Source organism: Protobothrops mucrosquamatus, unplaced genomic scaffold (assembly GCF_001527695.2).
Source record: "Protobothrops mucrosquamatus isolate PMUCROS unplaced genomic scaffold, P.Mucros_1.0 scaffold632, whole genome shotgun sequence".
Classification (NCBI taxonomy): domain Eukaryota; kingdom Metazoa; phylum Chordata; class Lepidosauria; order Squamata; family Viperidae; genus Protobothrops; species Protobothrops mucrosquamatus.
In genome coordinates, this window is record NW_015386924.1 from 134,820 (window position 1) to 242,791 (window position 107,972).

The 107,972-nt window shown below is 37.6% G+C and overlaps 2 protein-coding genes across 3 annotated transcripts in view; one reads left to right on the forward strand and one right to left on the reverse strand.

Moving 5' to 3' along the window:
* MMS22L (MMS22 like, DNA repair protein) overlaps positions 1 to 2,882 on the forward strand; it is a 73,526-nt gene extending 70,644 nt beyond the window's left edge. The window contains exons 23-24 of the mRNA XM_015817740.2: positions 780 to 947; positions 2,801 to 2,882. Of these exons, the coding sequence (XP_015673226.1) occupies positions 780 to 947; positions 2,801 to 2,882 (250 nt within the window). The remainder of the gene's footprint in view (positions 1 to 779; positions 948 to 2,800) is intronic.
* A 7,940-nt stretch (positions 2,883 to 10,822) lies between these two features.
* On the reverse strand, positions 10,823 to 81,734 carry KLHL32 (kelch like family member 32). Of its 2 annotated transcripts, XM_015817739.2 has the most exons (8): positions 81,650 to 81,734; positions 79,235 to 79,415; positions 75,030 to 75,137; positions 62,898 to 62,996; positions 43,834 to 44,049; positions 30,921 to 31,647; positions 16,651 to 16,709; positions 10,823 to 10,984 (listed from the first exon to the last, which is right to left on the reverse strand). In XM_015817739.2, the coding sequence occupies exons 1-8, from the start codon at positions 81,670 to 81,672 to the stop codon at positions 10,823 to 10,825; spliced, it is 1,575 nt and encodes a 524-aa protein (XP_015673225.2). In that variant the 5' UTR covers positions 81,673 to 81,734. The 2 variants fall into 2 exon arrangements, with proteins under 2 accessions (XP_015673225.2, XP_029140304.1); XM_029284471.1 differs by lacking the exons at positions 43,834 to 44,049; positions 62,898 to 62,996; positions 75,030 to 75,137; positions 79,235 to 79,415; positions 81,650 to 81,734 and adding exons at positions 12,273 to 12,367; positions 14,466 to 14,658 and having other exon boundaries at positions 30,921 to 31,637.
* Between the last annotated feature and the right edge of the window lie 26,238 nt (positions 81,735 to 107,972).

A 107,972-nucleotide genomic window follows, 5' to 3' on the forward strand; every position in this document is an offset into this window, starting at 1 on the left:
CCATCAATCAATGCCTGGGATCAATCCTGACTCATAGGCAAAAAAAAAAAAAAAAAAAGTGCATACAATCAAGTGAACAGATAAAAAGGCTACTGCTTCTTTTCATGATTCATATAGAATACACTTAAAGAATACAGAGAGCTTTAATTTAGATTTGCTAAATAATTGAAGGCGGGCTGACAAAATGGCTATTAAAATAAGAATGCAGTGTTTTGGATTGGGAATTCCATTTTAAACTTGACACAGAGCTTTAATAACAATTGGTACTGAAGTGCTTAGCGTTACTTTTGGAAACAACGGTCCTAAGGATTAAGAAGGGCATGTTTGCACAACTCTGAACAGGATTTAGTCCGTCATTGGGATGGCTCTTGAGGATACAAGCTGGATTTTTGATAATGGCCTCAGAATTGGATAACGAAGGGATTTTTCCATTCCTGTTCTAAATTGTGATTAGGGCACATTATGATTTCGTGTATTGTTGAATTTCTGGACATGCTTTCAATTATGTGTGTAATATACACATTTTATATATTCTAAATTATATATACATATTTATATTATAATTCTAAATTACATATTTGTATGTATGTATGTGTATGACCATGTGTACATACTCACAGCTGTGTGCATTTGTTACTTTCCTTCTATCTCCAGATAGGATCCATGTAGTTACTCCCTAGACTGTTTTTCAAATAAAAGCAAGCGTTCCTTGGTCTGAGCCTGTTTTCTGAAAGCAAAAAAGGCATCTTTGCGATAAATGCCCTTCTTTCCGCCTACAGGCAGTTTATTCAAGATTACACTACTGTGTATGATAATCAGGTTTATAGCATCTTGGAAACAGTAGCTGTTCTGGACCAGTCTCTGGTGATCCATCTGATTCCGGCTATGACCGAGGCCTTGAGGAATTCAGAGTATAAACAAGGCCTTGGCAGAAACACCTTGCAAAGGTAAGTTTCGTCCTTTACAAAAGCTGTGTTTGAAGAATGGTGCATATTTCTTTCAGGTCCACAGTTCTTTCCATTTATTTCTTTCGTATACAGTAGTGGCCAAAATTGTGGGAACCTTTTGGGAAAAGTGTACAGTAGAAATGCCACCTGTAGTTAAGTTTCCACCAATTTTTCTTCTAATTTCTTTTTTTTTATATATATATATTTAAATTTTTTATTATTTTTCATTTAAAAAACACAAACATAAATCTTTTATCACAATATCAACCAAAGAGAATAAAGCTAAACAAAACATTCACAGACGTGTCCGGTGTACCCCTCCCGCACCACCCTCTTCCACTTACCACTCCTTCCTCCTCTCATTCTACCACCACTCCTCCTTCCTCCCTCTTTCCTAGTTCCCTTCCACACTCAACCATCCCGTCCTATGCAGTTGGGGTATCACCGGACACCTCCTTAAAAATATCCTACATATAAATCTATAATACAAACCTACCCTTTTTCCCCCTCCCCCCCCAAGACTTCCCAAAGCTAATCTAGGAAATAAACACAAAATAATCAAAATCTATTCACAATTACTCCATATTACTACACACTAGTATAAACTTGCTATGACTCTAAAATAACATTAAGATACATACAAAAAATTTTTTTAAAAAAAATCTTTTGTTAATCAAAAGCTACATAGTAATTTTTCAATTCATACTTTCTCTGAATATAATTTCTAATTTCTTTATAACTGTAGCCTTGTTCACGTAATAATACTATTTTACATCGCTTTCTGGGCAACCAGTCAACTCTTTGCACCATTACTTTAATTTTATTACGTTTTACAAGCTCACTAAATGAAAGAACACAAAAAAACCCAACCAACTTGATAGCGATCACATAACACGCTGACAAATGTCCTCCTCTCAGCTTCAATACAGGACATCAATAACTGAATCCTACTGTGATTTGATTGGCTCATTGCCAAAACAAGATGACACCTGATTGGCTCTCTAAACACTCGTGCTCATTGGCTACAATCAGATGAAGGAAAGCTACCTGATATCAACCTAAGCAAATTGTGCTTCCTTTTTCTGGTTATTTGGCTGTAACTTTTCATAGAATACAGTACAGATAATTGAACATACTTTGTTGCATTACATTCTTGATTAAGTTATCTTTCCATTGATATATAATTTTATGGTACTACTCCCCCAAAAAAGTGGTGTTATTAGCCATCAAACCTCAAAAATACACTTTTCTCAAAAGGTTTCCACAATTTTGGTTACTACTGTATATCAGGGGTCTTCAAACTTGGCCCTTTTATGACTTGTGGACTTCAACTCCCAGAATTCCTGAGACAGCCAGATTTATTTTGGGTTGGAGACCGCTCTTCCCAGTGATGATTAGATAATGTAAACCTAGAAAGAGAGACTTGTACTCTCTTTGTTTTAAAAGGGAAATTCTCTCATAGCTGCTCACAGTACTGTGTCTGACTTCTGAAGCAGAGCTTTTGCCAAGCTAATGTTGCACTACAGCTCCTCTAATTCTAGATCAAAATGCTTGAGAATTATAGTGGTGTTTAAAGTAGAACATCTGTTAATGTAGTGACATTAACAGTAAGGGAAGAGGTTGATTGAAATAACGCTTAAAGTTGTCATGCTCTCAAGCTGTTGCTTCAGTAACTAAAAAAAAAAATCTTAAGTAGTAATAATCTTGTGACTTGCACTAAACAGTACAAAATTGTAGAAAAAATTACTGTCAATTTGCTTGCAATAGCAAAAGAATGACATGACTGATTCTTAAGCTCTATATTAGTTTTAATTAAAATGTTATATCTTTTGTTTGTTTGTTTTCCTTAACAGAGAAGCCTACAAAAGACTTTTATCTCACCTCACAGAGGCTGGACACATGGAGATACTGAAACTGGAAAATGAGTCCTATTAGCAGCATATTGATTGGGGTTTGTGTGTGTGTGTGTGTGTGTGTGTGTGTGTGTACATAGAGAGAGAGAGATGTTCCATAGAATGCTGGTTATTTATGCAGACAACACATTTCCTGTGTATAGGTACATAATGTTTCTGCACATTTTTAAAATACATAGGCAGGTTTGATTTAATATTTTAATGCTTCGAGCAAAGTATGAAAAGTATTCTGAATGTTTTTTGTTTGACATGAACATTGCATGCCATTACAACCTGTCAGAACTATTAGAAGGCAATGCCAAGAATATAAATTTGTTATATTGGCTGGGATTCTCTTTCTTTAAAAGAATACTAAAAAGAAGCTGGAAAAATAATCTTCAACAGTACCATTTTTTCCTGGTCCAGTAAGTCAGCATTCTTTTGCTGTCACGTCTTTCAGTTTGACATCCTGAATGTTCTGCATGCCAACACTTCACATGAGCAAGGCCAGGATGAGGTGAAGAAATTTGAGCACCTTATGTTAACAGAAGATCTTGTGTATGCATTGCGCGGAATTGTAAGAGCCGTCCTAGCATTGCCCCTGTTTTAAAATCTGTAAATGTGTATGGCAGAAGTCAACCTCTAACCTGTTCTGCGTTATCCTTACACTACTTTGAGCTGTGTTCCTATTCTTGAATACCAAGAACTGATTCAATAATAAAAAACTGCTCACCAGGTCACCGTATTGCTGTATGGATGCTCACTCAATAAATTATGCAATTGCCATATCTGGCAAGTAGACCCTTCATTTGTTATAGGCTGCTATATTGACTTAGCGGCAAAACTGGTGAAATGAAACTTTTCAGTTAATAACCAGAGACTCTCTTTTGTGTCCATCAATTATTGTCACAAAAACGTCTCCCTAGTCTTGCTGAGATCATTTTTCTATTGTTATGGTTTTATTGTGTAAAGATAGCAGATTGTCTCTTCCCTAACTCAACTATTATTACACCAGGAACCACAGTAACTAAAAGCTTCTTTTAGGCTACTTAATAGTGTGGAGCCAAAATGTTCTTTTCATTTATGAAAGAGATTTACTGAATTTATATTGTAGTCTCTTGTAAGCAGCTACACCTTGGAGGAGTTTAATTCAGTTCAAAAGTCCTTCATTTCTAAAAGGCTTTCTTAAAAACCCTCTTCAGGTGAGAGGCTTTCAAAATCTGAGTCTTTACCATTTACCATTTAGTAGAGACGCAAAACAGAAATATGCCTTTTGCATTAGGTTTTTGAATGTGAAGCCTTTGATTTGTAGGAAAATAGAAGTTACATTATAACAGCTTGTTTAACCAGTCTTTTATTTGAAGTATAATTAATACTTAGCTGAGATATTTAAAGATATTTATGAGTTTCAATTCGTGAAAAATTACTCTTGAATGAGTAGTCAGTTGAAAGATTTATTAACACATCTTTTTAACATAGTATTATACAATCACTGAAGTGATTATTTGCCTGTGGATTCAGGGAACAGATACATCTAACTATTGCAGAGAAGCTTTATAAATCTGTGTGGGCTGATTATCTTGAGAAGTAATGGAGAAAATTTGAACAATTGCGTGGTTCACATGACATGGCAAAATATAAATGGCAATAATATACGGAAATAGATAAAATGTTAAAATTTAATTGGGTACATAAAAAGTCCCAAGTGTTTTATGTTTATTTTATGATTCTGTTTTAAATAACTGCTTTTATGACAAATTCCTTTATAAAGTTTTGAGCCACAATATTAATTCACTTATTTCCAAAGAGATGAATTTAGCTTTCGGTAGAAGTGTCTTAATTCTGATTTAAGTTCTGCTTATTGAGTGAAGGTTTAATTATTGAATTCAGTGTGACCATTCAGAGGCTTATTAGATTGTAAACTATAGTAAATCTTTTTATCATAATGTTTTGTTATTGTTCATGTAAGGTGATATATGCATTGGTGGTAAATCATGGTCAAGAAGTCCTGAGCAGAGGACAATGTGCAGTTAGAAAGGAGTCATCTAAAAGGTTCAAGAAGGACATGAATGTTTCATTTTCTTTATCCTGCTTCCTTTACAACCATGAAGTCTTTGCCCACACTCTTAAGTTATACAGAATGATCACCCTTGCTCTTTCTTTTTATATTTAGGTAGAATGTGAAAATGTAGGTGATTAAGACTGGGTTTTAGAGAAACAGCTTAAGATTAATATATTCTAGCTCAATGATGGTGAATCTTTTAGAGACCGAGTGCCCAAAAACTGGCCCCACCCCTGCCCACCCCCACTCCACCCCTGCCCCCGCCCACCCAGCCACCCACCATCTCCATGGCCCGCCACAGATCGCCCAGGCAGCCCAGCAGCTCCATGGCAGCCACGCCCTCAGTCCGCACCCCACAGCATCGTCTGTATGTGATGGGGCACGAGGGCAGAGTCTTGTCCCCGCTGCCCGGCCGCCATATCCTTGGCTGCGTTGCTCTGTGCAGGCCGTGCTTGGGGGCAAATCTCCGGGAGGGCTGCTGGTGAGGGGGCTGTGGGGGGAGGCAGGGCTGGGGCGACGGTGCGGGTGCCCACAGAGAGGGCTCTGAGTGCCGCCTCTGGCACGCGTGCCATAGGTTTGCCACCACTGTTCTAGCTAGTCCCAAAATGAATTTTGGGCTCAGACAAATTATGCAACAGATGCAAGCCTGACCTTAAGTCCTATTCAATGTATACATATAGACAGGCAGTTTGGTCTAATGGTTAAGGCTAAAAACCGGGAGACTGAATTCTAGTCTCGCCTTAGGCATGAAAGCCAACTGGGTGACTTTGGGCCAGTCATTCTCAGCTCAACCACCTCACAGAGTTGTGGGGAAAATAGAGAGACAAAGGAGTATTGGGTACGCTCACTGTCTTCAATTATTTATACATTATAAAGGCAGGATAAAAATAAATAAGGTGCTTTAAAATGGGCTTATTACTAGCGAAATGTGTACTTCCTAAACTTATTGTATGGCAATCTCAGATTTTTCTGCAAAGGTAAATACTTCTACCTATTTGGTAGAAACCTCCCCCTGGAAATGCCATTTTCACTTTCAGTAGTCAGGAAGCAGGTAGAAAGCAAGTTTTAGAATTGTTGCTGCGAAGGTTTCGAGGATTCAGTCCATTAAAAGTTTTCATTTCTCATTTGGATTTTATGTATTACCATTATGGCGCTTCATTTGTATTTTATGTATTACAGCGTGCATTTAAATGATAGAACGTGTCTTTTTCTGTCCTTAGCATTTTGTATGCTTTTTGTTAAGGCTGTCTATTTCAATGTACTTCTAATTCCCCTGCAAATTGAAAGAATCTGGCCACCAATATGATCCACTTTCATTTTAGCAATGCAGAAGAAAACATCCCATACGCACATAAATAGCTCAGTTTCTTAACCATCAAACGATTTTCTATGATATTGCATAAATTGTTGAAAATTCATACTAATTGCCATCATTTACAATTATATAGGCAAGTCCATTTTGTCAAGTTCTGTATTTTTTTTATTGTTGGAAAGATGAAGATGTGTCTTAAATTACTTGAGAGTTTTATTTCACATAAGTGATGAGGCATTTTTGCCTTATTACAAAAGCTTCTGAGAGCCAGGGGGTGAAAGATGTACCTTCATCACGGAATGAAGCATTTAAAAAAAAATCTAAATGGTGTTTATGAAGTTTTCCTCCCCTAACAGGTTATTCTAGGTACAACATGCTCGCCTAAATGGAACAGTTCAGCAAGAAAACAGATGTGTATGCTGTACTCATATTTTTATTAATAATTTCTTAGCTAAATAAACGGGTGTCTAAAGAAAGATAGATATGCCAAAATTAACTGTGACAGGCATGAAAATGGTTAGGAAGCAAACAGCTTCAGGCATTCCATGTGCTCATCAGATCTCTGTACCAAGGGCATTTGACAGTGTTTGATAATGGAGTTTTACTTTCCTCGTGTGCCTTGCACAGAATTGTAGGTACAATTCCACAGACTGTGAGATTACAGACTTCAATAAAAATGCATTACGTCTTTGTTGTGTTTTGTTAAGCTGCACTGGAAAACTATCAGTTTTCTCCCAGACTATTCTTTTTTCATAGCTAATTGATATGTGTAGTTGGTTTATTGATATTAACTTGGATAAAAGCTATCATTAATTTTAGTTGAATTGCACTACACTTTATTTTGGGGATAGTAGCACTGCAAGCCACTTTCTTTCCTGTTCCATAAAAAAAGCAAGCATATTGAGAATCCAAGGATTCCCATAATAGCCTTGCAAATCTTAGCAGAAGACAGATGTTTTGTTAAAGAGCCAGAAATTCAGAAATACTTTCTCAAGGATTTTCAAGTCATTCTTTGACAGAAAAAGTGTCATATTTAGGCTTTGCTTAGAGCTGAATATTATTACTAATAGTAGATGTAACTTTATAACTCCCATTTTCAATTGGCTTTTCCTTGATATGATATTGAAGTTTTAATCATTACTGTACAGTAGTATATTTGACCAAGTCTTGATACTGTTAAAATTACAAGTGCAAAAGTCTAAGAATTGTCTTACAGGAGTATTACAGTTGTCTTGTACAAGGAAATTGAATATGGCTATATATTTGAGAGATTGTTAGATTCTAATACCTACAAGCTGCATGGAGGCCACTCAAAACTATACTGTATTTATTAACCAACTGATCAAAGTGCTAGATTCTTGATGCCAAGTTTCTTAAGTACAATAAAGCCAAAGTTGGGAACCTGCTGTAATCCAGATGTTTCAGGCTCCAGATCCCATAAGTCTTTGCAAGACCAATGCTCAGGTAGTTTGTAGAACTAATCTAAGCTGTCTGGAAAGAACCATTATCCCAACGTCTGGGCATTTTTATTTTTGCTCTTGGGTGAAGTTGCATGTCAAGAGGGTCCCCTCTTGGACTGCCATCTACATCTCCAAGGTTAAGTGGCAGCTATGGCCAGAAAGATCTTTGTACTGATATGTCTTCCTCAACTATGACCAGAATGCCCGGACAATTGCAACATGCTACATACAGTATGAGGATACCCTTGAAGACAATCTGTATAAATGCAGCAGGATGAACTGTAATAGGTGTTTCACATTATCTCCACCTGACAGAGGAAGTGTGCCTTTTATGTAGAGGCATTCTTGGAACAACACACAACTGAGATACATAGGGTTCCCATCCTTCAAACATTCCATACATTTCTGAAGACCAGGTTTTCATCTGAGTATGGTGTTGGTGGAGCCCCTGGCAATGTCATTAATGTGGGTCTGTCTTTAGGAGTCCGAGTTTGAAATCTAAAACAATAATTGTCAATAAAGATGTCAATTTTGTTAATGTCAATAAAGATACTTGAAAACTGCATATATATGCAAACAGCTGTGATTTCCTAAGTTGGTTTACTGCATAGAGAAATAGCACCTCTATGTGCTCCACTGCTCTGTTACAAACTCAAGTAGTTAACGGGAAATTATAGTTTATGAATATGAATATAAACAAAAGAAATACAGTAAATAGTGAAAAATGTTATTTTTTATTGTAGACTATGCATGTATGCCAGTGGTGTTGAATGGAGGCACATTTGTTTGAAATTCTTCATATATTGATTTGTTTTATACCTCAGCATATTCAAGCATGCAGGTTACAAATTTGCAGTGGGTATACAATTAATTATCAATGTGGTATCTCTTTCAAATAAATTTCAAAGTATATAAGAAATTGGGCATGAAGTTATTAATGATAAAAACATTACTGTAGATACCCTGCATAATATTAAAACAAGTGTAAAATGGCAGTTTCCTATTTTTTTTTTCAAGATTCAGGCATTCATTTTATTCATCGCATTTCTATACCTCCCCTCTCACCTAAGTGACTCTTGAATGAATTAAAAATTCACAATGCAGTAATATGAAATTATAATGCCTAAACAACTGGAAATATCGTGAGGCATGTATTATTTTTCAGAATGAGCTCAGGCTCATACTAACGCTTACTGAGAGGATTATTTTTTAAAAGGGGGGGGGGCAGAGGAAATTACAGCCATGTTTTACTCTCTTCTTTTATAATCATCATTGCTCCTTGAAGAGAATGTGTGTCACAGTTGTTTGAAGATTTAGGTTCACTCCCTAGTATCTTAAAGACCCCAGTAGTGACAGTTATTTTTCCACTTGATACCCTGGGGAGTGTTGCTAGTCAAAAAGCAGATATTTACCGGTAGATAAGACATTTGGATGTAAAGCTGGCTGCTCTGCTTCAAAATGGTGGAAGAAAAATTATCTGCTAAAGACACTTGGGGAAGGGGAGAGTTAATGTCTGGCCACTCACAATGTTCCTGACTATGGAGAAATGTGAGGAAGTAATATGGCATTTCCCAACCCCAATCTCCATAAATTCACCAATTTCAAGCTTAGTTCCTGTGTTTTATTTGTGCTTAAATCATTAATTGCTAATTATGACATTTGGTTTTCTTGAGACATGGACAGCACCTATGGGCATGAGATTTTACATACCCCTTTGTGTTATATCAAATTATTGGTTTTGAAAAAAATCTAACGGTGATGATAATTCTACATTTTCAGGTACAGGTTACCAAAGTTGCATATGATTAGCAATTCGGAAGATTGCCAGCTGCAAATTTGTAAATTAAGTTGAATTTCTTCATAGTCAGAAAGCACTGGGCATTTTGTTTTCATTGCATTTCTTGGTACACTTGTTTGGTCATAGCTTGTTTTTTGGCTGTAATGATACATCAAACAACAGAAACCCAAATAATATGTAACTGAGTAAGGAAAGTATTTTTGGTTATGAAAACCTTAAGAACTGGATCACAAATCTCTAGTAACTACACAAAATAGCATCAAAAGCTGGAAAAGATCAAATCAGATGTATTTTGAATCTTTTTGGAAAAAAGATGGAACATGCTGTAATCAGCTTTACAGTGATATGCGAAACTTCAAATAAAATTGAAATTCCCTGTTTTAAGTTCAATTTTTTCCCTCCAAATTTGAAATGAACTTTTTTTATTAATCACCCTAAAAGCCTCTGTGCTCAAATGGCTTCCAGGATTGGTTGATCTAGCTCCTTTCAAACTTGAAGCAGATCCTCTCAAATTTACATCAATTTAAATTCAACATCTTTGTACATCCCCTAAAGTTTTTTACTCCTTTAAAATTTACTCTGATAAGTTTGGTAGTATTGTTTCTTAAACAAGCCTTTTAATTTTGAAAAATCAGGGTGTTGTTTAGGTATTAGCTATTACAACTAAAAATGGTAAAATTAAACTTTTTTCTCCAACATGTTAAAAAATTATGGTTTCCAGAGACAACAATGCAAGATAACATACAAGGTCAAAGTAGCAGATCGTATTCACACCTGCTTTGTGAGGCTTCTTTATAGTGTCACGTGTCTGCCTTTTCTATAGGTAAACTATATCTATATGACTGTTCAGTTTTTAGCCCCTGTATGATCTGTGAGGCAAGTATGAGAAATAGCCAGTAGGTTACAAGCACCTTTGCAAGTAAGTTGTTGACACAACAGTATATATTTTCAACATTTCTAATTCCCAGGACAAAACCTTCAAGAAAAACCCTTCAAGAATTCAACAGTCCAAGCTCCTTGTAGCTTATTAGCCCACATTTTGAAAGGTAGAATTCTTTAAATTTATTTTGTATGCTTTTTTGCAAGGCAGTGAAAATGACAAAAACGGGAGCAAGGGATTAAAGTGCAAAAAATGTTTTTCAGAATACTTGGAGAAAGATTCTTAATAGGCAAACATGGTCAAAGCCACTTGAAGACCAGAGACCGGTGTAATTCTGCCACCTTTTGTTGCTTTTTGGCTTCTACTGCACTTAATACAAGGTTAGATTCCACAACCATTCGATTTTGTTGATGTAAAGACACAATCAGGATGAATGAAGTAGCTTGTTCTTTTGTGGCCGGCTTCCTTGTCTCACACATTGCCCATCTTATGATGAGGCACTTGCAAAGGCTGCAGGTTTGGGCATGTGGCATAAGGAGCTGGAAGAAAACAGGCTGCAATTCCATTTGAAGCGAAAGGAAGGGAAGGCCCATAGAAAACTTCTTCTTTTCCTTCCTTACTAACATCCAGCACCTGTGTAAGGAAAAATAGCAATAGCACTTAGACCAGTGGTTCTCAACCTTTTTAATGCCGCGACCCCCAACCGGTCGTAAGTCGAGGACTAAACCGGTCGTAAATCGAGGACTAAACCGGTCGTAAGTCGAGGACTACCCAACCGGTCGTAAGTCGAGGACTTTCCCTACCCGGGAGCGCCACGCATGCGTGGTTCCACCCCCTGCGCCGGCTGAGGCGTAGCTGGCAAGCAGCAGAGACGGAGCAGGCCGACCACCAGCTGGCCCAGCTCAAGGGAGGTAAGGCACCCGCCGGAAAAGGGGAAAAAAATGGCAGACAGCCTTGCTTGGCGACCCCTGTGAAATGGTCGATCGACCCCAAATGGGGTTGCGACCCATAGGTTGAGAACCGCGTGACTTAGACTTATATACCGCTCTACAGTGCTTTACAGCACTCTCTAAGTGGTTTACGGAGTCAACATGTTGCCTCCAGCAATCTGGGTCCTCATTTTACCAACCTCGGAAGGCTGGAAGGCTGAGTCAACCTCAAGCCAGTCAGGATCGAACTCCTGGCAGTGGGCAGAGTTAGCCTGCAATACTGCATTCTAACCACTGTGCCACCTGTGGTTAAGATTAAGTCTATGCTATTTTATTCAAAGCAAACTACAAAAATGTCATATAAGAAATACCAAAGGTGAGGTCCCATTCACGTTTCCTTTGGTTGTGGTGCTTCTGAGTCAGTGTTGACTCTTGGCTTCTGCCTGGACAAGTCTCTACAGTTTTCTTGGCCAGGTTTTCAGAAGTGGTTTGCCCATTGCCTCTTTCCTAGGGCTGAGAGAGAGTGACTGGCCTAAGGACAGACAATTGGCTTTGGGCCTAAGCAGGGCAAGTACAAGTTTCTAACCCAGTGCGTTGAACACTATATCAGAATGGCTCTTTTTATCCACTGTGGGCTACATAATTAAAATGAATATTGTACACTATCTAAACAAGAATATTGAATATGAAAAGCACCTAAAGCTAAGTGATATTCTAAAAATTCAAACAAGCAGTGAAGCTGTAATATTCGTGCCAACTTTTTTTTTATCAGAAATTCACCAAAAAGCTCCTGGGTGACGATCTAAAGTTTCTGATTAAATACACTTAATATAAAACTATACGTGGCTATACCATTATGCATCCCAGTTAAACATTTTCATAAAAATAATTAGTGAAAGGATCCAATAGTTTTCTTAAATGCTTTGTTTTCTTATTCCTTGTCAAAGCATCCCTCATCAGAACAATTTGAAAGCTCTCATAAAGACAGTTACCTGGATACATGCTGAGGGTTCATTTGTCCAAATTGAGTAGCCACCAACTAAATATATTCTGCCATTGTGTACAGCCACTCCAGATTCATTCTGGCCTGATAAGAGAAAAATAAACCATAAATTTCGTTAACATTATTAAACTTCAGAATGCCTGTACAGCACAATTCCTGTACAGCATACCTATTGCTGTGACAGTACATTTCCAATAACTCAGTTATTTAACTTAACATGCACAAGAGGACTATAGATTTTTCTGCAAATGCAATACACATTTGGCCTGCCAGCTGATTTTTTAAAAAGTTTCTTCTGGCTGGAATTTTGCATACAACTATGTGTCAACTCTACAATGAACCTGGCTGCAGCCATCTTGCTCGTTCTAGGTTGCCACATGAATGGGAGAGGGTGCGGAGTATCTTATATAATAATTATAATAATAATAATAATAATAATAATAATAATAATGATGATGATGATGATGATGATAAAGTTGGAAGGGACCTTGGAGGTCATCTAGTCCAACCCCCTGCTCAGGCAGGAAACCCTATACCATTTTGGACAAATGGCTGTCCAGTCTCTTCTTAAAAACTTCCAGTGTTGGCGCATTCACCGCTTCTGGAGGCAGGTTGTTCCACTGGTTAATTGTTCTAACTGTCAGGAAGTTTCCCATGGAACCAAAGTCATTCTATCAGTTATGTTAGAGGGTTGGGCATTTTGTTAGAAAGCCTGCCAAGCTATTCTATTGGGGAACGTGGATGATTGCATTGGGGAAGTTTGACTTCGTAATAGTGTAATTCTTTGGAGGGAATTTCAGACTTGGTTTCACTTGGTTCATGCCAATATCCAATAAACATGTTCTTTGAGGAAGCTTCTAGCCTCGGAGTTCTGATTTATTTGGTTCTATCTATCGGAACCTTGACACTATGTTTGTAATGTTAAGTATACTATATAAGGTGCAAGACACAGCAGTGGTCCTGAAGACAGAGCTCTCTTTTTAGAGAAAGAAGAATAAAGTTCCAAATCAAGCTCAACTGATGGTTTAATGCAGGGCTTTTCAACCGGTGGTATGTGTACCACTGGTGGTACTTTGGCACCTGGCAGGTGGTATGCCAAGTAGACAAGTGTAGCAGGGAGGATGCGCTGAAGTGGTGGCAGCGCCGCACAGGCCTGAGGGAGAATCAGCTGGAGCTGCGGTGTTGCTGGGGCACCCACAGCTCCAGCTGATCGGCATTTCTGGTAGCCTCTGCTATCACCCGGAGCAACAGACAGGCCTTGGGTTGAGAGAGTCAGCTGGGGCTGCAGAGGCTCCAGGATTGATGTGTGCAGCTCCAGCTGATCAGTGCTATGTGCAATGGCCAGCCAGGGAGTGGATGACCAATGCTGGAGCTCTCCCTGAACCCCAGAGAGTGGCACACCCAGAAGAGCAAAGGAGGGGGAGGGGGGAGAGAGGAGAGGATATAAAAGGAGGAGGTTTTGATGGGAGAGGGAGCAAAAAAAAAAGACAATGGGGAAAGAGAAGGGGACGGAGAAAGAGGGAGGAGAGGCTTCTGGAGACAAGCAATGAGAAAAAGAGAGAGAGAAGAGAGGCTTCTGTGAGACAAGCAAAGGGATCAATGAAGGAGTAAAGGCTGTGAAAAAGAGAGAGAGGGAAAGAGGAAGAAGGGCCGACTAGCCACCTGACCACCAAGGTAGTGGTGCATATTAATAAATATGGATAAATTCATCATACGTTCGTCAGTGCAAAGGGAAAGTGATTCAGCAAAGGAACCGCCACTGAAGAAATTAAAACCGGTACTTTTTTCCTTTTTTGGGGGGGGGCATCACGTTTTTGACACCTTGCTAAGCAAGGTGGTACTCAAATATTGTCATGTCCTAAAAGTGGTACAATCTGTGAAAAGGTTGAAAAGCCCTGGTTTAATGGACATGGACTGTAATTTTCCTCAAAACAATCTGGAAATGCTTTGTTATTGCCACCTTCTTAGATATCATATATGTTGTTTCAGCGTCACAATCTAGCCAATAGCCCTGATACTTCCTGCTTTCTCTCTAATTATTAACCAGATCTAGCCTTGCTTCGCATTTTGATGTCAGCCAAAGATGGGGCGGGTTGTTATTGTTGTTTTTTTGTAATATACATCTCCAATTAAAAATAGGATTTCTCCTACAGCTTTGACACATTCTGCTAAGAACACTTGCCTGTCAACATGCTGAAATTACACCGGGTCCACTGGTCAGCATCTATGCTGTAGCAGTCTATGTGGCGGACAAGAATTCTGTCATTGTTGTAATCCAGATCATTGCCACCTAAAACATAGAGTTTCCTTTGAACTGCAGCCATGGAATGGTAGACTCTCCTCTGCAACATGGGGCTGCGACTGAGCCATTTATTCTGCAAAAGCAGACAAAAGAAAACTTTAATTCCTACACACAATGAACATTTTAGGTATGTTGATTTTCCATTCACTAGTACGCTGAAGCAACTCGTAACACCTGCTATCCAAATACATCTTGCATAAAACTGCATCATTTCTTTTAAAGAAAAGAAACAAAAAAAAAGCCTTTTTGTTTGCAACATAATCACTGAAAAACGCAAGTTTAATGACATTCCATCCCGGACAAAAAAAGACCAATTTTCTATTATTTCTAAAATACTGCATCATTTTGATGAGAAGCAATATTTAAGGCCAGCATGGAAACTATTTTGAGCTGTTTGTTGAGTGTCAAAGAGCAGAAGTCAGAAAACAATTGTTCTATGTAGCCCTTCCAAATGTATAGCTATCCATTATACTCTGCAGCACCTGACTGGGAGAAATTAATATTTGCATTTACAGTCCATTCCCTTGACACAGGACTATAGACACCATCTGCTTTGCAAAAGCCTGCCTGCATCCCCTGATTATATTTTAGCTTCCTTCACAGCAGTGACTGCCAGGTAAGCCGCCAAGCACTGCAAAGGCAAAGAAACAGGGGAGGGGGCTGGTGGGGTCATTCCTAATAAGTCAGCGTGTGAATACTAATCAGCAGTGAAGAAGCAGAGGTCACCCCAGCCTGCCTGTTGGCAGGTAGCGATGTGCTCGGTGGCAGATGGTAGACATTATCAGCACACCACAAAGGCCTTGAGCAGAAACAGGCACAAGCACCCAACGAGATAGAGTTATTGAGATTCTGTGTGCAAGACGCACGCAGATGCGAGGAGCTTCGAGTGCCCAGCAGACAATCTGCCAGCAGAATCTATTTTTTTAAAAAAAACAAAAAAACGTATGTGTGTGTAGAACCACGAAGCAACCCTCAACTGTAGGAATGCTAGCACAGACACTGCCTTTTCATTGTTAGCGCAGCCTGTGGGGATGGAGTTCGGGAGCAGCCAAAACGTGGCAGCCCATGGGAGAGCGTGGCAGACCAAAAAAAAAAAAAAAGAGAGAGAGAGAGATACACACATGAAAAAAGGGGAGCAGTTGACATTTTAAGGTTTAAACAGAGATAGCCTTTATTCAAAGCAGGGGCGACATTTACCACGTGAGCAGGTCTTTGCATACAAAGTAAGCGTTCTGGCTGCACGTGTCCAATTGAGGCCAAAGGGCAGCAGTTCGGCAGGAGAAATGCTTACTATAATATGACAAAGCAGAGGTTTTGGAATTCTGTCCAACAGTCCCACCAGTGGTCCCTACATGAAGGACCTGTATTTTTTTTTCTCTGGATAACATGGTAAGCTGGTCTATTACTTAAAAAATGGTGAGTGGCATTCTCCTTCCTCTTCTTCCTGACAAACCACTGAAACCATACGAGGATTTCAGGAACTGCTGAAGCCACACATTTTTATATAAAGCCTGTTTCCTGAGTGCATTGCATGGCTTCAGTGGTTTGATGGCTCAACTGAGGACAACAACATTTGCCCTTTTTAGTAATAGGTACTCCGGTTTTGAGTACAAATTCAGACTCACATACAATTTTGTGTTAAAGATAAAGTTAGGAGCAGAACTCATTCTTAACCAGGGGACTTTAGCTAAGCGATAAGATTCAGTCTCAGGAATTCCATGTAAAAACAAAAAAACAAAAGAAACCGAGCAGGGCAGGGCCTATAAAGGATGCTAATCTCAGCAGAAACCTTATATTTACAACCACTAATTTATAAAAAATAAAGCTCAAGAACATGATTCTTTCAGCAAACAAGGACAGACAGCACCTGGCTGCAGAGGGATTCTGCACAATAACATATTTTCCCCTGCCACCACCTTAAAGCACGTGAAACATGAGGTCAGCACGTGAGATGGAAAAGCTGTACGTCTTTTGGCATTTGGGCTCTCACATGCATTCACACAAACTATGGTGCAGAAGTTATTAGAGAAGCAGAGCCTGACTAACATAATGCAGATAAACTTACTTGGGTTGGATCATACACCATTAGCCTGTTCTGATACTGCGCCGTGTTTGTTACTCCTCCTGTAACAAACATTTATAGTGTTACACAAACATTAAACCCAGTTGGGAAGGCTTCATGGCAAATTATTTACTAATAAGAAAACATGCTAATGCAGAAAAGAAAATTGCTGAGTTCAGAAGTCTTTCCAGCCTATTTATTCTTCTATTTGTGAGTTAATAATATACTGATGCGGATTTGATTGGCTCAAATCATTGCCAGGTAAAACAAGACACACATTTTAAAACTTAAGAATATGGTCACCCAGTGCATGGGGATGTGTGTGTGGGAGGGTATTTGTATGTACGTATGCTAGGGAAGGATCTCTTATATAAGCCAACTCATAAAAATATGCAATATTTTTTTTCTAATGTGTAATGGTAAAGAAGCCTTAAAAATATTTTTTAAAGTTTAAGATTTATTACATATACAGTACCATATTTACTTGTGAATAAGCCAAGAGTTTTAGATGCCAAAATTAATGGAAAAAGTGGGTTTGTCTTCTCCATGAATATATACAATAGGTTTTTCCCTTAGTTTTTTAAAATACCCATATAACCTGTAAATACTCATAGAAAAACCTAAATATGGATAAATCTATCCTCAAATTTCCAATCAAAATACCAGGGAAAATGTCCCACCGTTGGATAAGCCTAATGTGAAAATTAAAGTATATCAAAATGTAATGGGTTGGCTTATTCATGGCTGGTGCATTTGTCATGTTTTTGTTATTGTTGTTGTTGTTGTTAAAATGAAAGGATTGGTTTATATATGTGGGTAGGTTTATTCATGAATTTATATGGAAATATTAAACTATATCAACTATAAACTGATCAGTCAGTCCCTATCAGCTATTTCTTTTCTATTACTGACTGTTCTGCGATGCCACAAAATGTTAATGAGTCAATTGCTGAAATAAAGGTTCATTTCCAGAATGTTGACAATATGGGTTATTTTAAGAGAACCATAACTTCTTCGGTAATAACTCCCCTATCAGTCACAAATATGTATTATTATACTTGAAAATTAATTCATCTGGTGTTAGAAACATACTACCTTTCAAATAATGGAATGCAACGGAATATGGTTAAAGTCTATTTTAAAACTCTAAGGCAAGGTCAAACTTTGCCCTTTAATGACTTGTGGACGTCAACTCCCAGAATTCCTCAGCCAGCATGCCTGGCTGAGGAATTCTGGGAGTTGACATCCATAAGTCATAAAAGGGCCAAGTTTGAAGACCCCTGTTCTAAGGTGATGGAAAGGGGGAGGGGGAGGAAACACCTTAAAGAGAAGTCACTCAAAACCAATGGTTGGCTCTGCCTTTTAATAAGGAAACCTGAAGGGACACAAAGAGATGTTTCTTAATAAGCCTTAGGATGTGGAGAAGACATTAAACTAGGTACAATTGTTGGACCATTTTTATTTGTTGTTCCACCAGAAGCCATGAGTTCAAGCAAATTTTTAGATGGCACACCAGTTCCCTCAGAGGTTCCATCCCATCTAGAGCAACAGATGGAACATCTATGGTACTAGAAAGTTTATGTGAGTCCACTTTGCTGGAATTGAGTACAGTCAATCTCACCTCATCTGCTCTCTCATAGGCTTTAAGTGCTGGTCAAGACTTATACTGCATTGTCTAGTGACTTTAACTAAAAGTCAATATCTCTAACTAATTTAAAGCTGTAATAATCACTGTAATAACAATACCTGACCCCAAACTGAATGATGATCTCTCCTAGCACAATAACAGAGTTGGAAGGGATCTTGAAGTTCTTCTAGTCCAACCCTCTGCACAAGTAAGAGACCCTAAACCAGGCATGTCAAACTTGCGACGTCACGCAACGTATCAGGATGGTTTTGCCATTGCCGGCAATGGGGTGGGCGCGGCTTCCGGATGACGCATCCGGCCTGCGGGCTGGCAGTTTGACACCCCTGCCCTAAACCATTCTGGATAAATGGCTGTCCAATCTCTTCTTAAAAACCTCCAGCAATGGATCACCCCCAGCTTCTGAATGCAAGCTGTTCCACTGGTTAATTGTTCTCACTGTCAGGAAATATAGGACTCCAAGATCTCTCTCACAGTTACTGCTATTGAGTCAGATTCCACTTATTCTCTACCTGTACATTTGTTTTTTCTTTCCTAAAGAAACCTTACTTTTCTCCCAATTGAATTTCATTTTGTTTGATAGGGTCCAGTTTTCAGGTCTGTCCAGATCCTTCTGGATCTTGAGCCTATTTTCTGGGATGTTGGCTATTCTTGCCAGCTTGGTGTCGTCTGCAAATTTGCTGAGTTCTTTTCTATTCCCTCATCTAAATCATTTATGAAGATATTGAAGAGTACTGAACCTAAGACAGAACCTTGGGGTACCCCCTGTTATTTCCCTCCATGTAGATGTAGTTCCATTAAGGACTACTTGTTGAGTGTGGTTTGTCAGCCAGCTACAGATCCATCTGATGGTGATGATATCTATCCCTCATTTTTCTAACTTACTAAGGGGTAGGTTGTGGTCTGCTTTGTCAAATGCCTTACTGAAATCCAAGTATACTATATCCACAGCATTTTGCTGGTCCACTAATTCAGTCACTTTGTCAAGAATGAAATACTGTAAGTTTTGTTTTGCAGTTTCATGTAGATGTTAAAATGGGGGAGGAACCAAGCTTTGGAACAGCCCACACCGGTGCAGGTTTATAACATCTCCTTCCAAATCTCACTGCAGGAGTGACCAATGCAGTTTCTATTTCATAGTCTAACCATCATCTGAAAAAAATATATTACCAATTGGTAAATTTACCAATTTACCAAGAAACTGTAAAATTTATAAGATGGGTAGATCAAGGAATGGATATTTTTAAAAAGTGCACATTGTACTACCTACTTAAAACTATTTGGCAGGGATCCCTCCACCAAAAATCCCTCTACTGACTCCTGAACACATAAAATCACGTTCTTTCTGGCTGAACAAAATCATCCATAAAGGAAAGGATCTAATTAGTAAGTGGCTGAGTTCATCCCATAGATTATCCTGTTGATTTTCCTCAGGAAAATTAAGCACTAAGGGCTCAAAAGAACCTCAGAAGACCTCTGTCACCTCATAGAAGACTTGGGCAATGTAATATCCAGGTCAGAATAAAAATGAGTGATTTTTCCCCTCAAAGTACTTAACAAATTCCTTACAAATGCCAGCAAGAGGATCTTCTGATGTCCCCAAATTCTGTCAAACATGTTCTCAGACAAGTTTAATAAACCAATGCCTCTATAATATGTGCATTTCACTCTTGTTACCTTTCCCCTTGTATAAGTCATTTTACTCTCAGTCATGAGTACAGCTTTTAAAGAAATCAAAAATCATTTTAGCATTTCTCCATAAATACCAGTGGTCTTACTATTTTTCAGTAGTCTCAAAGCATACAGTTATTCCCTCCACCCCCAATCTGGACACTAACATTTATAGCATTATTTCTATTCAGCTCTGATGAATCACTCTCATTCTTTTACAAATCTCGAAAATCCTCTTTTGGCATCCCCCCACTTCAATTTCATTTTAAATAATTTCATTATTTTTGTTTCCATTCACTCAGCTAGAGGCTTATTGCTTGCTCCTTTTCATCCAGTTCCAAAACATGTTTTTAAGTTATTCCCTCAAAACTGCTTTGCATATTCTTGGCCTTTTTTTTTTAAATCTTTGCAGCTTTTTTTTTAATTCTACACAATTTACATGTTTCTTTTGTCCTATTTTTTTCCAGCAATCATTATCTTATAGGTATCATCCACAGTTTATTTCGCTTCATCATTGCACTATAAGCATCCTTTCTCATGCTTCTCATTAGCGTAGCTGCAGATACACCTGTGGCATTCTGTAACGTAATTCTTTTCACTCTGTTCAAAGCAGTTTCCAAACATTCTTTTCTTACATCCATTTTTCATACATTCCATTGAGAGATTAATGTATTTTCTAATACTTTCTCAGACAAGCCTTGTACTTTGTGAGTTGTGCTTTCCCTGTAATTCGTTTTCTTTTTCATCACCCCATCCTTCACTGATTCTGCCTTACATCATAAAGAATTAACCAATTATGCTTCTAAGATTCATATCCATTGTTTTTGTCTAAACTATGCATTGAAAATAAATCTCCTAAGCAAATATTCTAAGTAACATTCTGATTCACCTTGAGTGACTGAACAGTCCCATCTTCTTTTTGTACTCTCATCTCATTAATACCCATCAATTTGTCTCACCTAATGGAGCGACTTTTTGCCAAAGATCACATTCATTCAGAATGATATGCTATTTTTCCTAAAATTTATCCTATTTTTCATTATCATCATTCACTGAAGCATAACACGAGGCTAGAGCATTATCTAACAATCTAGAAAAGCCATTTTCCGACTGGCACACATTTATCCCTTTCATCCACAATTAAATCTACAGATCTACTGTTATACTTGTATTTCATCAATCCTGCTACATTTCTCTCATTTCTTTTAGTGTCACAAACATAGAACATGCCTTTTATTTTGATTTCATCCTATAATCTGGGCTGTTTATTATTTATTCCCATATTCGAAGTTGCAAAGTTCAAAATTTGCCATGCGGGTCCCCAAATGTGCTCACAGAAACTCATCTTGACTGTCAACTGAGATTCTCATCTAACATTTTTAGTTAAAAAAGACGGAATAAATAGATTTAGTAGCTTAAATCATACCAGCATCATATTCAATATTCCTTCACTATAATAAAGGCAGTATCAATTAATTTTGGCTCATTTTGGCCACTGTATCACAAATATAATCAAAATATAGTTTTACTCCAAGTATGGTCAAGGTCTACTATGTAAGGGCACAATCTATAATCCTGTAAGCTAATATATGTGGTATAATGGCAATCAGAATATATTGGGACTATAGATTCCTAAATTGTAGTCAGCATAGCCATTAGCCACACATTAGCCATCTTTATATTGAATTTTTATTCTAGGAATTTGTGTCCCAATATAAGCAGGGCATAAAAATTCAATATAAAGATGGTTAAAAGATCAGCAAGCACACGGAAGTTATACACAGGACTGAAATTACTGCTGGTGGTTGAAACAGAGATAGTGGTATGTCTACGTATACATGTGGAGGAGTGGGGTAGGCAGCATAGGGCCAGAAAAGCTGGAAGATAAGTAATTGCAGAGAACATGAGCAAAGGGCATATAGTATTTTAAACTAAGATTAAAAATGGGCTCTACATTTTCTTAAAACAAGCTTTTGGGGAATGAAAAATCCGACAAATCCCCGTTGTGCTTTTGTAAAAAGCATAATTGTCGGACTGGGTGCAGTTAAAATATTTGCTTCAGAGTATATGGTGTACATTTATTTATAATTGGGACACTCTTGTTCTGCAGGTTTAGCTTTTTCACATACACATGCATGCCTGAAACTGATACTTATTTAGCATCCTTTTTAAAAAAAAAAAATCTAGCAAAATGAGATGCTATGGATTTGCATACAGATTTGACTACACAAAATAGGAGTGAAATGAATAGCACACTCTATATGTTTTAATCCCCCACCCATTAGATCAAATACCCTTTGCCTGCAGCAGAATCCCTGGCTTTGAAAGTCATCAAGCTGATTTGTCTGCTCGCAAGCTAGGCTTGCCACATGCTGCTACATTGCCCCCTGCAATCACTGCATTTGCAGAGAGACACCCCATGCCTTCCCTGCCAACAAGTATATTTAATAGATTGGTAGCCTTGCTTTCTGCTGCTGCTTCTGCTCCTTCTGTCTCCCTCCACCCTCTCCCTGGGAGGATAATATGCATCTTAACAGTTTCCCACAGATTTGTCTGACATTCACGTTACCATTTCCTATCAGCATCCATTTTCAACACTTAGGTTTATCCTAAGTACTATAGCAAAAGTTTTTTTTTTTTTAAAGTTCCATTTTTTCTTTCAAAAAGTGGAAAATTCAATTTCTCCCATTCATATTTAGCAAGCTTATAATGACGTTTTGGATGGCCACACTTGCAGAATACTGCAGGCCACACCGAATGAAAATAAAAGGGAGGGAGGGAGGGAGGGAGGGAGGGAGGAAGGAAGGAAGGAAGGAAGGAAGGAAGGAAGGAAGGAAGGAAGGAAGGAAGGAAGATCAGTAGTAAATAGAAAATGTATAAATTGTACCAGAAAAAGAAGTATTTTCCCATTGTAGGCTGGGACAATAAAAAGAACTATTGCTTTAATTTCTTCATGCAACTTTCTGAAAGGAAGAAAGGGAACAATGATGCTATGACAGTGATGGCGAACCTTTTAGAGACCAAGTGCCCAAACTGCAACCCAAAACCCACTTATGCATCGTCGGGTGCCAGGTGGGTGTAGCCCATTGGGTGGGCGTGGCTGCGGTGGTAACAGCAGATTGGGTGGGACTAAAAAGTTCAATCAATCAATTCCAACTTTGCAAGATCTTTATTTTCCTGCGAGAAGTTGAAATTGACTGATTGATTGAACCTTTTTTTTTGTACATGGCGGCGGAGGCCTAAAGCGAAAAGGTTTTATAAAACCCAGCTGAAGGCCTAGGACTGGGGCAGTGGCACGTGTGCCCACAGAGAGGGCTCTGAGTGCCGCCTCTGGCACCCGTGCCATAGGTTCGCCACCACTGTGCTATGATATCAAGGTGCTTTTAGAAATAAACTCTATAACAGTCAGGTGAGCTGCAGAGAAAGCTTTTTCTGCTACTGTCCCCGCCCTAAAGAATAGGGGTCCCCAACCCCTGTGCCACAGCCCACTACTGGGCTGTGGCTATTCAGAATTGGACCACGTGAGTGGCTGGATGGAGCATACGCACACGCATGCACAGCTCAACTTACATGAGCAGCCAGCTGACAGGCACGTGCACGTATGCATGCCAGCCTGCTGCTTGTGTGCCAGTCCACCACTCGTGTAAACGCTGCATGCACGTGTGTGCCGGCCTGCCGCTTGGGGCGCCCAGTTCCCCACTACCTTCCTCCAGCCGGGCTGCCAAGATGCCAAGGTTGGGGATGGCTGCTGTAGAATATGCTCTTCTCTCCTGGCCTTTCAAAAGACTTTGAAGACCTGGCTCTGCCCGCTTGCCTGGGGATTGCAGAGCAACACGCAACCCTGGGGGTGTTCGGTGCCTTAAGGCAGGAGTCTGCAACCTTGACAACTTTAAGACTTGTGGACTTTAGCTCCCAGAATTCCTCAACCAGCAGCTGGCTAAAGAATTCTGGGAGCTGAAGTCCACAAGTCTTAAAGTTGTCAAGGCTGCAGACCCCTGCCTTAAGGTCCTCCTCCTGCCTTTTAAGTTATTTTAATTTTGTTTCTACCACACTGCTCTTAGTGGTGTTCTGCATTTTTATATGGTTTTTACACGTTTAGCTATACACCGCCCTGCACTGCTCTGAGAGAAAGATGGGCAGTACCCAGATTTGATAAATACATACAAATAAATAATTCGTAACTCTCCAAATATGATAGCAGAAAAATGTATCAAAATATAACTGTACTTTGTATCTTCTGCAAATAGCAGCAACTTTCTTGAAACTAAGAGTAGCATTATTCATACGGTTGGTTGCACAGCCAGTCAGATGTTTAGACTGGACGTGGCATTTTCATCCACCTATCGAATCCTTCCCAAGGACCTGGGATAGGCAGATGTTGTTTGTTGATGTTTAAGGTATCATCACAAAATGTAAGCTGGAGAGACATGGATTGTCCTTAGCTTTTGGTTCAATCTCTTCAAGGCCAATCTACTTTGGTGGATATTGGGGGGACAAATGGAGATCTCTATATAGGTTGCTATGAATACTTCAGGAAGAGCCAGATATAAATCTAACAATTAGCATTAATTATGGGAAGGTGAGGTTATGGACTTAAATGGATGCCTGACTTCATGGTTTGCTGCCCATTTCACTCTTTTAAGCTTCATAAGAAATAATCTAATATAGCATATTAGCTATCCAGTCCAAATATGGTACGCATTGGTCCTACCACTTAATCCAAATTATTAAGAACAAAGTTGAAGAGGACCATATAGTACATTCAACACTTTCCTGAAGTTTGATGAGAAAATATTGATGAGCTTTTACTAAGTACAGTTTTTAAGTAAGAAGTAGATTTACCAAATAGGGATGCCATCCAGCCCTTACTGAACTACCTTGTTTTGCTGAAATTAAGTTACAGTATATATATTATATGCTTCAAATGTCTATAATCTCCAAGAAGGAAGTGGCCCAATCAAAAAATGAAAAAAAAAAAAAATTTTCTGACAAATACATGCTGACTTCAATTAAGGACTACATTGAAAAACAATCTCTAAATATTTAGAAAACAATCTATTCTGGACCTTCCTAACTGATGTTAAACTGATTGCTCTATAGCTCTCCAGGGTCTCATTTTTAGTGCTTTGTGAAGGTCAAAGATAGCTAGAGATTCAGTCAAACTATCAGCAAGTTCCTTTCACATTCAAGAATTTAATCTTCTTGGGAGACCCGCTATGTCTTCTTTCAATTTCAGAAAATCATTGAAACCCCCATGGTCCCTTTCACATGATAAAGGTTCCCATTTCTCCTTTTTTGTAAGAATCTTGACAAAGTAGGAGATTCCATGTGAGAATGAAGAGGTCAGCCTCACCCCAGAAATAAGCAATCACCCAAAGCAGAATTGGATAGCTGCAAAGTACTATGTGTTGGTTCTATTTCTCTAGATTTCATTCAAAAAATCTCTATGGCATAAATCAATGCTTGGTAACCTAGAACCTGTTTGGCAAACTATTGCTCCCTAGATATTTCACTCTACCACAAGTATCTGCTTGCAACTATGATAGCCAGGATGGTAAGAAGCGTTTAAAGAATCACAAAGATTCAGTGCTGAAAGGGAGGATTTTACATATCAATGTTTTTTTTATGTCCAGTGATTAGAAAGATTTAACTTGTATAAGTATAATTTTGGTTTACAAATAAGAAAACTTAATTTGAACTAGATTTGTGTACTAATAATGAGCACATTGTTGCTAAGATGTATAAACCTTTATTGATAATTGAAAATAAATATACAAGATGAATATATTAAAGACTGATTAAGTAGAACAAAAAAATGGAAATGTCATAATGGGAAAACATGTGGTGTAAGGACTGAGCCGTGGTGGCATAGTGGTTTGAATGCAGTATTGCAGACTAATTCTGCTGACTGCTGGCTGCCAACAGTTCGGCAGTTTGATCCTGATCAGCTCAAGGTTGACTCAGCCTTCCACTCCTTTCCAAGGTCGGTAAAATGAGGACCCAGATTGTTGGGAGCAATATGCTGGCTCTGTAAACTGCTTAGAGAGGGCTGTAAGCGGTATATAAGTCTAAGTGCTATTGCTATTGAAATTTACTTTGAGCTATAATTTGAAAGAGAATTTCTATATGATATATTGTTGGTATTTAACACCTTAAACTGTCAAATATATATAAAAATGGTGTGTCAAACATATGTTGGAAATATAATCATTCTGAAGGCACCTTTTATCACCTTTGGTGAACATATAAGGAGGCTAAGAGTTATTATGAGGTGGCTGGATGGAGTCATTGAAGCAGTAGGAGTGAGCTTATATGGACTCCAGAAGATGGTAGAGGACAGGAAAACCTGGAGGAACATTGTCCATGGGGTCGCGATGGGTCGGACACGACTTCGCAACTAACAACAAGAGTTATTTGGATCAAATACGTACTTAATTCAGAGAATTTTAAAAACAAAGTTACAGTTGAAACCAGAGATTTAGGTTTGATAGGTTAAGCAATTAGAGGGGAAAAATGGGACTTTGTTTCTACAGATTATAACTGCAGTGAGACTTTTGTAATGCCCAGAGTTGAAAAGACTTACAGACTCCCACAATGGAAGAATGGATGGTGAAGTGAATGAAACTGATTGAGATGGTGAAATTAGCTACTTTGATTAAGGAAAAGATTTTGTCTAACTTTGTTTCTAGTTGGTAAAGGTTTTTGGTGTTTTTTTTTGCTGGAAACCCAAACAAAAAATATTATATTGATTTTAGGATTTGAAATAGGGTCATAAAGAGGGAGTTGGGGGAATTGATACTTAGAAATGTCTGTCATTATAGAAAATATTGGCTATGATTGAATTTTAGATCAAAAGGTTATCGGATGTTATATTTGTAACAGTGATGAAGAAAGTTAGCTTTCCTTTATTTTTGTTTTTCTTTTATTCCTTTGCACCTTCCCTTCCCCCATCTTTTTCCTTCTAAATATGTTTTATTTTTATAGAAATTTAACAAAGTATATTAAAAAAGGAAGGTTCGGTGCTCACACTGTTTTTTTTATTCTTCACTATTCGTAAAGAGAGATATTTGTATTGGATTTATTTATTACAAACAAATTCCACCTGTGATTCAAGAGTCCACAATGGCATCTGCAGTCCCTCCTCCTCGTATGTTCCCTAGGACACAATCCTTGAGGTAGGGATGAAAAAGAGTGATTGTCCCACATTCACTCAGTGTGTTTTCATGGCTAAAGTTGTGTGTCTCCCTTACTCTAGTCCAGGGATAGGCAACCTTGGCTCCTTTATGACTCGTGGACTTCAACTCCCAGAATTCCTGAGCCAGCTATGCTGGCTCAGGAATTCTGGGAGTTGTTGTTGTTATTATTATTATTATTATTATTATTATTATTATTATTATTATTATTATTATTATTAAATTCAATTTATATCCCGCCCTTCTCCTTGCGGACTCAGGGCGGCTGACAATCAATTAAAATACACAAATAACAATTACAAAATTAAAATTAATTAAAAAGAAATATTTAAACGTAGTCCAATTAAAATATAATTAAAACCCNAGGAAGGGAGATCAGGGATGACCCTGATCTCTGGGGGCAGTTCATTCCAGAGGGTGGGAGCTCCCACAGAGAAGGCCCTCCCCCTTGGGGTCGCCAGCCGGCACTGTCTGGCCGACGGCACCCTGAGGAGACCCACTCTGTGTGAGCGTACTGGTCGATGGGAGGTAATCTGCGGCAGGAGGCGGTCTCGAAGGTATCCACGAGTCATAAAAGAGCCAAGGTTGCCTACCCCTGCAGTCTAGTCTAATATCTTATCCATTATATCATAGTAGCTATTTAATTAGATAGTATTCAATTAAAAAAAGAAATCTGAAGAGTTAAAGGTTTCCCTTCTACTTTAAGAGACCTCCACAAAAATAATGGAGAAAATAGTCCTGTAGCACTGCCAAAACCATAGGCAGTGGATTATTGAAAGAGAATCGTAGAAAGGGGAAGTGAGATTGTAGAGCAGACATGTGATAGCTTTCTGGCTTATTCTTGTCAAGGAGTACTAGGAGGTAACAAGGTTTTAAGATCCATTAAAAAAAACCAAACCAACCAACCAACCAACCATCTAGAAAACATAAAACCAGATAATAAACACAAGTATTAATGTCTTGGGAGCATTTAACAAGCAACACGTATAAAACAGAAATACCGAAATCTTGTCTGTTCTGAGGTTTTCTGATGAGCAGTAGATACATTTGATCAACATGTGCCTTAAGACAAAGAAGCATTGGTATGTGCTTCTGCTCATATCCCCCAATGCTCCAAGCCAATAAAAACAACGAGAATAAATACACATTAGCAGGGCGTGGAAAGTCACACAGTTTAAAGCCTACTACTGAATGCTTATTGCAGGGAGGTCATAGCTGGAGGAAATAAAGAACACTTGTGGGCTTTCTCAAGCATCTGGTTACCCAACATGCTTTATGACAGCTAAGTAGATTCCCACAAGCAGAAAGCAGCAGCACTTCCTCCTGCTGCTGCCTCCGACAACTGGGGATGGGGATGGGGGGTAAATATTATGTAAATGCGGGAAAGAAAAGCTAAGGAAAACAAGAAATATTGGATCAAAAAGGCCTGGCTTGTACTACGGTGTAACTATATTGCAGGCCATTTGTATGCCAGGAGGATTGATGGGTCAGTTATGTGCTTAGACCACACAGGCTTACCAGGTCTTCTAAATATACCATCAAGAAATTATAGACCAAAGTGCCCTCTGGGTTATTGCTGTTTGAAAGAGGCCTTTGGTATTGTATACAATGGCATAATGCAGTGGTTCTCAACCTTTTTAATGCCGCGACCCCAACCGGTCGTAAGTCGAGGACTAAACCGGTCATAAGTCGAGGACTAAACCGGTCATAAGTCGAGGACTACCCAACCGGTCTAAGTCGAGGACTTTCCCTGCCCGGGAGCGCCGCGCATGCGTGGTTCCGCCCCCTGCGCCAGCCGAGGCGTAGCTGGCAAGCGGCAGAGACGGAGCAGGCCGACCCCAGCTGGCCCAGCCCAAGGGAGGTAAGGCACCCGCCGGAAAAAGGGGAAAAAAATGGCAGACAAAAAAAATGGCGGACAAAAAAAAATGGCGGACAGCCTTGCTTGGCGACCCCCATGAAATGGTCGATCGACCCCAAATGAGGTCCCGACCCACAGGTTGCGAACCACTGGCATAATGTGACTTATCAATGCTGAAGAAGCCTTGGGATGCTTAGGAAATTTTTCAGTTGAATTATCTTAACACGAACTAACTTGGCAGTATTTGAATTGAGTCAATTCTGCTCAAATTCAATCCCTCTCAACCCCCTCCCCATAAGAAATACGCTTGCTTGCTAGCAATTTTTTAAAAATTTCATTTAATCATACTGCACCTGGTCTTGTCTGCAATTTTACTTTTTCTTTAGGTAAATGGAAGACCTTGTTGCCTTTTTAAAAATGTGACCAACATAGATGCTTTCCTCTCTTTGAGTATTAGCTGTCCCAGACCATACTGCATTAATCAAGACAGATTACTGAATGTTTTTTTATGATTTGGATGGACTTCGTGGCTGTTTTACTTAAATACTTCACATATTAAGCATATAAGTATGGATTTCTTTGGGAGAAACCTAGTCAAAATTTGTACTCACAACGTGCATAACTGCTGAGAGCAATACTGGCATAGTGTTGTCATACTATACTATAAAAAGAGAGGGGCATGTTCTGTGTTTGTGTAGTTTACAACCTCTACTATTCTCTGATGAGGAACAAACTATATATTTAATCATCACCACCATTACACAAGAAGGCTTCAATATTCTTTGAGGGTAAGAGAGGACGGACATTCTTCAAACATTCACAGGAATTCTAATTTAAATCATTCTGAGCAGCTATTTTTTATGGATTACAAGGGTTCTGTCCATTCTGTTTCTATTCAATACTTCAAAAACGTGCAAAATCTTCCTTTTTGAAAATAGGACACTTATTCTTAGGTTCAGTACTCTTCTCTCCTATATTTAGTTCATTTTCATTTCCTTATTCTCATTTCACCATTTTTAAATGGTAGCAAATGCAATTGTTCTTTCGAGCTGTTCACAATCAGGTGGTTTACAAATTTACTACTACTACTACTACTACTACTACTACTACTACTACTACTATTGATCATCGCACAGTCAGCCAGATGTTCAGACTGGATTTGGCATTTTTGTCTAGCTATCGAGTCCTTTCCAAGGATCTGGGATAGGCGGATGTGGATGTTTAATGGTATTACAGATATCGTCGCAGGATGGAAGCAGTTCCTAGTAAGGCCGCCTTTTGCAATTCACTAATGGCGAATTTGTCAATGTCAATGATGTTCAATTGGTGCTCCAGTTGTTTTGGGATTATTATTATTATTATTATTATTATTATTATTATTATTTGCAAATAAGCCATGATGACCAATTCTGTACCTGTGGAAGAACACTGACAGACAACTATATTTGCTTTAGGGTCATGCCTTAAAAATGTTACCTCAACTACTGGTAGGATAGGTGTACTAAATCCAACAATTTTGTGAAAAAGAACCAGAGTGCATTTATTGGCATCAAGAGATAAGGATACATACATCTTCCTCTTAATGGGCCAATACAAAAATGTTTAAAATAAATTGCTAGGGACACTTCTATTTAAATTGTAATTGCTTTGTTCAGCAGCCACTGCACTTTCATTATCCCTGTATACAATTCTCTGGCCGTACAACTCCTCTCCTTTGTGCTGAATACCTATTGCTGAGTATCTGTAGCTCAGAAATATTATACCACCTGTCCCTTGTCTTAAAACTCAATTTCCAGCAAACAAAAGGAAACCTTTCCAAGTCATGTGGCCCCAAACTAATGCCACTGATACAAACATGTTTTGTCATGCTTTTAATCTTCAAAGTTGCGGGTGAAACATTTTCTACCTGATATCCAAAGAAGACCATCCACAACACATCCTGCATGACAGGAAAGGGACCTATCAAAGGACAGAACAAAAGTCCATTTGTTCTTCTTAGGACAGTATCGTTCAACAGTTGGCAAAACTTGACGTAGCTCATTTCTGCCTCCCACAGCATAGAGAAATTCATCCACAGTCCCAAGTACAAAATGCTCCCTGCAATTCTTCATTGGAGCTATTTCTGCCCAGGAATTATTACGGGGATCATATCTACAAGCAGTCCGTACTGCACATGTGCGGCCAGTCGCTTGTTCAACTTCACCACCTGCTACAAAGAGGAAATCTCCCATTACAGCCACGCAGTGGTGGCTTCTTCCTACCGGCATGGGAGCCAGCTCACTCCAGTTTGCAATCCCTGCAATGTGAACATTTTCTTGGTCCACAGGATTAAAGTATCGTAGCTCTTTAACTCTGCATATTTCCCGTTTTTTTCCACCAATGATGTAAAGAGTGTCTGACTGGAAGCGAGGTTTTGTCCTTCTGGTCTGCCATATTGGCTGTGCATAGATACTTTGATGATAGACCAAAGCCTCATTGACCAGTGCTGTTGCAGTTTCACTAGTCTGGACAAGAGGGTGTGAGAGGGCAACCGTATGCAGTGTATCCACATCCATAAGCCCGAATCGAACGTACTGTAGAAGTTCATCCATGTACTGATATCGGCAGTTGTGTTCCAGCCATCTCACAGCTAGCTAGAAGGGAGGAAAAACATTTTTAAAAATGATCTTATCTACATTATTCACAATTCGGTGTGAGAAATACATATTTGAATTATTCAACTTATCAACCAAAAATTATACTCCCAAATTTAATCTTGCTGCATATATAAAAACATCCCTTCATCTCCCCTAAAATAATGATGACTCTGTGTAGAATTAATGTATGATAACAGGGCCGTCTTGTCTTAGAAAACATTCAGATAATGGGTGCCCTGCATAAACAAGAAGAAACAACACATGACAACATGGGAGTTTTTCCATAAGGACTAATGTACATTATATTGGTAATCAATCGTCCAGAGCAGCCTTCTCCAATTTGGCTCTGTGTTTGAACAACTTGTCTCTAAAGTTCCCAAACATTCAATAGTGTCCAGTGTTGACATTCACTGAGCATTATGGGAATCATTATCTCAATGTTTTTGGATGCCACCAGATTGAAGAAAGCTTCTCTGGCAGGTGTACCCATTACTCATGGTCACTGGGTGTTTTGGGGATTATAGTTGCAATTTACTTGAACAGCACAAAAAGCTTGGGAAAGCAAGGTATAAAAAAAATGTCAAGAACCACATCGCTATTGAGATATGTACCTATCTTTTGAGGTATTGGGTCTCCTGCGCGAGCAGGGGGTTGGACTAGAAGACTTCCAAGGTGCCTTCCAACTCTATTATTCTATGTTCTATTGGCCATACTCTATATGAGACCCTTATTCATTCTTGATAATTTTATATTCCCTTATTTGGAGTCATTGTTAATGCATATACGTAACTTTCTAACTCCTAAATGACAGGTACACCACTGAAGTATACTTTACAAAGCATGTTAAAAAGATCAAACTGAACACAACAACGATGAATTAGATGCAATCAATTATTTGAGTGCTAGCAATCATAGGTAGTAGAATGAAGCACACCCAGGATTTGTTTTCTAGCATATACTGTACATGCTTTGCTGGACACGTGATAGTGCCATATAGCTGTGATAAATATGGTTGTACAAGAATAATGCACTGGATAATATCTGAACTTGAAATACCCCACTGAAATCAATGGGAAAAAATCCACTGGGATTTGTTCCACTGATTCCAATGGGAATGAAGTGCTGTATCAAGGGGTTTGGAGGCAAGCCACAGTACTATCAAGAGAGCTGAAACTCTATACAGAATAACCAATCCTTCAAAGACTAAGTGGTGGCATCTGGAACCAGCTGACGCCTCCAAACCATTTTACAGAGGAGCACCGCTAATAGAAACAAGTCTTTCAGTTTCCTATTTTTCTACGCCTGAAGCTCTGGTGGAGACCTACCTGATGAAAACAAAAGAGCATGCTTTAATAGAGGCTTTTTCCTCAAAGAGCAAGATCTTTATTTATTGCTTTTTGCCTGATTCTGCTCCCCCATGGAATGCATATATTCATTTTTAATAACTATTATTTGCCTCTCTCTTCCTCTCGCCCACATCCGAGTTTCACCACTACAGAGAGAAAAAAAATCATGTGGCTTGCAGGAGCAATTGTGTGAAAACTTTTCATTTTTAAAAAAAAACTGCTGTCCCTGTTTTTGTATTACAGATACAAGTCTACCACCTCACAAAGATCCCTGGCAATATTCCGGAAAGCATACTATTATTTAAAGCAAAATACCTTCCACAATAATTTTTGACATTCTTATTCTACAGCATGAAACAAAAAGCAAAATAAGACTGCCAGACACAGATGATAAACAACCATGGAAGGGGGGAAAAAATTAAAAGGAGGGGGAGGGAAGCAGGGTTCCACTAGATCCGCTGTGGCTTTAAATATAATCTACGGAGCCGAAGAAGAGAAGCAAGGAAATAAAAAAATAAAAAAAAATTAAGAGCAGAGGAAGCCACAGTGAAGGTCAGGGAGTGAAAGAACTTCCTCAGGGCACAGAATAAATTAAATCCCAAAGAAAAAAAAAGTGATTTCCAGAGTGCAAGGCACAAACTCAAAATGACAATGATTGGCAGCCAAACTATATCCATGCAATATCGAAGGCTGCACGTTCTCATTTACCTCAGTGTAGCCAGCAAGCGCCCATTAAACATCCGTCTGATGCCCAAATTAACCTTCTTGGCAAACTGAAAGAGGCACAAACTATCATAATCAACCTTTCATTATCACAGCAGCCTCTAGTTAAAGGGTCAGAATAATTGTGCCATCAGAGCCCTGATTGTTTTCAATCAACAGACGGCTGGAGTGACAGCTCCATGATGGAGTAGTCTGATGAAACCGCACCAGGCCTAATCAGAGCAGATGAAAGGAAGGCATGATTGGTGCAAATGAACAGCCGTGCCTCTCTTTTTCATTTACAATCTGAAATTACTCTTAAATTTACAGGTTTTCCCCCACCCTCCCCTCCTCCTCGAGTACCTCAGAAAGAATATTTGACTTATTATGAGTTCTGACAGTGCAGAGTTATAAAAACACAGGTAGGATTCTGCCTCCTCCCCTTGCTCCAAGTGCAGGCTTTAAGTGCGCCTTCAGCATAATTTCAGCAAAACCCAGTCACAAGATAACTGACTTCCAGTGACCTCACCTTGCCGTGATGTTTGATTAACCAGGCAGTTTATTTCAGCCAACAGTTTTCACAATGTCAGGAAAGTTTGGAAAATGGAAAGGGAGCAATAGCAACCAGAATGAATGTGCAAAGAGCTCTGCAAAACATTTTCTTCAACAATACATGTATTGCCATTCTCAGTGTTAAAGTGATACATTTATGATGTTTTTTCTCTTCTTGGGGAAAAAATAAAAATAAAAGCCAAGAACATTTCTGGAATACACACACAGAGACAAACATACCCATATTTTTATTGGGGCTGCTGATTTCAGAACTACATTCTTACTTAATCAAGAATTAAAGCCAACAGATACTCTTAATTATGAGGAAAGGAGAATGGAATATTCTAGGCATTGTAGAGTAGAGTAACTAACCCCATACTCCAGCTCCTAAACTCTCTCAGCTAGCTTTGCATAATTCTACCACTTTGTTTCTCAGATTCTAGTAACTATTAAAATAAAAGTGCCAAAGGCAACCTCATTTTATCACTGAGCAAAGTAGGTGTTTTAAGTGGAAAACTGCAAGACACCTTTATGTTCTTGAACTGCATCACATACATCTAGCCAATCGTATATCCCCACAGTACATCAGCATTCAGGACACTGCAGCAAAACAAGAGGCTTAGCAGAGGAGATTAATTTGTATCTGAAGAAAGGCAAAGCAGAGAAAGAAGAGTGAAGCTAATTCAAAGAGCCTCATATTTCATAAATTTACTTCCAGTTTGTACCTACCCGGCAAACTGAATTTATTTCCATGTCCTTTTACATGCACCTACCCTTAATTGTAGCTACAGCAATATTAGTGTGCCTCCAGGCTTATTAACTACTGGAAGATATGTAAATGTAGCAATGTTAAGTGGGCATGATCCAGTCTAATTTAAATATGCTTGAGTCCCATTAGTTTCCATGGGAAGCCATTAAGAGTGCAATTCACTCTTTCCCACTGAAATCAATGGGATTTAAAGATGCTTAGCTTTGATTTGATTGTGTCTAGAGGAAATTGTTGTGCATGTAAAAAAAATAAATTCCCATGATCAAAGATGCTTAACAGATCACAGCAGAAACAGCAGTAGCAATAAGCAGCTGTATATAGCCGAAGAGCAGAAGATCATCCTTCAGCAGTATTACTGACCTGCTTTGTATTGTATTCCATGTACCAACCGTTTGAAATTCTTGCAGTGATCACTAGCTGTAGTGTTATGGGAAAGACAGCATAATACAATGAAGCTATAATACCACAAAAAAAATTGTTTCAAGTCTGACTTGTGTTCTATATTTAAAAGCTTTCTGTGGTGCTCTTCACCTCTCCAAGCTAAAAGTGAAGGGAAAGCAACCAATGCTGTTTGGAGAACCAGCAACTTTTTATTTTACTTTACTTGTATATCCCCTGGGTCCTTCTTATTCTTTCCAAAGCAACAGAAGTTTGGAAAAAAATAACGTAAAGAGTCTCAGAACTCTTGCCAGTCTGACAGTCTGTCCATTTCCCCCTCAGGAGGCTACTTTTCAAATGAACAAATACAGAACAGAATAGAAGGAGACAAAATTTGTGTGGTTGGAGAAATCAACCAAAGACAAATTACGTTCAGAAATGTAGATCAGTCCATTTAAAAACCACCAAGTACACTTATTTCTCAGACTTATCTCATAAGCTTGTTGTGAAGTTAAAAAAAATGGATTGGGCTCGACTTTTGCAGAAAGGAAAGGAGACAGAACACTACAAACAAGAATTATTTTTCCTTCTCTAATCAGTTTTTTTTTTAAAAAAAAAACCATCATCAAAGAGCTGACAGAAAATCATAGGGCACTTTATGAATTGCCCAGTCAAGGACTAAAGCTCAGCATCATAGGAGATTATGCAGCTACAATTACATTGCTTTAATTTTCTAATCAGACAGTTGTAATAGCCAATTGGGGATCTGCTTTCCTTAACATTTCAGCACACAATATGATTATCACAAGGCTATAGTAAAATGTTCCTTTTGGTAGAAAAATATGTGCCTATGTTCTAAAGTTCTTACAACAGATTGCATTACAGTCCAAAATAAAATGCTTTGAATAAGACTCTACAAAGTTAAAAGCTTAGTATCCCATCCCTGGGCTATTCTTAAAGTTTAGCCAGAATATCTGAAATTCATTTATTCATTCAGATGGCACTCTTTCACAGCAGAAATCTGGATTATGCCCATCTTGTCAGATCTTATCAGATGGGCAGAAGTAATAATAATAATAATAATAATAATAATAATAATAATAATAATAATAATAATAATAATAATAATAATAATAATAAAGTTGGAAGTGACCTTGGAGGTCATCTAGTCCAACCCCCTGCTCAGGCAGGAAACCCTACACCATTACGGACAAATGGCTGTCCAGTTTCTTCTTAAAAACTTCCAGTGTTGGCGCGTTCACCGCTTCTGGAGGCAGGTTGTTCCACTGGTTCTAACTGTCAGGAAGTTTCTCCTTAGTTCTAGGTTGCTTCTCTCTTTGGTTATTTTCCACCCGTTGCTTCTTGTCCTGCCTTCAGGCGCTTTGGAAAATAGCTTCACTCCCTCTTCTTTGTGGCAGCCCCTGAGATATTGGAACACTGCTATCATGTCCCCCCTCGTCCTTCTCTTCGTTAAACTAGACATACCCAATTCCAGCAACCGTTCCTTATATGTTTTAGCCTCTAGTCCCCTAATCATCTTGTCTCATCACTCATCACTTGTCTCATCGGAGACAAGTGGTCTCACAAATAAGCAGCACGTTGTATTGCACCTGGAAGGTCAGGAGTACCAGTACCCTCTGCAAAACAGTGGGGTTCCATGGGAACACTAAGGTATGACCGTAACTGCTCACGTTGCTGCATTCTAATCTAGACCATGTGAGTAGTTGAAGGGCAGCTCCATGTTGAACATTTTCAGGTAATACAGATCAGAGGTGGCTAAGGCATGAGTGACACTGCAATGGATGCAACTGATGTAAAAGATGGATTTGTACAAATGCCACCTGTTCTTCAGGAAGTCAGGGAGACTTCCAAATTATGCATTAGGTCTGCCTGGATCAGTGCAGTCTCATTTAGAGCCAAAGACGGAAGCTTCCTGATTCCAGATGGTCCCCACAACCCACAGCTACTTGGTTGATTTTGCTAGGATTGATCTTGAACCAATCACCCCATCCAGAATGCAGGGGGGGGGGAACTCTCTCAACATGAGATGAGGGGCCAAATCTTGAAAAAGAGACAATCTGATCAAGAGCTAAATTAAGCCACTGTCCTTTTGAAGCACCTAAATCTTAAAAAAAAACAACTCCACCTCAAATTCTAAAAAATATTCCTTTTGAAATCAGACCCTTTGATTTTAATGAATTTTTATTTACATGTATATACATTCAGAACCCCAGACCAAAGTATAAAACCACACAGCATATGTTAGTTACACTCTGATATTCAGCCTTGCAGGATAGAGGAAGCACACCAAAATAGGGACATTTCTGAATCCTGGCAATGAATCTACATTGACCATTCAAATATGGTAGTTATCTAAATGAAGCAAAACAGTGCATTTCAGCAATGCTTGGTTGACCTGTAAAACAGACAATAAAAATCAAAAGGGGGGCAGATTTTCTTTTAACTATCACTTAGTTATAAGGGTGTATGTGTTCAAAAATAAAGATATGAAGAACCTGGAAAGAATATCCTATTATGTCAGTTTAAGTAGGAGAACACTGCTGAAATAATTTTAAAAAATCATTATAAAAGATATAAAACAATTTTATCTGTGAAAAAGGTTAAAGGGGATTGCATAAACTGTATGCATGCTCCCAAATCCATGAGACAAAACATTAAGTTCTACCAATTTTACGAGGTTTCAAGAAGTGGTACCTTGAACGGTTAGATGCAACTAAATCCTAATGAAATCAAAGACTTTTACAAATATCTTGAATATCTTATGTTGAAGCTGAGCTACTGTTTTTTTCCTTCAGTGCTGTAGAAAATGAACAGGGAGACCTCTAGAACAGGGGTCCCCAACGTCCGGTCCGTGGACTGGTACTGGGCCGCGCCATGCCAGCAACCGGTCCGCACAAACAAGCAAAGTCCCATCCGTGGGATGCAGGCAGCACACAAAACCACACATTCTCCTTTCTGCGGAAAAACCTTTCTCCACAGAACCGGTCCCTGGTGCCCAAAAGGTTGGGGACCTCTGCTCTAGAAGACATATTCAAATGTAGTCATTGTGCTAATATTGTTAACTACTTTCTGTATGTTTAAGATTACAGGATTACTATCTAAAATCAGCAGAAGAACATACTGTAATTCATTATGTCAGAATCACCCAGAATCAATCAAAATACAGATTAGGAATGTATGCAGGCCAACAGTTTCTGGTGCAACCAGCCAAAAGACACTGAACAATTTGTCCCATTTTTATGGTTTTTCTGCATCGAAAAATAAAAGTGGAAGCAAAGAATGTAGGCCTACCACAGAATTGCAGAATAAAGACACATTCTGAAAATAAGGATTTCACACAATGACATATCTGGATCTATTCTAAATTCAAAATAGCCAAACATATAGTTAACATATGAATCAAATTCAAATCTTGTCCTTTTAAGTTCCTATTTCCAAACTCATCATTCCCTGGGGTACCGTCCTTCAAATTAGCTGTCTAAACCAAAAGGCAAAATGTTTTATGTCAACACAATAATACATATTCAATAAAGTAAGGAATAAGTGATCTAAGGTCTTTCAAGTATTTTGGACCATAACTCCCACAATTCTGAACACCCACACAGAGTGTCTTCATGATTTGACTTCCTGTCTTCCTACAAACTTCTGTGCTTCAGTCTTTCAGTGTTGCTTGTTTGCTGTGTTGTTACTTCCTTCTATTTCACTCTCTTCCTAATATTTTCTATTCAACAAAATCAAGAACTATTCTAACAAAGTATATTTCCAACAGAGAAAGGGGGAGGCAGAGGAGAGAGAAATGTCTTGTTCCCAAACCAGACTTTCCTCATCTAGGATGGTCTCTGAAGTATGGCTATTAGATTGTGAGAATTTTTTTTTTAAAAAAAAATCACATCACACAAGCCACAAAGCAAGAAACCACAAGAGGAACTATTTTTGCCACCTCAACCTCTGTGTATATAGTATAAATCCATACTTTTCAATTGAAGTGGGTTTCTGTGTCTGTACCACATAATGCCCTAGATTTAACAGCTGTTGATAAGAAAGACAAAAAAATCTGGATAATGGATGCTGTAATATCTGGAGATAGCAGAAGAGAAGACAAAGAAAGGGAGAAAATAACAAAATACAAAGACTGCAAATAGGAAGTAGAACAACTGGGGTAAAAGAAAGCAAAGATACTACCAATAGCAATAGGCACCTTGGGTGCAATCCCAAAACAACTGAAGTACTATTTGAATACCATTGGCATTGACAAAATTATCAGTAAATTGCAAAAGACAGCTCTACTTGGAACAGCTTACATCCTGCTATGATATCTTTAACAACATCTGCCTATCCCAGGTCTTTGAGAAGGATTCAATAGGCAGATAAAAATCCCAAATCCAGTCTAAACATCTGGCTGATTATGCAACCAACCAACAATATTAATAATATTTTTGGCTTGCAGAAATTTATTAGCCAGAATTCCCAAACATCTAGAGCACAGTTGATACCCATCGATTCTTGTCTGTCCTGAGGTTTTTGCAACAGACAATCCTTGTTATAGTCCATCTAAGTGCTGTGAAATTGCAATTAGTCTTAAGATCGTCTTTTTTCTTCCTAAGTTATCTTACTTCCTGAGCAAGACTTTGAAAAATTAACATAAAGGGAAAAAAAATATGTTGTAATTTTCTACATTGTGTTCTCTAACTGTGATGTTAAACACAGCAAGTCCTTTAACTGCTGCCCGTTTGTTGATAGCTCAAAATTGGAAGAGTATAGTTTTACCTACAATGGAGGACTGGAGATTGAAGGTTTCACATCTTGCTGAAATGGCAAAAATTTCGGCTTATCTGAAGGATCACTCAAATGAACAATTTTTATCAATATGGAGAAGATGGATTGTTTATATTCAAAATAAACATAGAATGGTGGAATATAATTTAGGTTTTTAGATAATTTTTTTTTTTATATATATATATTTCACCTACTTATGTAAAATAATATTTTGTGGAGTTAGGGATATTAATACTAGTTTACTTTTAGCTGAATAGTATCCTGGGATTAGGTTTGGGAAGTCCGGGGGGGGTGGGGGGTAGGGTTTTTACATTGTGATGTATTTGTGATGTGCTTTTTTTATGATGAAAATAATAAAAATTTATATTTGAAAAAAAAAAAAACAACACAGCAAGTCCTAAAATATTTTTATAAAAAGATGTGAGCTTTATTGGGTCATCGTCTGCAAGGTGATATGCCACTGATATCTGATTTTGAAAACAAGGCATTTGTGTTTTCATCAGAAACAAAACCATTAGTGTATAAGAATTCAAGTATACTAATGCTGGCATCGTAACATTTTCTTATATTCAAATTCTACCCAGAATTTGTTTTTTAAAAAAATGTTATTTCAACATTTACCAAGTTTTTAAGCATTAGCACTTGTTTATTGGCTCTCACAGATAGGGGACATTCCCTGGCAATGTAAGAACCATGAGACTATCTACACAAGGATCATGTGACCACAACTCCATGTTAGCCACAATCCTATCTGTTTATAGCCTGGCCTTACCAGTATTCAAGATAAATATTTTTCTTCTAAATTGTTCAGCCTGTATACTGAATATGAGTCATCATTTCAGTGACAAGAGTGTAGGAATTATTTATGCCTAGACAATATTGCTATCCACTCCAAGCGCCCTGCCCTTGGGAAAAGGAAAGCGCAGAGACACCATTAAATTTGTGGTTGATGCTTATTGGAAGCACAACTAGTGGATGATGCCTTGGGGGGGAATACTAAATCAGAGTTCCTCTGTTCATGTATGTGCATACACAACATGGCTGCAGCTGGCTTTTACCAACACCTCACCAATTTAACACACAAGTATTCTTCACCAGCTTTTCTACTGCTTTTCCACCAATGCCCCCACCCAAATTTCAGCCAGTAGCCCCCTTCCTCACCAATGCCTCTTACCCTGTTGTTGTCCTTTAAGACACAGGATGGGGATTTGTCAAAGTCAATGAGCACTTTATTAAAGGGAGAGTGCTCAGTAATGAACAATTCAGCAATTTAATGAGATTCTGTAGCTCTGGCTCCAGCCTGTATATCAAGTTTCACTTCTCTAAAGCACCCTGACACTAATCCTCTGGCATACCCAATCTTCACCCTGGGCTGAATATTAGATTCTTCCATGGTATATTGCTTTACCAGTATAACCTTAACAAAAATGATGAACTTAACTACACTCGAGGCAACAGAGCAGCCCTGATTTGATTTTCATGTATTGGCTTGACTGCGAAGGAATTGCTTATTTACTAAGATAAAACAAAAAGAGTTACTTACTGCCTAAATTGGCAAATATTTATGTGTGTCTTAATTCATTCTAGAGGTCCAGAAATGAAATTCCGGTTTCATTCATTTTGCCCACAGCAATAGAACAGCTTAAAGATTCTAGGTAACGGCATTAGTAAGGCAATTATAATAATAACACCTAGAATCGCCAGTGCAGCATTTGCTGTCACTCGGAAAGCAGCACTTTTGTCACTGTTCGCAATGTTCGCAATGCTAAATGTGCTGCAGCAGAGAAGCACAACTGCAAAAAGTAGGTGTGTTGTGAACATGCAGCATGTGGAGGAGAAACAGACCAGGTTCTCATAATGCTTCGTGACTTGGGGAAACGGTCTTGCTACTGCATTTCAGTATAAGACGTATTTTCTGACAATCCCACGCTTGCATTTCCCACATGGTAAACTCAACTTTTTTCCCTTGGAGATATGAATTTTGCCCTCCTGCTCAAAGTAAGGGGAGAAGGAGAAAATGTGAACTGTTGAATGGCTCCAAAACAATGGCACTGAACTAAAACTCTGCTGCACGCAGATCTCCAGCCAGAGTCCACCATTCATAAGCAGTTTCTGCTTCTGTTTAAGATGCTTCCAGGGCAGAGTGGAAAGAGATAAGGATCCTCATCTATTACTTAGTAGTGCTGTGTAACACTTCAGATTCAAAGGTAAAAAGGTGCTTCAGAGTGCATGGGGCGCTCGTGCATAGCACCTGTCTGCAACTTCTGAAAGAAGCTCCCCTTTCCCGTCAGGATTATGCAGCTGGCCTCCACAGCTTCAGCACAATCCCGGAAAAACAATGTGTTTAGTTTGAGTATCTACAGAACAGAATAACAGAGTTGGAAGGGACCTTGGAGTTCTTCTAGTCCAACCTCCTGCTCAAGCAGGAAACCCTATAACATTTCAAACAAGTGGTTGTCATCTATTCTTAAAAACCTCCAGTGTTGGAGCACCCACAGCTTCTGGAGGCAAACCGTTCCACTGATTAATTGTTCTAACTGTCAGGAAATTTCTCCTAGGTTGGTTCTTGCCTTGATTAGCTTCCATCCATTGCTTCTTGACCTGCCTTTAGGTGCTTCATCTACAGAGAGGTACTACCTGCATATTCCCATACGCTCCAAAGCATCTTTTTTTACTTTGAATTTGGAGTCCTGAAAAGCCCAATACTTAAATACAACAAAGATTTCTTACTAAGAAACTGAATTTAGTCAGACAGAACCTATTTATGTTTTAGCCCAGTTCAAAATTTGGACATTCCAGAGAATCTCCACTGATAGGAAGTGTGACAGTTATGGGATTTAAGGGATCATGTTGACATGCCAATTTATCAGCCACTTCCTCCAAGATCAACTTCATCAAATTAATTATCAGAGATATGTATCTAGTTCTTCAAGGAAACTGCTATTGATAGTTGTCATACACAGACTAATATTGCTAAATATAAGAGAAATGAACTGAATCTCTACTTTTGGTTGTGGCAAAGCATACTTCAGCTTATCCTTGCGTATTTTTCTAACTGTAAAGTAGACTGTATTGAATACCAAGAGCCTCTTATGCTAAGAATGTAATGATACAAGCTATGCAGCAAAAGCTGAGAATATAATCCCCCAACCAATTAGCTGTATTTGTTAACCCCTGCTCCATTTTACAGCCCCTTCTTGGCATATGAAGGTCTTGAGTATTATCAACCCCTCCCTCCCCTTCTGGAACAGTAAAGTTCTACTTGCATTCTTGTCAAAGGGGTGAAGCAGACTTCAGAATGCCCCCTAGTGCTTCCTCGGGGCAATAATTAATTAATATTGCACTAATAATTAATTCCTAATGTTTTTCTTTTATTGTTTCTTGTCATTTGCTCTAGCAATCTGATTTTCAGAAATGCTTATGGATGTACAGTATACATTTAGTACATGTACTAATTATATAATAATAATACATATTATTGCATTTTCTTTTTCCTGTTTTATTCTGGAAATAGACATTATATTCTACTTTATTTTATTTTATTTGATATGGTCATGAGATTAGTCAATCAATAATTAGTTCCCTAGCTATGGATACAATACTGGTCTTTCAATAGTTTAATCACTCTTTGTACATTACCTGCCAGATTTGTTCTTCGCTGAGTGACGTGAGTTGATCGCTTTTCAAAACCTCTTGGATGAGGCAATATGGCAGCGCCAGGACTTCGTCGGGGTGATTATTTAGTAGTTCTGAGAGATGTTTCACTAAAAAATCAACCACGGCTTTCTCCAGCAGATTGAGGTTGAAGAGATCAGCAAGTTTATAGAGGTCCAAGTAATTAAAGCTATTCAATTCCTGGGCAGATAAAACAAAACACACACCTTGTTTAGAAGGGATGAGAATTTAGCAAAAAACTTAAAGAATTATAGTAGAAGATAACTTCAGATTGAACTACCCTTCTACTTAAAAAGTTGCCCTTCCACAAATACACATATTTTCAGCATACTAAACCCTAGAATAAATTATTACTGCAATTTTATATCATCAGTATCTACATCTCATAACACAACTACAGATAGAAATGTGAAAGAATTTGTTTCTATGGATTAAATGTTGGCAATATTGGGGATAACAACAGATGGAAATGCATTTCCAAAATATTCAAATCAACATTGCTAAATGCTCTGATTTCTTCTACAAAATAAATCACTTTTGTGTCCTTTATGAGAACATTTTCTGTTCTTTTCTACTCAGCACCAAAAACAAAAAGAATATAAAGAAGAAGAAGAACTAACCTGAGTTAGTTAGTTTGTTTTGGCGCTCCTTATCAAAGGCTAATACCAATGCAATCAGTCCCAAAGAGGATCTTTGGGTTTATATCTTACATAGCACATCACACACTTCCAAAATTCAGAGTTTTCAGAAGCAAAGTGTGATATGGCACATAACATTGTTAATCACATTAATCACATTATTATTATTATTTTTCAAAATACAAACAACTAGAATAGCTTTCCAATCCTGGTCAATGTGAACAGCTACATTATTAACAGGAATTACCATATTTGTCTTTTTTAAAAAAGCACTCTCAATTGTTATCATATATCATTTTTGCCCCATGTGGTCTAGCTATGTGTATACTAAAAAACATAATTAAATTAGTAACAAGTACAGTAATATAAATAAAATGTAGAATTTTCTTCAAATATTGATAGAAGGGAGTCATTAAACCTTGCCCTTTGGGGGAAAATGAACACTTTGGGGAAAAATGAATATTATTCCCAGATTAATTTATATTCTGAGAGGAATTCCAGTTCATGTATCTGGAAAATATTTTCAGAAAATAAATTCTTTGCTTACAAAATTTTAAAGGTATTCTTCAATCCCAAGAATATCTTTACAAAAAATGCAATTACCAATTAATGAGGGAAGATTCATTTTTCCAAGTCTGGAGCTATATCATCCTGCTTACCTATTATCAAGTATTAAATCCTCAAAGCCAATAATTGATATTAATATTCCAACTTGGGCAACTTTGGAATATACATATATATAGCACCTCCGATTAGATGGACAGGATTAGGATCTAAATATATTAGAAGTCTAGTATTTCTGGAAAAAATTATGTCAGTTAGAAAATTCTGGAATGTAATGTTTAAAAAAAGATTTGACTCCCTTTTCCATGCTAAATTAACCTTATGAGAAAACCCAATTTTAAAAATTGGGAAAAAGATGTTAATATGTATGAAGTGGATAGAAGTGGAGATATTGACTTTGGATCAACTGATAGACAATGAAGATTAATTCTAACATATTAAGAGATAAATATCATTTATAAGATGTAAGTCAATGGCAATATTTACAGCTACAACTCTGTTAACAAATTATTTGGACCAGCAGCATCTTCAACTTCTGAGCCACTTGAGATACTAGAATTTGTTAAATACCTTAAAACTAAAAAATCTACTATTAGCTTTTTATAGATATTTGTTATCAATAAGTCAATTTGATAAGAAGATGCTAAGAAATCTGTAGAATAAAGGATTAGAGGTTCCTATAGTGCCTACACCAGGAGTGCCCAAATCAGTCAACTTTAAGACTTGTGGACTTCAACTCCCAGTATTCCTCAGCCAGAACTTCCTTCTACAATGGATCTTAAACTATAATTTATGCCACAAAAATAATATTTAAAATTTGTTAGACTTCATTATGTGAGATAGAAAAGGATTGCCTAACAGCATTTTGTGGGGGATGAAATAAGGACAATACATCTTTAAAACATGCTTTTACAAAGTTGTATACTTATTCGATTTTGGGAGACAAGTAGTGGAATGTATTTATGTATGTATGTATATGTATATATGCATATTATATATCTGTGTGACAAAAGTTAACATTTTCAGAGAATAATATTCTCTTGAATTACATACCTATATACAATGGAATTTGACAACTGGGCAACATAAATGTATTCTGTGGCCTTACTGCAGCTAAAAGTCTGACATTGTAACACTGGAAATAATAGAATAGAATAGAATAGAATAGAATAGAATAGAATAGAATAGAATAGAATAGAATAGAATAGAATAGAACATTTAACAACACCTTGCTTAGCAATGGGTAATTCTGGTCCCAACTGTGGTTGCAAGTCAAGGGCTACATATATTAAAAACCTACTGTGTGTGTGGTGTGTGTGTGTGTGTGCGTGTGTGTGTATTTGAATCATATTTATATTAGACATGTATATATAAAATTATAATTGTTAACTGTAATAATGATATATATTATACTTTAATTTTTCCTTTTTTTTCTTTTTAAGCACTTTATATGCATTTTTTTCTTTAGAACATATGGTTTTGTATTATAATTACCTATGTGTTTGTTTTCTTTTTTGTTATTATTTTAAAAGCAATAAAAAATAAACAAAAACGTTTTTCCCCACATGGTGATGACAATGATTGATTGGGATGATGATTTCATATTAGAATGTATCCTAGTCCTAGTCCTACATTCCACACTAAAAATGATACTTCTGAATTCTAAACCCTGGAAACGATCAGTCTGTTATAAAGGAATTATTGTCACTGTAATACCAATCACTTGTTCGGCTTAAAATTATACACTGTGATGCCCTGCTATCCAGCTGATGAAGCTGCATGCCAAAAATGGCATGCCAAGTTGGTCAGATGCATAAAGCTGATCAGATAACCTACTTTCCAATCAGCGATAAGATTTCTGGAAACATAATGCTAACAGTATAGAAAGTTTTGAAAAGATTAACTTTCTTTAGCATTCTCATACCAATAGTATATTAAATCCATTGCTTGAAACGTGACCTTGCTATCTGCCTCTTCACATCACATTTTAATATATATGAGAGAGATACATTTGTTTTTTTAAGGACCCCAAAAAGTAATTTATTTCAACAATAATACTAAAATGAAGCAAATTTCCAGCCACAAAAATTATCAAGAGATTAGAAACTAACCCTAATAAAGAGGCATTGAGGGAACTGGGTATGTTCTGCCTTGAAAAAAGATGAGTGAAGGGAGACACATAGGCCTCTTTCACTATAATAATAATAATAATAATAATAATAATAATAATAATAATAATAATAATAATAATAATAATAATAATAATAATAATAATAATAATAGTAAAGTTGGAAGGAACCTTGAAGGTCATCTAGTCCAACCCCCTGCTCAGGCAGGAAACCCTATACCATTTCGGACAAATGGCTGTCCAGTCTCTTCTTAAAACTTCCAGTGTTGGAGCATTCACCGCTTCTGGAGGCAGGTTGTTCCATTGGTTAATTGTTCTCACTGTCAGGAAGTTTCTCCTTAGTTCTAGGTTGCTTCTCTCCTTGATCAGTTTCCATCCATTGCTTCTTGTCCTGCCTTCAGGCACTTTGGAAAATAGCTTGACTCCCTCTTCTTTATGGCAGCCCCTGAGATATTGGAACACTGCTATCATGTCTCCCCTCATCCTTCTCTTCATTAAACTAGACATACCCAATTCCAGCAGCCGTTCCTTATATGCTTTACCCTCCAGTCCCCTAATCATCTTTGTTGCTCTTTTCTGTACTCTTTCTAGAGTCTCAACATCTTTTTTACATCGCGGTGACCAAAACTGGATGCAGTATTCCAAGTGTGGCCTTACCAAGACATTGTAAAGTGGTATTAACACTTCACGTGATCTTGATTCTATCCCTCTGTTAATGCAGCCTAATGTTGGCCTTCCCTCCATGTAGATGCGGTTCCATTGAGGACCACTCGCTGATTACGGCCGGTCAGCCAGCTACGGATCCATCTGGTGGTGATGCTGTCTAGCCCACATTTTTCTATCTTGTCAAGTAGTAGGTTGTGATGTACTTTATCAAATGCCTTACTGAAGTCCAAGTAAATTAAGTAAATTCATGTTACACAGAAGACAGTTAAGGCATGTTTTCTTTCATATCAGAGAACAGAATATAGAATAATGGATTTAAGTGGGGTTTTTTTTAATGATTTATATAATCACTGCCACCGAACTAATGAACAGCAACTCTGGGTGCTGACATAGGCTTAAAAGGATAAAACAAAATGACAAATAACAAAAAAACACACTGCAACAAAAATACAGCACAAGTGAAGGCAAGCCACAAGCATACAGGTAATCCTTGCTTAATGACTATTCAAAGTTACGACAGCCTCACAAGGGGGCTTTGGGGCCTGAAAAGCACTTATGACCATCACAAAATGTCACAATCCTCCCTTGCAGACACATGATCACAATCTGAGTGCTTTTGCACTTTCAACCAGTTGCCAAGTGCCCTAAGATCATGATCATGTGATTGTCATTTGCAATTTTCTCTGCAGGCTTCCCCAGAAAGTTAATGGGGAAGCTAGAAGGGAAGATTGCAAGCTGTGCTGCCTGCCGAGAGGACTCCTTCTCATCTCTGGGGGCTAGCTGAAAGAGCTCCCTGCTGATCCGTGCCTGCTTGGATCTCCACTGCCAAAATCCAAGCAGGCACAGAGATCAAAATTCCTCTCTCCCCACCTTGAGCTATCTAGCTTTATAATCCATCTGTACTATCCCCAATCACGATCCTGCACAGGTCATCTACAAGTGCAATCAATACTAGCCCAGTACTGTAATTCCAACTGAAAAGTATCTGCATAATCTCATTCCTTTATAGCCAATGGAGATGCAAACTGTCTACCTTCTTAGGATTAAAATTGTCCAGGACTGTTTGATGGAGGGATTTTTTTTTATTTTGAGAACAGGACAGACTGCTACTTTTTAAGAGCTGGAGAAACCAGTCCATCCCTCAAGGAAATAGTCAACACCATCTGGATGTACTTTAAGGCAATTACAAATATATTCTGGGAAACCTTATTCAACTAGGAGGGATAACGAGTCTAATACACAGGTGGCTGCATTTCAGTTACAAGGACCCTATTCACTTCTTTAGGACCACCAAATTCTAACCCTTTCAAGTAACCATGTTAAGCCATGCTTCAGTTAACCCCAATGATTAATTGTTATCATATCATTGTGTTTCCAAAAGGCTTATTGCTGGTTGAAAAGTAGATTATCCAATCAGCTGTATGCATTGTGCCAACTTGGCATACCATTTTTTGGCATGCAGCTTCATCAGCTGAATATTCCACATTTCCCCCCACTATGTTACTACCTGGCTCCTCCCTACAGTACATTAGCTCACCCAATCCCTGTCCTCTTTCCTCTTGAACAAAGGACCCCCTTAACGCCACAAACATTCAACTGGTTGATTCACCAGGTTTTCGGGATACAACATCATTCTCTACCCTTTCTCTCTTCAAGATAGCTAGAGTACTAAATTATATTCAGAAATGCCTACCTGAAGTACTGAGGGAATCACTATCATTCTCTATGTCTCTCACTAAGGGAAACAAATGTAGCCCAGACATAACCATTCAACACTGTCCACCAATGCCCACTTTCAATGTGGATCACAGGTCCTATTCTTATCTTCAATCAGTTTTTGGGAATAGAAAATGGAAAACCACAGTGCCCCTGTAAAATAGAACAGTCAACAAACCCTTCAATGCCTCTGAGTTCTGTTGTGACTTATTAAGAGATAAGATAGCTACAGCCAATGTGGTGGGCCTCGTGGCAACACAAAACACAAATAAATCCTGTAGTCAGAATACCATACTACTCATGCTCCCAGTGTTACTCAAAACTGTCATTGGGTGCTCATGCCCTCCAAAATTCTAAGGGAGGTAGCCCTGGACTTGCCATCACTACTGTCACAAGTACAAATGGAAAAGCTAACCCAACTAAACTAGCCACCATCACCTGAAGAACACAGTCAATTCCATCACTGTTGCCAGCACACTACTGACAAATGTTCATCAGATGAATGGCATTGCCTCCAGCTTATCACTGCATAGCACCAAACAGCTGATCAGAAGTCTGTAACTGCAGTTACTCCATTGCTGGTTCACAACCAATTTCAGACAGCCAGCAGCCTACACTGAACCACAAAGTCATCCAAAGAGCTTTGCTCATGGTTGACTTTCACATTCACCATGAACTATTGCATGTTAACTTCTCTAAAGACCCTTCTCACTCAGGACCTCCTCACACTCGCAAACCAATTCCAACTTGCTTTTTTATTGCAACTGCTAAGTTGTAATAAATGGATGGATCTGTAGCTGGCTGACCGGCCGTACTCAGCGTGTGGTCCTCAATGGAACTACATCTACATGGAGGGAAGTGTGTAGTGGGATGCCCCAGGGCTCTGTTCTGGGCCCAGTGCTCTTCAACATCTTCATCAACGATTTGGACGAGGGGATAGATGGGGAAATCATCAAATTTGTAGATGACACCAAGCTGGCAGGAATGGCCAACACTCCAGAAGACAGGGTTGAACACTGGGCGCTATCTAACAAAATGAAATTCAATGGTGAAAAAAGTAAGGTTCTACATTTAGGCAAGAAAAACCAAATTTACAGGTATAGTATAGGGGGTACCTTGCTCAATAGTAGTAACTGTGAGAAGGACCTCGGAGTCCTAGTGGAAAATCACTTAAATATGAGCCAGCAGTGTGCTGCAGCTGCCAAAAAGGCCAACACAGTGCTGGGTTGCATTAAGAGAGGGATAGAATCAAAATCACGTGAAGTATTAATACAACTTTACAATGCCTTAGTAAGGCCACACTTGGAATACTGCAGTTTTGGTCACCACGATGTAAAAAAGATGTTGAGATTCTAGAAAGAGTACAGAGAAGAGCAACAAAGATGATTAGGGGACTGGAGGCCAAAGCACACAGTATAAGGAAAGGCTGCTGGAATTGGGTATGTCTAGTTTAATGAAGAGAAGGACGAGGGGGGACATGATAGCAGTATTCCAATATCTCAGGGGCTGCCACAAAGAAGAGGGAGTCAAGCTATTTTCCAAGGCGCCTGAAGGCAGGACAAGAAGCAACGGATGGAAACTAATCAAGGAGAGAAGCAACCTAGAACTAAGGAGAAACTTCCTGACAGTTAGAACAATGAACCAGTGGAACAACCTGCCTCCAGAAGTGGTGAATGCTCCAACACTGGAAGTTTTAAAGAAGAGAGTGGACAGCCATTTGTCTGAAATAGCATAGGGTTTCCTCCCTGAGCAGGGGGTTGGACTAGATGATCTCCAAGGTCCCTTCCAACTTTTATTATTATTATTATTATTATTATTATTATTATTATTATTATTATTATTATTATCATTATCATTATTATTATTATAAAAGAAGTCAGATTCCAGCTGATAGTAAAAATTAAAAAAACAAATCCTAGTAGTCAGAGCAATTTGACAATGGAACCAAATACCAAGAAACATAATGAGCTAATTTATATTGGAATGTGTTCAAGTGGAGGCTAGAAGATCTGTTTGGATCACTTCAATCTGGATCATAGTATTTATAAAGATTACATTCAATGGACTGAACGGCTCCTTCCAATTCTATGAATGTATTTATTTGTGATAGTTCTTTTAGAGAGATGTGTTCCGTAGATTGAAATGAATGCCCAAAATTTGTGATAGTTCTTTTAAAGATATTATTTGTTCTGTATGTTACAATGAATGCCCAAAGTTTTGTAGATGTTACTATTCATAAATGAAAGTTCAGGTTATTAACCAGAATGGTTCTTATCCTTGCCTATGTTCCTGTGGACCAAGGATATTCATACAAGAAGTGGAATCTCCTACATATGTTAAACTATTGTACAATTACATTATTATTTAAGTGACATGGGTTGTAACTAGTGAAAACTAGCAACAATTAGGAGTATCTAAATCAGGCAAGTTCAGTTTGAATTTAAAATCTGAAATCTGACTTGATTCAGACTGATTCACATTTCAAATTTTTATTTGATAAAAGAATGTGAAGTTGTATTGAGGAAGCATCAAAATGCCTCAAGAGTCTTCTTTTTAGGCATAACCTTTCTGAGGAAATTAATCCTTCCACAGTTTCAGCTGGATATGTTCAAAGGTATCATCATCACAATACATTTTTGGAATATTGCCCTTCTACCCCTTATAAGTTAGAAATTGCAAGGATGAGAAAAAGACAGCATACCAGCCTCCAAATTGTCGTGTTAGTGTCAGACATCACACAGCCCACCCCTGCACGTAGTCCACATTCACAATGTCTGAGACTTTGCAAAATCAAAATGCCATCAAGTCCCCATCATTCCTGAATTTTTTTCTGAAAAGATTAAAAGGTACTTGATTCGATGCTAGGAATTGTTTCAAAATGTTGTTTCAAAAGGATTATTTTATAAAACATAATTTGAATCAAATTTCAAGCGTTGCCCAAATCTAATGATCATATATTCCAAAAACTCAGTCTGCAATGCAGTCCCAGCAGTTTCTTGCAACTGTACAATTTTCTGCACCCATTCAGGTAACTTGTTTTAGAGATTCCCAAGCACATTCCGTTGTTCCCTTAATCTTCTACATTGAACCACCTCAACATTCTGCACTGTCCTCTTTCTCCAACTAAACAGCCAGCAAGCCTATTTCCATTACCTTATGTTGATCTTCTGTTGCTTTTAGGTAGGACTGTAATACCACAGAAAACTTCAGGAGACAACAATTTTCCCCATTCAATGTTCAAATCTTACACAGAATCACTACTCTTCAGGCTCACTCTTAAGACTGACAAATAAACAAGCCTACTGCTAATCATCCATCACAGTCACTACTGAAAACAGGCTATTGCATTTTCAACACTCACACTAGCAGGCAGCATACAAAGAGTAGTAATAAATAAACAAGTTTGTGTTATAATTACCTTGCTTACTTTGCTTATAATTAAAACAGAGCATGCAACTAAACTGAAATTGCTGTCCTTATATCCCAACTGTGCCTACTAAATGTAACAAATTCCAAGGAGGGATATTATACTCCCTGCTTAAATCATGTACACATTGCTCATTTATTTATTATACAAATTAACATTTATTCAGTGTGCAAAGATTACATAATAATTAAAACTGACAATGGATGTACTATAATTATAATACTGTATTATTATTGATTAGACTTTGCATAGTGCCAGCCACCAATATGTCTTAGAGGTTTACCATAAACAATAAAACATACACTTATCAATGTTAATATAACAATTTTCTGGAAATACTATTGAATTCATGGAGCCTTAGCTTTGACTAAACATGCATAAGAATAGTTTACTGAGGAATTTAACAATTGATAAATAATTTTATCATATTCGATTGGCAATTTGAATTAACTACCATAATATTTTTCAAAATGTTTCTCCTACTTCATAATGCTGTACGTGTTTTATACATTTATATGACATGCAGGTCCAAATAGGTATGCCCCTTACAGTATAAATGTGTATATACACATACACATAGACATAAACATACACACACACACACAGCAAGAGGGATGTAAAACACCACATAAGATAACAACAAATGAACCTTCTCTTATAGCATTATTTCACATTTGTTTTTCCTTTGTTTTTTTTAATCACTGCATATGCTACAGAAAAGGATGTATACCAATAACAGGCTGATAAATGAAAGTTAATCACAACCACGCACACAACTGAACTGAGTACAATATACCTCTGTTCCTGTGTGCTGTTCTATAAAAAGGAAAGAAAAACACAAGGAGAACTATGGGGAGAGGCTGTACTTCTTTATGACCTTATTTGAAAGATAAACTCCTTGGGGAAATACAATTTATTCAGATTATCAAGATCCTGCTGTGCAAATCTACAATCTGGGAGCACACTACAGAGATCAAAAAATATTTACTTTATTCTGTTGGGTATAAAAGCTTCTAATGAATGCATAATTAAGACAGAAAAAGTGTATACAGCTTTTGAATTCCATTGCTGAGCCAAGCCATTAATATCCAAGGCAGTTGTTACTCCACCTGCTTTATTTTTGGATTAGAGAACAATTGTATGTCAAGGTATTACTGCTCCATTTCCAATATACGTATAAACACATGTAATTCAGTAGACAATTTACTAAAATTATGTGGAAATCATACGTAAAATATATATAATTTTTCCCTCTGTCCCAAATACATATACGCATGCTTGAAGATAAGAGAGGAAGAACAGCTTGCAGGACTGGCCTAGGGGAAATTTTTAGAGGGGGTTTTAATTATATTTTAATTAGATCACAGTTAAATATTTCCTTTTTAATTAATTTTAATTTTGTAATGTTATCTGTGTATTTTTACTTGATTGTTAGCCGCCCTGAGTCCGCAAGGAGAAGGGCGGGATATAAATTTAATAAAATAAATAAATAAATAAATAAACATAGCATTTTTTAGATTTACTAAATGCAAAATGCAGTAAAAAGAAATTTAAGCCTACAACTGAATTCACAAAAGCCATTTAAGATTCTCTATGATTTTTTTTTTTACGATTTCATAGAAATGCTTCAGAGAATCAGTCAGTCTTAGTGAAAATAGGAATTGAAACATTACAGCTATATCAACTCTTCAAAGTCTTAAATGTCATTTTACCTCTATGAATAGAAATGCTTTACAGGGCGCAAACCCATGGACACAAAAAGGAATTAGACCAAATGTTAAGTGTTTTCTGGCATCTTCAATTCATTACCATTGGTATTTGAATAAATGTCCTAAAAGACTTAATCTTAGAGACAATGGCAAATATAATGGTATTATTATCCCATGAGTGCAGTTAAGGATTCAGATGCATCCCTTGCATTCCCGTATCCCCTCTCTTGATTTTTCTTCTCCATTTTGCTTTTGCTTCTCTTTTCAGTATTTGGCCTGTTGTCACTTTGGTACTAACTATACTTTGCTTTAATTTAGGCACTCCTAAGTGCTTTTAACCTTGATCCCCCTTGTCTCCTTCAATGCCTCAAGAATGCTAGAAAAAGGAAGCTTTCTTTTTTTATCATGGTTAGAGAAAAACCTTAGGACTTGGGGGTTCATTTTCCTCCCGCTTATAATATCTTTCTTCATGTTTAGTATACGCCCATCACAAACCATTGATATGCAACTAATGATTGATGCATACAGATCCCACCAAATATATTGTGAATCCTTCTTTAGTGGCAGAACTGAGGAGAAAGAAGGGTGGACAGAGTTTAAACGTTAGCTCCTTATGCCCAAAGTCTTCCTTTCTCCCATCAATTTAACTTTTGCTTAAATATTTCTGAAAGAGTCAATTAAATCCAAATAGGTTTTTTTTTAAATGAAGGCAATACTTTGGATTTTTTGTTTTCTATTCAGGTACACAATATTGTTACAGAATACAACATTGGCCCACCAAATAAGTTACTTTTCCTTACTAAAAGCAAAATAGATTATTGTCTCTATTTTTGATCGCTGAAAGGAGTAATCAGTCAAAACTCAGCAAAGAGCTGGGAGACTTGTGAAGATGAACTTAACATTTTCCCATCTTAACCTCTCTCCATATCTTTTGAATGGGAAACGGGATTTTAAAAATGAAGGCCACTCATTCTTCAGAGATGCCTCTGAACATGGATAAAAACCAATTTAAAAAAGAATTTGTTCATGTGGGTGGATAGGCCTAGAGAAGCTGATATAAATTTTCCTCCATTTCATTTGAAGAGCTTAAAGAGTGACATGTATCTGCTATTCATATTTCTCTTCTCTAGCATTACAGCAGCAAGTCTCCTCTTTCAGGTCACGTCTCCCACATAAAAGTGCTAAACTAATGCCGTTTAATGACAAATTAATGTCCATGAATAAAAAATACACCTCTAATAGCATGGAGTAATTTGCCATTACAATATCATCATTGGACATGCCCCTGGTTTAATACGATGTATTTAATTCATAACTTAATGAGTGATATATAAAAAGAGAGAGATGAACCCTGCAATTACATTTATGTGAGTCTGTCACCTTATTTGTAAAACCTTAGAGTCATTTACATTCAAATTAGAACAAATGAGAGATTTCACAAAGTGCAATGATAAATGACCACTGCTGCACAAGACAGGGCTGTATTTCCTGCGAAACCGTTAACAGTTCCCCATTATTTGTTAAAAATTACAATGCATATTGCCCAGTGTTGTGTGAATAATGACTTTTTTACTGATTAGGTCACAAGACTAATATGGAGCAAAATAAATAATTTCTTTTCATTTTTTCCCCCTTTCTAATGCCTTAATTTATTCAGACTAGTGGACTCATACTGCCATCTACTGTTCATTGGTAATAATAATAGGTATTTCTCTAAAAAAAGAGTTCTTGGGTATTCTGGAACTCTTTATAATCTGATGCTGCTCTCCAAGCAAGCAACTTCTCTTAGTTGAAATGTGATGGCAGTTATGGGACACCTCTTAATATATTGCTCAGTTCTCCTTATCAAGAAATATAAATTAAAGCATGTATTGCATGAAAAATGTACAGTTCAATATCATCTCATCATACCAGAAACAAGGAATATTCAAATGCAAGTTCTTGATGCATATCCATACGGAAGTTGCTTTATCCAATGACTCCTATTTCCTATTTGACTTTTTTTTTAAGGAAAAGAATTGTTCACCCTGTGAAATCTATTAGTTAAAGTAACTGCCTGAACGCAAAGCCTACAGACAGTTGTAAATCAGGACTTTTTTATTTGGTGGAAATTAACATTACACTGTTAGAGTTTTCTTGTTTGGATTAATTAAATTTTAATTACTTTTTAAAATTATTTTTAAAAATTTATTAAATTACTTTTTTTAAAACAAAAATTGAATTCAAACAGAACTTATATCTCATTGTAAAACAACTCTGAAAAGTCCATAACAGGGATTAAATAGAAAGAACCACATGGACCAAATTTTGTGCAAAGGACTGGCCAGTCAGTTTTGACTACACCCTGAGTATCAGGGTGTAGTCAAGACTGGCCAGTCAGTTTTGACTACACCCTGAGTATCAGGACGGTGCATGTGCCACCTAAGCAATGAAATGGAGAAAACAATATTATATTGTTGTTTGCAAAGTAGTTTCAACATTATAGATCTTAGCCTGCATAGAAGAATGAGACCTTGACTCAGGTTAACCATGGCTTTTGGATAAAAGATGCCCAAACTAACCATTATATTCACTTTTAGCATTATCATCATCATTAGCTAGAAAGCAATTAGCTATCCACTGATGACTAAGGCATATGGAACATATTGTAATTTGTATCTAACAAAAGAAAAAGCATAAATTAATGATACCAATAAAGGGAAATATTTGTAGCTCCAGGTTGAAATGAGGAGTTCTTGATGCTCTCTAAGCTTGTTTGTTTTTTTGCAAATGTTTTGTTACCCAAACTAGGTAACTTCATCAACACTGATGATGTTACCTAGTTTGGGTAACAAAATGTCTGCAAGAAAACAGACAAGCTCAGAGAACACCAAGGACTCCCTCATAAATGAATGAATAAAGGAAAACAGACAGGCAACATAGATATGTTGTGGTTTTGTAAAATAAAAAGACAAATAATACCATAGGTATACATGAAGATAGTTTGGTTTTGTGAAATAGAATTGAAGAATGCATGCAGGGAAAGCATAAATTAAATGAAAAAAGATTATATAATATGTAACAGAAAGTATGTATTGTTATCATCCAGTTTGTTATTGATGAAGTATGAAACCTTAGATTAAAGATAACTACTTGTTGCGTTCTAGTGAATGGTGAAAATGGAAGAATAGGGAATGAGTCTGGAGAAAAAACACATAGCATTCTGAATAAATGTGAACTGAATACAAAAAAACCCAAAAAACCTAGGCCATTTGGAGACTAAGAATGAATGAGAATGAGGAGAGATGAGCATCTTCTGAGAAAATGATAATTTCAGATACATAGTTTAAGATTACCTCTATTTTCCACATACATATGAAAAAAGGAATGAACCAAAAAGCACAACTGATTTGTTTATGATGAAAACTGAGAAATTAGTGAATGAAAAAAGATAAATGAGAATTCTGAATGTGGGACAAATCATTTGATACTTCAACAATTAATCTTGGGGGGGAAATAGTCATGAAAGAAAAGACAACTTTTAAATGAAACTGGTTTAAAATGCAGGAACAATTAGTATGAATCCTGCATGGGAAAAAAATTACAATATGTATTAATTTCCCAACAGGATTAATGGAAAGTGGACATTTTAAGTCTTTTTCATATGAAAGGAGGTAACTTATACACCTAGTGAACAGAAAGCGTTGGAAGTCAAAGTTGGAAGTATAGCTATTTTGTGCCTTTCAAACATATGACTACAAAAAGTTTTGTAGAAGTTGTCCGATTACCGTAGGTTTTCGAAAGGATTTATTTCTGATTCCACAATGCATCCCAAACCCAGTCCTTTCAGCAGAGACTGGAGTAGCATTCATTGAAACTCAAGCACATGTAGTTTGAGTTTAAATTAATTTTAATGTAATTTATAAGAAGAGCTTTTACATTGGCCCACTCTTCTGTCTGCTCTTTTACAGAACAGATCTTGCAATGTTCCTAAAGAGTAGCATCTATTCTTGACTTTTGATAGGGGAAAATCAAAATTGTAGATCACGCAGTGTTGCACTGTATACTTTTATAGAGAAATTCAGTGTGTGTCTATATGCATTTCTCCCATCACAACCCAGTATTTAAGCAGGATTGACAATGATCTCTCAGTCTCCTATGAGCTGATCAGGAGGTAGAAATCTAAGGAAATACAGTCAGTTTCTCTATACTGGCTATGATGGAATGTGAACAGTTGCTTCAGATAGCATACATGCAAGTAATTTAAGTTAATGTAATTTTCATATGAGTTCTGATATATTATTTTACTCATGTTTCAATTTTGATGTACCTATTTTATTATTTTAAGTTACTCTGATCTACAACCATAACAAACTAAATTAAACAGGCTCATTTCTGATCACACACCAGTAGTATTATCATTGGTTTTGAAAAGTAGAATCTCATCAGATGATATTTTAATAATTCTTTGCTGGAAGACTCTCAATTTGTTGAACAACTGCAAAAAAAAGATATAGTGGGTTTTTTTACTCTTTTTTTCTCAAATAAATAGAGAGGGCAGATTGGGATAAGCATATATTTATGGTGAGATAATAGCCTACACCTCCTGGAGGAAAAAGATGTGTGCGCTGCAGCATAGAATATGAAAACTGGAATTAAAAGAAGCACTGAAACTGTATTCTACAAATCAAACTCAGAATGCATATTATGTTTTAGATTCTTTAAGTTACAGCCAGATCAATTATATGCATTGGAAATGGAATATTTCATAAAACCAATGAAACAAACATATTGGAACAGAGAGTTATTGCTTTTTCATCGAAAAAACATCTGAAAAAAGGTAACACAATGTCTGCTAAAGAGATTCAATTGGCTAATTCATAGAAATTATAATGAAATTAATTTTCAAGTTTTAGGTTTTATATTTCAGCAAAATGAGTTGTAAAAAAAGGAGTTCCTGTAGATTTCACTCTGCGAATCGTTGCCGACCATAGGGGGCAGTGCTCATCTTGGTGTCAAAGTCATTGAGTCAACAATGTCCATAGACATTTCCGTGGTCACATGGCCAGCATGGCATCATGGAGCGCTGTTATCTTCCTACCAAGGTGGTACCTATTTATCTACTCATATTTGCAGGCTTTCAAACTGCTAGGTTGGCAGGAGCTGGGGTGAGTACGGGAGCTCCCCCCATTATGTGGCACTCAGGTCTTGAACCTGGGCTGCCAGCTTTCCAGGCAACAAGCCCAGCATCTTAACCATTCAGCCACCGCGGCGGCCTAATAGAGTTATAGGCAACAAGGACTTTTTTAAAAAAAAAAAATGCAATAAATTATCCAAAATCCTAATTCAGAGAATTTAGTTGCATCTATAACACTGCAGAAAATCTATGATACTATTGACATAACAATATCCAAAAAGACCCCTGGGCCAGATGGAGAATCTACACAATGTGATAAAAAAGGAAGCTCTATGCTTTTGAAAATATATTAAACATTTTATTGGGGGTGGGAGAGGAGGCCCTGTCATTTTCTTATTATGAAGCTTATATAACTGAAAGTTTGAAAGCTGATAAGGACCCGGATCACTGCACAGTACTGCCTGCTATCTCTATTAAGTGCTGTTGCTAAGATTTTAACAGATGCATTGCAAGAAGATTAGAGAAGTTTATTTACCTATAACAAAACAATATTACATAATCTGATTCTATAAATACATCATGACCCAGATAAAATTAAACTTAGTTCACATACTGACTTTGTTTGTTAGTAAACACATATCATCGCTTTTAGCTTTGCTGAGTGCAGAAAAAGCTTTCAATATACAGTCCTGCAAATTATGGTTTTAGTTCAGGGAAAAGTAGAAGTTTTGATTTCCTACAAAAATTATTTCATAGATACCAGTTTATTATTCTAATCCCTCTGCTCAAGTAATTAATAACGGGATTATCTCACTGGTACTTAAATTGCAAAGTGGCATGTATCAAGGATTCCTTTATCTCCCTTCATTTCATGTTAAACCCTCACTATGCTTAATAAGACAAACTGGGGAAATTCAAGAAATTCATTACCCAAATTTGAATATAACTTGCTGTTATATATGGATAATAGTATCTTTAATGAGTATCCACATTCTTTCTGTAAATTTGCAGAAATTAAACAGTTATTGGGTAGCAATAGACAATGCTGTAGCTCAGGGTTGAACTGTGAAATTCCTGATGTTCCCTGAGCTTGGCTGTTTGCTTGCAGATCTTTCCTTACCAGACTACGTAATATTTCAGTGTTGAAGATATTATGTAGTCTGATAAGGAAAGATCTGCAAGCAAACAAACAACCTCGCACAGCACTAAGGACTCCATAGTTATAGGGTAAATATTTTGTTTATATAATCCATAGGAATAAATCAAATACTGTGTTATATTACCGTAATTGTAAAGAAGGTCCTAATGGATGAAGATAATTATCTCTAGGAAAATCAATGGAAAATACTTAGTTGAAAAAAATATTTATGTATTATCCAGAGGAAATAAGATATTAAGACATAGTTGAAACTATTCCCATGAAAAGGAATAAAGTCATAAAAATTACTTTTTCATTGCTCTTTTAGGTGATTCCAATTAAATATTTTAAACAGATTAAATATTTAGCTGGTGCCAGTTAAATATTTTAAACAGATTAACAAATTAAATTTGAAGGAAGAAACAAATATCCATGATTTCCCTGGATTATATATCAAAGTTATAACTTTGATATTTTGACCATGATTTTAATTTTCCTCATTTTAAGAATATCATTGGCATATTCGTAACCTTAGTTATATAATAAAGTGAAAGTGATATCAATTCTCTATATATTAACTATATATATATATTTGTTAAAAAGATATTAGAAAAGTAATTATTAACTGACCTTAAATCAGCAAGGTATTATGGATGTAAAGTACATCAATCGATTTTAGGCCAAATTTTAACAGTATAGTTACCAAATAGAAGTATTGATCATGTTTTATTTTTCAGTGGTCATACTGCACATTAAGTATTTTGTCCACCTGAGACCACCACTCTTTAAAGAGGATTTAGGCCAGGTAGAACAATGTGTATGATTAGAAGACCTGAAAATAAATCCTATAAAAGAAATTAAAAGATCTCTGAATGTTAGAATAGAATTGATAGTGGTGATGGATGAATTACGATAACTCTTCTATAAGTGCCTAAAAAGATGAAGAAATATGTTCTGCATCAACTATGTCAAGACATGGAACAATCTATTTAAGTTTTATGAAACCTATTATGGTTTAATATTAAAGAAAAAATCAAAACATTACGAGCAATAGTTGTAAAAATTCCCTGAGAGGCTATTTTTTTTTCATTTATTGTGAATCATTTAATTTGGATCTCTGCATGGAGCAGGAAATTGTACTAACATGCTAATAATGAAATTCTTAAAAAATGGATTAGGTAAGGCTGAATGCATCACCACCACTGTAGCGTAACAAAAAAGAATTTAATTGTGAATGCTTTTCATTTCAAGTTGTAGGGCTAATGAAAGTCAGTATTTATTATAGGAAATACCTTTAATTAAGAATAACTAAATTGTTAAATGTCATGTTGTTCTTCAGCCTCTTTCTTTAACCTATCAAGACAGATTTGAATTTTATTGCTGTCTTCTAGGGTATTTGAATTTAATTCTCCCTTCTAGTGTATTAGCTATTTTGCCCAATTTTCTTCCATGTTTCGATTTGATAAGTATTTCCTCCAACCACCTATATAAGTTTAAAAAAAAAAAAAAAAAAGCTAAAGAATACAAGTAAAGGACTAAAACTTGTGGGACCTTATCTGATGTTTCATTTAGTTGGACAAGGAAGTTTGAATGAACAGTTTTTGAGCACCATTTTCAAGGCAGAGTATCTTCATTGTCATACCACCAAGCCAATACTTAATTGTTGCCAATTACAACTTTGTTAAATGGCTTACTGAGGTAAAGATATATCTTACTCATAATCTACTAAATCTATTATTAAAGATATATCTTACTCATTATCTATTAAATCTTAGTCTAGCAAGATTTGTCTTTGACAAATCCATGCTAATTCATGGTAATTATCACATTGAGCTACAAGTACTGTACTTTGAAATTCATCCCTATATATAGCATTTGAACTGAGCTCAGAAAAACAAAGAAAAATATCCATGTTATTATCCTTACCTGGATAAGATAGTGTGAACATAAACTAAGCATTTCCAGCAGCTGGAGATGGCTACCTGCAGCAAGCACATCCTGAATCACTCCTGGCTCCAGCAGAACCTTTAAGCAAAGAAAACAAGATCAAAGCTTTAAAATTTCTCTGTAAAACATGCAAAGTGTCATTTCTTTTTTTAAATGTATTTTTAATAAGAATTTTTATTACAATAGTAAATATGAATACAACTAAACTCGAACGGCAAAAAAAAAAATAAGTAGCAGAGAAAAGAATAGAAAAAGGAATAAAAAGTGCAGTAAAAAGATGAAGAAAAAAAGAAATATAATAAAAGAAAATACATTTAAAATGACTTCTAAGTTTCATCACATATATAAACAAATTTAGTAACTCTTCAGCCTTACAAGATTACACATAAATTATTAAACATCTGTTATTAATTAATTGATAATTTAATAAGCAGATCCATAAAGCATCATTTTTTCAATCCTGGTATCAACAAAAATTCTATGAAACTGTGCAAAACAGTGTGTTATTTTAACCTTGATTAAATAAATCAATTTTATTTCTTTTCTTTAGTTCTAGGAATCTTAATCTTTAATTCAATCAAATATTGTCATGGGATTTAATTTATCGTTAATCTTCTTTATCCCATTGCAGATTTCTTCAAGGATGGAGCAAGCCTCTTTTGTAGATCCAATAAGAGAACACTTAGAGGCTGACTTAGTCTGTATTTCCATTTAGTTTTTAAAATTTCAGCCAGTTTCTTTTATGTATCTAGTAAAGGGTCCTTTTCCAAATCATTCTCTTGAACAGTCATTTGTAGTTCTACACTCTGTACTTTCTCTGTCTTTTCAGACAAAATTTGTTTCACATCTGTCATTTCTTCATTAATATATTTTGGACATAGTCTATCCACAGAAGCAGACATTACTGACTATTGATATTGTAGTTACTAGTTTCTGGTTCCATTCTTTAAAGATTTCCTTTAACGTTTCTCATAATATTTTTTACCATTTTTAAGTCCCAGTATTAACTGACATCAAGAACAGGCTTGCATTTTTTTTCCTCTTCTGCTTAGAATCTTTAGTCCCCTCTAGTGTTCAGTTTCTAAAATCATAAAATAACTTATCTTTGTTATGACTTACAATAGCCAGGATAGCCAAAATAAGCCTGTTTCCCATAAGAAACTATTTTTAGTTAATTCCAAACACTTAGTAAAAGTCAATATTCCAAATTTATCTGCACCATTCATCCAGTTATAGGTTTCTTAGATCAAAAAACATATTTAGCTTTTCACTGTTTATCTCAAATTCTTTACATGCTTAAACTTATAATCATTTTTTTTCATTCTGAGTTGAATGTATAGAGGAAATATACCACAGCAATAATGGGAGACATTAACTATCAAGTGGGAGACAAACTCTGCAACAAGTGGGAGATCAAACAGATTCCTAACCAACCTAGCTGACAACTCTGTCATCCAAAAGATAGAGGAGGGAACTAGAGGAAAATCTATACTAGACCTACTTCTTACTAATAGAGAAGAAGTGATAGTTGAAATTGCTGGAATTTTGGGCGAGAGTGACCACGTCATATTGGAATTCAATATAATGCAAACACAAGCAATAGAACATAATACAGTCAGTGTCTTAAACTTTACAAGAGCTGATTTTAACAAACTCAGAGAGAGCCTAAGAAAAATTTTATGGATGAAAATCCTGAAAAGGAAAACAACTCAAGAAGTGATGGGAAACTCTGAAAAATATGATCATAAAATCCAGCACAATATCATTGAAAAAGAAAACCAAGAAAACCAAGAAAAAACCAGCATGGTTGCACAAAGATCTGTCTGATGAACTGAAAGATAAAAGTGACGAGTACAAAAATGGAAAGAGGAACACAAAACTAAGGCAGAATATCAGCATATAGCCCGAATCTGCTTGCAACAAAAGTCAAAATAATAATAAAAAAGTTTCTTTAAAGATATAAATAACAAGAAAAAAGTCAAGGAAACAATAGGTCCACTTAAGAGAGATGATGGCAAGGAAGTAACAGGCAGTAGAGAGAAAACAGAGCTGCTTAACTCATTCTTTGCATCAGTCTTCACGCAAAAAGAAACTATAGCCCAACCTAACAAAAAACTAACTATAAAAGACTAGAAATAAAAATTAAAATAAGCAAGAAAACGCTTAGAGAATACCTATCTGATCTTGACAAATATAAATCATCGAGACCTGATGGTTTATATCCCAAAGTTCTAAAGGAGTTGGCAGATGTCATCTCAGAACCATTGTACCATATCTTTCAAAAATCCTGGAACATCAGGGAATTACCTGAGGATTGGAAAAGAGCTGATGTGGTTCCCATCTTCAAAAAAGAAAACTACAGACCAATCAGCCTAACATCAATACCTGGGAAGATACTGGAAAAGATAATCAAAAAACAGATCTGCGAATATCTAGAAACAAATAAAATTATAACTAAAAGCCAGCATGGGTTTGTTAAAAATAGATCATGTCAAACCAATCTTATAATCATTCTTTGACAAAATGACTAAATTAGTAGACTAGCAAAATGCTGTAGACATAGTATACTTAGATTTCAGCAAGGCATTTGACAAATAAGACCACAACCTACTTCTTGGTAAGCTAGAAAAATGTGGGAAAGACAGCAGCACCACCAGATGGATTTGTAATTGGCTGACAAGCCATACTCAATGAGTAGTCCTTAATGGTACTATGCCTACATGGAGGGAAGTAAGCAGTGGGATATCACAAGGTTGCGTCTTAGGCCCAGTACTCTTCAATATCTTCATGAATGATTTAGATCAGGGAATAGAAGGGGATCTCATGAAATTTGCAATGACACTAAACTGGCAGGAATAGCCAACAACCCAGAAGACAAGCTCAAGATCCAAAAAGATCTTGACAGACTTCAACAATGGTGTCATGCTCCCATTGGAGACTAAATCTGCTGAGGAAAATGAGCTGGAACCATGGAGGTTGAGGGAGGGGTGTCTGTGGCTTCAGAGGAATGTGGGGAAGAGCAGGCTGAGGCAGGCCAGAGCCTTTCAGGATTGGGACAGGATGAACATGAGAGACAGAGCTCAAGTGAGGAGCAAGGGCCACCCCCTCCTGATCCTAGAGCATGGAGAATAGAGAGAAAGAGGGAACAACGCAGGCAGACTCAACTAGTCGGGAGGAGAGCTCCCTGCCCCTCTCCACAAAGCACACCTGGAGACTGAGACTTAAGGAGATGCTGTGGGGAGGGGCATTTGTCGGGAACAAACGCTGAATGCTTGGAGTTTTGTGTGCCGTTGCTGATCTTGGAAACTGTTCTGTCCCAGCCTACATCCATCTTTGTTGCGTCACAAAAACAAACCCCTCTTTAACAGTAGGCTGGGAAAACCAACCCCTTTTTATTTCAAAAACAGTCCTGATAAGTTTTCTCAAAAACAAAAGAATACTTTTCCAACAGATAATTGGTTAAAAAAACAAACAGCAGGAGTTAAACAAGACATTCATCGGTAAAACAAACAGACCATGATCCCTGGAAGTTCTTACAAACGGTTGCCTTCAGCAACCAGCACCGCCCACACCTCCTCTTTTTATACAGCAGTTCCAAGGCATTGCCTCTCAGTGCCTTCTCCGTTTTCTCTGGAGTTGTCCCATTGACTGCTGCTGATTTACTCTTGCTAATTGCCTGCGTGCGCAAGCATCAATTAGCAAGTCCATCAGGTGTGAGTCGTCCGAGTCTGACTCAGTCCCCTCACACAGCTGAGCTTCATCAGGAACACGACTGGAGGGCCCAGGCTCTTCATCAAGCCGTGAGTCCTGTAATTCATCAGAGCCTCCCTCTGACCCTGATGACCCTTCAAATGCCTCCTCCACCTCCTCCTCAGATTCCTCAGACTCAGCTGTTGGGAACACAGCCTGGCACGGAATCACAACAGAAACAACTCTCTGATCTCTTGTTCTGTGTTGTGATTTCTGCTTGGAAACCCTGAAACTCTGATCATTGGACTGGCTGACAAACTTGATGTAGTGTTCAAAGACCTCGGATTGAATTTTGGCTTCTCTTCTGAAACTGCTCAGGCAAGCTTGTATTTCCACAGACTGGTTAGATTTTGGATGTATGTTTCTTTCCTTGTTATCTACGTAGCCTTGAGTAAATTACTCTTCTAATCTAACTCTGTGTGTCCAAACCTGAAGGAGCACTGGCTTGTTCCATACACACACTTTCCCTGCCTGAAGAGTTAAAAACTTGTGAAACTACTTGCAGCCAGAGGCTGCTGAAGGTGTGTGTGTCTTACTTTGTTCTGTGGCTTGCAGAAACGTGGGAGCTTTTGGGGAAAATTGGAGCAAATAAAGGGCAGTTTGAACTGCCAGTTGACTGTTTTGCCTCTGTGCTGTGCCCTGCATGATCACAAATGGGCCCTATCCAACAATACGAAATTTAATGTGGAGAAAAGCAAGGTTTTACACAGGCAGGAAAAACCAAAGGTACAAGTACAGATTAGGCGAAATATGGCTCAAAAACAGTAACTGTGAGAAGGATCTTGGAATCCTAGTGGACAATCACTTAAATATGAACGAGCAGTGTGCGGCAGCAGCCAAAAAAGCTAATACAATCCTTGGCTGTATAAACAGAGACAGAGAATCAAAATCATGTGAAGTATTAGTACCATTTTATAAAGCCTTAGTAAAACCACACCTGGAATAATGCATCTATTTTTGGTCACCACATTACAAAAAAAAGATATTGAGACTTTGGAAAAAGTGCAAAGAAGAGCAACTAAGATGATTAAAGGCCTGGAGACTAAAACATATGAAGAACGGTTGCAGGATTTGGGTTTGACTAGTATAGAGAAAGGAAGGACTGGGGGGAGGACATGATAGCAGTATTCCAGTATTTGAGAGGCTGCCACAAGGAGGGGGTCAACTTATTTTTCAAAGCACCAGAAGGCAAAATAAGAAACAACAGATAGAAACTAATCAAGAAGAGAAACAACTAAGGAGAAACTTCCTAACAGTGGACAATTAACTAGTGGAATAGCTTGCCTTCAGAAATTGTAGATGCTTTATCACTGGAGGTTTTTAAGAAGAGACTGGACAGTCACTTGTCTGAAATGGTATAGGGCAGAGGTAGGCAACCTTGGCTCTTTTATGATTCATGGACTTCAACTCCCAGAATTCCTGAGTCAGCATAGCTATGCTGACTCAGGAATTCTGGGAGTTGAAGTCCATGAGTCATAAAAGAGCCGAGGTTGCCTACCCCTGGTATAGGGTGTCCAAGGTCCTTTCCAGCTCTATTCTGATTGATTGATTGAAGATAAAACTAATGACTTTTCAAACTTGTTGTACCAAAGGTCTCTAATAGCTTTAAGATGGTTAAATAGGCAATTTACAAAACTAGTTAGAAAGTGAGGTGTCCTTTAAAAGGGTCTGCCAGACCTGCAAGCAAGACGGTTAATTCTTCTGTCTCCCAGTGCTTAAATCTATGGGAAACTGTTGTCCTGCAATCTCCAAACAAGAAGTACCATCCACAGCAGATGTGGGCAATCTCCCATCCTCTCCTTATCTTCTATCCTCTATTCCCCAGTACCTTGGTCTTTGTCAAGGTCATCTTCAGTTCCCCATACCTCCCATGGAAGTTCACAAAGTGACACATTTCTTGATGTCATTTTTTACAAAGCTGCAGATACACAATTTCAAATGCCCCAACTATGTTTGAAAGCTTTTGCAAACAAGATGCTTAGCTAGTGTTACAAAGTACTGGTTACAAGAAAGTTTCTCTTCGTAACTAAGAGGGAAGGGGAAGCACAACATCTATCCATATTTCTAGGGTCACAAAGGTGGTTTTCTAAGCTAAGGCACTAATAGGTACACAGAAATCTGCCCTAAACCAAGTCAAATCATATAGTTCAATGTTACAGTAGTTGGAACTATTTGTCATGTTTCTGACAGATCTTTTCACCAAGGCCAAAGCAATACTGCAACATAAGAAAGAGCAAATTCAAGGCAGCAAAGGCAATAAAAGTATATTTAGAAAAGCCCATTTCCAAACAAAAATACACTAATTGTAAGATGGGAGCAGAAACATACATAGGACAATGTAGCAAAGCATCCTACATTGAAATTATGTAGAATATAAATTTATGAAGTGCATCAAAAATGTGGCAGCAGATATTTGGTGAGAACATTCTATCCCTATGTAACTCTAAGTGGTCCCACATCCAATTTAAAAGTGATCTTCATTTAAAGGCCATATGATTAGACCAAGAGACATTGTTGCCTCAAAGCAGAACAGGAAACATTATAAATACCAGTACCAAATTAAGATGCACAGAGTTTGGGGAAAATATTTTGATCAGCAAGGCAGAAAATTCTAAAGAAAAAAAAAGATGACCTATGCAAAAGAAGATGATCACATCAGTTTGCTGTTTTACGATATCCAAAAACAGTCTCATTTTGCCTAGTGCAGGGGTAGGCAACCTCGGCTCTTTTATGACTCATGGACTTCAACTCCCAGAATTCCTGAGTCAGCTATGCTGACTCAGGAATTCTGGGAGTTGAAGTCCATGATTTATAATAGAGCCGAAGTTGCCTACCCCTGGCCTAGTGAGAAAGCTAATCCCCCCAAAAAATATGCAACATTACTGCAGTATTACCCTCTGGTTTTAATTTGGTATTATTATTTTGAAAAAAAAAGTAAGAAAGACTAATGCTGTGGCAACAAAGGCCCAAAATTTCATAGGTTCTAGTTATTAATGGGGGGTCAATATAATATGGAGATGTAATATTACCATACATGGCTGGATTTCTCAGATCCATGTGCAAAAACATATGAGGCAGTATTAAAAAATAATAAAGAAAAATAAAAAGCTTTTTAAATTAACCACATTTTATCTTTTTAATTTTAAAATCAATACAATTAATCTAATTATGGCATTGGACTGCTTGGTGAGACAATGCTAATCATGGCAGACAGCCTCTGTTTCATGTCAAAAGCTTTTAAAAGCAGAGGAACTTTTTAAAAAATATTCATGAACATCCGATGAATAAATCAAGTCTGGCTTATAGAGGTCTGAGGGAAAGAAAATGGTTTCACGTTACATATTTTAGTGTGAGGTGAATATCATGTGTGACAGAATCCAATCTAGGTCGGTCATCAGAACCAGAGGTTTAGACTTCCAAGCTTGCGTACTTGTGCTGGAGCCCAAACCCGCTGGTCTAAACCTCTGGTCCCAGTGACCGACCCAGATTGGGTTCTGAAACATTATCTTGAGACATGTATATTTGCCATCACGTGTGTGAATCTTTTTGGGAAATCATGTCAATGGGAGATTGGAAATGGTTAAGAAAGTTATTTTTATAAACCTATCGCAATTTAACTGAATAAATTGTCTATTATAATAATTTCAGTACGTAGTTTCAGCATCTTTAGGTAAGGATAGCCATTTGATGCATGGTACATGAAACGGACTTTAAAAAGGATCTATAAGCCCTCTGGATTGTGCTCCAGCAGTGTTAGGCAAAATATGCTACTAAAAAAGATTTCTGAGACTTAACAAGACAATACAGTAATTCAGAACTTATTAGGTATGGCCAATTTATTATCTCAGTTAAGAGCAACTGTAGCCACTGCACCAGCTTTAATTAGTAAAAATTCATATTTGCCATAAATATCCTTGGATTTTCAGGGAAAAGGTTAGGGCAATCAGAATTCCCAAATAATTTTAAGGTGAACATCAGCACAAGAAAATATTTTTGTTGTGTGACTGCCATTTGATAGACAAAGTTGGGTATATACTGGTTTTCTATATTCCCAGCTACCTCCTGAAAACTACATTACTAGCTGCATGCTTCTGAAACAAAGTTGTAAAACCAGGCTGAAAAAAAGATTAAATAAAGGTTAATCAAACAACAAAAATTACACAGTGGTGTTGAAATATTACACGTCTTTGCAATATTAGTACTACATATGAAGACTGCATTTCAATATAATTCTTTCTTAATAGAGTGATTTTCCTATGAAGCTGCCTAAATCATTTATAAATTCTCATGAATCATGAATCCAGTCTTTAATGAACAGGAAGAATTTAATCTTCACCAGATACTGTATCTTCCAACATGTTTAATACTAAATCCCCGCAACACCCAACGTTTTCACTAGAGGTCTCAAGATATCCACCTTCTTCAGAAAAGAAATGTTTAATTTCATACTATCCAAAATATATAAGCAAGTAAGTAAAAGAATGATACAAGGTTTTGTGTGAAATATATCTGAAAGTGAGTAAGCTTAATTAAATACTTAAGCTTAAGTAAAGTAACTTTAATTAAATATTTTATATGCAGCACCAGGCAGTACAGGACACCAGATGCCTATCAGTAAAACACACAGTAGGATCAGCTTGTCATGAACAATCAAGTGTGCATTGCATCTTAAAAATAAAATTTGAATTGAAACCATAAATATGTTTAGTATAATCAGAGAGATTATACTAAAAGAAAAGCATAATAAAAAGTATCACAATCTACTAGGATTTAACTGACAGGAGCACAACATTGGAAAAGTGAAATTTTGGCAACTATATAGGAAAGAAAGACCCAAACAGATTATGCTGTATTACCGAAAAAGTCTGCATATATTCATAATAGAAACTTAACTAAATTCAAACAGGTATGGCTGCTTTACATTTCAAAGACAGGTTTAAACAGCTGGAATACGGTATGCTTTTAAGAAAAAAAATCAAGAGATCAATGAAAAATATCAAACTATTTAAATAAATATAACCATTAATCTCAAATATTTCAAGAAAAGGAGAAATATTTAAGCAATGATTAAAATTTTTTTAAAGGTGGGATTAATGTTTTATTTTTATTTTTATTTTATTTTGTTTCAGTTAACTCTACCTGCACTATTTTTGGCTAACAGCTTGAACAACATAAACTGATTGTCTATAATATAGTTTCATATTTTAATAAAGTGTGCACCACATCACAATTGTGCACAATCTGCATGGCATGTTTTCTACAAGAAGCTCAGATTATATGTATGTTTCACGCGCTAGAATTTTATCCTTCCATAAATTCTGTAAAATAAATGCCACTCTGGGAAAAGTAATCAGCTGAAGTTTGCTGGATGAACTTCACAGCTATGTAAGAATTTGAGCAGGACACCTGTTATATCTCTTTGCTGAACCCTTCCTCCCCTTGCACTGTTTATACAGCAGATATTGTTTATAACACAATACCTCTTTGACATGTTATACGAGTTTCATAACAGGTTTAGATAAATCAGGATTTGGTCACTTACAATCCCTAGGGTTTTAATTTCAAAACTCTTTTAAACAAGATTAGTTCAGAATTAGTTTAGAAGAAATATTTTGTCCCTGAAGCCACCTATTTGTAGGACAGCAACCCATAGGTGCCTATTGAAGGACCAGGCCAGGCATGCTTGGTCAACAATGGGAGAAAGAAGATGGTGAAGGTCAGTAGGGTATCAGGAGCCATGAAGTGCAGGAGACCAAAAGGGGAGGGAAAATGGAAGCCTTGCAATTGTATGTGCAGCCTGCCAAGCATCCAAACTTTGATTACATGACTTGTGGGGGAGCAGCAACGACCATAACTTTAGACACAGATCATAAGTCCCTTTGTTCAGTGCTGCTGTAACTTCAAACAGTTGAATGAATGGTTGTAAACCAATGGCTATCCATGCCTTGTCTTTGCACCCAGGTAAATAAACCAACCTGCTGGAAGTGATGAATGGTAGAGGCAAAGAGACTGACGGGAGGAGAGAAGGGCCTGAAAAAAGTGAGCCCAGGAATCTGCCCCTGCTCTCTTATTTGCAGACAAATAAAGTTAAGACAAATTAAGTTCTACCAGTTTTTTTGCAACCATTCATTTGTTTCATCCAGATTTTAAGGGAGAGGTAAATCTAAGCAGCCACAAACATAAAAACCCAACACTGTAGAAAGATGGCTTCCTTTAAGCCAGGGGTAGTCAACCTTGGCTCTTTTATGACTCGCGGACTTCAACTCCCAGAATTCCTGAGCCAGCTTAGCTGGCTCAGGAATTCTGGGAGTTGAAGTCCGCGAGTCATAAAAGAGCCAAGGTTGACTACCCCTGCTTTAAGCCAAGAAGGAAAAATATCAGTTTGTCTTTCTTGAGTAGCTCTCCACAATTTCCTTCTCCTCTCTACAATTCTTCAGGATGCCTTACTTTCTAGCATGTAAATAATCTGCTCCAAACTGATAACATTTTCTCAATGGGAATAACTTATGGGAGGTGATAAGCATTTTGGCAGCAGGATAAAGAGGGTATATGGCTGTGCCCTCAGAGAAGTATGGAAAAGAGAATGGACAAAACCACACATTTGCTAACAAGTGTTTTGAATTATACTTGTGTGGTACCTTGAGGGCTTCTCTAGTATTTCAATAGCATTGAATTATCACATGGGCACAGAAACATCTCACTGTGTTTAACCTGTGTCTTATATCATTTGAAAATAGGTCTCTTGGGAAAACATTCCAGGAAAACCCAAGCAAACAAAACAGTCTTTTTCATATATGGTTAACATTAGGATAGTCATAAATTGCAAAATCTAGTTAGAATCTAATTTGGAATCAAGCAGCTTGCTTTTAACTGATTCTTAGTTCAGAAATCCAAAGTGTGACGCCTTGGTATTTTAATATTTTGCCCAGAATTATTGAAGTCTTTCTCCAAGATGTATCTTTACCTCATGGTTACAATTAACAGCTCTGTGAATTTTTGCAACTATACCATGAAGATAAATTCAGCTATAACTTCTTCTTCCAGCCATCAAAGTGGTATACCTCTCCATTTCAGGTTGTTGAGGTTTCTCCCAGAAGTTTTAATTCCAATTTCTATTCTTAATCCAGGAATCTTTGTTGCTTTCTGCTTTTAAATTAATAACAGGGAAATATACCACCTTGGAGGACTGCTTTCTTTTCAACCATTCAGTTGCTCCATATACCAATCCAACTGTTACTTCCTGGTCATCATTCAAAATCTTCAATAAGCAGATGGGGTGTCTAGTACACCCCTGTTTTAAGGACTATCCACAGATTGTTGTGATTTTTCAGTCAAAAGCTTTAATATAATGCAACAAAAATAGATGTCTTACAGGAATTACTTTGCCTTTTCTATTTTTTATCCTTGAACCTATGAATCCAGCTTATGCATCTGGCAGTTCACATATTGTTGAGGTCTAGATTGCAGAACTTAGAGCATTATCTTATCAGTGTGTGAAATAAGAGCAATTGTTTGATCATTTGAACATTTTCTAATAGGGTCATTTATGGAATTTGAATATTAATTTATTTTGCAATATTTACAGCCTGCTACAAACAGGCTGTGGGTGAGGTACAATAAAGAAATATAAATGGATCTTTTCATTCCTTTGGCCATTTGTTATTCATATCTGCTTATAATTCACAAATAGCATTTTAACTGCATCATCTTATAAGATTACAAGATAGGCCTAATAGCCACTATCAACATTCTTTGTAGATAGCTGCTTACTAGTTTTACTGGGAAAGGAACTAGAATCCACAATGATTATATACAAAAAAGCTGGTTTCCCACTTTTAGAAAGAAGCAGAAAACCAGAATTTGATTCACCTTCAGTCAAGAGATGATTAATCAGTAGTTTGGCAGGAACAGCATGCAACCATGAGCTATATTTTTGTGGCTAAAAGCCACACATGGTCACAGGCTTTGCCCTCAAGGAAAGTTTTTAAATCACTAAATGATATTTACTGGAATGCTTCTTAAAACCACATTAACACAAGATTGGAGAGGATAGAAGGTTGAGTTGGACTGGGTTGGGAACTATGGAACAAAGAAAGTCCATATTTTTCTCCCCAGGACAGTATATCCCTACGGACAAGGCAGTTGGACAATGAATCAGAATTTTCCAATTCGCCATTCTACAACAAGCATATCCTTTCTACACATGTGGCCTAAAAGAGAGCTATTATTAAGGGGTCTGAAGGAATTCCATAAGCCCTACTCTATATTGTTTCCCTATCTCTTCAATATTATGAGTGAAGTTATTTGGAAAAAGGGGTTCATATAACTTTTATAGGCTGATTAAGGACTGTAATATAATACCTGTCCGGTGTACGCGAAGTCCAGAGCTTGCTTTAAACCTATTCCTGTGATGCCATGTAAATTCACTTCATCTGCACAACTTTCAACCATACAAAGACTGAACATTGCCTAAGGGAAGAAATAAAATATTTATTCATTAAAACTGTTATGCATAACGTCCACGTTAAGAATCAGAAAACAATGATGGTTCTCTTGCTAGTCCTTAAAAAAAGACTTTTGTTAAACATGGACTGGCTCCCAAATAGCACAGAGGTTTCTATTCATGTGGCAAAGACCAGGCAAAGAGGTTATCTCTGTAATTTTTCTTTTCTCCTATACAATAAATCTCTGTGTCTTTTGGAAAGTTGCTTTGGAAGGCTGGAAAAATACACAGGACACTGTATGAAAACAACAACAACGATGAAAAGCTTAGAGCAGAACTTGTGGTGCCTTTTATAAAACAAAGGAACAGTTCCCTTCAATGGGGATCTAATCCAATGAAGTTACTAATCAATATTCTATAGCTTCAAGGGAGTCAAATTTTGGAGTTACATTTTGTTTTATTATTACATTGATATTCTTCCATTTCTGTAGGAGCTTAAAACCGTGGACACGGCCGTCTTACATTTTAATCTGTCATTAAGCCCAAAAAGCAGGCTAGGCAGAAAGATGATGACTTTCAATCTAAGTACTCAATCTGCTGAATCTGAGTGTTCCCAGTCCTAATCTGACATTGGTTTCACTGTACATGGCCAGAAGATTGCATTATTGAAAGTATTAAGGGTTTTTTGTTTTGTTTTTTTGCAATTTTACTTCTTAATCATCAAAAAGGAGGCATGAGAGCACACTACCTCTCCTATATCAGGATAGCGGGATGCCTACCGGTTGAGGCACTCCTGGAAGATGGGTGTTGGCAGCATCTCTTTTGTTTTAAAAATCTTACTGAGCCCTAGCAATCTAAACTTAAATATCTACCTTTGCTCGCAGTGGTATATTCATTCATCTATACAAGTACAAAAGGGCTTTTAACAAATTAAAAAACAATATTGTAGCAACTGCTATGAGGGGCTCCTGAACTACAAGGTCTCTGCTGGCCGGGCATAAATGTACAACTGCACATTTCCTTCCCACCTAAACAGTATTCTTTTTTCCTGGCTAAGCAATGTCTGCACAAAGTCTTAATCTACACCCACAAGGCTTTTTCATGCACATAAGGTGTTCCAGCTTGTGAAAAAGCCATAGCAAACTACTCCCACAACACTGCGCCTAAGTGAAAGCCTCGCACTGAAGGACAAGCTGTGTTTTTGCAAACATTGATAATGCTGTTGGATATCAGGAAAGCAACATATGCTACTTCTGGCACCACAATGACTAGTCATTTGAATGCTCTGGCATACCACAACTTCTTCACAAGATTATGGGTTCACTGCATCCTAATCCAACTTAACATTGTATATTTTTCCAAGAGATGGGATAACTTTCATTTCACTTTTCAACCATGCAGTCAATAAAATAAAGCAAAACACAGCATAGTAGCATCAAACTAAAACTGACTCAATACAGATAGTCTTTGGGTTATTTGTGACCATGTATTTAATAACTGTTCAAAGTTAGAATGGCACTGAAAACTGGACTTATACCTGTCCTTGCACTTGGAACGATCGTAGTAAACTTGTGATCAAAATTTGGGCACATGGCAACTAGCCCAAACTTACAACCATCGCAGCGGTCTGCAGTTCCATTCTCTTGCCCTGCATGAACTGCCTCTGCTTCAAATCCCCTCATCAATCTTCCCGGCCCAATGTTTGTCCTTTTAGCTGCCCTGCACAGCATGGTGATGCTGCTATGTTCCACTGTCCTAGTTTACCTTTGTAATCTTCTTCGCCTTCCCCTCCCCTCCGCTGAATGGTCTCTAGATGGCCTGAAGCCCCACAGTGTAGGGGCTCTGTCACTGCTAGACCCAGAGACGGCAGCAAAACTAAAGTGGTATCTTCATCAGGGTGATCAAAAGAGCAGAAATGAGCTCCCACAGAGCCCCAAACCATGGAGCTTGAGGCCAATTGGCGTCAATGAGCCCAGAAAATGGGAAAGGAGCTGAAGACAATGAAGGTGGGTGATATAATGCCATGGCATCCCCATCTTGGCCATGCTCTACAGGGCAGTCAAAAGGACAGGGAACGGAGATAGGTGGGTGGAGGGAGTTGAAGCAGAGGTAGTTCCCGCAAGGCAGGAGAAATGGGCTGATTCCCTGAAAGCATCCTTTGCCTTGGAAGAACCAAGGCTCAGGGCTCAGGACTGGTGTGGATTGGTGTGGGAGCTTTCAAGTGACAGGAGACGTGATCGCCATCTGCAACTTTATAATAAGCAAAGTCAATGGGAAAACAGGCAGGAGGTTGCACACTGCAATCACCTGATGTCCTCACCTAATAATCACACTTTCTGGAACTGCTGTGGCTAAGCGGTGCAGTCAACTTAAATTTTAAGTTTTCCAAAAAAAAAACCCTTAATGTTTTAAACTGACATTTAACACTTAATAAGTGTTTTGCATAGCAACGGGAATCCCAGTCCCAATTAGGGTGATAACCTGAAGACTACCTGTAAGTTCAAGAGGTAGAAGAATAATACCATCCAAATGAAATTATAATGCATTGAAAATCAAGTAACAATGGTGACAGGTGATTAAGCTTAGGCAGTCATTCCTCTCTCATTAAGGAAGTCCTTTCAAATGTATTCTGGCAGCTGCATTTGGATCAAATTGAAGCTTGCTAACCAGTCTGCAAAATGTAAGGAGAGCGCATAGTATAACTGCAGTGTAGGCTGAGAATTAAAAGGAAATAAATAACTAAGGTCAAGTCAGATCTGCTCACAAAAGGATTTAGCTGATAGAAGACTAATCCTGCTACCAGCCATACAGTAAATTACCCCAATCTGGGGATACCTCCTAGTACATAACTAATATTTCAAAAATATTGCAAATCCTAATAGGCTGCAATCTTATCACGATCTTCTGTCCTTCATTTTATCCAAAATCATTCAAATCACCACAAACAGGGAAAATTCTTTTCTGGCTCATGAATGCCTCAAAGTGATTATTACTTATTTAATTCATATACCCCCCCCACACACACACACACGTGCGCGCACACACACACACACATAGTGTGCTTTTTTATTGCATCTGAAATATGTATATGCATATGCATACAGTACGTATATGCTTATGCATATTAGATGCATCAAAAAAGCAAACTTCAAACTCAATATTAAAATACAAATAGAATAATAGAAAATCTTGAAAAAAAACTATCATTGGACTGATCTAGTGTGACACAATCACGCAGTTAACTTGAAAGCAATATCCAAGAGTTGAACTGCATTTATTTATGAGCACAGAAAAATCTAGTTCAGCTATACCAGGGGTAGACAACCTTGGCTCTTTTTTGACTCGTGGTCTTCAAGTCCCAGAATTCCTGAGCTAACATGGCTCAGCTTGGAAACCTCTCCCTTTCCCCTCAGCATGGCTGGCTCAGGAATTCTGGGAGTTGAAGTCCACGAATCATAAAAGAACCAAGGTTGCCTACCCCTGAACTATACAGAAAGTCCTTAGCTTACCAGTTCAATTGGGACCAGAACTATATTGACACTAAGCAAGATAGTCATTAAGTGAGTTATACTTGTTTTATTATCTTTTTGCCACAATCAGTATGCAAATGACCATGGCCCTTAAATTAATCACGTTTGTCAGAAGCCCCCGGGAAGGTCACAAATGGCAGTCATGTGACATTGGGACACTGCAACTGTTATAAATACATGCCGGTTGCCAAGCATCTGAATTCTGATCATGTGACACAGGGACTCTGTGAACGTCATAAGTACAAGGACTGGTTGTAAGTCTCTTTTTTTCAGTGCCATCATAATTTTGAATGGTTGTTAAATGTATGTTCATAGGTCAAGAACTATCTGTACATATTTTACATGTAGAAAGAGAGTCTTATGCCAGCCTTCCTTTCCAAGGACTAGATGCACCACACAGAATCCATATATGTCCATATACACACTTCCAGAAATGTACGTGCATGACAATACTTGAAAAATAACATTTTCACACTACTGTGTCCAAAATTTAAAAGAAAAGGGAATTTACATTTATTATAACAATCTAGAAGTAACAATTACATAAAAATATTACTATACTGGCTATACTATACAAACATATGTTAACTTACTCTGAAATAGTCACTGCATGCTGCTAGTACAGCCTTGTGAGCAGGGAATTTCTGTTCTTCAGCAATTAGAGTTATATCACAGAGGATCCCATCGTTTCTTTGTTGGTTCAGAGCTGCCAGGACAGCATCATTGTGAGAACTGGATTGGCAAAGTCTCTGACCAGTCAGCATATCTTGAATACTGCAAAAGACGAAACAGTAACTAGGACCATGAGGATCAAAATAAAGTCTATGAAATATACCCATGTGCTTTAAATTATCTGATTTTTTAATTACCACATATGTAATCTATTTATGTATGTATTTGTACAATATTTTTTCAGGGGAAAAAAGTGCCTGAGAATTCCCTGTAAAGTGTAATTGCACAGGAATTCAATATTAGGGTTGGAGGGACAGTCAATCAGATGTTTAGATTGGATCTGATATTTCTGTCCACATATCAAGCCCTTCCCAAGGGCTTGGAATAGGGAAATGTTTTATTATTATTATTATATACACAACATGTGAAGTCACAGCTGCCGCTTCATTAGCTGGTGATGGCCTTCACACACATCAAGTACTTCCCAAGAACCTAGGATGTCATAATTTATTGTTGCAATGAATGTGCGGGTCCAAGTATTGTAACCTTTTGTAATTGACAGATGTAAATTTTGTCAATGCACAGATTTTCTAGGTGCTGTAAAGAACTTTTTTTTTTTAATTTGGCATCCACTGTGTCAATAACTACTGGGACCATCACGGTCTATTTATAACATAATCTTTCCACTTCAGTAGTTACTACTACTACTACTACTACTACTACTACTACCACTACCACTACCACTATTACTACTACTACTACTACTACTATTATTATTATTATTATTATTATTATTATTATTATTATTATTATTATTATTATTTCTGACAATTAAAAATACAGTATTTTTAATTTTTTCCTATTTCTGCACAGAATCAACAGATCTGCAGTATTATGGTCTATCAGAAATATTACCATAGTTCATTAGACAAAAGTAGATCTCATTCTTCTATACCAAATAAAGCTGTTCTAAACATCCACAATGTGCCCATACATAAATTATCATTACCAGGGCTCAGATCAACTGAACTGCAATTCTTATGTTGCATAAGAATTGTACAATGTCAACCAACAGCATGTTTGTGAGCAATTTCCCCCAATTTCCCTGAATATAAGTAATTAAATTGTCATTGCCACTAGAAATGGCAATACATACCATTCTTTCCAACACTCTAGAAATGTTCAACTTTATATAATGCACTTTTTGAGAGGGCAAAGTGGCAGAAAGTACTGAAATGTATTACTAAATATAGCGCTAGTTTCTTGAGATAATTTATGTATCACTACCAGTTCCTGTCAACACTTTTTGCTGTAACAAAAATAAACACACGCTAGAAAAAACATTTTAACAAATCACAAAGAATAATGTGCTACAGAATAAAGGGACAGTAACACTAGAAATGTATTTTGCATTTCTCAGGGTCGGCCATTCCTACATTACTCTGATACTCTTTGGTCATGTTAGGTCTATACCTGTATCTCCCAGAATTCCCAGGCACTGTAGCCCTTAGGAATACTGAAGGAGGAAAACTATGCTGGTCCGTGGAAGCAAAAAATTAATCTGGTGACAGCTTTCCAACTTAAAAAAATCATTAGAAAGCATGCTTTTTCATTAAATGCAACTCTGATAAAGTGAACTAAAGTTTACAAAAGTTTTCATGTTATATGTTTAAGCATAATAATAATTTATTAAAATTGCATGTCTAAAATTTCCCAAAAGTTTAAATCTAAGGCAATTCCTATGGTAAATCATTTGTTCTAGAGTTTTGGACACATATTTAAACCTAAAGAAGTGCAGAATTCAAAGTTCACATCTCATTTTTACCATGCATAATTAGAATCACATATGCAATATGTAAACAACACAAATAGTCCAACTAGCTGGAAAAATGATTTGTATTATTGTAAAAATGTTGTTTAACTGAATCAAATTTGGAGGAGTGAAAAATCTTATTATTCTTTCTACTTTAGCTTATATATGTTTTTAAAAATTAATTTTGAGGACTGATCTATAAGGAACACCACAATGCTATTCTCTTCCTTCTTTCTCTCTCTCCAGGATTTACAAGTTCTTATTTTAGGCTGAAATGCACAACATGTAAATAAGCTGACAAAGTGAAAAGAGCAAACATTTTTTACATCAAGATTTTCTGTGAGAAAAGTTATCATGAAAATTCAAGGGAACCTATCACATTACCAAACAAACCTTTGTTGACAGGGTAATTTTGATGGGATAGGCATGGATCCAGATGGCGGTATTGTCATCCTTTAGTAGGTAACATGAACACATATACTGTAAAATGAAAATTGGCTGAGGCAGATACTGTGAACTATACCTGAGGCACACTTCAGATGGCATCCTTCAGCTTTACTGTTTGAAATCCCTTGCTTCTTAATAATTTACAAAAATGCACTACACATTCCAACTGAAAGGAAAGAAAAAAATAGGATTAGAATTAAAATGACTTTCTGTTCTCTCCCTTGCAGAGAAAACTGCAATTGCTACAAAAAGCAATTAGGCTAAATATTCATGCCAAATAGTTAACGCCAGTATCAATGCCCAATGGGAGAAGGCAGGACAAGAAGCAACGGATGGAAACTAATCAAGGAGAGAAGCAACCTAGAACTAAGGAGAAACTTCCTGACAGAACAATTAACCAGTGGACCAACCTGCCTCCAGAAGCGGTGAATGCTCCAACACTGGAAGTTTTTAAGAAGAAACTAGACAGCTATTTGTCTGAAATGGTATAGGGTTTCCTGCCTGAGCAGGGGGTTGGACTAGATAACCTCCAAGGTCCCTTCCAACTTTATCATCATCATCATCATCATCATCATCATCATCATCATCATTATCTGCCAATATTTAGTATCAAGTTACACATATACTTTTTTGAAACTGCAAATTGAATATAAAAATTGGACGTAGAAATATAAAAATTGGGTCTACTGTATATATTTTCCACTTGCCATATAGGTGTCTAGTAGTAAGCTAAAAGAATATGTTTTTGCAAGACAAAACCCTGATCTCTAAGAACTGTTTTCTTCTCTTTAGTTAAAATCTAAAAAGCAAAACTAGTTTAGTACAGTATACAGTACATATTTTGAGCCATATCTTTAATGCATCTTTTCTGCTGAAGCTCCCACAAACTATACTTTGCTTCCACTTGCTGTAAAAGCTCTGAGGCATAAAAAGTTACGATGCTTACAGTACAACATTCAACTTCATGACTGATTCATTAAGAATATCCTACAAAGCAACAGATACAAAAATAAAAGTTTAGCATTACTGTTTTTCTTCCTATATCAACCCCCCCCCCCCCAGTTCTTTGAATTTCATTAACTTCACCCCCATTCTACTTCCTCTTTAACCTTGTTATTTCAGCATGAAAAGTTCAAACAGCAATGGAAATACAATTAAAGAGGTTTTTCATTGACTGATATTTGTATCCTATCTGCCAGGACAACAAGAATGTGAAATAGAACCAGAGCAGAATGATGCAAGTTTACCACTAATTGTTCCCCCATGACTCTTACTAATCAAAGTACACGTCTGCACATGTTATTTTGAAGGTTCATTTCATGTGAAGGTAATGCAATTTTATTTTTGCACATTCCAGAACACATCACTTTCCGCATCAAAGAAAACATCATCTCTGGAAATTCCATGCGCAGATTCAAGGCATAATTCAGCACTCATTTACTACACGGTAAAAATCTTTCAAAATCTATCCTTTATCATCATCTTTGTCATGATGAACACAGTGAACATATTTTGTTAGCTCTATGAGCAATTATAGGAATGGAAACACACAAGTGGTCATACGAATAGGATCACATTGCCATAAATGCAGGAGATACATTACAAGAACTGACTCCAATTATTCTAGTACAACTCTTTATCAGAGCAAACTTACGCATTTTATTACGGTAGCTTTCATTTTTAAAAGTTAATCTTTCAATTCTTATATAGATGTAGCCCAATATTTCGATGGATTTACAAAGTCTCAAAAGTCTTTTATGTTAATAGCTGAATATGGAACAACATTTTAGATGATTCAAGGAAAATGGTATTTGAAGAAGATAGAAAACTCAAACTGAATAGAAATCAAACAATCTGTGGATAAGAAAACAACAGCTAAGAGCACTTGGCTGAAATTATCAGGGCTCAGAAATTAAACAGGGTCATACCTGGTAACTGGTAGGTTATACCAGACTAGTAGGTATAACTGAGAAGTCTAGAAACATTCCCAAAGCAGAGAATGGTGCAAACAGTCTAAACCAAGAATGCTTAAGTGACGTATTCACCAGCAGGACTGAAAGAAACTTTATCTTAAGGTTAGGTATACCATATGATAAGAGGCTCAGCAACTACTTAGCTGTTTTCAAAAATAATCTGAATTTATGTTAGATGTATCTGAAGGATGATGTACAAATTCAATATAAGATCATACACAATTTCAGAAAGCAAATTATACTTTTCGTTTCATAGGGCAGTATTCAAACAAAGTTGCACCTTACGAGTGCAACTTATGCTGCTATTTGTATTATGCTAAAATATTTACTACAGGTATAGATCCCTCTCTGATTGGAGTTGGTAAAGAGGAGAGCAATGCTGCTACTAAAGACTCCGCAAAGGAGGAGATCAATCTTTAGCTTCTCCAGATAGGATTTTAAAAATTCCTGCTAGAAACTTTGGGAAATCTCTTCAACAAAGGCAGCCTTAAACTAGATCAGGGGTTCCCAACCGTGCGAGACGATATTCCAGGGGGTGCGAAAACTTGGGTTTAGAAGTTTCAAAATTATACTATATGTGCATAATTCATTGCCATTTATTTCAAACTTTTGTAAGGGGTGCGAGAATATATCAGAAGTGTTCTAGGGCTGCGGGGTATAGAAAAGGTTGGGAACCGCTGAACTAGATGGATCAGAAGACTAACTTGATACAGTATCAAGAAGCTTGTATGACCTTGATTTTTTTCCCCCACAGAATTGATTGTCTGGAAACATGGCTACTCTATCCAATTATTCAATAATTTTATGGTTCTCCACCCATTACTCCATCAGCTTTAGATTTTATTGGTTAGAATATTCTACTAAAATATTATACAAGAAAGCAGAGACCATACGTTTCTCTCTGAAAACCAGCTTTTTGCCCTACATGCTGGCTTTTTAAAAACCTGGGACATTCACAAAGAAAATATGTTTTACGTTCTCCTCTTTACCATTGGTAGCATCACTTGAGCCAACAATTATTGCCTTAATAAATGTAGACATTGCTGAGTAGGAAATTTGATTCCAGCTGCTTTGATCTATTGCACAGCAGTGAGCAACAATGACTTGGAAAAGGGATGCTGACTTGAAAAGCACATTCCACTCCAGGAAGAACATTACGACCAGATTAAAGCTACAATTCTATGAAATAAAAGCAGAACCCATGAAGCAATACATAAAAATTTCAGAGTTTCAAAATCATTTAGAGCTACAGTGTATTAAGACCACGAAAATGTTTCTATTATTTGTGAAAGAAAGAAAAAATACATAATGCTAAAACATTGATTTTATTATTTTTTTCCTTGAATTATGTTGTTCATTAAAGTAATACAGGACAAAATAATAGAGAAAACTAATTATCGAGGCTGGAAAGAAACTAATATGATACTAAAATAATTGCATTTTATTGTAAAGTGTATCAATCAGATTGGCTAGATTCATAGGTCACAGCCTATAAAGCTTGTGATTTAATGTTATCTGAATCCCTTGTGTTTATTCTGGTTTTTATATAGAGAGTTTATGGTTTACTGTTACACATATCAGCAAAGAGTTTATCTACATTGATTCCATATGAAGCAGACCATAATGGAAAATGTTTCAGAGGTAATGAGGATATTAACTGTATTTGCAACTGTTAGGAATTCCTATAAAAACATGAGAAATTCCAGTATAATTTTCAGAAATACAGAAATATGTATAACAGATTACAGACACAAACGGTTTTCAAATGTGGAAACAGAATTGGAGAGCAGGATCATTTCTGCATTCTTTTCTATGTAATGCTAAATAAATTCCTACCTTCTTAAATTTTAAATAACAGCTTTGATAGTAAAAAAAAAAATGGCTTTAGGAGAGAGCATTGGGGGGAACATTAGATTTTGCTATTTACCTTTGTTCAATTTGGAAATAAACCTCCATTTGGTTATCAATGACAGACACTCGCAGATACAGAATTTTATTATACACATTAGAAAACTACATTACATTACTTTTTGACATAATCGCCATTCAAATTGAGGCACTTGTCATAACATCTTACAAGGTTTGAAATTCCTTAATAGTAGTCGCTCGGCGCCAAATCTTGGCTATAGGGGAGGTGATCAAAAACATCCCAACAGAACTGCTTCAAAAGTTCTTAGGTGTGTCTAGCAGTGTGTGGGTGAGCATTATCGTGAACCAACACCATACCGGAAGTGGTGCCATAGAAAATCCCGCCAAATATGAAGATGCCAAAGGAGTACTGCTAGTGAAGTTCTTGGAGCATGGTTCGACCATCAATTCAGAAGTCTACTGTGAAAAATTACAAAAACTCAGATGAGCCATCCATAACAAGCATCGGGGCATGCTGACTTCCGGTGTGGTGTTGGTTCACGATAATGCTCGCCTGCACACCTCCAGATGCACCCAAGAACTTTTGAAGCAGTTCCATTGGGATGTTTTTGATCACCCCCTGTAGCCCAGATTTGGCACCAAGCGACTACTACTAAAAAATTTCAAACCTTGTAAGACGTTATGACAAGTGCCTCAATCTGAATGGCGATTATATCAAAAAGTAAAGTAATATTATTAATAAATAAAATTAAAATCAACCAATAACAAAACAAGCATCAAAAATATATTCTGCTAGATCAGGTGGAAACACCAAATCACCACCTATGAACCTCTCCCTGGTATCAGGATCATGACATTAGGATAAATTAGAAATATGGAGTAAATTACTTTGTAATTTATTCTTGTTAAGATATCTTTAATTCCTGTTCTTGCAAATATATCTTCTATAAAGACTAATGAGAGTAAAATTTAGAAAAGATAGTATCCAAACCGATAGTATTGGACTACTAATATGAACAATATGAAAATATTTCCTATCAGGTCTTACTAGCTTTCTGATATGGGAGTGGAAAACAAAGGTATGGCCCCCTCAATCCCTAGAATCCTCCTTCAGGATTCTCATTATCTTGATAGAAACCACCTCAAATCCTTTCCAAATTACTATAGCCCAATTTGAAAAGATCAATTGTTTCACTTTTTAAATAAAAGTGAAATAAATATCAAAACAAAAACAAAAAGTTGAGGTTGTATTTCAGTACACAAAACCACTAAATACAGTAGAGCAGAAATTTGAGCCAGGATTTTGGTCTGGCTTTAGCACTTAAAACTATTGCAGGTGATTCTTTAAGAGGCAAAAGAACCTCCACAAATTTAGATATCAACCATGGTATATTCTTTAGAGACACAATACCACAGTGAGGCTGGAACTCAAATTTTCAGCAACTCTAATCCTTGGAGAACTGCTCCTAGATGATTATTGTGTACTTTTTCCCCAGGAATTTCTCATTACACTGGAAACAGAATAAAAATGTGCTCTGCACTTGCTGGCATACCCGAATAAAGTATATGTAATAATCATCGGAAAGAAGTACTGAAGCTATCTTCCATTTTTGCTCCTTGTTCATTCCCTTCTGCATATTGCCAAGGTGTCATTCACATTAGAGGCTGATAACTCTCAAGGTAGAGAAAAATACAGTTTGGAAAGGTCAGATATTTCATTTACCTTGAAACGAAATGTATGGTTCCCATTAATTCCATATGGGTAAATAAGCAGGCTGACAGAAAATTAGTGGGCTGATTATATCCCTACCCAATCACCTATGTGGTTTCATATTATCTAAGGGAAACTGGAAGTGTATTCTTCCATGACCGGCATGGAAACAAATGGTAGACAGCTAATAATAGGCCAGTTTCTTTTACCAGCCTAGCAACAGGTAAATAATCTGCCTTTCCAACTAGTACTAGTCAGTAAACAATTCTCTGGGTTTATTTACAAGACAGCTTTATCTAGAAATTACAATGATAAAATGGCAAAGAATTGCCATTTTAGGTCTTCTCTCTCATCAATAAGCTTAAACTGCATAAACAATAGACCCAAAGGAATACCATAATATAAAGATTTATTACTTTTGTTGGCTTAAAGACTTGATGAATCCTGTTGAGGATGAACCTGTTATGAAAGTGGAGGGTCTGAGGCCTGAATTTTGGGGAGTGGTATTTGGAATTTCAAGAAGTAATATGAGTGTTTAAATACTCATTTTGCTCCTTAGCCTATATTCCCCAAATTCCCCAAAATAAAACAAGTGGCAGAAATGTTGGGCTAATTCTCCCGGAGGACAAAAGCAAAAGTTTTGCTACTTTGCCATAACCTCCATTCCTGTTCATTTTTTTTCTGTTTCTTTCCACAAACCCACATCTATTCAATAATTTGGGAGCTTTATGCATCCACGTCATTCCAAATTTCAAAATACCCTTACAACCAGATTCCACTACTACGGTAGCTACTAACAAAAACTAAATATGGTTTATGGAGAAGCAACAAGAAGCATTAAAATCAGGCATTTTGTGAAGAAAGCAGATGAACAGAAGATCCATAACAATCTTTTCCAATCAGGATAAATAAAACAAGGACTCCTTTATATACTGCATGCTTAAGCCATGGAATTTACTATTCCAAGTGATAAGCCCAAAGCTGGATAGCTTTCAAAGATTATTAGGCTTATTCATAGAGAATAAGTTATTAATAGCTACTAATCGTGATAGCTATACATTTTCTCCAGTACGAAGTGCAACAGGGCTCTCAGGATAAAGGCTGATGAACATTAGTGCAAAGGAGTTCTTATTTGTCCCCCTAGCAATTTGTCAGGCTCACTATAGAAACAGGATGTTGGAATACATAGAATTTTAGCTGGATGCAAAGCTGTTTTCTTATATTTGCTTATTTACATATTTACTTCTAATATTTACTGTAGAGTTTCAGCCTGAAAGGTTTTCATAAATCACATGATAAAAATTGGACCCAAGTCAAAGAACTGCTTAGGGTTGCATAAATGATTGTTACATTTTCCAGTAGACTTTCTGCACTATTCAAAATCAAAAGTTTAAACATCATTTTTCCCCAACTCACTCATATTTTGTAGAAAACTTTTATAATCTCCCAGGAGATGACCGCTGTACAGCACACTACTACAATGTACTGTATAAAAACACCACCACTAGCAGTTAGTTCTTTATCTGGTGTCAGCAACCCAAGACCTAAAGCCCAGTTCTAGATCTTCAAGAAATGTTATCTCCCAATTTCCTGTTCCAAAGCTCATTATAAATAAATACCACCCAAAACAAGAGAAGTTGTCAACATGCATTGCAATATGTATTGACAACTTCTCAAAAGACTTTGATTGGACATATTAACAATGCACTGGCAACGTCACAAAGAATTTGATCGCACATATTAACAAAACCAAGCTTTATTGATTTAACTCTCTTGCTTCAATTCACAACACACTGAAACACAAATTAGTCAACTGCACTTTAGCCTAATGCATAACTGTATGCGAATCCAGTCAAAATAGCCTTCCGTGAATGTTTCCTCATCCAAGTACATCACAGATCAATCAATATAAGGGAAGAAACAGGGGAAACTAACAGGAAAAAGTACCATAATGAAGTTTTTAAAAGGGCAAATGGAAAAGAAAAAAGGGGAAATCCCCATACTCACAAAGACTTTCAGAACATGATCCGAAAGTCCAGAATATCTGGATATGATCTGTATTTGGATATAAAGGAAGCAGCCCAAGAATTATGTACATTGCCCCAGAATAGTACAGGGGGGGGAACAAAGTAGTTTTTAAAAATATGATATACTTTATGGATGTGATTCCTTTCCATTAACAGTCAAATCAAGCCTATTCTTCAAACTGGTTTGATGTAGCTAATAGCACAGGTTTATCATACGGCTTTTTACAATATGAAAAGCTCTAAAGCAATGGTTCTCAACCCCCTGGGGGCCCATGATGTTGTCACGAGAGTCCACAAAATCTTGAAGAAATTTTATGATTTAAATCTTGAGTTAAGAATTGGTGGTCCGTGGCCATGGTCTGTGGCCCCAAAAGGTATTTAAAGGGGATCCATGATGAAGAAAAGATTAAGAACCACTGCTCTACATAAGAAGATGGAGGAGCAAATTATTAGAGATTTGAAAAATCTTTAAATAAAAAACATCAGTTCATAGATCAGTTATGCTCCAAGGATGTTTAAAAAAACTTCTCAAACTACTTCAGAGATGCAAATATGTGTAGAAAGTTACCAAACCACCGAGGCAATTTCACTAGTAGCTGACAATGCAGAGGACTGAACTGCAATTTTGGAATATAAACCCGACACCAACTCTTATGGTTTAAAAATAAACCTCCCAACACAACTGAAAGAAGAGCTCCAAGAAAAACTGCAATTTTTAAAAGGACAAGTTTGGGACTTTTTCCTTATGGACATTAACAAGGTTGAAAAATCCTTGAAAAAAAGAGAAGTTTATAATTACTTGACAAACATTCCAGAAAGCAAAAAGACTTTACTCCATGAAGGCAAGCTGGAAAGAGTGACTTAAATTTAATGAGTCAATTGGAATTAGGATGGATTTTCATCAGTTTAATATTTGTAATTGAAAGGAAGTCTTAATGTTTTAAGTTTGAAAATGTATTTTTCCTTTACAGCATATATAATGCTTAAGTAATTCCTAAAGTTTGTAAAATATTATTGAAAGTGTATTTGAGAGTATCTGTGTTAAGAGTAAGTTAAAAAAAGATGTATTAGTTTAAAGAAAAGTTTACAGTTTTAAAAGGATGTATACAAGAAGAAAAATTATTCTATGAGGGTAACTTGGAAGGAGTGATCTAAATAGTGAACATTAAAGTATGCATGTTAAGGGGAAGTAAAAAAAGATGCATTAGAAAGTTTTGACTACAGAAATGTTTTTAAAGAAAAGTTTGGTGTTTTAAAATGGATGAAAAAAAAAGTATTTTTCCCTTTAAGGTTAAAGAATCTGAAATGATGCAGTGAATTTTGTTAATATAAATCAGGGGTGTCAAACTGCCAGTCCACGGGCCGGATGCATCACGGGAAGCCATGCCCATCCCAGCCTATCCCAGCTCTACCCATCCCAGCTCCACCCATTCCAGCTCCGGCAAGGGGGAAAAAGTAACGATACGTCACGACATGTCATGTGATGCAGCGAGTTTGACACCGATATAAATGGTGATAGTTTATAAAGGGCAAATAGAAATATATATTTCCACAGCAAGGAAGATAAAGTAGAAATAGTTAAATTGTTTTATTCAAAGAGGAGAATATATTTAATTATGTTTTTTACTTGGATATCACTTCTGGATTTTGTGCTTGTGATGAAAAAAAATGAAACTTTCGCCGATTAAATAAATTTGTTATAGAAATGGCTTGTTGTTGTTAGTTGCAAAGTCGTGTCCGACCCATCGCGACCCCATGAACAATGTTCCTCCAGGCCTTCCTGCACTCTACCATCTTCTGGAGTCCATTTAAGCTCACTCCTACTGCTTCAGTGACTCCATCCAGCCACCTCATTCTCTGTCGTCCCCTTCTTCTATTGCCCTCAATCTTTCCCAGCATTAGGCCCTTCTCCAGTGAGTCCTTCCTTCTCATTAGGTGGCCAAAGTATTTGAGTTTCAACTTCAGGATCTGGCCTTCTAAAGAGCAGTCAGGGTTGATCTCCTCTAGGACTGACCAGTTTGACTGCCTTGCAGGAGTCTTCTCCAGCACCATAGTTCAAAGGCCTCAATGCTTTTGCGCTCAGCCTTTCTTATGGTCCAACTTTCACAGCCATACATTGCAACTGGGAAAACCATGGCCTTGACTATACGTACTTTTATAAAAATGGCTACTCATATACTAATGCATAAAAATAAAAGGTTGAGGTTGGAATGTTGTTATCTAGCACTGTACTAAAATGAATACGCTTTTTTTTTTCTTTCTTCCCTTGTACCTCATATTTTCTTCACCCCCCTCTCTTTTCTTCCTTCCCTTAATGTCCTATTTTTATTTCTCTTTGTATTTTATACATAGTTAAAACAATAAAAGTCATCAAAGAGGAGCACCACTGCTCTACGGTGTCTGCATTTCCAGACGACAACGATGTGAAAGGCATCTTGAACAAGGGCACCTTCTTTCCCCTCACCTGGCCTGAGACCACACACCACACCTTAGAGACCCTCCTCAAAAGACCACCGCTTCAGAAAAACCAAGTCATGGCAACCCCAGCTTGTACCCTCTTCTCTTAAAGGGTATTTTCCCCAGAACTGCGGGGTTTTTTTTGGGGGGGGGGGGTGTTGGCCTTCCTTTCAACCAGGAAGGTCAGGGGAAAGATTGCTGAGATGATGGAAATCGTCAGGGGCAAATTGAACACTTGTGCGGGGGGAAAGGCACAGCATGCAAACGCATCTCCCCAACACTCAACTGGGCTCCTCTCTATGGGGCCAGTCACCAAAAGCCAAGTCTGCCATTTGATATTCGAGGATCAAAATCAGGGTCAAGAGACACCCAAAGGGCTCCATCCCGGACATCCTTCCCCAGACCACCATCCCCCTCGCCCCGGTAGTCCTCCCAAGAAATGCTGCAATGCCCCCCCCCAATAAAAAGGGGGGAGGAGGGGGAAAGGGGCAATCTGAAGCCAGTTGTGAAACGAACTGAAGGGCTGCTGCAGGGCGACGTATCCCACAGGCGCCGTTGAAGGTTGCCCCGGCAACCGAGGCAAAGCCTTCCGTTATTGGTTGAGGGGCAAGTGACCCCCCCCACACACACATACACACACCTCCCGGCCCGCTTAATAACCGGGGAACTAAGTAGACTTTCCTCTTATGCGGCGGCGGGGCAACGACGGCGTCTGGGGGTGGGGGGGGGGCTGCGACAGCCGCTCGGCCACCAGGCCTTCTTTATGGGGCTCCGTCCTGCCTCCCGCGCCTTCCCCTCTCCGCTCTATGGGAAAAGCGGCTCCCCGTTTCCCTAGGAAGCTTACAAGGGCGAGCTTTTCCCGGGGAACGTCTATTCGGCGGCGCGGGCGGGAGTCCGTCCTCGTCGCCCAGTCTCACCTCTCCAAGAAGGCAGCAGCCAGACTGCTTGGCAGCCCCCGCGTCCCGTTGCAACCGGATCGGCCCGGCCTTTCCTTCCGATCTCGGTGGGCCGAAGAGACCGAAGGCAGCAGAGAGAAGGGAAGCTGGCTTCTGCGGGTAAGCGGCGCTGAATGCACACGGCGGGCTGGCCGGCGGGCTGTTGCTGCTGCTGCTGCTGCAGGGGCAGGAGGATGGAGTAGATCTGCTCCCGCTTTCTTTCTCTCTCTTTTTTTTCCCCCTTTTTCGTTTCTTTTTCTCCCTCCGCCTCCTCCTCCTCCTCCTAGTAGTATTGCTCCCCTTTTTTCCAGTGCGCAGGAGCGACGGCAGCGGCGACAACGCATTGTTAGCAACCGCGAAAGCCGGAGGAGGTCGTCTTAATTCACCTGCAGGCGGAGGCGGAGGAGGAGTCTGGAGGCCGCTTGGAGCGCAAGAGAAACGGCGGATCAAACGGGAATTGCCTTCGCTGCTTGTCGGCTGGCGGGTTGTATTAAAGCCTCGCCGCATGCGGATTCAAAGGCCTTTTCCAGGATGGCGGGACCGGCCCGAGACATTTTTGACAGCGGAAGGTGGAAAGGAGCATAGTGTTTCGTCCCCCCGCCACACCCTTATATTGAAATCTACCTGGCAGACGACAATTTTTTTTCTTTGGCGGTGAAACATAACGTGTTTTTTATTCATTCTTTGGATGCATACCCTACCTTTTCTCCAGGAGACTCAGCAGATAATCCGCACCTGCTACCTAATCTTGTTGGGAAGCTTCAGATGAAAAGTCTTAGACCTGTTGCAGGCTACACCCAAGAGTTGTGTCTGGCTTTGTTTTAGTAAAAGGATTTATAGAATCTGAAGATTTTTATTTTTTTAAAAAAATGGTCAGTTACAAAGCATTTTCATATTGTTTTCTTGTGGAAAACGAAAGAACTCTTATGAATTCCAGAGGGGTTTAGCAGAGAGGTTTATTTGCGCAGGTTCAGAGGCATATGGAGACATGCAATTCTGAACGAGGAGGACGGGATTAGACTTCAGTTTTTATACTATCCTTCTTTTAGGAACAAAGGGACTACACATGGTAATACACTGTAATACATTTGGATCGTTTCTCACGGGCATACAATGGAAGGTTTTGCTATATACAAAGTATATATGTGCAATGCGCATTTGGTTAGCCACATATTACTGACACAGAACTTTCCCAGTGAATTTTCCCAGTGATTTATGCATTACATCATTATTCTAGCAATTATGCAGACAAATCATTATTCTAATAATTGTTCATTTTACTACATTATTTTAAATAAAACCACATCCATGTGGCCCATATTCTCATGGAGAATCAAGTTTGACTTTTCTGCTCTCCTTTAAAAAAAAAATCCCCATACTTTTCTCCAGCATTCAGTAATCGCTCTGTGATGATCCAAAAGTGGGTTTTCAAAAGGCACTTTTACTTTGTTTTTTCTTGAAGCTGCTTCTTCAGTTGGGTGAAAAGTGAAACTGTCCTCAAGGAAAAACAAAGTCCAGTTGCCTTTTGAAAAAGAACTTTTGGGACAGCCATGACCTGGATGACTGAGAATCTCCATAGAGACTTTGCGATGAGGCTGAACTAAGAATGATTGCCCTAAAATCACTTGCTTTTGGTCACCCAGAGACAATAAAGTGTGGACCTAGCTATTATTTATAGCAGAGGGTTTACGAATTAGGTGAGCTCAACTCATTTAATCAACCAGGAATGTCTGCAAGGGAGGATGTGTATGAAAGCATAGTGTCCATGATCATGTTGTTGCATTTGCCATCTTAACTTTTTCACCCAATGTGGTAATCAAGCAGAGTAAAACAAACTATGACCCAGTACAATGTACAAGCCAGCCACAGAGCAGTGTGTAATAATCCAGTAAAGGAAAGTGCTTCCTGGAACAAGACTTGTTGGCAGCAAGAACAGCTTCCCCTTCTTCTCTAAGTTAGCCTGGTATCTTCAGGTGCAGTTGAGATTCTGTTCTTGCCAATGTCAAAGATTCCAAAAGAATAAATATATGTAGCTCAGAACTGAAAGTGATGTTCTCTGAGCCACAAAAGAAAAGACAGTTTTTAACCTCATCCTGTCTTTCCCTCACTATTTTGGTCTAGGTTTCAAGCTCACAATATTTTTTTCCAGTTCAACTATTTTATCACTTTTTAGATATAATGACCTCTTTTGGTTATCTTTACAATATTTTAGCCCCCTATGATGTTTCTTACAAACATTGAAAAACAATAAGCCATAATAGAAAACAGATTGCTTCTATTGCTTGTTTATAAATAGTTTTAGAAAGTAGCAAACTGGTAAGCAGTCCTGCTAAACAACCACTGTCATCACTTTCAAAAAATATATAATTTTTGAAAAGGAAATAGTTAATAATCTGGTAGATTTCAACATAGTCCACATTTCTGTAATGTATTCATTTATCGGCTTGATGTGATTAGGTCATGTCTTAGGATTCTATTCTAATGCTTTATTTTTGAATTTTGAAAAAAATCAGTGGAGAGAAACTTATATACAAAATAATCTTCTGATTATGGGCCAGAAGACAAAAATAAGACAAAAATCACAAGAGAAACATAAAATGCTAAAATATTTAAGAAAAATTGGAGAAGGTACTATGGCATACTATACAAATTATAGAGCAGTTTTTAGCTGTGGTCAACAAAATGAAATCATTAGTGACATATTGATATTGGGCAGATTATAAAAATTAGATTCCCCATATCTGACATAAATATTGAAGACAGGAGAACACAGAAAATGTGCATTCAAGGAGAAACAGATTTTGTATATTGAGTGTGTGTTTCAGGTAGTCTGTAAAGAAACAAAATGTTAGATAACATTTATTTAAATATATTCCCCATGTTTTATAGTCTGATTCATTGCTTTTGAGACCTGATTCCTAAAGGACATTCTCTTACAGTGTGTCATAAGGATGTTTTCAAGAATGTTGAATATGCATGGCAAATCACCCAGCCCATAAATCAATAACCAGCATTCCTCTGTAAAAGGAGAAATTTGGTAGCAGTTAATAAGATCTCTTTTAAAACATTCCAGATCATTATGTTACTGATAACTTCAATTTTGAATGGAGTAAGATGTAAAATTTCTGCTTTTTCTGTACTTTTAGTACTTCAAGTACTAAACAAGTACCGGTACTATGGGAAGAACTGATGCCTCCAAGGATTTCTCCAGGGTAACTCTATTGTTGGGTGCTAGATTAATATGGGTTAATCAAAATTAGGCATCAATTGAGAAATAGAGAGGAAAATTTTTGAAAGGAATCTGTTGAAGCCTGCTGAGTTGTCTGATCAACTAAGGCCTTTTTATAATCTGCAGTTAAAGCCTTACATTCTTTAACCCATCAATTAAAATGTTACTCCATCAATCTTTAGATACTGTGTAAGTAATAAACATTTGTCCAGCTGTTTCTTATTTCTAATTCTAGATTAATTTATTTCTAATCCTAGGTTGCATTAACAGAGGGATAGAATCAAGATCACGTTAAGTATTAGTACTGCTTTATAAAGCCTTAGTACAGACGCACTGAGAATACTGCATCCAGTTTTGGTCACCATATTATAAAACAAGCATGTCAAACTGCCGGCCTGCGAGCCAGATGCATCATACTGAAACCGCGCCCACCCCATTGCCGGCAATGGGGAAAAAGTCATGATACATTGCGTGACATCATGTGACGTCGCGAGTTTGACATGCCTGTTATAAAAAGATGTAGAGATTCTGGAAAGAATGCAAAAAAGAGCAACAAAGATGATTAGGAGGCTGAGTGCTAAAACATATTAAGAATAGTTGCAGGAATTGTGTTTGTCTAGTGTCTAATGAAAAGAAGAACTAGGGATGATATGATAGCTGTGTTCCAATATTTGAGGGGCTGCCACAAAGAAGAGGGGGTCAATCTGTTTTCCAAGGCACCAGAAGGCAAGATAAGAAGCAATGGATGAAAACTAATCAAGGAGAAAAGCAGCCTAGAATTAAGGAGAAATTTCCTAAAAGTGAGAATGATTAACCAGTGAAACAACTTGCCTTCAGAAGTTGTGGGTGCTTCATCACTGGAGGTTTTTAAGAAGAGACTGGACAGCCACTTGTCTGGAATGGTATAGGGTCTCTTGCTTGAGCTGGGGGTTGGACTAGAAAACTTCCAAGGTCCCTTTCAACTCTGTTATTCTGTTAAGAAAATATGAGAACATCTTACATGCTTTATAAGGCATTAATAAAATAATGTTATTTCTTCCTAAGATTAAACCTTAAGTAATAAGGTTCAGCCTCCATTTATAATCACCTTTAGTAACTGATCTTAGAGTTGATACTCTCTCAACCAGCATAGGAGAGAGAGAAAAATACCAATTACTTTAAGGCCTGACACTACTGTCACCCAGCTATAAAAAGAATGCATTTATTGACTGTTGCTATATCTTTACTGCAGGCATTCCTTCATTCTTACAAGCATAGACCTCCTACTTGGCAAACTCTGAAGAGTTTTACAAATTTGTTCCCTTTCATTGTTAGAATAAATTGTGGTGAACAGATAAAACACAAGCATAATATAGATTAGAGCACTTCTAATTTTCCCTGGAGAATTTGAAATAAGCTTATGTAACATTTTTTTTTCAGATTAATGTCACCAATTAAAAATAATTGCATCCCAAATAATCTGACAGGGACAAAATATTTGACTCTCACTCACACAAGACCTTTCAGGAACACACTGTTAAATAATAGGTGTATTCTTAATTTACTGCTAATGCTCCTTCTGATCAGCAATACTTAATATGTTTTATTTAATATGTAGTTTGATGCCTTAAATCCATGACTATAAATCACTGCTTAGAAAAAGTGCTTTTGGGGGGAAGGCTTTTCTTTTCCTCTTGTTTCTTGCTTTAGTTGCCACATTACACTACTACTAACAGTCAGTAATTCATGTTAATCCTCCTCTCCTTTAATAGCTGTTTAGCAACAGCCACTCCAATAGATAGTAATAGAGCAGTGGTTCTCAACCTTTTTAATGCAGCGACCCCCAACCGGTCGTAAGTCGAGGACTAAACTGGTCGTAAGTCGAGGACTAAACCGGTCGTAAGTTGAGGACTAAACCAGTCGTAAGTCGAGGACTACCCAACCGGTCGTACGTCGAGGACTTTCTCTGCCCGGGAGCGCCGCGCATGCGTGGTTCCGCCCCCTGCGCTGGCTGAGGCGTAGCTGGCAAGCGGCAGAGACGGAGCAGGCCGACCACCAGTTGGCCCAGCCCAAGGGAGGTAAGGCACCTGCCGGAAAAGGGGGAAAAAAATGGACAAAAAAAATGGCGGACAGCCTTGCTTGGCGACCCCCGTGAAATGGTCAATCGACCCCAAATGGGGTCGCGACCCATAGGTTGAGAACCGCTGTAATAGAGGAAAAGAAGGGAACACAACAGCTGCTTCATTCACTCTGCATACATACGTACTGTATATGGTTCTTGGCTTCTTTCTGGATTTCGGTCAAATTAATCTGGACTCTTAAGAATGATAATGGAAACTTCCGTGTAGTATTCTTGGCAACAACAGGAAAAGCTTTCTTTTGTTATTTCTGTGGCTCTGGGATTTCCTGGTGCTCTCCCCTGTCCCCAGTGCTAACCAGGAATAAACCTAGATAATCTTATTTAAATCTGCCATTGGCCATTTTCAATCTTGTAAAAATAATTTTTCTTAATATGCAACAACTAAATAAGGTACAGAAGTGTTCTATTTTGGCACTATTGTGGTTGAGAGAAGATAATGTTATTGAGGCCTTTCCTCCCCAGGTACCATTATTCCTTTCCCCATCTTTCTAATTGAATCCAAATATAACCCCCCACAAATCCTTATATTTTGCATTATTCTCTGGTTGGAGTTATCAGCTTGTACTCCTCCATATCTAGCAGCCCTGCTTCCATTCCCTTTCCAATTCTTTCTTCCATCTCAGCAGATTCATAAGTTAATCATACACCTCTTAAGCTTTTCCCATTTGCCCTTTTTATGGGATGCTTGTGCTTTCAGCACTTTAATGGACCATTTGTCTGGAAAAGGTATCTATTACTCCTAATTGTTCATTAAATTGGAGAATAATGACTTACAGCAGTATTATACAAATAATACTTGTATCTTTTGATTATTTGCATAATAACATAATACAAACAATATAAATGTCCATTGCATCCAGGTCTCTTAAATTAATATTTTCCCCTATAACAATTTTTAAAGAACCCTTATTTTGGTTTGTTCAAAATTTAAAATTTCAAGTTATGGCATACTGCCCACCTATTGTTTGAATTCATTAAAATTTGCTTTCCTGAAATTCATGATGTATGACTGACTTCTCTCATTGGTTTGATCTTCCTTGGTTTGATCACCAACATGACATGGCCACGGTTCCCCCAAATGGCTGCTTTAGTCCCTCAACCTAATTCCTCTCTGTTGGTTAGGGATATGTCCAGGAAGACTAACCTTGCAGTTTCTTCTTTCTTTTGAAAAATGACATTTCTAATAAAAGAGGTTGAAAACATATTGGACCTCATACTCCTAGCCAAGTTAATTATCTGGAAAATATACTAGTTGACCTCTTCCATTACCATTATAGCCTCTCCTCTTGAGGACTCTTGAATCAATTTTGAAAGAAATTATGACTCACATACATGACTCTTGTAATAATCTAATTCCACACATCAACACTGATGATGTACCTTACACTACAAAATCAGATTTGTTGTTTGGGTTTAGACTGCAGTGTCTCCCTTTACAACTGTTGTAAAAAAAAGGTCATAAAATTGAGTCTGGTCACACAGTGTCTCAGCTTATGACAACAACAATTTATGTCCAAAATTCTAGGCTCCATTGTGGTTGTAATTCAAAGACTAACCATGGTTTGGATATTGTTTAGACAATGCATGAATGCAGCCAATGAAATGTATTTGTAGATCATAACATGGGTCAACCATGTTTAAAATGCCTAGCAAAGAAACATCAGTCAGTTTCTCCTTTTACAGTATTGGTAACATATAAGATTTGTAATCTTGGTCACTCTTTTTTAATATTTTTCAAACCCAACATATAAAAGAGGTGGTCAAATTAGGGATGGAGGAATCATGTGTCTGGCAAGAGAAAGCTGGATTTTTTTCCCTCTCCCAATTTTCCCCCAGTTCATATTCTGCTTGTCAGCTTCCCGGATGGATTGCTTTGGCCAATGTTTAACAAATGATGAAATGATACTAAGGCTCTTCTTACACACTGATTATACATTTGTGAATCATCTCTTAATATTAAATTGAAATACAATATAGAAACATTTCCTGACATCATTAAGGACTTCATTGCTACTTTTTCCTATATTGCCTAATATAGTGGAGTCTGAACACATTAGCCCAGGGGTCCAGAACCCCTGGTCCATGGACCGGTACCAGTCCGTGGCATGCTAGAAAGTGGGCCATGCAAATAAGCAAAGCCCCATCCACAGGATGCAGGCAGCACACAAAACCACACCCCCTCCAGTCTGCAGAAAAACCTCTCTCCATGTAATGGCTAGTTAGATTACACACTGTATAAAGACATTGTGATTTGCTTGTCTTTGCTTTAGTATTGTGTGTGAAGCTGAAGCTATGCAGCTGAAATTGCTTCCTGCCTATCTCCTTTTTCAGTTTAGAAAGTGCCACCATTTCATTCTCAGCTAGATCTCTACACTTATGCTAAGGATCCCCACCCTGAGGTTTGTCTGAAATCGTTAAAAGAGAAATACTACAAAGAAGAGATACCAACTAGCACAGGATTGACATTTATTTTATTCAGTAATTGCCACATCGCTTAAGATTTGGGCTAGCAGCTATTAAAACTATGAGTGGATAGGGTCCAATAAATAATCAACATATGCATGTGCTAATGTTGATAAATTGCTAAATTAAAGTCACATTATGATGATTATCTTAGAGGGAAAATAATTGTGAACTACAAATATGTGCTGGTACTCTTTTGATTGTGGATAAACTCAGGTAATCATTTAATTTCTCCCCCATCTCTTCAGGAGGATACTATGGCATATGGTATCCAAAGTTGCAGAATGTACTCCTCTCTCTCTCTCTCTCTCTCTCTCTCTCTCTCTCTCTCTCTCTCTCTCCCCTCCCCCCCCCCCCCCCCCCCCCCCCCCCCCCCCCCCCCCCCCCCCCCCCCCCCCCCCCCCCCCCCCCCCCGGCTCTCTCTCTCCTTATTGAAAGATGAATAAAGTGACCAAAGCAGTTTAGGTGATAAAACTGGACCCAAAACTCTTTTATATAACAGTTTTAATTTATTTAGCCTCTGTGTCCTCAAGCATCTTGTTCAGAAAGGGAATGTTGGAAAGGAAACATATCAGGTTAATACCTAAACTTAGAAACCGTGCTCTCTCTCTCCATCAAAGAAATAAGCTCCTTGCTGAAGATAAACGTAACTTGGAGATAAATTTTACTTGGGCTTTCCTATCACCAGATTGTTTTCTGAATAAAGCTTATCTTTATTTCCTTTCATGAAACCATTGACCTCAAGAATACTTTCTTACAAAGGTTACATTCCTAACTTTAGTACTGTACTGCTTACAAAGCTGTAATATGCTGGAATACCACCAGATGTTTTTCTTGTAGAACAGGCAGGAAGCTAGTCATTTTGGATGACTAGTTGTATTATTCTATTCACATGGGGCAAGCAGCCTCAGGCAAATTCCAGGACCAAATTCTGTAACTATATATCTTTTTTTAAAGAGGGGTTTTCTTTCTTTGAAGAAGCATCCGTGTGAAAAACGTCCATTGGCCAGAGAAAAAAATGCAGGAAAAACATATTGTAAGGATGTGCACTTGGCAGGACCAACAGTTAAGTGCTTGAGGCTAGGTACTAGTATAACAACTTACCACACTGAAGAAGTGTTATGAAAAGTCATTGTGCTTTCCTGACATATAATAAACAAAGTGACTTTGGCAACAAGCAAATCCAGATCAAAATTATGCATTATCTGTGGCTCACATTTATTAGTAGATAAACAGAAAAGATGCCATCATAGATTGGAGTTCCCATTTATTTGCCTACATGTCCTATTGATTATTTAATAGGGCCACACACAAGAGAAAACAGGGTTCTTTTATATATTCGATAACTGATCAGCAACAACTGTTGTAGAGCTGGCCAACCTCTTATGCAACAGTTAAAAAGGCATAAGAGCTGCATCTTCTTTTCCATTTGGCCACTGTTTTTCTATATATGCATAAATTTAATTACATGCGCAATTATCATTTGGATAGCTACAGTATTACCACTACAGGTGGTCTTTGCTTAACCATTTGCTAAGCAACCATTCAAATTTACCACAATGCTGGACAAATATTTATGACCAGTCATACTTAGGAGATTGCAGCATCCACTTGGCAAGCAGCTCACAATTATGATGTTGCAGCCTTCATTGGTTTTCAACAAACAAAGGGAAAGTCAGCAGGTCCCAAAAGATGACTACTGTGTTGCTTAGTAATAGAAATTCCAGTATTCATTACTGTGGTTAAATGAAAACTACCTGTATCTCCTATTAAAATGGACAAAAGTGCTTAGCTTTCGCACAGTTTTCTCTTTAAAAACTTATTATTTTACAGGTAAAAACAAAGGAAACAAAAATGTTAATAGTTTATGAGACCTGAAATCTTTCTCCACACATGGAAAAGAACTTCTCAATCTGAGTACTCTACTATATTAAACATAACTTCTTGGACTGTACAACCAGTTTTGATTCAAAGGACAAATATCTGGAGCAAAGACATGCAAGCCAAACCACACTATATTTTGGTGAGTTAGATTGCTGAGTAATTAGTTCAAGATTAAATGTTCTCTTATTTGTTGCATTTATCAGGCAATCTAGCCCTCAAAGATGCTTGAAATGGTTTTCAATGAAAATATGTCATGATGAGAAACTAACAATAGGTTTTGCTATATCTGTTTTCATGCTGCTCTGTAAGCTAATCTTAAAGCATCACAGTCCTTTTGTGCTTTGTCTTCTTTGTGTGTGTGTGAGTGTGTCTGTGTGAGAGAGAAGCAATAGAAGTGAAAGGAAGCCTGACACTGTCACCTCCATTAGATGTTTCTTTCTATCAGCTGTCACCTAGCAATTTTTGCATCTTTTTCCAGTGTTTTTTCTATTCCAGACATCATTAAAATTATTATTCTTTATATTACACTAAGAAACTGCATGTTCGCATATTTTCTTTCTTTTTCCAAATCCCATTTCGTTAGGCAATAGCATTTAACCAACTTTGCTTTATCTCAAAAAAAGGTAAATAGGGATAGATCTGATTATTTACCGTATTTCTTTATGTATTACATGTAATTTTTATTAAAGAAACATTTTAAGAGATTAAATACAATGGGGGGTAAAGAAAGTAAATAAAAGTATTAGATAAATTAAAAAAAGGTATAACAAAAGAAAAGGGAAAAAAGAAAAAAGCTTTGAAGAAGTGGCTTCCAATCTTTTTAACAGCAGGTATAAATGCATTTATATTTTACTCTCTAAGGTTACAACATAATTTCCTTATTTCCATAGTCTGAGCCTTTTTAATAATCAAACTTATATATCACGAGTTCATTTTTTCCCCTTTTTTACAGCAAAAAGTCCATAAAGTGTCTCTAGTCATTAATAAAGGTGGTTATCATCCTTTCTCAATGGTGGGATTCAGCCAGTTCGCACCACTTCGGCAGAACCGGTAGCTAATTTTTTGTTGTCCATGCCTAGAATGGACTTCCGGAAATCCACACAGAGAACCAGTTGTTCACATATTTGAATCCCACCACTGTCCTTTTTCTAATAAGACAAGTCAATTTTGCCATCTCTGCTAATTCTGACATTTTTAGGGGGATGGAACTGATTAGAATTTAGATAGAGATCACCAGGAAATCCCAGACTGTGAATTAAACTGGGTTTTTTAAGAAAATAAATCTAACAAGGTCACTGAAGCTACTATCATACTATTGCCAAGAAAACTATATGGGCAATTGAACCTAGTGCTGTAGTTTTCAGATGAACTTGACTAAAAGGAGTCTTACTTCCACAAATATACACATTTGCATGTATTGATTTTCCTATCTATATTTGGAAATTTTCTGGAAGTTTCTTTTTGCTGAATAGAGGGTAAAATGATTAGTAGCTAAATTATCCTATAAGATGTTACACCTGGACAAAAAACCCCACCCATTTTATAAAAGCATATAATATTATGCACCTCTAAGCAGTACTAGTTTAAAATCATAACATTCTATGTCTATGGAGATTCTCAGTCATCCAGGTCATAGTTGTCCCAAAGATGCTTTTTCATGAGGCAACTGGACTTTCTTGAAGACGCGAAACGTCTTCAAAGAGAAACAAGAAAGTCCAGTTGCCTTGTGAAAAAACATCTTTGGGATAACATTCAATGATACAGTATTTACTGGAAATGGAGAATAATAATTGCGCTTGCAAAGGGGTTAGGTTGCTGACATGGTCTCCAAAAGTTTAAAATTACAACTCCTATATTGCCAGAACTTTAGACAAAACTGAGGCTTATAGACGCTGAAGTCCAAAGGTTCTGGAAAACATTATCAGGGGTCTCCAACTCAGGGGTCTCCAACCTTGGCAACTTTAGGACTTGTGGACATGGCTGGCTAAGGAATTCTGTGAGTTGAAGTCCACACATAGTAAAGTTGCCCAAGGTTGGAGACCCCTGATGTAGCTGATTTGACATTGCAGCCTAATCTGGTGTTCTTCAGATCTCTTGGCCTGCAACTCCCGTTGTCCTCGGCCAGCAAAATCATTTGGGGGACACCAAATTAGAGAAAATTAAAAAGACAAGGTATAAATCTTCCAGATTAAAAGATCCCCAATTCTCTACAATTGTTTACATAATTTAATTCTATTCAACAATGCACTCTCACCAAGCCCAGCTGAGTTACTCCTGAGTAGGTAGCCTTGGATTTAAAGTTACCATATGTCTAATAAAAGGAAGACATGTCCTCATGTTCTCTGTCTAGCAGGCATAGTCTTAAAATTAAATGTCCAACTCTTTACCATTTTTTTTAAAAAAATACACTATTTTCCACAATATTTTAATTTCAATGGGCATCATTGTTAGAACCAGAGCATACGTTTTTCATATGTAGTCATTAAAACTTTGAGATATCATGAAAATGCCTGCTTCTTTCTTTCATCTGTGACAGATTCAACAGCCTAGATTGGCATTATTTATTTCCTGATGTGCACGTGGTTCCAATTAATTTCAGTCCATCCCCTTCATCACTTCAAATCACTGTAGTCTTTAAAATGATGACATGATTCTCATAGGTTCCTGTGATGAAATTTGAAGAGCGTTATCGTTGATCCTATATTATCACTGACACGTTTTTGACAATAAAGATTTATAGGAAAAATACAGCAATTGAAAAACTGTTCTTTCTGATACTAAAAGTGTAGTTCCTTTTTTTTTTCCCCTGCAGTTTTTCTCTGTAATATTTGTCACGGACGCCAAGAAAGTTAAAAGGTGTGTCCTCTTTTCCAGTTGTCTGTGTCCTCCCAACTCTAGTTGGATCGCAGAGTTTCCACCTCACACACCTTCCTCGATTCACACGGGGGGAAAAAAATCCCAGAAGGCTCGGGCTCAAGTTCACAATAAGAACGAGCGTCAGCTTCGGATTTCCGAACAAGCGAATTCGACTTTCTCTTTTAGAACAACCCGACCTCCGCTCCACTAGGCGGCGCCTTCGGCCGCGGTCTGTGCGCCAACTGCCGGCCTTCTGCGCAAACGCCCAGACTGACACCTTCTCCGACGCGTTCGGAGTTGGGTTGGTGAGCCGGTGCTATGGGCGCCAGGCTGACCCGCGTGCTTAGCAAGTTTAACGTGGAGAACCGAGCGCACCGGGAAATCAGCAAGAAGAAACCCAGGCCCGCCCCGCGCCACCCAGCCCCAGCCCTTGCCACGCCGGATTGTGAGTTCAGCGGGCGCAAACGCCCTGCGCCGCTCCCTCTGGTTTCTACTGCAGAGGAGCTGGATTAAAAGCATTTTGGGCAAGGGAGGGAACCAGGCGCCGTCCCGGCAGGGAATCTCCCTGGGCAGCCCTCCCCCCCCCCGGGCAGGGAAGGACTGTTGTCACTGCGTCCAAAAAGAACTAGGTCCCTTCCCTTTACATCTATGGGAGCCCGGCCTTGGGAGTAAATCTTGCAGAGGAAGGGAAGATTTACTTGGTCAGGGGTTGTCCTTTAAAAGATCAGCACGGCAGAGTCCGGTCTGGGGGGGGGGGGAGGGCTGCATAAACAAAAGCGGCCGCGATTTCAAGGGCATGGTGTCATTGGTGACATTGAAGCGACCCTCCTTTCGCTCCCAAGTTTTGGAAAACCGCGCGCGTTAGCTCTGGGTCCCCGCCTTTCGAGGGACCGGCTTGTCGGACTTTAAGTAGCATTAGCCAGCGCCTCTGCAGCCATGAGCAGGCTGGGAACGGTAGTCTAGGTCTAGGAGGCAGTTGAAGTGCAAGGATGCCGAGACAGAGCGTGGATATGGAGGTCCTCCTGTGCCATCAGTGGAGATGTAACTATACAAATGATTGAACAATATCTCCTCCTTTTTCCCCCCTTTCTGCCGTTCTTTACCCGAAATAGCGGTCTTGCAAAAGAACAATTAACCAGTAGAACAACCTGTCTCCAGAAGCGGTGAATGCTCCAACACTGGAGCATTCAATCCAACACTGGAAGTTTTTAAGAAGAAACTGGACAGCCACTTGTCCAAAATGGTATAGGGTTTCCTGCCTGAGCAGGGGGTTGGACTAGATGACCTCCAAGGTCCCTTCCAACTTTATCATTATTATTATTATGGATCATCGCACAGTCAGCCAGATGTTCAGACTGGAGTTGGCATTTTGTCTACCTATCGAGTCCTTACCCAGGACCCGGGATAGGCAGATGTGGATGTTTGATGGTATTACAGATATTGTCGCAGGATGGAAGCAGTTCTTAGTAAGGCCGCCTTTTGCAATTGACTAATAGCGAATTTGTCAATGCCAGTGGTGTTCAAGTGGTGCTCCAGTTGTTTTGGGATTGCACCCAAGGCGCCTATTACTATTGGTACTACCTTTGCTTGCTTTTGCCACAGTCTTTCTATTTCTATTTGTAGGTCTTTGTATTTTGTTATCTTCTCCAGTTCTTTCTCATCTATTCTGCTGTCTCGAGGCACTGCCACGTCCATTATCCAGACTTTTTTGTCTTTCTTATTGACAATTGTTAAGTCTGGAGTGTTATGTTGCAGGTGCTTGTCTGTTTGAATTCAGAAGTCCCAGAGCAGTTTAATTTTATCATTTTCTATGACTTTCTCTATTTTATGATCCCACCAGTTTTTGCTTACAGGCAAAATTATTATTATTATTATTATTATTATTATTATTATTATTATTATTATTATTATTATTATTATTATTATTATTATTATTATTATTATTATTATTATTATTATTATTATTATTATTATTATTAACGAATTTATAACTCCTGTAAGGAAGCAGGTAGAGGTAGTCCTTGACTTAACAACAGTTCATTTAGTGATCATTCAAAGTTGCAACGGCACTGAAAAAAGCGACTTAGGACCGTTTTTCACACTTATAACCATTGTAGCATCCCCATGGTCACATGATCAAAATCCAGCCTCTTGGCGAGTGACTCATATTTATGGCAGTTGCAGTCTCCCCTGGGGTCATGCAATCACCTTTTGTGACCTTCTGACAAGGAGTTAGAAATAGAATTTCTTTCCTAAGGTGACAGGCCTACTTAACTTCATAGAAAACCCTCTTTGCCCCTTGTCTTCCATGTCTCCATTATACTGTACAATGACAGAACTCCTCAGCACACATTAAATGGTTCTGACCCAAGTTAGAGGAATAATTGTTTTCAAGTTTTAAGACTATAGGCTATTTCAAAGGCAGTTCAGTAGCCTGTATGTCTCTCTCTCTCTGTGTGTATGTGGGGTGTCTGTGTTTGTAAATGCACATGCAAACTTTTTTTTATGATTTCATTTAGAACTGTACTGTGGAGTCCATGGTGCTTTCTGAGTTTAGTTTGCTTTCAGGCATTTCATTAATCTACTAGGTAACATTATCAGTGCTATTGAGAGTGGTGTTTGTTTTCTATTTATATACAGTAGCTTGCCCCGCCAGTATTGGTGGGGATGTTGTTTTTTCCTTAGTAGTTCCTTGATTAGGGTATTGTTTTATACTTGCTTGGTTGTTTGTTAGGTGTTGATCTCTGCTTATCTGGATGTTGGCTGCTGAAGAGGATATGTTCTAGTCTTTTTGTTTCAAGGAACTATTAAGGAGACAATCAAACAGAAAACAATATCCTATTCAAGAAGCTACCAAGGAGAAAACCACACCCCCA

Excerpts from the sequence above, each read along its gene's own strand:
- KLHL32 (XM_015817739.2), bottom strand. The coding sequence starts at position 81,672 with ATGCCATCTGAAGTGTGCCTCAG. Across the intron at positions 79,416-81,649 it reads CCATCTGAAGTGTGCCTCAG|TATTCAAGATATGCTGACTG; the intron begins GTATAGTTCACA and ends CGTCTTTTGCAG. Across the intron at positions 16,710-30,920 it reads TGGTCTTCTTTGGATATCAG|GAGGAGTAACAAACACGGCG; the intron begins GTAGAAAATGTT and ends TGTTTGTTACAG.